This window comes from Mesoplodon densirostris, chromosome 3, assembly GCF_025265405.1.
Source record: "Mesoplodon densirostris isolate mMesDen1 chromosome 3, mMesDen1 primary haplotype, whole genome shotgun sequence".
NCBI lineage: Eukaryota > Metazoa > Chordata > Mammalia > Artiodactyla > Ziphiidae > Mesoplodon > Mesoplodon densirostris.
The window spans coordinates 177,298,991-177,421,072 of record NC_082663.1 but is presented as its reverse complement, the minus strand read 5'-3'; the positions used below and the strand labels follow the sequence as shown (position 1 = coordinate 177,421,072).

At 40.3% G+C, this 122,082-nt stretch overlaps 1 protein-coding gene and 1 pseudogene across 1 annotated transcript; both read left to right on the top strand.

The window, feature by feature from the left end:
• Nucleotides 1–20,517: 20,517 nt before the first annotated feature.
• On the top strand, nucleotides 20,518–121,799 carry RNF130 (ring finger protein 130). The gene is made up of 9 exons (XM_060095056.1): nucleotides 20,518–21,205; nucleotides 50,577–50,771; nucleotides 69,510–69,760; nucleotides 99,874–99,945; nucleotides 101,793–101,875; nucleotides 109,140–109,236; nucleotides 110,988–111,192; nucleotides 114,440–114,533; nucleotides 121,612–121,799. Exons 1-9 carry the CDS (start codon nucleotides 20,752–20,754, stop codon nucleotides 121,625–121,627), a joined length of 1,467 nt encoding a protein of 488 aa, XP_059951039.1. The 5' UTR covers nucleotides 20,518–20,751; the 3' UTR covers nucleotides 121,628–121,799.
• Nucleotides 93,938–94,588, top strand: LOC132485873 (rab-like protein 2A; annotated as a pseudogene).
• Nucleotides 121,800–122,082: the final 283 nt, after the last annotated feature.

Genomic DNA, 122,082 nt, shown 5'->3' with positions numbered 1-122,082 from the left:
TAAAAATATTTATTTATTTACTTGGTTGCACCAGGGCATAGTTGCGGCCCGTGGGCTCCTTAGTTGCGGCAGGCAGGCTCCTCAGGTGCGGCTGAAGGGCTCCTTAGATGCAGCTCGCTGGCTCCTTAGTTGTGGTACGTAGGCTCCTTAGTTGTGGCATGTGAACTCTTAGTTGCAGCGTGCATGTGAGATCTAGTTGCCTGACCAGGGATTGAACCCAGGCCCCCCGCATTGGGAGCATGGAGTCTTATCTACTGCACCACTATGGAAGTCCCTAAATGGATATTTTTTAATGCAATGATAGCTCCAAAGGAGAAGTGGGTTTTAAATGTTAGTAAGTATCGACCAATTACTTTCCAAAAAGGTTGTGTCAATACCCAGTCCTTTCAGTCATGAGGGAAAGAAACGGTCAAAGAGAGCCCTGCTAAAGCCACTGTCATCCCAGGACACCCAGGACACCCCAGGAAGGGCATGAGAGTGCCCTTCTGTGATGCTGTGGCCAACACCAGGGGCTTTTACTCTCTAATTTTTGCCAAGTCTCCAATAAAATTTTATTTAAAAAAACAAAAACAGGGCTTCCCTGGCGGCGCAGTGGTTGAGAGTCCGCCTGCCAATGCAGGGGACACGGGTTCGTGCCCCAGTCCGGGAAGATCAAACATGCTGTGGAGCAGCTGGGCCCGTGAGCCATGGCCGCTGAGCCTGCGCGTCCGGAGCCTGTGCTCCGCAATGGGAGAGGTCACAGCAGTGAGAGGCCCGCGTACCGCAAAAAAAAAGAAAAAGAAAAAAAAGAAAGAAACAGGTGGCCAGTATATAGACAATAGTTTCCTGATTTAAATTTTTTTACTACTGCATTAAAATATTTATCTTGTTTACTGAGGTTTTTGGCTCCCCTTTGGTTAAATTCTGCACCTGGGTTGCAGCCCTGTTAAGCTGTCTGCTTGGAGTCTCACAAAGACCAAAGCTGGAGCCAGTGCTGCATGGGCTACCAGGGAGGCGCCCTTCTTCTGGCACCCCCAACCCCGCTCAGGCATGCATCTGTAGAGCAGGCAGTCCCAGCCAACCTGTCCCCAAAGCCATGCTGGGCCTCCTGCACCTTCAATGCCAGGTATCAGATGCCTAATTGCACGGTAAAATTCCTCTGTCAACCTCCCCGCATCAGTTGCTCACAGATCTCTGTCCATTTCTTCTTCACAATGCCCTGGGATCTATTCCCTCCTCTCCATCAAGCAGTCCTCCCTGGGGACTGGCCTCAGTCCCTCTCACCTTGGGTTCTGAAGGGCGTCAGGGGAGCCGTGGCTTCACAGCTTGAGAGCTTGCCCTAAATTCAAAGTTGACTGTATACCCCCTGCTCACAGACAATCCTTTCCTTCAACCAGACATGAGCTTCCTGAGAGCCTGCTGTGTGCGTTGGAGATGGAGCACCCATGGTACTCACACCCTGAGGGGACTAAGGCAAAGGAGGCACCTTCCTACATGCAAAATGTAAAATAGTGCCCCAAAATTCAACTATCAAGATTAATAATATTTTAATGCAATATTTTAAAAAATCAAAACTAAGGCAAAAAATCCATGGTGAACAAAAGATCAACATTTTAAATAGAGACAGGATTTGATTTTCCCTTTTGCCTCAGGCTCCAGCACTTTGACGGATCCTATCTTTGATTTTTAAAAATATTGCATAAAAATAGTATTTATGCTGATGACTGAGTTTTGGGGCATGCTTCTTATATTTTGTACCTGAGATAAGTGCTTCTTCACTCACTGTACCCTAACCCTGGCCCTGGTAGATACAGTCAATAAATAGTAAGCCCAGTAATAATTTCAGAAAGTGATAAGAGCTCTAAGTGATAAGAACTCTAAAGTGATAAGAACTTTCATTTTCAAGAGAGATGAAAATAGACATTCACACAAGAACATGTACGTGAAGGTTCATAGCAGCATTATTCATAACAGCCAAAGAGTGAAAACAACTCAAATGTTCATCAGCTGATGAATGGATGAACAAAATGTGGTCAGTTTATGCAGTGGAATATTATTCAGCCATAAAAAAGATTAAGGTATTGATATATGCGACAACATGGGTGAACCTTGAAAATAATGTCCTAAGTGAAGAAAGTCAAACAGGAAAGGCCACAGATTGTATGATTCCATTTATGTGAAATGCCCAAAATAGGCAAATCCATAGAGAAAGTAGATTAGTGGTTGCAGGGTTGGGGGAGGGGGATGAGAAGAGAATGCTAATGAGCATGGGGTTTCCTTTTGGAGTAATGGGTGTTATGGAACTGCAATTGGACAGTGATGGCAGTTGCACAATCCTGTGAATATACTCAAAAGCACTGACCGTATACTTTTAAATGGTGAGTTCTATGTTACATGAAATTTTATATTATGTTAATTATTTCTCAAGTTAAAGAAAAATTAAATAAAGCAGGATGACAAATAAAGACTGAGAGGTAGGGTATTAGGGAGTCAGGGAAGTCCTCTCTGAGGTGAGGACACTTAATGGGACCTGGCTAACAAGAAGGAGCCAACTGTGTGTTGAAGAGGAAGAAGTTTCCCGACAAAGGCACCAGCCCACGCCAAGGCCCTGAGGTGGAAACAACTTGTAGTGTGGTCCTTCATTCATTCGTTCCACAAGTAGTTATTCAGCACCCACTGTGTGTTACGCACTGCTCTCTGAGGATACAGCTGGGAACAAAACATCCTATAATGTGATGTCAGAATGTGAAAGCAGCTGTGGACTAGGAGGAAAAATTGTTTGGAAGGGAGAGAGTTTGGGGTGGGAAAGACTACATTATATAGGGCGATCAGAGGAAGTCTTACTGAGAAAGTGACACTTGAGCAAAGGGGCAAGCGCAATGGTGGAGAATGACAGCAGAGAGGTGGAGGCATCCAGGGCCTGAGGCCATGAGATGGCCAAGGACTGGACTATGAATGTATGGGGAGCCGCTGGAGGGTGTGAGAAGACAAGTGGCAAGGCTGGACTCGTTTTCAAAACTCAAGCTTGCTCTGCCTGCCTTAGATTCTATGCTCCCACTGCCCACATCAGCAAAGCTACATAGCAAACTTTATTTAGCAGGTGGGATTGTTTTTTAAAGGAACTCATATGTCACATAAGTCCAAAATATGACGCTGACTGGAGCTAAACAGCTCTGGATGTCTGGATTCCTCAGGGCTCCATGATGAACTTTAGCCAGGGTTCTCAAATCCAGAAGTTTTAAAGCCCAGAGATAAACCCACGCACATATGATCACCTTATCTTTGATAAAGGAGGCAGGAATGTACAGTGGAGAAAGGATAACCTCTTCAATAAGTGGTACTGAGAAAACAGGACAGGTACATGTAAAAGTATGAGATTAGATCACTCTCTAACACCATACACAAAAATAAGCTCAAAATGGATTAAAGACCTAAATGTAAGGCCAGAAACTATCAAACTCTTAGAGGAAAACATAGGCAGAACACTCTAGGACATAAATCACAGCAAGATCCTTTTAGACCCACCTCCTAGAGAAATGGAAATAAAAACAAAAATAAACAAATGGGACCTAATGAAACTTCAAAGCTTTTTCACAGCAAAGGAAACCATAAACAAGACCAAAAGACAACCCTCAGAATGGGAGAAAATATTTGCAAATGAAGCAACTGACAATGGATTAATCTCCAAAATTTATAAGCAGCTCATGCAGCTCAATAACAAAAAAACAAACAACCCAATCCAAAAATGGGCAGAAGACCTAAATAGACATTTCTCCAAAGAAGACATACAGATTGCCAACAAACACATGAAAGAATGCTCAACATCATTAATCATTAGAGAAATGCAAGTCAAAACTACAATGAAATATCATCTCACACCGGTCAGAATGGACATCACCAAAAAAATCTAGAAACAATAAATGCTGGAGAGGGTGTGGAGAAAAGCATACACTCTCGCACTGCTGGTGGGAATGCAAATTGATACAACCACTATGGAGAGCAGTATGGAGGTTCCTTAAAAAACTACAAATAGAACTACCATATGACCCAGCAATTCCACTACTGGGCATATACCCTGAGAAAACCATAATTCAAAAAGAGTCATGTACCAAAATGTTCATTGCAGCTCTATTTACAATAGCCAGGAGATGGAAGCAACCTAAGTGTCCATCATCCGATGAATGGATAAAGAAAATGTGGCACATATATACAATGGAATATTACTCAGCCATAAAAAGAAACGAAATTGAGTTATTTGTAGTGAGGTGGATGGACGTAGAGTCTGTCATACAGAGTGAAGTAAGTCAGAAAGAGAAAGACAAATACCGTATGCTAACACATATATATGGATTCTAAGAAAAAAAAATGCCATGAAGAACCTAGGGGTAAGACAGGAATAAAGACACAGACTTACTAGAGAATGGACTTGAGGATATGGGGAAGGGGAAGGGTGAGCTGTGACAAAGTGAGAGAGTGGCATGGACATATATACACTACCAAACGTAAAATAGACAGCTAGTGGGAAGCAGCCGCATAGCACAGGGAGATCAGCTCGGTGCTTTGTGACCACCTAGAGGGGTGGGATAGGGAGGGTGGGAGGGAGGGAGACACAAGAGGGAAGAGATATGGGAACATATGTATATGTATAACTGATTCACTTTGTTATAAAACAGAAACTAACACACCATTGTAAAGCAATTATACTCCAATAAAGATGTTAAAAAAAACTGCCTAAAAAAATTACAGAACAGAATGTATAGTATATATATTTAATATTTTATATATTTAATGGGTAAATATATTCATTTTACCCATGTTGAGAGATGGGATAAGATATACAGGCATTTATTTGTATTTGCATAAAGAAATATGAAAAATGGAAGTTTACACAGAAACCAATAAAAGTGCTTATCTGTTTGGTGGGTAGGATTGCTTGATCTCTGAAACATTTGACTATATCCCAGTGATAGTATCCCATGTGAATGTATTACGCGTGAATATATCCCACATGAATGTCCCATTCTGATAGTCATTAGTGCTGTTCACTGATCCTTCTGGTTTTCCTCCTCCTAGACCCATGATCAGACTGCACTTCTGCATCCCCTGGACGTTAGATGCAGTCATATGACTTGCTTTAGTCAATGAAATGTGTGCAGAAGTGACATGTGCTATGCACTTCCTCTCACTCCAGAGATGAGTAGTGTCCAAGCAGTGAGGTCTCTGCCAGCCAGGGTCCTTGAGTAAGAAGTCCATGCAGTGAAGCTGCCAACAACTCGGGATGAACATGGAGCCCAAACAAGGTTGGAAAGTCAATGGAACTTTGGCATTGTTTGTTACCACAGAACAACCTAGCCCATCCTGACTGACACACTTACCTGTTCAAGAATAAAATAAAATTAGAATTAAAAATAAAAACACATTTATCAGTCTGAATCCAGTCAGGAGAGAGAAGTCACTGAGTAATTTGAACAGAAAAATTTATACAACAAATTATTAACCACAAGAGGGGGTTGGAATAACAAGGGGTTGGTTGGTAAGAAGTAAAGAGAACTATAAAGAATAAGAGAGCATTATAAAGAAGAACTTCATGCTAAAAATAAAAATGACAACGTGATAAATGTGGCAGTTTCCTGAAAAATAGAAAATTTTAAAACTGACAAGAAATTGAAAACTCTGAATAGGCCTGTAATCTTAAAGTAGTCAAGCAGCTCTGCATTCTGTTTTATTAAGGCAAAGGGCCTTTATTTCCTCACAGGCTACATCTGTCAGGACTCTTTTGGTGGTGAATAATAGGGATCCAACACAAACTGCTCCCAGCAAAATTCCAGAGTTCTTGGCTCAGGAAACTTGAAAGTCCAGCTCAGCTATGCCTTGAGGCCCACCTGCACCTGCGATACTATCAAAAACATGTTCTTTCCTCTTGTACCGGTTCCCCTCTTGGGAAGACCCTCCCCAGGTGGGTAGGCAGCACAACCCCTCTCCCAACTGTAGCTGACAGCTGACCCTCCATGAGTTTGGCAACCCTCCTCCCCATAAATTCCAGCAAGGATCTTGGAACACCACCCCCTTGCAGACCAGCCAGAAGCACATGCCCACACTGGGCTCTTTGCTGGCCTGTCAGCAGGTCTGCATCGTGACTTTCAGGCCCCTGGGACTTCTGCCCTCATGGGCCCCTTCCTCCATAAAACATATTTTATAATCTATTTCACAATTGCATTAGTATGAAGATGAATATAATCTTAGACCTCTAAAAGATCATGTTTTTTCTTCTGATTTTAAGAGAAATTAAAACACTGCTGTGAGCCCCTGGAAGTATTGTGGGCCCCAGACACTGTGCCTTCTGTGCCTAAAATACAAATCAACCTTGCTTGGGGGTGACTTTCTTGGCCAAGCTGGGACAACCAGCTCCTCTTGAACCTACGGAGGTGGGGCTCACCCAGAAGCACGTGAGCCGAGAGCGGAGTGAGGGTTCCAGAAAGAAAACTCGAGGGTCTTTCATCAAAGAAGGTAGTTATGTAAAGAGGTTCCATGCAGGCAAATCACAGATGATCCCAGGTCAGGCACAGCTGAGGAGTTTGCACCTCCTCTCAGATCCTCACTTCCTGTGCCAGATTTGAATCTGAGCTGGGGTGGGTGTGAGGGAAATGGGAATAGGCAGTGAAGGTATGGAGAAAAAGGTATATTGAGCTCTGACCTTGAGGGGTTCACAGGAAGGACCTGTTTTCCTGGAGATCGATCTGTTTGAGAGCTGTATGGCTGTTAGCCTAAGTGATGCCATCTTGGGCCCTTACAGTTCCTCCTGTCCTTTCTGTGACCCTACCCAGGACTGTACTGTAAAGTAAGTCACCTCTTTGTCATCAAGGGCTTTTTAGTTAATAGATATTGCTTAATAATCATTGGGACCAGGTGGCCTCTATGTCCCCAAACAACAATGAAAAGCTTCACTGACATATTCCCAGTGCCCATGAGACTAGTTACCCATTCACACATTTTGACTTAGGAATGTATGTCCTATTTCCAAGCACCTTGTGCCAGTGGCCCCTTGGTGGTGTGGCATGCAGCTATAAATACTTCCGGATCGCTGTCCCTCAATCCCACCCTGTGAGTAAGTTACCCTATAATAAAGTGCCCCATGGATTATATGGAGCTACCTGCCTTGTTTTTTGGTCTCCAGATGCCTTCTCAGTTCAGTGGGCACTTTCCATTCCTTCCATCCTCCAACAAGAATAAAATCCAACATCCTGCTAGAAATGCTGGCTGGTCAACAGCCCTGGGGCTGAATTCATTCATTTGTTCTTCAGTCAACTTTCACTGAGTGTTGAAACCGCTGGTCTAAATGGAAAGCACAAATAGGGCCTGCAGGGCACACAGCAATGACATGGGTGGGGAAGGGGACACACCATATTTTAGTGTGTTTAGTGTTTCCTTGAACTTTTAATTAGCGGTCTTAACTATTGTCACCAGGCTGTACATAGATCCCCAGAACTTACTCGTCTTATAACTGGAAGTTTGTACCCTTTGACTAACATGTCCCCATTTACCCCACCCCCAACCCCCAGGCAACCACCAATCTACTCTCTGTTTCTATGAGTTCAGCTTTTTTAGATTCCATATATACAGGCAAACCTCGGAGACATTGCAGGTTCAGTTCTAGACCATCACAATAAGGCAAATATCACAATAAAGCAAGTTACACGCATTTTTTTGTTTCCCAGTGCATATAAAAGTTATGTTTACATTATACTGTAGTCTATTAAGTGTGAAATAGCATTATGTCTATAAAAACAACAATGTACATACCTTAATTTAAAATGCTTTATTGCTAAAAATGCTAACCATCATCTGAGCCTTCAGCAAGTCGTAGTAGCAACATCACAGATAACAAACATAATAATAATGAAAAAGTAAAATATTGCAAGAATTACCAAACGTGACACAGAGATGGCACTGATAGACTTGCCTGATGCTGGGTTGCCACAAACCTTTTTTTTTTTTTTTTTTTTTTTTTTTTTTGCGTTATGTGGGCCTCTCACTGTTGTGGCCTCTCCCGTTGCGGAGCACAGGCTCCGGATGCGCAGGCCCAGCGGCCATGGCTCACGGGCCCAGCCGCTCCGCGGCATATGGGATCCTCCCAGACCGGGGCACGAACCCGTATCCCCTGCATCGGCAGGCGGACTCTCAACCACTGCGCCACCAGGGAGGCCCCACAAACCTTTAATTTGTAAAAAATGCAGTATCCACAAAATACAATAAAGGGAAGCACAATAAAACAAGGTAAGCCTGTAAATGAGATCATATGATTTTCCCTTTTTGTCTGACATTTCGTTTAGCATAATGCCTTCAAGTCCATCCATGTTGTTGAAAAAGGCAAGATTTCCTTATTTTTATGGTTGAATAATATTCCATTTTTGCCCTTGAGTTGTATGAGTTCCTTATATATTTTGGATATTAACCTTTATCAGATATATGATTTGCCAATATTTTCCTCCATTCCGTAGGCTGTCTGTTCATTTGTTGATTGCTTCTTTTGCTGTGCAGAGCTTTATATTTTGATGTAGACCCACTTATTTGTGCTTTTGTTACTTGCATTTTCGGCATCATATCCAAAAAATTATTGCCAAGACCAATGTCAAGAAGGCATTTTCCCTATGTCTTCTTCTAGAAGTTTTACAGTTTCAGGTCTTATGTTTAGGTCTTGAATCCATTTTGAGTTAATTTTTGTGAGTGGTGTAGGACAGAGGTCCAATTTCATTCTTTTGCCTATGAATATCCAGTTTGCTCAACACCATTTATTGAAGAGACTATCCTTTCCCCATTGAATATTCTCCTGTGTCATATATTAATTGACCACATATGAGAGATTTTGTTTCTGGGTTCTCGATTCTGTTCCATTGGTCTATGTGTCTGTTTTTATGCGGGTATCATACTGCTTTGATTACTACAGTTTTGTAATATAGTTTGAAATCAAGAAATGTGATGCCTCCAGTTTTGCTCTTCTTTCTCAGGATGGCTTTGGCTATTCAACCTCTTTTGTGAATCCATACAAATTTAAAGATTGCTTTTACTTTTGCTGTGAAAAATACAGTTGGAATTTTGGTAGAGATTGCTTGAATCTATAGATGGCTTTGGGCAGTATGGACATTTTAACAATACAAGTTCTTCCAATGCATGAAGACAGCATTCAAGGTTTATTCTTATCTTTAGTTTTCATCAACTTGATTATAATGTGTTTTCCTTTGAGTGTGGTTTTCTCTGAGTTTAGCCTCGAGTTTGCTGAGCTTCTTGAATCTGGAAATGTTTGCCTTTCATCAAATTTGGGGATTTTTCAGCCATTATTTCTTCAATTTTTTTTCTGTTCTAATCACTTTCTCCTCTCTTTCTGAGACTCCAATAACACGAGTCATAAACCTTTTGATATTGTTCCATGATCTGTGAGCTCTTCATTTTTTTCACATTTTGTTTCTTTGTATTTTTCAAATTGGATAATTTCTAGTCTTCTACCATCAAGTTAACTATTTCCTCTGTCAGCTCCATTATGTTATATATCCCACCCAGGGAATTTTTAATTCAAATACGGGGGAGGGGGGTGTTCTTGTTCTAAAATTTCCGTTTGGCAGTTTCTATTTCTATGCTGAGAATATTTATCTTTCCTTTTTTTAAAGAGTGTTACTTTTACCTCCTGAAGCATAGTTATAATAGCTGCTTCAACATTTGGGTTATCTGGGGGTTGGCATCTATGTTGATTGTCTTTTCCCTTTAGAATTAGTCACATTTTCCTCATCATTGATACTTCAAGTAATTTTAGATTGTATCCTGGACATTTTGAATATCATGTTGTGAGGTTCTGGGTACTATTAAAATCCTCTGGAGAATGATTTTTTCGTTGTGGTGGTTTTAGCAATCAATTGGTCCTGGTTAGGTTCAGACTATAAGTTCTGTCTTATCTTCTGTGGGTAGTAGATCCAATGTCACCTTAGTTTTCAAAGGCTTTGTTTGGCAGGAATGTAAAGTGGTACAGCTACTCTGGAAAATATTTTGGCAGTTCCTTATAAACTAAACATGCACTTACCATATGACCCAGCAATTTCCCTCTTGGGCACTTATCTCAGAGAAATGAAAACTTATGTTCACACAAAACCTGTATACAAATGTTCATAGCGATAGTGGCTTTATTAATAATAGCCCCAAGCAGGAAACAATCCAAATGTCCTTCATCAGGTGAATGGTCAAATGAACTCTGGTACAACCATACAAAGGAATATTGCTCAACGATAAAAAGAAACAGACTATTGATACATACCACAACTTGGCTGGATCTCATAGGAATTACATTAGTGGAAAAAGCCAGTCTTAGAAGGTTACATACTGTATGATTTCATTTATATGACGTTCTCAAAATGACAAAACTACATAAATGGATACCAGGTTAGTGGTTGCCAGAGGACAGGGATGGGGGTGGGTACAATTATAAAGGGGCAACAGGAGGGGGTCTATTTGTGAGGATGGAGCAATGTTGTGTCTTGATTGTGGTGGTTACACAAATCCATACATGGGATAGAACTGCATAGAACTACACACACACACACACACACACACACACACACACAAGTGCATGTAAAAGCTGGTGAAATCTGAATAAGGTATCTAGTAAATAGTATTACACCAATGTCAACTTCCTGGTTTTGATATTACATGTGTAAGTTATATAAGATGTCTCCACTGGGGGAGGTGGGTGAAGGGTACAAAGGATTTTTAACCTCCTATGAATCTATAATTATTTCAAAATAAAATGCTTTTTAAAAGACTTTGCCACTTTGCTTTGGGTCTGCTCTGTGTAGGTTGGAGGTGAGCCTGGGATATATATCTGCTCATCCACAGAATTCGGGATCCCTCCTCCAGCTATCTTCTCTTTGGGAATTGCCCCACACTCTCTGGCTCATATGAGTTTCCTATTAGAACTTTAGGTATTCACACTGTTGGTACAGTATTGCAGGTTTGCAACTAAGGCTGTCCTCAGGGCAGGGACAGGGTAGAAAAAAGAAAGGAAAAATAAAATGAGCCCAAGGATTTTCCCACACATACTTCATCTTGCAGAGGCCCCTTTCCTAGTCCTCTGGATAGAGAGATGATTTCTCTGCACAGTTCTATACTGGGATGACCTCAATTCAAAACTGGGAGATGGGGGCTTTCCTGGTGGTGCAGTGGTTGGGAATCCACCTGCCAATGCAGGGGAGTACAGGTTCAAGCCCTGGTCCGGGAAGATCTCACATGCCACGGAGCAACTAAGCCCGTGCGCCACAACTACTGAGCCCGCGTGCTGCAACTACCGAAGCCCGTGCGCCTAGAGCCCGTGCTCTGCAATGAGAAGCCACCGCAATGAGAAGCCCGTGCACTCCAACGAAGAGTAGCCCCAACTCACCACAACTAGAGAAAGCCTTTGCGCAGCAGCAAAGACCCAACACAGCCAAAAATAAATAAATAAAATAAATAAATTTATTTAAAAAAAACTGGGAGATGACAGAAGAAAAGAATCTGGGAATCTTGTGTCCATTATGGGTTATTCTTCAAGTTTTGGCTCTTCTCTCCAATCTTCCTGTCATTGCTAACATGTTTACTTGTTTACTTTGTCCAGAGTTTTTAGTTGTAATCAATGAGATAGATAGAATTTAGTGGTCTTCATCTTGGCTAGCATCAGAACCCTTAAATGTAATGTTTAATCTTTCCAGTTACCATGTGAGATCATATTAACTCTCTTACTTTAAAGATAAATAACTTGAGGTTTAATGAGGTATAGTCTCCTGCCTAAACCCATATAGCCAATGCTAAGGTGAAAATATATATACAATTAAAATTAGCTCATGAAACAGGCTGTTGAGTGGAGTCAGAAAGCAGGAGGGGGCAAAAAAGAAACACTCTGTTAGAACAGAGTGGTGGGGAGATCAATGGTGAAAAGGGACAGGAAGAGGAGAGAGTAGGGAAGGCGAGGAGGTCTCTTCCTGAGGGGTCAGGGCTGTATCAGGCAACAGCTGCTCTGCATTGAGGGTACTTACCCAGAACTCACCCCCTTTACACGCACCTCCGTGGATTTCTTGTGAGCAAACAGGCCAGTCTAAGAAATGATGTAATCCTATTCCCTTTTCCAGTCAGGGCCCAGGCTTAACCCAATCAGGCTCGGCATTTCTTTGTTGACCACATTTGTCCAGGGGCACCTGGGCAGGTCACCACAACTGGCTGAAGATGAGGTTTTTATTCTACAGATGAGAGAAGGCTTTCTCTCTTCCCACCCAACAGGAGCAAGGAAATATGTTGTTCTACTTACTGCTGGCATCCATCTGCAGCTGTGAGAAAAGACAGGCTTGGACAAAGCCCATGCAAGATAGCCTGTCTGGGACCTCCTTTTCCACTAGATTTCCTTCTCAAGTGAGTCAATTTAGGTCAGTGTTTCTGTTACTTGCAGCCTGAAATGTCCAAATGGAGCCCTCCTAGCCTGAGCCCCTCTTAGACGTGTTCCAGGAGCCACCTGACCCCAAGTTGGTGCTGGAGAACCTTCTGACTCTGAGCCCAGGACAAGAGCAAGCCTGCCTCTGGTCACAGGTTGGGACTCCAAGTGCATCTGTTATTGTCCCTACCTAGACCTATGTCCCATATGCTTGTGAGTGCATCCTTGGGAAACCACTGTGTTATTTTTTTTCCACACCAATAACCAATTCCTCAACTCTCCAGACTCCAGCCAATTCTGACAACAACTGGGTGTCCTATAATCTAATTCAATTCTGACACTAACTACTTGGAGTTAACATCAGACTCCACAGGTTAAGGGCTCAGTCCCACAAGACTGTCCCCACTTCAGATGCCAGTTGCAAGTGTCAGATCCCCAGGTAATCCTCCCTTCTGTCCAGCTCCCCAGGTGTTCCCCACCCCCCCCACACACATGTTCCATATTTGATAGAATGACTCATAGGATTCAGTAAAATACTAATTATTACCAGTTCATTATAAAGGATACAACTCATGGGCTTCCCTGGTGGCACAGTGGTTAAGAGTCCACCTGCCAATGCAGGGGACACGGGTTGGAGCCCTGGTCCGGGAAGATCCCACATGCTGCAGAGCAACTAAGCCCGTGCGCCACAACTACTGAGCCTGCGCTCTAGAGCCCGCGAGCCATAACTACTGAGCCCACTTGCTACAACTACTGAACCCCATGCACCTAGAGCCCATGCTCCGCCACAAGAGAAACCACCACAGTGAGAAGCCCGCACACTGCACACCACACCAAAGAGTAGCCCCCACTCACCACAACTAGAGAAAGCCCGCGTGCAGCAACGAAGACCCAATGCAGCCAAAATTTAAAAAATAAAATAAATAAATGAAAGGATACAACTCAGGAACAGCCAAATGGAAGAAATGGGAACAAGATATGGGGAAGGAGGGTGTGTGGAGTTTCCATGCCCTCTCTGGGCATGCCACCCTTCCAGCACCTCAATGTGTTCACCAACCTGAGCACTCTCCAAACTCTGTTGTTCAGTAGTTTTATGGAGCTTCTAATACATAGGTATGATTGATGAAATGGCTGGCCACTGGTGATTAACTCAGTCTCCTCACTGGAGATTGGGGGGTGGGGCTAAGTGTTCCAACCCTCTAATCATGCCTTGGTCTTTCTGGTAAGGAGCCCCTATGCCTGAAGCTATCTAGGGGCTTCCAGCCACCTCATCTCCTTAGCATACAGAAGACACTCTATCACTCTGTAGATGCCATGGTTTGGGGGGCTGCATGACAGGAACCAGGGACAAATATCAAATACTTATTTTTTACTGTACCACAGGCTCCATTCTCAGTCCATGGGGTTGTGTTGAAGGGACTCCAGGTCTGCCTCCAGGAGTGCCCATGTGGTAAGGTTTGGCCAGTCAGAGCATTTATCCACTTGGTCACAACGGCTGTCTCAGTGGTGAACTCATGAAATAAGACAAACCAATGAGACTCAGAATATAGAATGGAAAATCCATTGAGAAAGAAAGGAATTTTCTGTCCTGCTATGCCCTTCTGGGATTCTGAAAGAACAGAATGTTCCCCCTGGACCTGCTGGAGGTCATCTTGTACCCATATGGGGAGAGCCCACCTGAGAATGAATGAAGGCAACCACAAAGAGAGCAAGGCTGAGAGTGGGTCAGAGGAAGCCCAGCTCTGATGATGTCATTTGACCTCTTAGATTCACTTGTGCCTGAACTTAGACCAGCCCAGACTTCTCCTAAGTGACCAAATAAAATTTCCTCTATAATGAGCTGGGTTTCTGGTATCTGCAACTAAAATGGCCCCAGTTAGTACATACCACCCCATGCCTACAGGGCCACCAGGCTGTTGTGGGGTCTGCCCCAACTTCCCTCTTCACTCATACCCCCAAATCCTCACTCCTTCTTCATTCTTAGAGTTGGGTCCCCTCAGTCAGGAGGCCTAATTTAAGAGTCTTCTAAAATGAGCGGGACAGGCAAGATTTGTCTTCAGGATGTCAAGACATCCAGAGGCCAGGCATAGCTTTTCCGTGCTCCCACTTTCTCTATATAAGTGAGAGCTGCTTTCAGATACAAATAATGGGAAATCTTCCACACAGTGGTTTTAAAAAGAAGCACAAAAGAATACAGAAGGACCCAGGCTCCTTCACCCTCCCTTCTCCACCACCCTTAGTGTGTGGTTTCCATCCTCATGATTCCATGTGGGCAGGAGAAAGGGTAAGACGTAGCAGCAGCAGACCTTCCTTCCCAAGACGTTAGCCAGAAATGCATCTTGGTTGGAATGTGCCCTGAGGGAGGGGATCTTTACTCGCTTATGTATTCCAAGTACTTAGAACTGCTGCTCAGTCAAAATGAGCTTAATGAAGGAGTGAATAGATGAATGGATGGATGGATGCCCATACAGGAAAACTGAGTTTTTACCTCCGATAGCCTCTACAGTGGAGTCAGGCAAGAGAGGAGGGGTTGGAGTGACCACTGAGTGATACCTCACAGAACCTGCCACCCATTCCCCAAGTTGGCATGCGGTCTCCTAGCTCTCCCCACGGCCCTTCATCCTCCACAGGTAGGATCTCTTTTCATACATCTGAGCAGGTCTGGATACCCCCACCCCAAACTTTCTTAGGAGATTCTCACCCACCAGGGGGCATATGCTTCACTGGGAGATGTGTTCTCCACCTTTTGGTAACGTCTCCTAGGGCAAAAATGATTGGCAGGAAGGAGGTCCAACTGTGACTGCAGCCTGGGTAACAAGCTGCTCCCCCCTGCCTTCAGTAACAACATTAAAACCAACCCGGCACAATTTTTGAGTAAGGACTTACAGGAATATTGCCTGCATTCATACCCAATATGTTGCAATAATGTGAGATTTATCTTCAGCGAAGATGCACGCAGTCAATAGACCAAATTTATGTCTATTTTTGCTCCAAGGGCTGGGGATAGAATCATTCAATGTATGGAGAGTATTAGGCCTGTGAAGGAGAATTTGACTGAGGGTCACTGGGAGCCACCACCCACCCCCCAATTCTGCCAGCCCAACACTGCACAATCTCCCTATTCTTGGCTCCACAATCCCACTACTTCTAATAGGTTCTAATAGGTTCTTCAGTGGTCTCTTGATGGGTCATCAGAGATAGCATTTTTATAATTGCAAAAGGAACACAACATTTTGAAAATAGAAAAAAAAATGTAAAGTAAAAACAATTACCTTCTTGGCCTTATTCACACATGTGGACTTATTTTACAGAGTGACAACCAGAGATTTATTTTGTATTCTGTGTCTATGCTCAACAGTACATCATAAGCATTCTTCACATTGTTACAACTTGTTCAATATATTAATAGCTGCATAATCATCCTCAAATTTGTTGTACCATAATTTGCTTAACAAATAAATGAGCTTATTTCCAACGTTTTGCCCATATAGCTAATGCTGCAATAAACATCTTTGTGCACATAGTTTTATTTTTCTTGTGTTGCACGTTGTTTTAAAAGCAGCATGAAGCCTGGTGTCAGCTCTGGACTGGCAGTTTGCTTTGCATTAATCCACCTGAATCCCCAGGTCAGAGAAAAGCTGCTGGGACTCTAATATTAGTCTTGGAGCTGATCACAAATAAATGGAAGCAGCACGGCCTCCCAGCTGGATGACAGGTCTGAAGAGGAAGATTCGAAACGCCACTTCTACTTCTGGAAGAAACCAGCGGCACTCACCTGGCAGGAAGTAGGATCAAGCAGCCTGTGTGGTTTTCCTGCAGCAGACAGAGCTGCCCTTGTCTCCTGTGTCACTGGGCTATGTCAGCTCTGGGGGCTATTTCTCCTCCACTGATGTTCCCTTGGCAGGCTGACAGTCAAGGTGCCCTGAGTTACTAGGATCAAGGTGTAGGCACCTGACTCAAACTAGACCAGTCAGATGCTTTCTTCCTGAAGGGATGCAACGCTGACTTAGCCCAACAGCTGTGCCCTGATGAAGCCACCCCTCTGCCCCCACTGCTCAGACTCCCAGAGTCGGCTGGGTGTTGTCCTTTCTGAGACTGGTCCTGTTGCCTTGCCTTCACCAGACAGCTTTCCGAAAGAGTCTCTTTCTGCACACATCTCTCCAGCCTGTGAACAGAGGGCCCTTCCAGATACAGCCAGGCCCCCTGGCAAGGGGCCCTAGGGATCCCAGGGACCACCACCCCAGGTCAGCCTGAGGACCAGCAGTCAGACATGAGGGCTGGTCTGCCCAGGCTAGCTCAGCCCAGCTGGCGTCTCCTCTCTCAGTCATTCGTCACTCTGACCAAATAAATCTTGACAAAGTACGATTCCTGCTTCAATCCTGCTAAAAGGTTCCCACCCCAGCAGCCTGTGCCCACTCAGCATCAGCCCCAGGCCCCACCCAAATTCCTGGAGGAGCCTCTGGCTTCCTGGCCTGGGCCAAGTACCAGGAAATCCAGGCATCTTCTGAATCCTGAGCCTGGCACCAACCTGCAGGAGTGAAATGAGTGAGGGTCCTAGAGCTGGCCAGGACTGGTCTCCACCCCCGGGACACCACCTCATTAGCTGGGACAAGTTCACTGGGCAAAAATCTCACTTCTCTGAGCTTCAGTCTCCTCATCTGCAGAATGGGCATACAATCCCTATGTTTGAGAGTCCTCAGGAGAATTAAATTCTGGACTCAGGACCTTTACAGGTTCCAGATCTGAGCCGTTTTGTCTCTCATCACTCCTCTGTCTACAGGGATTTTCATAGCATCACCCGATCTGACGCCAGGTCCACTCTCATGGAGGTGGTCTATGAGGCCTGGGCTCAGAGGACCGCCAGTGTGGCAGGTCCTCACTCCCCACGTCCCGCCATTACTTCCCTGACGCCACCCCACCAGGAAAGGGAGGGAAGGCTGCCACTTCCTTCGTCTAGTGGCCCTTTTGGAGGTGAGAAGACCCTGGGTCACTTCCATTTTTTGAGGTTCTTGGTATATTAAAAATGAGGAAAGTTACAGTAACTGTGGTATAACTTAAGTGTCCACACAAAAAAGTATGAAACAATAGTATTCATATTATTGACAAGACAATGGCAGAAAATGCAGTATATTTTCTGGTGAATTCTAAGTAGTATATCTGGGGTAGGACACAAGCTCAAATTTGCAGGACGGCCATCTACTTCTTATGATCTGCTGGAGCTGGGCCTGTGACCTCAAAGTCTGAATTTCTAGAAAAAGACATAACCAAACCCAATGCAGAAACTTCATTTGATCCCATTCAAAGAAAACATGGGGGCGAGGGGGGATTTTTAGACGTTTAGGAACCTTTGAATAGGGTAAGATATGGATTATTTTACAGCATTACTATTCATTGTTTTGGTCATGGTAATATAGAAGAACAGTCCAAAGGGTCATAAAATTGTTCAGGAAAACAATTTTAAAATAAAAGCGATAGGTAAAGCAACCAAATGTTAACACTGGTTGAACCCAAGTGATGAGGTACAGGGCTTCACTGTGCCATCCTCCAACTTTTTCTTATACTTGAAGTTTTTAGTTAGGAAAGATTAAGAGTTTTGGATTACCAGTACAAATGTATTTTACATTTTTCTAAATAAAATGCTGTTACCTTGTGCCCCTGCTTGCAGTGGGGCTCCCGGTGCCTGAGTGTACAGGACACTGACCAGCCTGAGGGTCTATCCGTTCGGGACGGTCTGTTCTGGGTAACGGCTGTGGGAGGGCAGCACTCCAGTCCTCACCCAGGCAGCCACTCAAACCCTTCACAAGTCCCTGTGCCTCCAGTAGCAAGTCAGAGGGAAATGGGGTGACTGCAGCAGCTATAGCTTCCAGGCACCCGTCATCTGATTTGTGTCTCTCAGGACTATAGAGGGAGAGGTCATTAGTATCACTTCACAGAGGGAAACTGACCTCAGAGGGAACATGAGCTTGCAGAGGTCACACAGTTGACATGTAGCCAAGCAGGGATTTGAACCAGTGGCATTCTGGTAAACCACTCACAATGGTCGAAAGGTTGAAGCAATCCAAGTGTCCATTGACAGACTGATAAACAAAGTATGGTATATACATACAATGGAATATTATTCATCCTTAAAAAGGAAAGATTCAGACACATGCTACAACATGACTGAGCCTGAAGGACATTACGCTAAGTGAAATAAGCTAGTGCCAGAAGGATAAATACTGTATGATTCCACTTATACGAGTGGAATAGTGAAACTGGTAGAAACAGGAAATAGAATGGTGGTCCCAGGGGCTGGGGGGAGGGAAAAGTTATTGTTTAATGGGTACAGAGTTATCAGTTTTACAAGATGAGAAGAGACTGGAGGTGGATGGTGATGACAGTTGCATAATAATGTCAGTGTATTTGATATCACTGAACTGTGCACTTAAAATGGTTATGATGATAAATTTTATGTTAGGTATATTTTACCACAATTTTTTTAAAAGGCAGCTTTGTATCACTACTTATAAATGAAAAATCTCTTGCCCTAATGGAAAGGTCTCCATAAAATTAAAGACAATTACACTCCAAATGCAGGTTGTTGTTAACATTGCTCTAGATGCTGGTGCCTGCTGAAGCTGTGCACGAAGACCTCATCCCACTTTGTCTGAAGGGGGATCGTGTTCAAAGCACTTTAGATCCAACTTTCTCCTTGACAAATTCAGAAGGGCCAAAAGAGAGCTTGAAAGGGACCTGCTTTCTCCCCAGCTGACTTAACAGGGTGGCGTCTGTGGGTCTCTATAATTGTTTCTCACGCCAGGGGGCAAGAGCACCCCACACTTTGAAAGACCCTTGTAAGGACAAGGTAGTAGGGGGCATGAGCTTTTAAAGCAGGGGCAGGCCACAGCATATTAAGTAATAGGAGCGGAATAAGAAGACCCCTACCACAAAGAGCCCTACCATGTAGGCCCGAAGAGGCACAGGGCTGTTTGGAAAGGGAATGCCTAGGTCTCAGGTGCCGGAGCAGAGGTACCTTGGTTCCGAGGACTCCTTGCCCTCTGAGAGGGGTCCAGCTGTGACAGGGCCAGAGCAGAGCGCTCTTTCAGTACAGGGCCTAGGATGGTGGCCTGGTTACTTCCTGTATGCAAGTAAATAAAACGCAGTCTCAGGACAGGACATGGACTAGACAAACAAAGGTAGTAGGGATGGCAGGGAAGGAACTGGAGGGAGAACTTGTTAAGAATGTCAAGAAGAAGGCACCAGTGGACATCTGATGTGTTGGCCTGCACTACATCCATACCCTTTCCCTGGAAAGTGCGCCTCGGCGTTCCTTTGGGATGTTGCCTCTCTCTGGGATTCTCAGTACAGTTGGTTGAGCAAGGATGACTTCCACCCCCTTTCCACTACAGGAGGCAGGAGATCCAGGCCTGGCCAGTCAGAAGATGCCATCCTTACTCCCCGCTTCGTGGCAATGATGAGTATGCTGCCCAATATCATATAAGCTCCTGAATTCAGCTACACCCAAATCTAGACTCACCCTTCCCTTTCATTTATGCTTTAGAAGGGTGCACAGCTTAACTGACACGGTGTGTGTGTGTGTGTGTGTCTGTATAGGGTAGTGTGTGTGCTGGGGGGTCCCGGGTGGGGGTAAAGTCTCACCACAGTGTCCACCTTGTCCAAGGGCCTCTGGAGGTTTCATCTAGTCTGTAGAGGTCCTTCCTAATAACTCAGATGTCCTTAAAGATCCGGGCCTAGTGAGCCCCTGTACTCTTATTTGCACAGAAGCATCCTCCCTCCCGTGATGCCAATTATATGACTTGGAGTTGACCAGCTGAAATGTGAAATCCCATAGACATTTAATCTTTAAATTAATTTTAAAGTTTTAGCTCTTTTTCTATTGTAACCTCATCTCAAACTCTTCCAGAGGCCCTTGGAAAGCCCCCAGGCTCCAGATCATAGGCGCATGACGCCTGACGTATAAACACGGCCGGGGACGGGTTAAGAAAGTGCGGGGGCCTCCTCGGGCCCTCGTGCGGGCGGGCGGGAGCGAACAGGGCCTCGCACGCATGCGCATGGAGGCGGGGCTGAGCCCCAAGCCTGCGCCGTGCCACCCGGCTGACAGGGGGCGGGGCGGTGGCGAGCGCGCGCCTGAGGCAGCAGCTCGGCGACCGGGACTTTGTGCTCCAGGGACCCTTCTTCGGGCGCATCTCGCATACCTGTCGTGTCCTTGCGAGGCGCCCCCACTCGGCGGGACCGGCCCCGGGGAATGGAGAGGGCCCGCCCCCACGGCCCTGGAGGGACCCGGAGGAGACGACCGCGCGCGGTCTGACCCGTCGTCCTCGCCGAAGGGGCCCATGGGCGCGTCCCCGCGGGCGGGCCGCGGACGTGAGGGCGGCGAGCAGCAGGGCCGCGGCACCGAGGAGGGCCGTGCTCGTGCCCGGCCCTGCACCGGCCGCGCGCGTGCGCTCCCACAGCCGCGCTGGCCGCGCCCGCACCGCCTCTCGGCGCCGGCCCGGGAGCCCGGTCCGAGAGCAGCGGCAGCGGCGGCGGCCGGAGGGACGATGAGCGGTGCGGCGCGGGCGGGCCCGGCCCGGCTCGCCGCGCTCGCGCTGCTGACCTGCAGCCTGTGGCCGGCGCGGGCAGACAACGCGAGCCAGGAGTACTACACGGCGCTCATCAACGTGACGGTGCAGGAGCCCGGCCGCGGCGCCCCGCTCACATTCCGCATCGATCGCGGGCGCTACGGGCTCGACTCGCCCAAGGCCGAGGTCCGCGGTCAGGTGCTGGCGCCGCTCCCCATCCACGGAGGTGAGTGCCTGGCAGCGGAGAGAGAAGCCGTGGCGAGGCGGCGGGCGATGGTCCCCGGTCCCTGGCCACGCGGGAGCCGCAGCCTGGGCGCGGGGGCGGCGGGCGCGGCGCCCCCACCCCGGCCCGGATTGTCGCGCAGCTCGGCGGGCGGCCCCAGGGTCGAGGTTCCCGTCGTGTGCACCCCCGCCTGCCCACTGCTGGGATGAGGCTTCAGACGCGTTATTGGGTTCTTCTTTTGAGAAAGAACGTTCCTTTTGGTTTAGTTAGCTTGTTTACAGGAAGGCATTGAACTGCGAGTTTGCAGGGACAGCTCAGACAAAGGAGGTGGTGGAAGAGCGCAAAACTAGTTCATGATGGATGAGGTCTTAACCTGTATTTCGGAATCCGCAGGTTCGTTTCCGAAATCACAGACTTAGCGCTGCATTGAATCTCGAAGGATGAGGCCCTTTTCTAATGTAGAAGCGTGCCGTTTTTCTTAAGTGGCAAGTGAGAGGAGGGTGGAGGAGAAAAATGGGCATCTTCCCTGTTGCTTTTGACTGTTATTCTGCCCCACCAGTTTTACTGTAATTTGACGCCTGAAAATCACACGTTATGAAGAATCCAATACCAACTGGAACCTGTAGCCAAGTCTTCAGGTCACGGGAGTCTACCAAACGGGAAATGGATAAAATTTTCGAGAGTTGTCTCTGAAGCGTTTGGCTTAACCTTACGTCTTCCTATTATCATAGGCTCTGTTTAATTATTTGGTATAAAGCATATATTTGTATAAATTTCTGGTCATGTTTTAAAGGAAACTTTTCCCACACGGTGGAGTATGATTTTGTTTTTTGGCCCACAGCAAACTTTTTGGAAAAATGCCTACTATTCTTCTCAACCCCCACCCACTCTCACCCTGAGAATGCTGAGAGGGGACTTTTTTTTTAAGCTGCTGTTCATGTTAAGATGACCTAAACTAGGCAACCTAAATAAGGTAATGGTGTTTGTTTTTATACTCTAAAATATTAAAACATCATGCACCTTCTGAGATCTGTATTTGAATGCTAACGTGCTAAACTGTTTTCTTCTTTGAGGCAATCTAGCTGAGGAAGAAGAATCAGGTAAGGCTTTGACTGTAGCCTGTCCCCAGTTTACACCTGCCTTTTAAAAGTTCATTTTTACACGAGTAATCAAGTGTTAGGGTACACTTCTCATCTCCACTTTGTTAAAAAAGGCAGTTAGGGTCCCACCTTGCCCACAGAAACAACTTTGGCCTTTGGTTCATTCAGTAAATATTTGCTTGCTTGTTCTGTGCCAGTCACTGTGGTTGGGACATATAATGTTGCCAAACTATGGCACTGACAATGGTAGTCTATTTTCTGGTGCTGAGATCTGTGAGGGTCACGTGGAAGGAGAGGAAGAGGAAGAGAGAGAGGCAAACTGTTCTAGAGCAAGAGCTGGCCCTGTGCAGTATTTTGAAATCTGTGGTTTGCTTTGGGGCTTGATTCCCCCAGGCACCCCAAATCCATGATCCTCACTTTAGATACTTACCTCATAAGTGATCCATGTTCTGGAACTACTTGTTGCTTGCCTGTCACTCCAAACAAAAGCTCCATCTTTAAGAAAACTTGTTTTAGGTGTTTGGATAGAAAGGTATTGGGCACTGATGTGTGGGTAAAGGTTAGTCCTATTCCCCTGTCAACGAGGAGGTAGCATGAAAGGATTAAAGGTTCTGAGTCGTGCTGTACATAAACTGTGACACTGGGAAGGTACTTTGTGACTCCAAGAAAGTAATTCGGCCTTTTAGCCTCAGATTCATCTGCAAAGTGGAATGGTGAAATATTTACACCATAAGGTTATTGAGAAGTTTAAATGATTCCTGCATTCTTACAAGAGGAGATTTGTTAACCTAAATGAATCTCTAAATTGGTGGAGTTTAAACACGGCATCAATGTGCATACATTGGAGCAGTGTGTGGAAACTGAGTCTGCAGTCAGTTCCCCTGAGTGTCTGTCTTCTCTTCCTGTCCTCTGTTCTCTAGAGGCTCAATTTGTATCTGCACAGCATGAGATTGCTCCATGTTTGCTCATGGTGTTGGTGGGATCCTGCAGGTTTGGGTCTGGCTTTGTACTAAGGAGTCTGCACACATAGGTTCTTTCAATCCAGCAAATACTAATTGAAAACCTACTGGTACCAGCCACCATCCAAGGCACTGGGGCAGAGGGAGGGGCCACAGCAGTGAACAAAACAAATCTCTCTCCTCTTCCTGAATCTCACAGTCTAGTGGCGGTTTTTATGTCAGTTTACCTGTAAATTGTTTCTAGATGGATTAACATGAAATCTAAGACATTTTTGTGCTTTTGCAGCAGGAATTTAGGAATGTATTTTATTTTTGTTTTTTTTTTTTGTTTCTTGGTTTTTTTGGCTGCACCATGTGCTTGCAGGATCTTTAGTTCCCCGACCAGGGATTGAACCCCTGCCCCCCACAGTGGAAATGCAGAGTCCCCACCACTGGACTGCCAGGGAAGTCCCAGGAATGTATTTTAAAAACAAGAATGGTGGTAGAAATCTGTTTAAACTTTTCCTGTTTAAGAAAATGGCTTATGTCAATTATACCTCAAATAAAAGAAGAAAGAAAATGGTTTAAAAGTTGTGTGATATTTGGGTATTTCACATTATGATATTCTTGATTTAGTGAGTCTCAAATTTTTGTATTTTTAGAAAAAATTATACATTCCTTCTGACTCTTAAGCTCTTATAATTTGATTCTTAACATGTTTATTGAAGATTTACTGTGTGTTGACACTGAACAAAGTGATGTTCAAATTACAAAAAACAGTTATCAGACAGAATTCCTGGCAAAAAAAACAGGTGTGGTCAATAGATGGGAAATTAATGAAAATTCATTTTGAGGACAAATATTTGGTAGAAATGAACATAAAGACAAAATAACTTTACAGTTTTCCTGGAGCTTAACATGATGACTCATTTTAAATCTATGACTTGGTTTGTGAAAGTAAAAACCTTTCTTGTTATTTTGCATTGTTTCTATTGATTAGGCATGTATGAATTACTGAGCAAGATTTATTTGTCTTATATCTTTAAAGGGCAAATTGGCTATTTTTTCCTTAGATGCTTTAGTATTTTAAAAGTACATTTTGGAAACTGTTTAAACTTTATAAAATATTTCATAAACAAGTGTTGTACTTTGAAAATACATTCTTTATCATTAAATAGATGTAAATGGAGATTCATTTGTTTGGTGATAACAAATTTCATATTTTAACTGATAAAGAACTCATTTTTAGAAATGGACTTTTGAAAGAACACCTTATATTTATGTACAGATCGTGGTTGTTCATGGTTGCTTTCTTACTACTTACTCAAAGGGTGAGCTTAGATCTATAAACAAATGTAAACTAGCCAGCATTTACTGTTCCGTGGACACTGTAAATGTGCTTTATGTGTATGCACACTAACTTTTTGTTTGACGCTAGCATGGGGGTTGGGAGAGGAGAAGGCCCTGTTGTTGATGATGTCATTTTGTATGCAGATGTGCTGGTGGGAAGAATTTGGTAATGGCCACTTAGCCTAGAAATTTTCAGGATTGGATGTTACAGCCTTGGAGAACAATTTTACCAAATTAATAAACTTTTTTTGGCCATCTTGCTGACTGTAGGGATACAATAACATTTTTTTTTAAAATCTTAGATTCTTATGTTTTATGTGATTCTATTGGATGAATCCATTAAGCCTGAACTTGGTTTTTAAAATTCTGAGAGTAAAGGCGATTGATGTGGAAACAAGATCTTGGATGAAGAGGGCCATGTGATGTTCAATTTCATAATGGCAAAGACAGGGGCTACTGGATATAGTTAGAGATTTCAAAATATTCAGAGAAAAAGTAAGTGTGATCCTAGAAGCAGAGATCTTGAAAGGAAAGAGAATTCAGGAGCTGGAGGCTCTAAAAACCAAATTTTGATATAAATTAGATGACCAAGCAATATATGATAAATTATATTTGTGTTGAATTTTAATAATTTAGAATTTAACAATTTAGAAAATGTTTTTACATACTGTATTTTTCCTTTGCTTTTGGATGATTCATTAGCATTTAAATATTTGAATATATATATTTAAACATTTGACCTCCCCACCAAATATCCATCCTGCTGCCATCCCATTTCTCTGTTTCTCTTTATGGCAAAGTGTTGTCTATACTTGTTGCCTTCAATTTTTCTTCCTGTTATTCTTCACATTGTGAAGTTCTTTGATTGTTGTGTCAGTGATTTTGATAAAGACATGATATATTTAACTGAAATATTGGACTAGAGTATCCTTAGGATCTCAGTATATGGAATGGTGAGCTGAAACTAAGAAAAAAGTTAATAGGAATGAATATGTATTCTTGATTTGGGTAAAAAAAGTTAGCTCCAGGGAAGGGAGTTGAGGGGAGATAAGGCTTAGAGCAGCATGTCACAGGACAAAGCCTGTGAGTGCTCACTGACGAGTTCATTCTAATCTTGCATGCATTTGAGCATCTGGATCCTGGGTCGCACTGGTCGCACTTCGTTATAGGCCAAGCACACCTTTAGTTCATGTTCAATTCTGACTATGAGTTTTAAGAGATGAACAAACTACAGAGCATTGTTTTGAATATTACAAAAGGGAAATCCTTCATTTGAAGGAACGTTCGATTAGATGGCTTCCAAGATTCCCTCCATCTTGAACAAAGTGTGACTGTAAAGTAATAAGACAAATCTTGTTAAACAAACCTGCCGGAATAAACCCATTAAGGATACTATTTTTTTTCACACCAGTCACATGGGTGTGTATGTGTGGATATATATACATACATACTGTGCAACAATGAAAACAGATTTAAACATTTAGAATTTGTTTTGTGAGATTATCTTTTTGATTGAACAATTTGAAAAATACATGCAATATACCAAATCTTTGTCTTTTCTGGATAGATTTTAATTTTGACAATTGAAAATTATTTTTGATGCAGTTTTTTTAATGTGCTTGTGAACTCTTTCTTTAGATAATTCTCAAAGAAGTCTGGTAGTGCTTTGGACCATGTCCACGTCACTGGGATGCATGAATAGTCCTCACAGCTGGTTCTTTTAAGTATAGCAACCTTGACTTACAAAATGAAATTAAGTTGTCAGGATCATCAACATTTGTTTGTTTTATCATCTTAGAGTATTTTACGCACTAGGCATTCATTTTTTTCCGTAAATCATAGTAAGTGTAGATTTCTTTACTGTTGGAAGCAATTTTGAGTGAAATAAAGGGAACCCTTCAAATGTCAAATGAAGTAAATTAAAAAGTCCTTGATAAGCACCTACTCTGTGCTTCTGTTATACACGTTCTGTGGTGTGTGCAAAACACATAGTATGTAATTCTGCCTGAGAGCACTTGGTTTTCTTGTTGAGATCAGTCTTGCCTGGATGGCACAAACAGGACATGCCATTGTAGAAGGTGGTGCAAGCTGTCTGCAAACTCCAGCCAGGGGGCCAGCCACCTGTTATTGTAAACAGAGCTCATTGGAATACAGCCACGCCCATTCACTCACATGTCTGTGGTTACTTTCAAGGTACACCGGCAGAGTTGAGCAGTTATTACAGGAACCTGTATGGCTTCCAAGCCTAAACTACTTATTCTCTGGCCCTTTAAGAAAATTTTTGACAACCCACAATCCCTGTTCTAAAGGTTCATTTATACCTTAGTTTTTCCCATTAAAACTATGTTATGGATTTATGGGTGAGAATTTGATTCCTCAGTTGTCCCAAACTGTGAGCTCTTGGAAATTAGGAACAGTGTCTTCTTTGTCTTCTTTGTTTCAGCCAAACACCTAGGACTGTGCCTGGCACTAGCAAGCCACTGTAATATGTGATTGCATTTAATCCTGTGGTGCTTGGTCTGGTAGTGAAACTGATAGCAGGCATTGCTGGAAGCTGTATGGTGGGATGTGGTGGGGTGTTGAGGGACAGAATATACTGTAGGGTCTCTGTTATTATGCTAGATCGTAAATGGTACAAAGACCAGAGAAATGAAAAATTATTTGGACTTGTAGTCTAGAGAAGTTTCATTGAAAATGTGGAACTTGAAGTCAAACTTGATTAGTTCTGCTTCCAGCCATAATGGAGTAACAGACACCAGGTTTATCTTGCCACCTCAAGTGACTGGAAAACCTGACAAAGTTGTGAAACAGCAGTTTTAGAAATAGGTCAAAAAACAGCACAAGACAGTGATCCCTGAGAGAAAGGAAATAAACAACAGAGCTCTGTGACTGCCTCAGTTGACCTCCTGGGGAGTTTCCAAGCTGCAGCACAGGGAGGGGGGACCCAGAAAGAATCTGGTGGTCTCCCCGATTTGATGAGACAGTTCAGAGCTCAGGGAGGCAAAGGCAGCTTGAATGTGTGAGGAGGTCAAGTATAGGAGAGGAGGGAGCTACACAGAGAGCAAGCTCTAAAAAGCCATAAGGGGTCCCCTCAAGCCTTTGGTTGAGTACTGATCTGCACGTTTTATGGAGAACTGTTAGGAACTCAGCAGGTGGAAGAATTGTTGGAGTTCGCACAAGGCTGGGAATAGTTCATATTCTCACTAATCAGAGTAGAAAGACCTGATGCACAAGGCATGGAGTGAGGCCAAGTTAGCCCCGGAGAAAAGCCTGTTCTGGACCCACCTACCAAAGCTTAGAAGCAAACCTTAAAAGGATCAGATTTATTCAAAGTAACTAATCCTGAACAAACCCCAATAATATTTAAAGGAATACAGTAAAATCCAGCTCCCCAAAACATGAAATCCAAGACTAGCATCCAATCAAAAATTAGCAGACAAGCTAAGAAATAGAAAAACATGACCCATACCAGACAGGAAACAGGCAGTAGAAACAGTCCCAGAAATGGGCAAATGATGGAATTGCAGATAAGGATGTTAAAACAGCTATTACAAATATATTCGGTTTGTTCAGGGAGGTAAAAGAAAACTTGAACATAATAAGGAGAGAAATGGATCTAAAAAAGACCCACATCAAACTTCTAGCAGTAAACTCAAACCTGAAAAAGTATCGGATTTATATTGACAGAGGAAAGAGTATACTGAGAGGATGGTATTTCCTGCTTTGGTGTTCTTTCTTTATCCCAGGCAGTGATATAGTTAATATATATTGGGTACCTATTGTGTACCAAGAATGGTGCCAAATACTGTACATGGATTATCATTTAATCCTTGTAACAGCTCTCGGTGGTACTATATCCTCATTCTGTGGGTGGGAATTTAAGGGACTCCAGTCTCACACTTAGTGGTTTTTTTTTTCTTTATAGCACTTAACATGGTTGGAAACTATATATCTATCTTGTTTGTTTCTGAAGGCAGAGATCCGGTCTCAGTGTCCACTTTTGCATACTCAGTGCTTAGTGTTGAGCCTGGAACATAGGAGGGTGGCACTGGTAATTAGTGTTGGATGAATTAAAGCGAGTGAGGTAATCTACCAGCTGAATCCTGTGGTGATTCAGTATAGTTTGGACTTGATGTAGGTCTGTCTGACTGCAGAGCTTATACTTTAACCACATCTTGTATTGCTTCCCAAGTGGGTTTAGTAAATTATGATATATCTATTTAGTGGAATATTACACAGCCATTAAAGGGGATCATTGTGAAAGCTGGCTATATCCTACAAAAGTAAATACATAGTGATTGAACTTTGACTGTGTTAAATATGCTTACAGTGGACAGGGACTCAAAGTAATATGCAAAAATAAAAATGGTTGTGTTATGTTGATTGGATTGTGGGTGATATTTCTCATTTTCTTTTCTCTCATTTTTTTGAAATTATTTTTAATATAAAACCTTCTCCATAGGGGGAAAGTCATACTCTCTAAAGTGAACAAGTAAGTGTCTAAGGTTGGTATTTTTTTAAAATTTATTCCCTAGCTTCAAGAAGAATTGAATGAATTCCAAGCAGTGGTTAGAATGAGTAGAAAACTGGAAGATACTAGAAATAACTGAAGAGGGCATGTTTTTCACCAATAAGAAAAGAGGAACTCTCATGTTTTTCACCAATAAGAAAAGAGGAACTCTAAGACCAAGTCTTCTTGTCTTAACAGGAATCAAGCTAAAATGTATCATCGTTTTGAGCAGTTAGTGAATCCTAGAAAGGGACAGGACTTGGCTTTTGTATAATATTTTTATCATGATGATATTAGTGCTTTTATTGGCTTTCACTGTTTAAGATCAATCTGTAGTTAAAGCATGAAGACTTAACTATGGGTAATCTCCACTTTTTGAAAGTTTGCTTTACACTTTGCTTTTACAAAAGACCTACATTAGTACCGTGTGTTGGGGGGGGGGGCGGGGGTAGGCGGGCCTCTCACTGTTGTGGCCTCTCCCATTACGGAGCGCAGGCTCAGCGGCCATGGCTCACGGTTCCAGCCACTCCGCGGCACATGGGATCTTCCCGGGCCGGGGCACAAACCCGTGTCCCCTGCATCGGCAGGCGGACCCTCAACCCTCCCTGCGCCACCAGGGAAGCCCTAGTACCTATTTTTGATTTCCTCTTCAGAAATCTGAAGAGGTTTTTCGCTTTTAATGGAAAAAAGGCAAGAAGCAAAAATAGCATTCAGCATTTGTTTTGTAGCGAGACGAGCCAGTGTAGAGGCAGCTGCACCCAGAGCAGTGAGAGCGGCCCCGCCAAGCTCCTGCCCTGGAACGACACTCAGCATCTTAACATTGAGCTGCTGTAGCTGTAAACCGTGTCTGTGAACATCTATGCTCTATCTTGATTTATTTTGTGGGTCCGTTAGCAAGATGTGTCCTGCGGTAATTGCTTCTTCTCTTTTTGCCGTTTTGGCTTACAAAAGGTTTCACAGGAAAGCTCGACTTTTGTGTAGCAGAGAAACCTGTATAATTGCAGACCAGAAAGGAAATGTTATCAACCTTAAGAGTATACAATTATAAATAGATGACAAAGCTGGAGAAATAGAAGAGAGAAAGGAGATATTAGGGACAGGTGAGGGCCAGTATCTTCATCGCATCTCACAGGTGAGGATTCAAGAGAGAGTCTGTAATTGCAGAAACTAGAAAGGTTTAACTGCAGTGGAAAATAATGAATTAATAAAATCAGAAGAGAGGGAAGATGGAGAAATGTTAAGTGAGCAAAATCCTAATTTGTGACATCGTAAATCCACAGACAGTGTCTAAAGTTGAAAAACCAGGAAATAATGGCTGTAAGCCTTTTTAGAACTAGTGGAAGGTGACCACCGGAAGAACTAAAAAAGAGCTAGTTAAAAGTGGTTGCCTCTGGCGACTGGGGGTGATGGGGTGAATGGGGCTGGTGCACTTTGCTGTATGCCATTGGGTGGATTTGTCTTTTTTTAATCCGTGTATACAGTATGATTCCCACTCTTTCCCCTGTGTGCACTGCAAATGAACTCTGCCCCCTATTTTTTTTTTCTTTGAAGAAGCTCCCTTTTTTCCCAACATCTGAGCTCTTCCCCATTCATCTTCTCCGTGCTTTCTGTCGCCCAAGCAGCTGAATGTTGCTGGAGAAAAATCTTAGAACCCAACTTACTGAGGTTTGAGATCATAAAACTTAAGCAAAAATAAATGGGCACTTAACAATATCCAGTAATCCAAAAATATTTTCTTGTAAAGAAATAAGAGCACTCTTTGTGACAACAATTTTTTCCTCTCTCCACACGCCTCCTGCGACAGCTTCCTGTATCTTTACTTTTAGCCTCGTCTTCTCCTCTGAGCTCTGGATTCATATATTCAGCTGCCTACTTGGTATCTTTAACTTAAATTTCTCAGACATCTCCAGATCGATAAGCTTCAAATGGAGCTTTTGATATATATCTATTGTTTGCCTTCCAGTCTGCTACCCCTGTTCCCCTGTCTTCTCCATCTCAGTAAATGACATCGCTGTCCACTCTTGTTATTTAAACACATTTCATCCTGGCTTCTTTTCCTCACATTCCACATCTGATCTGTCCTCCACAGTTTACCTTCAGGGTGTATCATATCTATCTGTTGCTTGCCATTTTCACTCCTGCCATCTTAGTACAGGCAGCTACCATCTCTTACCATTTTTTGGTCTTTCTGCTTTTTCTCTTCACTTCCATCAGTCTTTTCTCCCTGGTAGCCACAGTGATCTTGAAGCTTCACCCAGTCATGTCACTCCTTGCTTAAACTACCCTTCAGTGGCTTCTTATTGTCCTTAGAATGGAAATCTGAACTCCTTACTGTGGTATACAAGGCACTTGCTGCTTGGTCTGGCTCCAGCCTTTCCTTCCCTCAGGCCATTCATCTCACCCTTGCTCACCATGCTGAAGCTACCTGTATTCTGATATTCTTTCATTCCTAGGGCTTCTAAGTTTTCTTTACAATGTGTACCTTATTGCCGGCATCCCACTCACCTCTACCTCCTACTGTCCCACACAGTGTTTGCTGTATCAGTAGAGCTTTATGGTTCTTTGATACTGTATAATGGCCAGTTAAAAGGGCCATGGAGATGGAGACATGGGGAAGGAACTGTAGAATCTAAGAACTTAACAGTCATCAGTGATCATCAAGTCTAACCACCCATCTGAGGCCTCAGCATTACTATCCGATGGTTTTACAGCTCAAGCTTGAACAAATGAGTGACAGAAATCTACCACATTCATCTCTGGAAAACAGAATGTTAGAAAGTCTTTTTTTCATTTGAAGGGAAAAAAAGGCAGTTCAAAAATTTGTAGACAGTAGTTAATTTCCTTGTCTGACTCAAATCCTCTAACCCTTAGACTTCCTATTCCTATTTCTATTGACCATTCTTAAGAATATGGTATTATAAACCATAGAATGCAGTATTCCACTTAAAGGATGCAGTGAGTTGTATAGTGTCCTACAAAACTTCATGTCCACCTGGAACCTCAGAATGTGATCTTATTTGGAAATAGGATCTTTGCAGATGTAAGTAGTTAAGGATCAAGATAAGATCATAGTAGTTTAGGGTGGAGCCTAAATCCAGTGACTGGTATACTTATAAGGAGAAGAGAGGATACAGAGAGACAATGGGAAGATAGAGGTAGACAGAGATAAGAGTTAAGCTGCCATGACAGGGAGTGCCAAGGATTGCTGGCAACCACCAGAGGCTTAGGAGAGAGACACGGGACTATTTCTCCCTTGGAGCCTCCAGAAGGAGCCAGCCCTGCCAACACCTTCATTTCGACTTCTGGCCTGAAAAATTTATGTTGTTTTAAGCCACCAGGTTTGTAGTCATTTGTTATGGCGGCCCAAAGAGAAAAGCAAAATTGAACAGTATTGCAATTTGGTCTCACCAATGCAGAAAAGAGTAGAATGCTTTTTTTCCATCATTCTGAACACCTGCCTAGAGTTATATAGGTTCTTTTGGTAGCCCTAATCACTGACTCATACTGAGATTACTGCTGATTCTAGGTCTTTTTCATAGAGGCTGCCCCAAGCCAAGTGATTTTACCTTTACAGGGTTCAGCCTGTTCATTCAGCCTTGCAAGATACTTTTTGAATCCTGATTTTTCATCCAGTCTTTACTCTTTCTAGCAGCTTTGTGTCACCCGTGAAGGTGATGAGCATACTTCCTGTGTCTTCATGTAGGTCAGTGGTTCTTAACCTTCTGGGATTATGGATTCCTATTAAGACTTTAATGAAAGCTGTGAACCTTTCTGATGAAAAATACTTATTTGTGTATATATACACAGAGTTTTCAATAAAGTTTAAGAGGTTCAGATGCCTCTTGAGGCCTCAAGTGGTCCATGGACCCAAAGTTAAGAACCCTGCTCTAAGTTATTGATAAAAGTATCGAAGAGTGTGAATGAACAGACCCTTGTAGTGTGTTTCTAAAAACTTTCTAAGATGGTTGACATTATTCCATTAATCAGCACTTCTGGGGGAGTGGGGAGGGCATTTAACCATTTTCTAATTTACTTTATTGACTTTGCATTTAGTACATGTTTCTTTGTCTTATGACATCATTAAAAGACATAATCAAGTTCTTTGATGGAAAAAAAACAAATATATTGTATTTACTTTGTTTCTGATTTGCTAGGAAGGAGAAGAAGTGAGTTTTTTTTTTTTTTTTTTTTTTTTTAAGAAGTGAGTTTTTATGGCTTAACCATAGTATGTTATTTTCCTATTGCCACTGTAATCAATTACCTCAAACCAGGTGGCTTAAAAGAACACAAATTTATTATCCTACAGTTCTGGAAGTGAGAAGTCCTAAATGGGTTTCACTGGGCTAAAATCAAGGTGTTGGGCAAGACTGCATTCCTTCTGGATGGTCTGAAGGAGAACCCATTTCCTTGTTTTTTCCAGCTTCTAGAGACTGCCTGCATTCATTGGCTCGTGGCCCCTTCCTCTATCTTCAAAATCAGCAGTGAGGCATCTTCAGAGCTTTCTGTGACTCTGATCTCCTACCTCTCTTCCACACTTAAGACCCTGTGATTACATTGGGCCCACCCACATAGTCCAAGGTAATCTCTTTATTTTAAAGTCAACTGATTACCAACCTTAATTCCCTCTTGTCATGGTACCTAACATATTCACAGGTCCCAGGGATTAGGATGGAGACATTGGGAGGATTGGGAGGAGGGCAGTATTCTGTCTCCCACACATAGTGAACCTGTGCAAGCACCCCATGATTATAGCTTTCTCTTCTAAGTGTCTAGAATTATTCCTTGAATAATTATTTCTGAAATTTTGCTAATAGTACCCTAACTAGCCCATAATCTACACAGTCCATCTTTATCAGTTTATAAAGATAGGAGTGCTATTTACACAGGTTAGTTTTCTAATGTCTCTCTTCTGTGATTGCTCAAAGATCATTGTCAGTGATGCAGTTTCTCATTTGCATGTTGTCACCAGACTATAATTCATCTGGATCAGAAATCCTAAACTCATGTGGGACAGCACTTCAAATACTCATTCAGCAAATAATTATTAAACACGTGTACGGCAGGCAGGACAAGAAGTTCCTTCATGCTGTCTGGTGGCTGTCTAGTGGAAGAAGCAAGGTGAGTCAGCCCCTGTGTATTGTCTAGTGGTGAAAACAAACATTAAACAGATAATAACACAAGTAATAATTTAATAGTAATTCTTGGGGAAAGTATCAGGATGCTGAGAGAGCATAAATGAGAGAACTAACCCAGTCTAGGATGCTCAGGGCAGGCTTCTCTGAAGAAACGATGTTTAAGCTGAGGCTAAAGCAGGAGCAGATATTAAACTGAGAGGGGCACAGAACGGAAGACCATTTCAGGCCAGGAACATATATGAAGACCAAAAGGTACAAAGAAACCCTTGGTGTGCTTGAGGAACTGAAAGGAGTTAAGAGAGTAAGGGGGAGAGTGGTATACAGCAGAGGTGAAAAGGTGGGTCAGTACTTTCTAGGCTGTGTTAGGATTTTGGACTTTATCCCAGGAGGAGTAGAAAATTATTGAAGGGTTGGTTGGTTGGTTTGTTCGTTTAATTTTTAATTATGGTAAAATACATGTAACATGAAGTTTACCATCTTAACCATTTTAGGTGTACAGTTCAGTAGTGTTGACTAGATTCACATTGTTGTGGAACCAATCTCCAGAAGTCTTTTCATCTTGCAAAACTGAAACCCTATACCCATTAAACTATGCCTTTCCTTCTCCCCCCAGCCCCTGGCAGCCACCCTTCTACTTTCTGTCTCTATGAATTTGACTACTCTAGAAACCTCATATAAATGGAGTCATACAGTATTTGTCTGCTGCAACATACACAGAAAAATACACCATCATAAGTCCACAGCTTGATGAATTACTACAGTGACCACATTGACGTCACTCTGAACCTTGTCAAGAAATAGAGCATTATGAGCTCCACAGAGCTCCCTGGGAGTCCCCTTTCAATCACTACTTCTCCCTTGCTCCCTCCCCAAAAGTAAATACTGTCCTGACTTTGAACACTAGAGATTATGCCTGCTTTTTAACTTGTATACATAGAATCATGGTATGTATTCTTTTTCATCTTGTGATTAGTTTCTTTTGCTCACATCATACTGGTAAAATAAATTCATGTCATTGCATATAGTAATAGTTTTGTCAGTGATCCAGTGCATGAATATATCACATTTTACCTATTCTGCTGTTGAAGGACATGTGGGTTGCCTGTTTTTTGACTGTTACAAGTAATGCTGTCATAAACATTGTGTACATGTCTTTTGTTACATAAAATATATAAACATTTTATTGGAGGTATGCTTAGGGAGTGGAATTATTCTCTCCCTCTTAATTTTCTTTCAAGCCTGATATTTCCACAACAGTTCATCATCTTTCCTCCAAAAATCTGTTTCTTCTCCAGTGTTTGCTGTTTCAGTCAACACCACCTTCTACCCAGTGTGTTATGCCAGAATCTAGGACATCATCTTTAGACCCCCGACCCCCCGATATCTAATTAATTACCAAGTCCTGTTGATCCAAATTCCTGAATATCTCTAAAATGTATCCATTTCTCTCCACATCCACTGCAACCTTCTCTAATCTCTTACCTAGACTGTGGCCTCCTAACTGGCTTCCCTGTGTCTACTGGTGCCCTCTCTAACCCATTCCCTGTAGTACTGGGGCATAGACTTTTTTGGTTGTGCGTGTACTTTATCCCCAATATATGTATTATACTTACAAATGTTAAACTACACTATTGGTCTTCTTTGACATAGTACCTTAAGCCTAACACTTAGGTTAATAGCTAATAACAGCTGTAATAAGTGTATTTCTAATAGTCTTTCATGATCATTTCTAATTTGGGGGCTTTCTTTTACAAATCTGATTAGTTGGGTTTTTTAAAACCTTTTATGATAACTAAAAAGAGGTGGTACAGGAGTAGAAATGTCACCTCTGCCAATTTTTTTTTTTTTTTTTTTTTGCAGTACGCGGGCCTCTCACTGCTGTGGCCTCTCCTGTTGCGGAGCACAGGCTCTGGACGCGCAGGCTCAGCGGCCATGGCTCACGGGCCGAGCCGCTCCGCAGCATGTGGGATCCTCCAGAACTGGGGCACAAACCCATGTCCCCTGCATTGGCAGGTGGACTCTCAACCACTGCGCCACCAGGGAAGCCCCTGCCGATTTATTTTTGCTTTATTTTGTAGGGTTGTTTTTAAGGCATTGTCCATTTAATGAGGGACATTTAGTTAAAAGTAGATGGTATCATGTATAAATCCATGTAACTGAGTATATAGGCTATTTTGCAATAACCTGAAAAAACACGTGTGAGGGAGTCACTGACATCCACTTTACATTTGTGGGATCACTCTTCATTCAGGATACCTCAGATACCATATGAGATACACAACCATCTGACATGGACTGAGAAAGGCAGCCAGTGTTAATCCATAATTAAATGTCATTAAACCTTTGTTTCTCATTTATTATTACAGAGTGATTTTTTTTTAAGTTGAGTAAATTTAGAAAGGTCACTAGATACAAAATCAATACAAACACACACAGTCAATTCTACTTCTGTATGCCAGAACAAACAATTAGAAAATATATTTTTAATATCATTTAAAATGTCATTGGCCCTGAAAACTACAAAATACTGTCACAAGAAATTCCAGAAGACCTAAATAAATGTAAAGACATCCCATGTTCATGGATCTAAAGACTTAATACTGTTATAGTGACAGTACTCCCCCAAACTGACCTACAGATTCAATAACCCTAAGAAAATACCAGCTGGCTTTTTGCAGAAATTGGCCAGCAAAATGTATGTGGACGTAGAATTGTCAAAACAATCTTGCAAAAGAAAAACAAAATTAGAGGACTACATTTCCTGATTTCAAAACTTACAAGTCACTGTGGACTGGCATAGACATATAGATCAATGGCATAGAACTAAGAACCAGAAATAAACCCTTAATTTATGACCAATTGATTTTTGACAAAGGTGCCAACACAATTGAGTGAGGAAAAGAACAGTCTTTTCAACAGAGGGTGCTGGGACAACTGGATAGCCAAGAAGACTGAGAAAGAGAGGGAAGAGACCAAAGAAATATATATTGTCTCAAAAGTTAAGTGGTTTGCTACCTCTGACACTGCTGAGGAGGATGGCATGCTGAGGACTGGGAAGTATTCTTTGCATTTGGTGATGTAAAGCAAAGTGACTAGAAATTTGGAAGAAAGCAACTATAACATTTTTAAGTTTGCAAACACCAGGGCAAAGAAAGCTGGGTAATTATAAATTATTTTAATGGGATGAGAGATTACTTGAAGAAACCAGCATGAATGCACAAGCTATGAACAGCAGTTTTACTGAACTGGGAGACCTATCCTAAGAATATATTTGCTTTCTTATGAACTCAACCCATTTCCAGGGTGCTTTAGCCTTGCTCTGGTCGTCTTAGTTCTCAGGTTGTTCTCCTTTACAGGGAAACAGAAGCAAAAAAGTTTTTGAGAAATGTTTTCATCCATTGTTTTGTTGGCCCTGAGCAGTGGACCTATTACTTTCCTATTCTTCTTGCTCTGGAAAAATCTTAAATCTTTTGGGAAGGGATTGAGAGAAGCCCTTTGCTTGTTCCTGTCATTATTGGCAACTTTCAACTCTTTCTGGGCTTTTTAGTTTTGGGGAGAATTTTTTTAAGTCTGTATTGTCATCCTGCATTGGCCTTTACTTTGTACGAGTCTTCCTTAAAGTTGAGTTTATCTTGTGCATTCTTGCTGGTTTCTTCATTTTCTTTCTCATCAAGATGATTTGTAATTACCCAGCTTTTTTGCCCTGGGTTTTGCATACTGTAAAATGATAGGTTGCTTTCTTCCAAGTTACTAGTCACTTCACAATCTGGGTATATGTTATGTTCTGGGTAGCATTTTCCTCTGGTTATCCTAGCAATTATCCTTTGGGAGACGAAATGAACAGTAAAGCAGATCAGGAACTTGTTAGACATTCTGCTTTTAGCTAAATGAGATTTCTGCAGTTTTGTAGATGACTGGAACCCCTATCAGTACTCTATCTTGTCTGCCAGTTTTGTGATCTGTAAAGAACTTTTGTATTTACTCCATTTGGCCAGTTGATCTTGGTATATTGCCCCCGTCAAAGTCTCATTTCTATCTCTCAGACATGTTCTGAGTTCTTCTTTTCACTTAAATTTTCTTGAAGGATGTACATTGTCTTGATGTAAAATAACTGCTTTTCCTTTTTTCCTTCGAATAGTAGGTTCTTAGGTAAAGTATTCTTTTCTATTATTATCGGCCAATCTTGAGACCCGCTTCAACAAATCTCATTGGTTATTTTGTATATATAGGGTAAACTTTAAATATTTTTCTCATTACTTATATTTATTGGTTTATAGACATCTCAGATTATGAAAACTTTAAACTTCCTATTCTCATTTGTTTTCTTATGTGAATAGTCTCTCACCGTGTTTTTTTTTCTAATTGTCCTCCATAGGGACTGATTTCATGATTTTTTTTTTCATGTTCTCTTACCTCCTTCCTCAGCAGTTTCACTTAAAGTCCTTCAATCAGTGGTCAGTTAGCCTCTGGACAAATACTTCTCCTGTTAGTGTGAGTGACATTGTTCCTAGCCCATAATTTTTTTTTTTCATGAGAATGAGTCATCTCTTTTAACTAACATCATTAATTCAAGAGATAACAGCAATATCACACACGTAGCTAGCACCTGTGAAATGTAAGAAATAGTGTCAATAGAAATTTGCATGAAACAAGGACCCTTGTTTTTGTGTATGGTGTAAGATAGTGGTCCAGTTTCATTCTTTTGCATGTGGCTGTCCGGTTTTCCCATCACTGTTTATTGAAGAGACTGTCCTTTCCCTATTGCATGTTCTTGGCTCCTTTGTAGTAAATTAATTGACCATATATGTGTGGGTTTGTTTCTGGAAACTCTATTCTGTTCTATTGATTTATGTGTCTGTTTTTATGCCAGTATCATACTATTTTGATTACTGTAGTCCTGTAATATAGTTTGAAATCTGGAAGCATGATGCCTCTAGCTTTGTTCTTTCTCAAGATTGCTTTGGCTATTTGGGGTATTTTGTGCTTCCATACAAATTGTAGGATTGTTTATTCAGTTTCTGTGAAAAATGTCATTGGACTTTTTTTTTTTTTTTTTTTTTTTGCGGTATGCGGGCCTCTCACTGTTGTGGCCTCTCCCGTTGCGGAGCACAGGCCCCGGATGCGCAGGCCCAGCGGCCATGGCTCACGGGCCCAGCCGCTCCGCGGCACATGGGATCCTCCCAGACCGGGGCACGAACCCATATCCCCTGCATCGGCAGGCGGACTCTCAACCACTGCGCCACCAGGGAGGCCCTCATTGGACTTTTTATAGGGATTACACTGAATCTGTAGATTGCTTTGGGTAGAATGGACATTTTAACAGTATTAATTCTTCCAGTCTATGAGCACAGATTACTTTTCCATTTATTTGTGTCTTTTCCGGTTTCTTTTGTCAGTGTCTTATAGTTTTCATTGTACGGGTCTTTCACCTCCTTAGTTAAGTTTATTCCTAGGTATTTCATTCTTTTTAGATTTGATGTATTTATTTATTTATTTATTTATTTATTGGCTGCATTGGGTCTTCGTTGCTGCACGCGGGCTTTCTCTAGTTGCGGCGAGCAGGGGCTACTCTTCATTGCAGTGTGAGGGCTTCTCACTGCTGTGGCTTCTCTTGTTGCAGAGCACAGGCTCTAGGCGCACAGGCTTCAGTAGCTGTGGCATGCAGGCTTCACTAGTTGTGACTTGCGGGCTCTAGAGCACAGGCTCAGTAGTTGTGGTGCACGGGCTTAGTTGCTCCGCGACATGTGGGATCTTCCTGGATCAGGGCTCGAACCCATGTCCCCTGCATTGGCCGGTGGACTCAACCACTGCACCACCAGGGAAGACCCTATTTCATTCTTCTTGATGTGATTGTAAATGGGGTTGTTTTCTTAATTTATCTTTCTGATAGTCTGTTATGAGTATATAGAAACACAGATGATTTACATATATTGATCTTGTATCCTGCAACTTTATGGAATTTGTTTATTAGTTCTAACAGTTTTTTGGTGGAGTCTTTGGAGTTTTCTATATACAATATCATGTCATCTACAAATAGAGACAGTCTTACTTCTTCCTTTCAGATTTGGATGCCTTTTATTTCTTCTTCTTGTGTAATTGCACTGGCTAGGACTTCGAGTACTATGTTGCATAGAAGTGGCAAGAGTGGGTATCCTTGTCTTTTTCCTGATCTTAGAGGAAAAGTTTTTAGGTTTTCACTGTTGAGTATGATGTTAGCTGTGGGCTTATCATTATGTTGAGGTACATTCCCTCTCTACCCATTTTACTTTGTTGAGAGTTTTTATCATAAATTGATGCTGAATTTTATCATATGCTTTTTCTGCATCTATGGCGATGATCATATGATTTTTATCCTTCTTTTTGTTAATGTGGTGTATCACATTGATTTGTGAATGTTGAACCATCCTTGTGGTGGGAGGAATACATGATGGATAGGAGCCAGCAGGAAAGAGAGCCTCAAAAATAGTTGTATTCAGTGTTATGATGCTTTTGTGGAATGGGGAGTGATGTGGATAAAATAATTAGCACTTGTGTACGTGTACTATGATACCATGATTATACAAGGACCTAGCAGTGACTTTTAGTTATTTCGATTTATAGTATCTCTTATGCATGAAGTATTTGTTACATCAGTTGTAATAGAAATTATTTCTGAACATGCCTTTTCAAGTTAAGTGATTTGAGTTAGCCATCATTTAAAATTACTGTTAAGATGCTTTTTATTATGTCATGGAGAACATCCAACAGATATATATAAGTTCTAAGGATGTAAAAAATAATCAAAATCCATTTGAGATCTACAGTAACTAAGTATAGAAGAGAAATGATAATGGATAGCTATTGGCAATTAAACTTGCTGACGGTTCAGCTACGTATGACCCTTCTTGCAATGTTGATTGATATATCCAGCACTCTAGGTGTACAGAAGATATTTTATTGTTTCCTTTTCCTTTAAAATTCTATATGAAAAGGTAGTGAAAAGTTTGTTTCTTCAGAATATAACCGAAGAGGTTAAAATTGTGATTAATAGATCATATTTATTTTACTCCTTAAAAATATTAGATTCAAAAGTAAAAAGTAGGTAACATTTGAGAGCCTACGTAATTAAAATGTTTTGTTCAGCCTCTTCTCAACATAAGAAGCAGAAGACAATGGAATATTACCTTTAGTTTGCTAAGAGAACAATAACAATCTAGACTTTTTACCCTAATTTATCATTCAAGAATGAGGGAAAGTGAAAGAAGTTTTCAGATGTGTAAAGACAAGTTTACCCGAAAAAGCAAGTTTACCCTTAACAGATCTGCATTGAAATAACTTCTAAAAGATGTAGAATAAGTAAGAAGGAGGAAACACAGAAGGGAAAAGTGAGATGTGAGGAGTACTGTGATGGTTAATTTTATGTGTCACCTTCACGGGGCCACGGGGTTCCCAGGTATTTGGTCAAACATCATTCTGGGTGTTTCTGTGAGGGTATTTTTCGATGACATTAACACATAAATTGATAGATTGAATAAAGCAGATTAAAGCAGATTGCCCTCCCTGTTGTGGGTGGACCTCATCCAGTCACTTGAAGGCCTGGATGAAACAGAATGGCTGATTATCCGCCAAATAAGAGAGAATTCCTCTTGCCTGACTGCCTTCAAACTGGACATTGGCTTTTTCCTGCCTTTGGAGTTAAACTGAAACATCATCTCGCCGTGGGTCTCGTGCCTGCCAGCCTTCGGACTGGAACTCCACCATCAATTCTCCAGCTTGCTGACTTACCCTGCAGATCTTGAGACTTGTCAGCCTCTGTAATCACATGAGCCAGTTCCTTACAAAATAAATCTCTTTATACACACACAAATATCTTACTGGTCTGTTTCTCTGGAGAACCCTGACTAATGTAGGGACTGACAAGCATCTGTAGGTAAAGTTTAACAAACATTGACTGTATGAAACATTGAATATTAGGGAGGGGATAATTAAAGCAAGGTGGAACTGCGTAGTGGGCAATTAGACATATGATGAAAGGTGGTGGTTGGAGTCTCATTCTGAAGGCAGGGTTAATGGTCGTCTCCTCAGAGAACATTCACGTCCTAATCCTTGGAACCTGTGAATGTGGAAACGTTATTTGGAAAAAAGGTCTTTGCAGATGTAATTAAATTAAAGATCTTTAGATGAGATCATCGTTGATTGCCTAGGTGTGTCCTAAATCCAATGATGAGTGTCTTTATAAGAGACAGAAGTGAAGAGACAGACACAGAGGAGAAGGCCATGTGAAGAGAGGCAGAGGTTGGAGTGATGCAGCCACAAGCCAAGGTCACCTGGAGCTCCAGAAGCCGAAAGAGGCAAGCAAGGATTCTCCACTAGGACCTTCAGAGGGAAGATGGCCCTGCCAACAACCTTGATTTAAGACTTCTGGCCTTCAGAACTGTGAGAGAATAAGTTTCTGTTGTTTAAACCACCAAGTTTATAGTACTTTGTTATGGTAGCCCTTTTAAGAGCCTTGTGTTATTTAGGAAGAAGATAGAGACATTGATTAAATGTAAACTTTTTATCAGGTGTGCATGTTAATTTTTTAAGGGTAACTTCTAAAAAGTAGAACTTGAGTATGTAGATGGAAGAAAAGAGGGGAATAAAGAAAATTTTTCTTTCTTCATTCAGAAGTGGGGGGTGGGGGTAGTATAAAGAAGCTTAGGGATAAGAACAAAGTAAAGTAATAGAAACAGATACAAATATATCATATAACTTAAACAAACTAAACCTGGCAGTTGAGACTCCTTTTGCAGTCTAGTGAAAAAGAAAACTGTGGACTTCTTCTCAGGATAGTGATCAGTACAAAAGTAAATAGGATTAAAGGAAACGAAGTATACTGAAACACGGTATCAACGTATTTAAAATATTTGTGACATAGTAATAGATGCGATTCTTTATTAACATATTAAGTAACAAGCTCTTGGTGTGGGTTTAATAACTTTAATTACCAGTATTTTGAGAGAACAAAAATTAATGTAGTTGCTATTGGTTACAGTGTTACAGGTGAAGAAAATGCTAAATGTCAGTTAGCATTTAGTGAAAGTAAAGACGATTTCCCTGGCCTCCTGGATTCTACCCATGTATCCTTGTCAAGAACCCTTGCTTTAAATGTTAGTCTTCACGTGAAGCTCTCCGCTCCTGAAGAGCTGCCACTCCCTTCAGGGGAGGGAGGGAGGCCAAGACTCGGCATCACAGCTGCCTCCCTGTGTCGAAGGACTTTTCCAAGAAGCTTTCTTCTTATGATGTGACCTTTTCGGTGGGCTTGAGTTGCCAAGAATCCCGATGGATTAAGAGAGCCCCTCAGCAGGGATAAAGCCCCAGTCTTGACCTTTGCCACTTGACTCACATGAGAAGTGTGAGTGCTCCAAGTAACAAATTCCTGCTTAGATTGATGACAGATTAGGAGGACATTAATCCTGTGTCAGAACTGGAAACTCCAAGGTAGGGCAGCTTTCAGGATTCAAAGATTCAGCACTCAGCCGTGTTACCAAGGATCTTGTCCCTTTCAGTGTCCCTTTGTCATCATAGCTTTAACTTTATCCTAAGATTGTTCCCCTCTTTATCACAAAATGACTGCCAGCAACAACTGGAGTCACATGATTCCTATTCATATCCTGTGGAAAACAGAGAAAGAGCCCTCTCCTTCATATGTAATTGAACTTCTGTGTGCCTCATCTTAGATCGTCTGTCTACCTCCCTCTCCACTGAAGCTTGCTCTCAAGTAGGTGTCACTTAAAGCATATGACTGTGTAGAGGTGATGCCCAAATTAAATTAGCTTTCTGTTTCTGGTTTTGGTTTTGGGTGGGGTTTTTTGGCAACTGATAGAATCCATTTGAAACCTCAAGGTGATCCCATGGCCTTGCCTGGAAGTGGGGCAAAGCTTCCAGGAAACAAATAAATTAGAAAGTGACCGTCCATACACCTGCCTACAGGTGCTCTCCTATGCCTCCTTCTGTGTGAAGCAGTAAAGACATTCAAGAATGTCTGTTAGCTCATCAAAGGAAGACCATCTGTTCCCTGCGTTTAATTATCTGTATTCCTCTCCTGATTCTTAGCATTCTGATTTAGTTGTATATATTGGAAACTATGGATTTATAGAAGTAAAATTTGAAAAATAGTTTCTCAGAAAAGGGCTGATTGGCATGAAATGTTAGTAAGCATCCTTATTCCAGTAAAAAAAAGTCTGCCATCAACGTAGAGAGAATTCTAGCTCTGGAGAGTCTTAAACCTACGTCCAAGTGGTTTGAGTGCTCATGTGGAAGGAATGGAGTCAGTCAGGAAGATTAGGAAGGAGGGCTGTGAAGGAAGAGGAGGAAGAGGAAAGCCAGGAGGATGAGAGCCCTGAGAGCCAAGAGAGAAGAGTGCTCAGCTGGGACAGATGTTGCTGCGAGGTCAGTTTGGAAGAGGATTAGGCATGTCCTGGGATTTAGTGACACCGAGGTTATTGGTGCCTTTTAATCAGAGCACTTTTAGTGGAGGGAATCTTTTGAGATATCTTTCTTTCTTCTTCTCCTTTATTTTTAAGATGGAAGAGGCAAGCAGGTTTAAATGAGAGGAAAAAGAAAAAGAGGGAATGATCATTAATACAAGGTTCCTGAGAAATCAAGAAGGGCTAGGGTCCAGATCATTTTTGCAGGCCATTATGATAACAGATCCTAACAGAAAAAAAAATGTAACAGAAGTATGGGGTAGGGGGGATTTTAAAAAGTGTATACAAGGTTAAGAGAAAAATTGAAACTTACAAATAAGTTAACAGAAAGTTAAAACAAAAGGAAGAGTAAACATTTTCAACCAGAATAAACAACTGATAAAGATAAGTAATAAAAAGAAATAAGATGTTAGATTTAAGTGAAAGTGTAGAAATAGTAAGAAAGTAAATTTATCCATGGAAGTGTGAAGGGATGAAAGCTAGATACTTAAGTCCAGTAGCTGAATGTATAAAATTAAGAAAATTGGGTGAAAAACAAACTTGTGGTTACCAAAGGGGAAAGGGCGTGAGGGAGAAATTTGGGGTTAACAGATACACACTACTATATATAAAATAAACAACAGGGACCTACTGTATAGCACAGGGAACTATATTCAGTATCTTTTAATAACCTATAATGGAAAACAGTCTAAAAAAGGATATATATATGTATATATATACATATACACACATACATACATGTACACACACACACATATATAAAACTGAATCACTTTGCTGTACACCTGAAACTAGTACAATATTGTAAATCAATTATACTTCAATTTTAAAAAAAGTTGGGAACAAAAATAAAGACTTGTATTTTTTCCTTTGAATCATAAAGTTAAAATTTAACAAACGGAAAATAAAGATAAGGTAGAAGTAAGAAATCTAAAGATTAAAGTGAAATTAATGTGAAAACAGAAAAGCAAATAATCAGAGCGTACTGATAATGGAAACATCTAAATTTAGGGTAACTAGTTAGGCTCATTTTTATTTTTACTTCTTTTGTAGGAAACAACTGATAGAACATTACCCCTGTCAGAACATTACCACATGAAACAGAGAGGTCTTTGGCACAGCTTTTTCTTTATATCAGGTCTTGCTTAATCTCCCTCTGTCATTCTTCTCTTGCTCCTGTCATCAGGTAAGTTAAGCGTCTGCTGTATGCCAGAGATACTGGCGGAGATGCTAGATCTCATGCTTTAGGAGAGACTCAGAATAAACAGCCAGTTACTAATAAAGTGTGATAAGTGCTAAAATAAATGGAATCTCAGGGTACCATGGAAACATGAATAAAGCACCCAACTCAGCCTTAGGAGACCGGGAAGGCGTTCCAGAGAAGATATTTTAGCCCAATCCTGAGGCTTAGGAGGTGGTCAGCAAAGGAGTGGTGGGACTGGCATTTAAGGTGGAGGAAACAAGACACGCAGCCTCTGAGAGCAGCAGTCACATTGGGTTGGGGTACCTGTGCTGCGTGCCTAAGGAATCCAGCAGCCATGCATCAGTGCTCTAGCCCCACAAGGCTCTTGCAAGTTCTCAGGGCGCAGGAGGAAACATCACCCACACAACAATGTGGACATCACTACTTAGCAGATGGGGTGTTTCCATTTTTAAGAAATGGGGTGAAATTATTAAGTGAAATTAATCAAAGTGGAGAACTTCAGGCTGCTCTGGGGTAGGGAAGAGAGATTTTATTTATTTATTTACTTATCCACTCAGAGAGCCCTTTAAATATTCAGATATTTGATATCAGCCTTTCAATATATCATCGTATTTGATTTTCGCAAGAGTTTGAGAGAGGCTCTTAATCTTTGTTCTGTGTTCTTGTGCTAGTCACTTGTACACCCGCCTCCTTTCTGCTTGAGCAGTTTTCAAGTGTTTTAGCCTCCAACTTCCACTAAACCTTGAACCATTATGTTGTTCTTTTCCTTTCCTAAATTTCTAAGCACTCTCTGTGTTGGCACTTTAAACTACTTAGCTGATATTTAATTTCTGTGCCAGGCATACCTCTTCAATACATTTAGTGGTTCTTTAACATTTAAGACCAAGATGTTTTGTTCTATTGTATTTCTCTGTGGTATTTAGTACGTTGCTGAGCATTTAAGTTAATATTCGTTGAGGTGAGGATTCCATAATTGTTCCTGTCCAGAATTGTTTGGTTCTTGTCAAGGAATAAATAAAAGTCTCATTAACTATTTCTGGACTCAACAGGAAAAGCCATACAGAAAAAAACTGAAGTTTTTCAGTAATGTAAAATTTTTTTCCAGATTTACTGAGGTATAATTGACAAATAAAATTGTAAAATACTTTAATATTTTATATCACCTATAATTTCACATTTTCATTATGACTTTGTTTTTTTTGGGGGGGCCTCTCCCTGTTGTGGCCTCTCCCGTTGCGGAGCACAGGCTCCGGACGCGCAGGCTCAGCGGCCATGGCTCACGGGCCCAGCCGCTCTGCGCGCATGTGGGATCCTCCCAGACTGGGGCACGAACCCGTGTCCCCTGCATCGGCAGGCGGACTCTCAACCACTGCGCCACCAGGGAAGCCCTCATTATGACTTTTAATGAAAAAAAATAACTGGTTCATAGATCTTTTATGCCATACTACCATGTCTTTACTTAATAAATTGCTTCAAGTATAAACAACTGGTATTAAATTTTTCAGTAGTGCCAATTAATCACAATCAGTCATCAGTCCTCTTGGGACTTTGTTTTAGAGCTGTTGACATTATTTTCGTTGTTCAAGTTATTTTTTAATTACAGAAAAGAATAGATAGATAAAATAAACATACCATGGTACTAAGTGATTATGAAAACCCCTTATTTTCCTTTTCTGAATAACTACTTCCTTGAACAAGAATTGGAATTTCTTATTGCATATTATATTCTTACTGATATAAATGTTTTCAAAGACCTTTTGTGAATGATGATTTGGATAAATTTGGGGGAGCAGGAACATTCTTTTGCTCATACAGTCTGTTGTTGGCATTTGTTTTGATGATGCAGTTGTTCATAGAATCTGTTCTTAGTCGGTGGGCATTCCTTAAGAGAATTTTAAAGTTTTCCTTCAGTGTGTTTGATTTTGCTGTTGTTGCTCCCCTTGGTGTGTCTTTTCAGTCTTAGACATTGTGACAATTAGTGAACTGCTGTTCTTCTAAGTGGACAATGATACTGTCAGAGCATCAGGGAGAAAGAATGAAACGGAGTGGTAGCTATCAGGAGCAAGGGATATGGGGTGGAGGCGTGCTGCCAGGCTGTGGTAGCTATTAGGAGCAAAGGGTATGGAGTGGAGGTGTGCTGCCGGGCTGGGGTAGACTTCACACACATTTGTGTAGAACATCCCCATGGCACCAAGCTGGATCACTAGGACAAGATAGGATGGCACCCAGAAAACTAAGGGAAGGGAAGTTAATTTTTTCAGCACTCAAGGGTAGAAGAATTATTATAGACTTTTTCACATATGTAACTCTGGTAAGGTAAGAATTGTATTTCAATCTTTTTTTTTCTTTTAATTGGGGTATAATTGATTTACAGTGTTGTGTTAGTTTCAGGTGTACAGCATAGTGAATCTGTAATAGAAATACATGTATCCACTCTTTTTTAGATTCTTTTCCCATATAGGCCATTACAGAGTATTGAGTAGAGTTCCTTGTGCTGTACGGTAGGTCCTTATTAGTTATCTGTTTTATATACAGTAGTGTGTATGTGTCAGTCCCAAATTGGAAGATTGGGATTGACACATACAGTCTTTATAAATTAGTAGAAACAGAAGATCAGAAAATTGAACCTGTGACAGTGCTCGACTAATAAATTGTTGATCTAGAATTTGGACCCCAGGTCTGGCTGCTTCCATAACTGTGTTGTTTTCTCTTTACTACACTGTGAATGAGTAAGAAATCATAGGGAGGACGGGATAAGTCACAGAAAAAATAGTGAATGTTGCACAGAAGACAAGCATACAGATCTCTTCAGATATTCTTGAAAATTTTCCCAAGACAGTGAGGTTATCATAACACATTGGCTAAACGCTTATATTTTTAAACAGCATAATTATCTGTGAAACAGATATTACTGAAAGTAAACAGTCTGTTTCAGGATTTCAAAGTTTCATGATGCCTTGACTGTGTCTTTCAGTAGTTGACTACTAAAATCATGACATAAGCTTTTTTCTCTCTGTTTAATTTGACTGAGAAAGGACTAAAGTTTCAGAGTGCAGAAACTGTTTAAGGAAAAGGATGAGTCATAGTCGTCGACAATATCAATCATGGCGAATTGTGAAATCATTTATCTCCCACTTACTGTGTATTAGGAGACCTCTGGTAGCAAATATGCTCTCATTGCCATCCATCACCATGATAATAAGAGAATTTCTTTTGCTAAGCAGTGTGCTTCTGGGGTGTAGAAAGCAAACATTTCCCCACTGGTGTTGTCTTTTTATACACTTTATTATTGATTAATATTTATTTAATATTTTCATTATTTATTTGCTTCTAGTGTTACCCTTTTGCGCTGTGTTCCTCTGCCTCCCTCCCTCTCAGCCCTCGAAGTACTGGTGACCGGCTCCAGGAGGGCTTGGGCCCATTGTCCTCTGGCACTGCATACCTGCAGTCTTCAAAATAACATTTGTGGGCTTCCCTGGTGGCGCAGTGGTTGGGAGTCCGCCTGCCGATGCAGGGAATGCGGGTTCGTGCCCCGGTCCGGGAGGGTCCCGCGTGCCGCGGAGCGGCTGGGCCCGTGAGCCATGGCCACTGGGCTTGCGCGTCCGGAGCCTGTGCTCCGCAGCGGGAGAGGCCGCGGCGGTGAGAGGCCCGCGTACCGCAAATAAATAAATAAATAAATAAATAAATAAAATAACATTTGTGACTTCTTTCCTCCTTCTGAACTGCCCTTCCCTTTTCATTTTAACCTGTTATAAATGCGAGGATGAGGAGTGGAAAGAGCAACCGGGACAGCTTTTTAAGGTTTGCGAAGAGTGCCTGAGCGGTGATCACCATATTTGCAGAATCAGAAATTGATGAGCTTCAAGTACAAATTTAAATGTACTTGAAAAAACTGTCCCTCCAAGTCTAGGACAATGACCATGTAATTTATTGTCCCAAGGGATAGTTTTAGTGTCTTTAATATTATCTTGTTAGACAAGTGGATATAGTAAGTTAATATATGTATGCTAATGTGAAATTGTAGGGTAATATTTACCAGTAAATATAAATTAGAGGAATAACATCTTAATTCTAGTTTCATGTTACTTTAGCTAATTTAAACTTTCAAATACAGGCCTGAACTTTCCTAATTTCCTTTGACAGTTACTGAGAAATTTGTTCAAGCATGCTTGAATTTCAGCAAGACTGCTGGGTAACTGAACCAAAGATTAGTTTGGCTTCCTCATTTACCCCAAGCAAAATCAGTCTCCTTGTGGTGATGGTGGGAGATGGGGATCAAGAGATGAGTGCAGATCAATGGGCAGAAGTCAGGGTAGCTCAGTCACTTGGGTTTCTGGGGGGTTCCCTGTGTTTGCGTTTTTTCCCTCCTCTCTTCACCAGCCTACATTGGATATTATCAGTCTTTTATATTTTTGTCAATCTATAAACAGAATTTTTCACGGTTTTAATTTGCATTACAGGTAACATTTTAATGAAGCATCTCTCTCCCTGTGCAGATATAGATTCAGATTCATTGCATTGTCCTTTGTGGATGTATTTATAGCTCTGCTGGCAGTGAGCTGCTTAAAGTGCTTTAGAGCTGTATGGTACCCAGAGAATAGTTGAGCACTTTGATGAAGACTTGATTGATTTTATTTACTTGAGGAAAAAATTAATGTCTGTTTTCTTTTTCTTTTCTCATCTATTTAGTTGCTGATCATCTGGGCTGTGATCCTCAAACACGGTTCTTTGTCCCTCCTAACATCAAACAGTGGATTGCCTTGCTGCAGAGGGGAAATTGCACCTTTAAAGAGAAAATATCACGGGCTGCTTTCCACAATGCAGTTGCTGTAGTCATCTACAATAATAAATCCAAAGAGGAGCCAGTCACCATGACTCATCCAGGTAAACAAAAAAGGAAACTGTAGATTTTGTTTTTCTTCTGAGAAATGATTGCTTTATAGGTAGGAATTCTACCTCTTGCTCAGACCATATCATTTCCAACATAATTCAATGATTATATTTATTTTGGGTATTGCCATTTCTTTGTTGAGATGCATGTCTTTTTTTCCTTTAGTTGAACTTTTTTCTTTTTCTTAAATAATGACCATAAAAGCCTATAAAACTTGCACTTATTAAGTAACTGGATGTGACTGAATCCTTAGTCATTTTACATTATATTTGATAACTTTGAAAAATAATATATTAGATGTAGAATCATTCATCCAAGTTATGTCATGGATTCTTAAGGATTACCTGTTTGAGAAGGATACTTTTTATCTTATCAGGATAAATGTTGAAACTGACTTAGTAATTATTATAATTACAGTAGTAATATTTCTTCATTTCTTGTGGAGCATTTACGATATTTCTAATGTACCTGTTGTAATAACAATAGTTGCAATTTATTGAGCACTGCTGTATATATGGCAGGCAGTATATGGCTATAGTGGGTTTTGGGGTTTTAATAGAATTTATTTTTTAGAGCAATTTTATGTTCCCAGCAAAACCTGGGTTTTTTTCAGACTGGCTTTTTTCATTTAGTAATATGCATTTAGTTTCCTCCGTGTCTTTTCATGACTTAATAGCTCATTTCTTTTGAGTGCTGAATAATATTCCATTGTCTGGATGTACCACAGTTTATCAAGTCACCTACTGAAGGATATCTTGGTTGCTACCAGGTTTTGGCAATTATGAATAAAGCCACTATAAACATCTCTGTGCAGGTTTTTATGTGGTTATAAGTTTCCAGCTCCCCTGGATAAATACCAAGGAGCATGATTGCTGAGTTGTATGGTAAGAGGATGTTTAGTTTTGTAAGAAACAGTCAAACTGTCTTCCAGAGTGGCTGTACCATTTTGTATTCCCACCAGCAGTGAATGAGAGTTCCTGTTGCTCCACATCCTCACCAGCATTTAGTGTTATCAGTTTTTGTATCTTGGCCATTGTAATAGGTTGTTTTAATTTATGTTTCTCTGATGACATATGATGTAGAGGAGTCCCTTTTTTATATATTTTCGTAGCCAATCCTCACCATAACCATGTATGGTACAGGTACTCTCCCACTTACAGACCAGGAGACTGAAGCAGGCAAGGGCCAGCAGAAGAGAGGCTTAGACAAAGGTTTTCTGGTGTTCTTTTAGTTCACCAGTTCACTCTCTTAAAGTTGAAACCTAGATAAACTTTCATTCTGCATTCATAAAAATTTTAAAGATTAATGACTTATTTAAAGAATTAACTTTTTTGGGGGGGGGCTACGTTGGGTCTTCGTTGCTGCGTGTGGGCTTTCTCTAGTTGCAGCGAGCGGGGGCTACTCTTCATTGTGGTACTTCTCACTGTGGTGGCTTCTCTTGTAGTGGAGCACGGACTCTAGGCGCACGGGCTTCAGTAGCTGTGGTTCACAGGCTCTAGAGCACAGGCTCAGTTGTAGCACATGGGCTTAGTTGCTCCGCGGCATGTGGGTTCTTCCCGGGCCAGGGCTCAAACCCGTGTCCCCTGCAGGTGGATTCTTAACCACTATGCCACCCAGGAAGCCCAAGAATTAACATTTTAATCATGTAGTTAATATTCACATAATCGATTTTAGACAGTTATCTTGCAAAGATCTCACCCTAATTGAGGGTCATTGATACTTTTTTTTTTTTTTTTTTTTTTTTTTTGCGGTACGCGGGCCTCTCACTGCTGTGGCCTCTCCCGTTGCGGAGCACAGGCTCCGGACGCGCAGGCTCAGCGGCCATGGCTCACGGGCCCAGCCGCTCCGCGGCACGTGGGATCTTCCCGCACCGGGGCACGAACCCGTGTCCCCTGCATCGGCAGGCGGACTCTCAACCACTGCGCCACCAGGGAAGCCCCATTGATACTTTTGTGTGTATCTTGATAGGATAATGCAGACGGATTTAAATTTTATTGCTCTGACTTGTTTTCTTCCCTTCAAATTAAGCGTTTTAGAACTAAAAATTTTTTTGTAATTGCAAAAGTAACACATGCTCATTGTAGAAAAGCTGAAACTAAAGAAAAGTTATAAAGAATAAAATAGAAAGAACGTGTGATTTTCACTATCCAGAGATCACTTTTCATTTCTTCAGGGAAACCAAAAGGAAATTAAGGGTCAGTCTGATTTTGCAGGACATCGTGTGTGGGAAACATGAATTCAAGACTGGTTTTTCAAACTTTCAGTTACCAGGGGGTAAGGTGGGGGGATGAATTGGAAGACTGGGATTGACATATACACACTACTATATATAAAATAGATAACTAATAAGGACTTACTGTGTGGCACAGGGAACTCTACTTAATACTCTGTAATGGCCTATATGGGAAAATAATCTAAAAAAGAGTGGATATATGTATATGTATAACTGATTGACTTTGCTGTACACCTGAAACTAACACAACATTGTAAATCAACTATACTCCAATGAAAAATTTTTTTAAAAAAGACTGGTTTTTCTGATTAGGTCTCAGAGCAGGTAACAGTTCGCTCTCCTCAGCTGCCTTAGAGGTAAGAAAAACTATTTGAAATTTTGGACCTTACTGATTTCTTCTTACTGAAAACATGAAAAATGAATAGGGAGAAATTCAGCTGAGCAGAATGTATTTTTCTTTCTCTGTGATGTTATTTGACATACACAGAACCACAGAGAAGTAGCGAGAATGAGAGTCTTAAGTATGAGAAGATCTGGGGATTATTAGAGGGGGAATTGAATTTTTTGAATGATTTTTGTTTAAAAAAGGAGGAAATTCTCCATAAATTAACATGGATTTCCCATCTGTGTTCCTTGAAATGTTAGTGTATCCAGATATGTTCCATAGATGACCCATGGAGAAAAAAGGTAAATGATAAAATAAGTTTCGGAAAATGCTTGAAAAGTATTCCACTTTTATCCTAATAAACATAATGAGGTCTCTGAGAAGTTTTAAAGACTTGTTTTAATTGATTAACCTATGGTTTCCTAAATTTATTTGACCATGTAACTTTTATCACATTTTAGTATACAACAACACAAATAAGGAAATTTAAGGATAGAGTTTGAGGATATGTTCTTAGGAAATGGAACTTTTGTAAGGCAAATGGAATGTAAGAGCAATAGGAAATGGCTTTATGTTGTAATTAGATACACAGAAAATTAGAAAGAATAATGTGAGACAGTGACTTGATAACAATACTTTGGAGAGAAATTTAGCACCATCTGATACATTAAAGAACTCACACATTGTGATCCAGTAATTTCACACCTAGATACATGCTCTGGAATACTCTTCAAACCTTGATGTGCGTGTGGATCCCCTGGCAATTTTGTTAAAATGCAGATTCTGATTCAGTAGGTCTGGGGTATAGCCTGAGATACTGTATTTTTAATAAGTTTCCAGGTGAGGCTAATGCCACTGGCCCACAGATCTTGCTTTGAGAAATAGGTAAAGACAAGAAAACTAGGTTTTAGTCTCAGATTTTTCACTGACCTCCTCTGTGATGTAGGCCACGTTGCCTCCTGTGTGGGAAGACCTTTTTCATCTCTAAATCTATTTTTCTGGAAGGCCATGAATCCCTATTATGTGGGACGACAACATAGAAAATCTTTATGCTCTGAGAACCACTTGTTTTCCTGGCTCATTAATGTGTCACTGCTTCTCTCTCCCTCCATAGAGCCCCTTCTTTTCCTGTTTCTACATGAGGTTCAAGGACCCTTCCATCAGAGTCACTAGATTCCCCCAGTGACCTATAACTCCACATCTCGAGGGGTAGACCCAAAGATCCATGCTTTAGCCCTCCCTTGCTCTCATGTCAATTCTATCCACCCTTCATTTAAGAAAAGAAACCTTTGTGCTATGCATTGTGACATGAACTAATACGAAATGGTAAGAGTTGAAAAAAAGACCCCTGGTCACACCCTCAGTGAGTTTACTATCCAAGGCCCCTGCAGTCTTCACGGTGTCTTTTCGTACCTCTTGACAGTACTGTCCTTCTGCTTTTATGTTGTCATGATTTGCATACTAGACTGGCAGTAGAGAGAAGACTATGGGTTTCTTTAAGTTAAAGTTTGTGTCTTATCTTTCTATTCTCTGCAGTGGGCAGCAGAATACCTTGAACAAAATAAGTATGTGCTACATTGAAATGATTTCATGAAGACATTTAGCTTTGTTAAGGTTTCTTTCCATTTAAGGACATATTTTATAACTAATTTTTAAATTCCACATTGTTAAGTATAGGTATTTCGTTTCCTTGCCTTGTTAATGATGTTTCAGGAGCTTGTTCATGTTTGTTCTAATGAATGCCCTTCATCCGGTGACTGAAGGACATCTTTTCTGGCGCAGTGTCCATGACATCACTGACAGGAAAGACTGCTCAATTTGTGGTTTTATTTGTTACCTCTAGTTGGCAGAATAAGTTCTTTGTAGTGAACAGATACGTGGCAGTGTAAAGGGGGAAGTTATGGGCTCTTGGATAGTTTAAAATAATGCACATTACAATAATACACATTTGTCTGAAAGTTAAGGATTTATTTTCCTGGTTTTTAAAAATTGATATAGACTTTACTGTTTAACAGTCATAAATTGTGTCAGATCATTGTCAAATTGGAGATCTCTTTTATAGTTTTAGTTGTATGTCTGTAAGAATCTGTGGACATTTTTTTCATTGTTAATAGGAAGATGAGGTAATTTAGATAAACATGTAACCAAATAATTATGTTGCTTTTCTATCTTTATGTCAGTTAGCAGTATCAAATGCTGCATAGTGTTTCTTTGGCTGGTTGAATAGAATTAGTTAAATAGCTCTTCACCTTTTTCCCATCATAGTCTCTTTAAAAAAAAAAAGTATATAGCTCTATATTTATTATCTAGCAATGAATAGAAAAAAACATACTTTGTAAAATATAGAATAAATCACTTTGTGAATAGTAATAATTCACTTTATGAAAACAAATAAAGATAAATCACAAACATATTGCAAAATATCTTTAAATATCCATAATTTGGGGCCACTTAGTGTCAATCTGTTATTTTATTTAAAGCCCATCAAGAAAATGGGCTTTTAATAATATACATTATTAATATATAATAATTGTAATATCAATATAATAGTCATACTATTGTTTTAACTGTTTAAAGTTTTTAGGTTCTAATTGAATATGGATTTAATTACCTCAGAAAAGGTTGAGCTTGCATTTTAAATGTACTGCTATAGCAGGAAACAGTCTTAATTGTATCTTTTTGCCTGAGTTTGCATATATCTCTTCTGTATCTTCCATATGATCCATCTACTTTTTCAAAAATTCATAATTATCAAGAAAAATCTGACACTGAAACATATAAGCAGTAGCTTTTAAAAAATAACAGCTTTTTAAAAAAATGACTGTTGATGATTCTGTTTAAAAACTTTTCTTATAAGCTCTAAATTTGTCCTTTATTTCTCTGGAAGTGGAGAGCCTCTCCCTCTGCCAGATACTTAAGACAACTTATCTTCTAGCCTTCCTGTCTAACACGGACATTGAAGGCTCAGCATCCTGAGTAAATTGTTTGGACTCATTACTTGATTTGCCTTTTTAAATTTTATTTATTTATTTATTGGCTGAGTTTGGTCTTTGTTGCTGCGTGGGCTTTCTCTCCTTGCGGCGAGTGGGGGCTATTCTTCATTGTGGTGCACGGGCTTCTCATTGTGGTGGCTTCTCTTGTTGCGGAGCACGGGCTCTAGGCTTGCGAGCTTCAGTAGTGGCTCACGGGCTTAGTTGCTCCGCAGCATGTGGGATCTTCCTGGACCAGGGCTCGAACCTGTGGTCCCCTGCATTGGCAGACAGATTCTTAACCACTACGCCACCAGGGAAGCCCCTTGATTTGCCTTTTTATCTTGCCTGTGCTTATCCTTTCCTCTCCAGCAACAGAAGAGGAAGAAGCTAAAATAATGTAAAGGATCTGCATGGGGTTTAGATAAATGGCTTAGAAATCAGTTCCATAGGTTACAGGACAAAAGACATTTTTTACTTGGTAGCTAGCTGTTCATATGATGATGACCTGGATTTACATTTGCAAGCTCAGAATTAGTCCCATAGGCACAGCTGCTAAGGAAGATGATGCAGCCTGGCTGCATGTGTCAGAGGTCTGGTGAGGCTACTTACCCCTTAACTGATGCCTTACAGTGCTCCTCAATTCAGGTTTTTCAGGGGGTGGGATGTGAATCATATCGGGGCAGGATGATTCTTTGCTCTGCAGAACTGTCCTTTGTATTTACAGAATGTTTAGCCTCCCAGGCCCATTCCTACTAAATGCCAGAGGCACCCCTCCATGTTTGTAACAGTATAAAATTCCCCAGAGTTTCTAGAGAGTCTCTCCCTAGGAGGGCTTTTCTACCTACTGTCAAATTCTAAGTCTACAGAGCCTTTAGAGAAGGAATGAAAAGAGGGTAATGGGAACAGGAAAACTGATGAAGGGAAAAGTGATAGGCTTTTATATTTACTCACATATAAGCATTTCTGGTCTTTTTTTCTTTCTACAGTTACAAGTTCCATCTGGTGTCATTTCTCTTTCAATACAGATAATTTTTTTAAATCATTTCTCGAGTGCAGATCTGCTGTGATGAATTCTCTCATCATTCATTTACCTGAAAGTGTCTTTTTTTTGCCATCATTTTTCAAGGACATAGATACAGAATTCTGGGTTTCAGCACTTAAAAAGTGTTATTTGTTTTCTAGCCTCCTTTTTTTCTGATGAGTTGTTCCCTTTTATAGAATGACTCTTTTTAAAAATAAACCTTTTAGAATAGATTTACATTTACAGAAAAATTGCAAAGATAGTACAAATAATTCCCATAGACCATGCACCCAGTTTCTCTTATTATTAACATCTTACTTTAGTATGGGACATTTGTTATAATTAATGAACCAATATTGGTACATTATTATTAACTAAAGTCCATACTTTATTGAAATTTCTTTAGTTTTTATCTAATGTCCTTTTTTAGTTCCAGGATCCCATCCAGGATATCACATTACATTTGGTCATTATGTCTCCTTAGGCTCCTCTTGGTTATGACAGTTTTTTGAGGACTACTGTTCAGGTATTTTGTAGAATGTCCGTCAGTGGGATTTGTTTGTTTTTCTTATGATTAGACTGAGGATATGGGTTTGGGGAGGAAGACCACAGAGGTAAAGTGTCATTCTCATCATATCATATCATGTACTACCAATATGAGTGATCACTGTTGATGTTGACCTTGACCACCTGGCTGTTTGTCAGGCTTCTCCACTATAAACTTTCTCTTTTAGGACTTCTTTAGTGGTCCAGTGGTTAAGAATCCGCCTTCCAGTGCAGGGGACGCGGATTCAATCCCTGGTCAGGAATCTAAGATCCCACATGCCGTGGGGCAACTAAGCCCACGCGCCGCAACTACTGAGCCCACACGCCACAACTAGAGAGCCTGTGTGCTGCAACTACAGAGCCCACGTGCTCTGGAGGCCGCATGCCACAACTAGAGAAAAGCCTGCGTGCCACAACGAAAAGATCCTGTGTGCCACAACTAAGACCTGATGCAGCCCAAAAGAAATTATAATAAAATAAATAAATAAAGTTTCTCTTTTCTCTCTTCCATGCAACACTCTTCAGGAGGTCATTGTGCACAGCCCACACTTAAGGAGTGGGGAGTTAGGCTTCCCCTCCTTAGGGTAAAGTATTACATATTTACTTGGAATTATTTCTTCTGGATGATTCATCTCTTCTCTATTTATAATTTATTCAGTCATTTATATGTATCAGTATGGACTCATGGATATTTATTTTATACTTTGTATTGTAATACAGGGTTACTTTGCTTATTTTTTTGCTCAAATTATTTTAGCTTTGGCCACTGAGAGTTCTTTCAGTTGACTCCTGTGTCCCTTGACATGTTGCCATTACCATGGGTGTTGGTTTTTTGTTTGTTTTGCTTTTTTGAGCACTTCCTTCTTTCCTGGTTCTGTAAGATGCTCCAGGATCATCTTGTATATATTTCCTGTCCCAGTCCTAGAATCAGCCATTTCTCCGAGGAACCCTAGTTTCCATTTATTGGAGAATGATATTAGAAACCAGGCTCTGGGTATTAGGTGTACTTGTTACTACTAAGGTTCTGTTGCTTCTGGGCCTTCCCAGTTGACAGAGCAAGGAAATATATGTGTGTATACTAATACCTGTATGTGCACATATCTATAAATATTTCTACATACAACCATTTGTATCTATATTAAGCTAAGAATAAGTTCATTCTTAGGTCTCCAACTCTAATCCATTACATTCTAATCCATTACATTACATACGTCATTCTAATTTTCTCTCTTTGCTTATCTGTAAACTCCCACTCCAAAAGCGAGAAACCTGGCTGACACCAACCACCATCCATTTTCTTAATTGTTCAGTTCACTGAGCTCTCAGACTTAGAAGTTCTTAAACATAAGTAACATATTGTAAGGCCTTTGGAGTGCTGGTGCTTGGTGTGAAAACTAATGTAAATTACTTTCTTATCTTCCCTGGCTGGAATGCCTAACTGTGTACTTAACTTTTCTTTCTCCACTCATTAAAAATTTTTTATCAAGAACTTGTACCTAATCAAACTTATAAGCTTTTACACAGCAAAGGAAACCATAAACAAAACGAAAAGACAACCTATAGACTGGGAGAAAATATTTGCAAGTGGTTCAACTGACAAGGGCTTAATTTCCAAAATATACGAACAGCTCATATAGCTCAATATCAAAAAACAAACAACCCAATCAAAAAATGGACAGAAGACCTAAAGAGACATTTCTCCAGAAAAGACATACAGATGGCCACTAGGCACATGAAAAGATGCTTATCATCACTAATTATTAGAGAAATGCAAATCAAAACAATGAGGTACCACTTCACACTGGTCAGATGGCCATCATTAAAAAGTTTACAAATAATAAATGCTGGAGAGGGTGTGGAGAAAAGGGAACCCTCTTACACTGTTGGTGGGAATGAAAATTGGTGCAGCCACTATGGAAAACAGTATGGTGGTTCCTCAAAAAACTAAAAATAGAGTTGCCATATGATCCAGCAACCCCACTCCTGAGCATATATAAAGACAAAACTATAATTCAAAAAGATACATGGACCCCTATGTTCATAGCAGCACTATTCACAATAGCCAAGACATGGAAACAACCTAAATTTCCATCAACAGATGAATGGATAAAGAAGATGTGGTATATATATACAATGTAATATTACTTGGCCATAAAAAAGAATGAAATAATGCCATTTGTAGCAACATTGATGGGTGTAGATATTAATATACTAAGGGTAGTAAGTCAGAAAGAGAAGGACAAATACCATATGATATCACTTATATGTGTAATCTAAAATATGTCACAAATGAACATATCTACGAAACAGAGACAGAGAACAGACTTGCGGTTGCCGGTGGGGAGGGGGTATGGAGGAGGGAAGGATTGGGAGTTTGGGATTAGTAGATGCAAACTATTACATATAGGATGGATAAACAACAAGGTCCTACTACTGTATAGCACAGGGAACTATATTCAGTATCCTGTGATAAACTGTAATGGAAAAGAATATGAAAAAGAATATGTGTACATATAGCTGAATCACTTTGCTATACAGCAGAAATTAACACAACATTTTAAATCAACTACATTTTTTTTTAAATTGAAAAAAAACTTGTAAGAAAACATAAATATAAGTATCTTAACTTGAAAATGACACAAAACTAGGTGGATCTTGGAACATATAACACCAAAAAGAAAGTATTCATTAGGTCAGCCTGCAAATGGGTTAAAAAAAAAGTTAGTAACAAGGTTTTGTGGAGACGTGGTTTAAGTAACAGTTCAAGTGGAGGACAGCTGGGAACCTTCAATCATGTAAGCTCAGCATATGCTAACACGTGCCATGGCTGCTAAAAAAATATATTGAAGGCTTGGCCTGTATCCCTGTGAACATAACATTCAGATGAAGGAAGACATTAGTCTCATACTGCTCTTGATATTGGAAGTATTCATTCTTTGTTGAAAGAATTGAAAAAGACATTGAAAAATGATGTCCAAAAAAAAAGAACAGGATGGAAGAAGTCTATAAACGTGTTTTACCAAACACAGTTTGGAATTTGAGCCAAAATGAATAATGATAGTATTTTAGACCATTAAGTAAAAAAAAAAAAAATAGTAAGTATGACTTAATACTGATCTAAAAAGTAAAATAAATTGAAAGTTTGATGAGGAATGGAATACTTACCTGGTCTCGAAATACCTCCCTAGAGAATATTTAATAATTACTAGGGGAAAAAGAGTAACTTCACAGTGGAAATGCCTGGAGGACATCTCTTTTACGAAATGATCAAAGTGAATGTCACCAGTAATGAGATATATCAAAACTGTGCCACCTGGGAGTATTCACTGAAAAGAGCACAGCATCACTTCTGTGATGTTACTGCCAGAGGTATATGACCTGAGTCTAGCCACAAGGAAACACCAGATAAATCCAGAATGAGGGACATTATACAAAATAACTGAGCTGTAGACTTCAAAAGTGTCAAGGTCGTGAACATCAAGCAAAGTCTTGAGAGACTATTTCAGACTGATGGAGACTAATGAGACATGACAGTTAAATGCAATGCATGGCTCTCATCTGGGCCGCTATAAAGGACATTATTGGGAAATTGAGTAAATTGAATGGACTCTTAGATTAGTAATGTATCAGTGTTAATTTCCTGATTTTGATGGTTGTACTCTGTTTATAAATGGTTTTTTGTTTGTAGAATACAGAGTAAATATTTGGGGGCCATGTGGCATCATGCCAGTAACTTACTGTTGAATGGTTGGGGGGAAAGGTTTTTATATGATATTTCTAACTTGTAAATGTTAGGTTCTTTAAAAAATCTTCTTTAAAGAAGAATAATTTGGGACTTTTTGAATGTGAATAATTACTATGGAGAAAAGACTGAGGTGGAGCCCCAGGGAAGATGTCTTTGACTATCAGAAGGACTGTTGTGTAGAAGAGGAATTTTCATTGATTCTAGAAGGTGTTTCTTATATTTGATGGCATCTTACAGTTTATTGGCAGGATACAGTGATGATGCACCTTACAGTTGATGGTATTTTACACCATCAGTAAGTGAAATGCAGTTTATTCAGTGGTGCTTCTCCAGAGAAGAGAACCAAGAGCCATGAATGGGCATTTAGGAATCAAGATTTTAGTTATAAAAAAGACCTTTAAAACTACCCATGGATAGAACCAGTTACCTAAAAGAGTCAGTAATTTATAGGGTGTTGCTGTATTATGTTGAAGATGACCCCTAAGAACTCTTCTAACTAAAAGATTTGATGACTCTCTTAGTGTCTGGTGATGTCTTCCTAATTACTTTCCTACCTTTCTGCCTCTCTACATGAAAGAAGAAAGTGGCTTTCTTTTCCATGCTGGTCCTTGCTCCTGCCATCTTTTCTTTTTTATGATGTAGAGATTACCTGATGAGTGCATATAGGCAGGAGATAGTATAAGAAAAGAAACTGAGGGCTTCCCTGGTGGCGCAGTGGTTGAGAGTCCTCCTGCCGATGCCAGGCACAGGGGTTCGTGCCCCGGTCTGGGAAGATCCCACATGCCGCGGAGCGGCTGGGCCGTGAGCCATGGCCCCTGAGCCTGCGCGTCCGGAGCCTGTGCTCTGCAACGGGAGAGGCCACAACAGTGAGAGGCCCGCGTACCACAAAAAAAAAAGAAAAAAAAGAAAAAAGAAACTGACATTTGAGTGCTGGACATTGAGCCTTTGCTCCACTTGTGTAAGGTTGAAGAACTTCCTACTCAAGGAATAAAAGAACAAGGATTCAGTAGACCCTTGTTCTTTTTGAGGACAAACTACAGTTGAGGATCATCAGGAATTACCAAGCAACTCAATCGCTCGGTGGCTCACACATGGAGCTCCTGTACGTCAGCCTCGGGGCAGGAGGTTTAGGTTCAAACTTCAGCACAATTTCAAGTTAGTCAGTGTTGTGAACCTTGTGGGCATCAGCTGTATACCCATGGTGCTGGCATTTTCTTGAATCAGTACAGCTGCTTTCAAACCACTGTACTTCCACAATGACAAAACTTCACCTTTCATTCTCTTGCTCCACACCCTGTGTCCCTCCTTTATCACAGTCATTCACTTCCCTGCCTGTCACTTCTCAGAGGCCTTGACTCCTGACTGACTTACCCACACATGGTCCTGCCATCATCCTGGCCAACTTCAGAATCCTTGTGGAGAGTGAACACCCAAACCTAAAATTCTTTCCTCAGATCCTGTGACCATTCCACCTCACCAGGAACCTAGGCCTCATTATCTCCTGGAATTTTTATATTCTGGAGTCTCAACTCCAGTGTCCTATTCTCCGACTATTGCTTCTTCTCTTTCTCTCCCTCTCCTGTCATTTGGGTTTGTTGAAGCTTCCTGTTCCTTGGGCTTGCTCTCTGTTTTCTCCCACTTATCCTCCTCCACACTTCACACTTGCATTCTACTTAGATCACGCAGTCACTTTGACAGCTTCATTTGGTTAAGTGTCTACCATCACATGACTGCCAGTTACCTTTAGGTCCATTTGCCTCCCAAAATGCCCTGAATGTCAAGGAGTTTGAATTTTATTTAGTTGATAGAAGGGACACATGAAAGTCTCTGAACAGAGACATGACAGATGTGTTTTAGAAAAGCCACTGACAAATCTCAGCGGGAGATCTATAATTGATATAACCTGTCATCCACATTGATCAGAATTACTGCTGTATTCATTTCATAAAAGAATGTAACATCTTTGTTTCTCCCTTGAATTCTTTAAGGGGTCAGTGAAGAGACAAGTAAATACTACGTTTGCAGAAGTGAAAGTATTGTAGATTAACATCTGCGAAGGACTTAAGTTAGTGGAAATGAGAGTTAAGAGAAGCCCTCAGATCATAAGTGAGCAGATTCATTGAAGCACAAGCACACAGGGCTCAGCCAGTCTGTGCAACGTGACTGGTAGGTTAGTACAGAAAATCCCTGACCTACCCTACCTGTTCCTTCAGCAGCAGCCATTCTAGACCTTTAAAGAAATTTTAGTCTCTTTCACTTACAATACATGGTGTTCTGCTTTACATATAAAGAGGTCATTGAATTCTATAGGAATAACTGATGCCACTATCAGAAGTTATAAAAGTATCATTGCAGACACTTAATGTGGGAATGCAGCATTCCCCTGAGCTATTTTTTATGGGAAATTTCCTAAAATTATTTAAGAGCTTTAAGATTCCTTAAAACATTGGCAGCTGATTTGAGCTTATTAACAAACAAGTTTATCTATTAAGGCATAAAACCTCTGCTAAATGGGATTTTGCAGGTAAGCTTATGGTACAAAAGTGAAAGAACTTATAGTAAAAGCGCTTTCTCCACTTGTGGCCTAGTGCCTCAAACAGTTCCTTTGCTCTTTTCCTGTATCTGCCTTTCTAGAGTTAAAGTATCAGCTGCCCGGCTGAATTGGGCTTGCCCTGAGAGTCATTCTCAGGAGCGGGGTGACAAAGACAGTTGAGGGGAGAGGGTGGTGATTTCTGATACTTCTCAACTGTGGGGACTCCCTGAGCTGAAGCTCAAATCCTCTTGGAAGCCAGGAGGATTGTGTTGGTCAGCAGATACCTGAGTGTTTCCCAAGATGGTGGGAGAAATTAGAGAGAATAGGAGTTCCAGAATGTTGCGGTGGGGGCTTTGTGGTTTCCTCCAAAGAATGCCTTCCTCTGCTTTCCATGAGTAACAATAATACAAGTAGAATAAGCTCAGTAAACTGTAGCATTTATTGAGCATCGGCCATGAAGCCTGCAGGTAATACCATTTTTTGAAAGAAGAAACTGAAGTTCAGAGAGGTTAAGTATCATGCTGGAATTTGAACTTAGACATTCGGACTTCAGAGCCCAAAGGAGGTTAATTCTGAGGTTCATTTTTTGGCCCCTGAAAATTGATTTTGTAGTCAGGATTGTAGCAGCATTACCATATTTTTCCACTTGCCCCTTTTTCCCATTGAAAAATAGAAGTGCTGGGTGTTGCGGGGAGGGGGACTCTTTTTTACAGAAAAAAAATGCCAACCCAGAAGTTCTGTTTATTTAGTAGGAAAAAAAGATAAGTAGAAAAATATTGAGTACAGAACCACTTTACAAAATGTAGAAGAAATCATAGTGTTAGAAAAATCACCATTTTGCAAACACTGTTGTAGTAACTGATTCAGGTGGGCATTAGTGGGTGCTCAGAGCATTGAATGAAAGATTATTAGCCAGGTTATAAAATTCGCCTTCATCAATAAAGGTAAAACCCGACATATGCTTCCTGATGTAGCATGCTGGAAGGATATAACGTCACCTGTGTAGCGTTCCTACCAAAAATGTTTACTTTGGAGATCTAATCATGAGGAAACAATCAGACAAATCCAGGTTGAGGGACATTTTTAAACCATATTGCCTGGACTCATCAAAAAAGTTAATGTCGTGAACGACCAAAAGGGACTGAGGAACCTGTTTTAGATCAGAAGAGACTAACAAGAAGAGACAACTAAGCACAGTACCCACAAGGCCTGATAAGGTACTGGGTACTCAACTAACCTAAACAGTTCTGAGAGTCATTATTAGAATCAGTCAGAAGTATTTTGAATGTGGACAGTATGTTGCAGAACAATGTCATATCAGAGTTCAGTTTCTTGAGTATGATAAATGAACTGTGTCCTTGTTCTTAGGAGATAATGCTGAAGTATTTAAGAAGGAAATGTAATGATGTTTGCAACTTATTCTCAATTGGTTCAGCAAAAATAAATACACACAGAAAAGGTGAAGTGTTACCAGCTGACAGATCTAAATAAAAAGTGCATGAGTGTTCATATAGTATTGAAACTATACTGTAGGCTTGAAAATTCTCAAAATAAAAGAAGAATTGAATTGTTTATTAAAGTAGCCATACTCAAGCAGAGGAAACAGATTCACATTAAAGAATAACAATGGAGAAAGTTTTCAATAAAATAGGTGAAATCAGGTATCACAACTAGGTTTTTACTTAATCGGCATCTCTGGCAAATTAATCCTGGCTGCTGGGCATGTTGAAATGCATGGGATTCCGAGGCCATATTCATGATTTATTAGCATTGTTTGCCAAGGGTTTCAGATGAGAGAGTGGTGATGAATGTTCCAAATATTTGTCATCTTTTCTTGAATGTTCACATCGTTACAGTCTAACTAGTTCTTAACTCTTTATCAGTCACTACTTGATCTAACCCTAATTTTATCCTGAGCTTACATATTCTCTGGCATTAATGTCTTCCCCCCACCCCACCCCACCCCAGAAGCTGGGCCAAGGCTTCACAGTCTTTAAAAGTGAAGTGTCTGAGGCAATCCTTAAATTAAGTTGTTTGAGCCCAGATCACCTTTTATGGGTGGGGAATGAGAAAGTCTGTGAACCTCTCCTGAAATTTGAAGGGGGTGTCCTACCATCAGATTCTCTAAGGGATTTACGACCTAAAATGGTTGAGACTAATGCCTTTGCTGGTATTCTGATGATCTGCTGTAATTATTTTTCACTTTGTTTGGCCAGCAGTGTTTTAGTCTCCTTTCCTGTCACTCTTCCCAGTCTCCTCCATTGTAGTAGCATCATGAGACTACCTGTGTTTGGCTCCTCTCTCTAGTCCCTTTAAAATTGTCCTTTGCCCTTTGAGAGCAGATGCAGTTTTCATGTAATCAAGAGCAGGTGTAAAGGAAAAAGCACTCCTGTGTGTCTCTCTTACTACTCACACAGAAAACTTCACTTCCGACACTTCTGGTCACCAAATGTTTGTGGGGTTTTCCCCATACCAAACAATTTTCAGCAACACTAGCTGGGTGTCCTGTAATTCAATTTGATTCTGACACTATCTGCCTGGGATTATCATCAGATCCCACAAGTTAAGGGCTCAGTCCCACAAGACATCGCACCCCCCACACCACTGTTTCAGAAGCCAGTTGCAAGTCCCACGTTGTCACCAGTACTTCTGACCCACCAGCTGTAAGTTGAGGTTCCCAGAACCCCCTCCTCCGGTCCAAAAATTTGTTAGAATGGCTCACAGAACTCAGGGGAAAACTTACATTTACTGATTCATTATAAAGGATATAATAAAGAGTACAAGTGAAAGCGTACATACATAGGGCAAGGTGTGTGAGAAGGGGCTCTCTGGCATGCCATCCTCTCATCACCTCCATGTGTTCACCAACGTGGACGACCTCCATACTTTGGCATTTTTATGCAGGCTTCACGTCTCTAGTCCCTCTCCCTCCCCAGAGGATTGGGAGTTGGGGCCGAAAGGTCCAAGCTTCTCATCATGGCTTGGTCTCTCTGGTGACCTGCCCCCATCCTGCAGCTATCCAGGAGCCCGCCAAGATTCACCCCATTGGAACAAAAGACACTCCCACCACCCAGGGAATTCCAAGGGTTTTAGGAGCTCTGTGTCAGGAACCAAGGTCAGAGACCTGACATTAGAACAAAAGGTGCTCCTAGTGCTGTCACTTAGGAAGTTGCAAGGGTTTTAGGAGCTTTGTCCCAGGAACCAGGGACAGAGACCAATATGTATCTTTTCTACTATTTCACAGCAGATAATTTTCCACTCTCTTTGCAAAGTGAACATTAAGGAGCCTTGATGATAGGATATGCTCAATAAATACTGTTGAAGGGATGGTTGAAATAATTAAATGCTTCTCCCAAACAGCTTTCCAATTAAAATTAGGTGGTGCTCATTTAGTGTTGTTTGAATGAATGACATTCCATGGATTGGTTCCCTTGGCTACCTGTGCAGCTTTCCCGGCTCCTTTTCCAGCTTGAGTCTTCAAGAGGGAGCCTCAGAACTGATTTCTAAAACCATTTGTACCTGGTGTGATTATAAAGCAATGAGACTGATTGTCGTCTGTTGTTTGTGGGATCCGTCTCAGTTACTTTATAGCCATACCTGGTATCTTATACTGCAGATCATGGCCTGTTGAACAACATTTTAAAAGCACTTAAGGTTTCTAAATGGAAATTTTAAATGGTTTAGCATCGTTTTATGATTTTTTTCTGACTTACTGATCAGAACTCTTACTTCAGAAAGATAATTAGAGTTAAGTTTGTTGCTTGCTTTAATTTTGCAGTTTTCTTTCTGTTTTTGGATTTTTAATCAGTATTCTGATAAACTGCTGATAAATTCTGATGAAATGACTGGCACAATTTTGAATAAGGTTATACAAAGGTGTATGTTCCATTGGGTTAAGCTTCTCATAAAACTTTTTATTATTTCTTTTCAGTTGTATATGGTCTTTTGGCTGCACATTGTACAAGGATAGTCCTTTTAGTTAAATATGATGAATGAAACATATAAACTAAATATTTAGTAGTAGTAGTCATTGAAGCCTTCGAAAGGGCAAATTTGAGGGGTTTTTATTTTGTTTTGGTGGTTTACATTTATATGCACAAACTTTATTCAAATTTAAGTAAGTGGTTATAATTTTCTCTTTCCCAAAATAAAATGTCTGTTCTTCTCCCTTTGACCCCCACAGTCTCGGGGCTCTTTGAAGAAGGCCTATTGTAAAAGTTGCATGTTGCCACAGGCAGCTTCACCTTATGAAAGGATGACCACTGACAGCTGGATTGGTGGTAGAAAGGCTTCTCTTTTTGCTTAAAAGAAAGTGGGAAATTATTCCCTTTCTGGAGAAGGAAAGGGATAGAAATTTCATGCTGTGCATAGGAGAGAGAGTCACTTGCCTTTCCTGTATTACTGCTTATGTAATTGAAAGAACTGGACGACTAGGAGAGCAACTTACAAACATCCTTATGAGTAACTTAGTGGCTGTAGCGGAACCTCTGGACAGCTGTTAGAAGCTGCAAGTATTTTGATGCCAGACTAGTCCAGACTTTTGAAGTTTGGACATTTCTCAGGAAGGGTTTGATTTCCACAGGATTTCTGGGGTAAATGAAAAAGGAACCTTCCTCCAGTCCGACCTACACATAGAATCAAAGTTAGTTTCAACTGTTATTGATTGAAGATACCACCATTTGGCATTTTGCTGTTGGAACTCTATTATCAGATTTGTGTCCTAAGCCAGTGAAATTATAAAACTGTATATCCTGTACTTCTGCTTCTTTCTATTCCTTGTGCTAGTTCTACACACAGTAGGTGCTCCATAAACATTTGTAAGAAAGATTAATGTAAAAAGTACCAATTTTTGTACTATGTTTTTCACCTTTTTATAATGAGTTGGGACTCTCAAAAGAACATTTTAAAGATGGAAAAGGTTTTACAGTGAAAACCTGCCATGATTTTATCACATTTCTATTGGTGTATAATACAATGCTGTGTACCATCTTTTGTTACATTTGGCTGATTTAATAATCTCTTTTAAATATAGTTGTCAGATAAATTAATATGGTTCTTAACACTGCAATCGTGTTTATGCTTCAAGTGCGTTTAAGTCTTAAGTAGTACACAACAAGTTTGTGGTCCCACTTGGTGCCAGCATACCCAACTGCAACTTCATTTCATTTGAAAAGTTGAATCTGCAAACCCTTGCCATTAGCAAAAATTACAGTAGTTTTGCTAAGTAGCATTTTTATATATTTGATCTATAAATTTTAAATGTCACTTGAGTATATATATTTATTTTACATTACAGGCACTGGAGATATTATTGCTGTCATGATTACAGAACTGAGGGGTAAGGATATTTTGAGTTACCTGGAGAAAAACATCTCTGTACAAATGACAATAGCAGTTGGAACTCGAATGCCGCCAAAGAACTTCAGCCGTGGCTCTCTAGTCTTCGTGTCAATATCCTTTATTGTTTTGATGATTATTTCTTCAGCATGGCTTATATTCTACTTCATTCAGAAGATCAGGTACACAAATGCCCGGGACAGGAACCAGGTGAGCTATCAGTACTCTATATTGCTTGATGCTTACTGGCCATCATTCATAGACATCTGTTATAATCATACATAATACAAATATCTTTTCATTAAAAAAAGTGGTAACCCTCAGTCATTTTAATATGTCAAAAACGTATCTACACAAGTATTTTAAGGATATTTGAAATACCTAAATGGAGAAATTATTAAATTTACAGTGATCACGTGGAATATTTCAGGTAAATGGTTAGCTTAATATCATAGTGTGATCTAGCTAATTCTGGTAATTTGAAGAAATATACAAAGTTGCATTTTTAAGCTGGTAACATTTGTTGTCAGTGGCAGGGGAGTTGGAAGGGTGGGGGAGGGAGACTTTTCACTATATATATTTTTGTTCCATGTGAAATTTTTTTCCCATGTGAATTTTGAACTATGTATTATCTATTCAGAAAAAATAAATTAAAAATAAATTATCTGTCCTATTTAAGCTTAGCCATGGGGCAGTGATGAGGTGGGGAAGGACCAATAGAAGAGATATATCTAGATAGTCATCCTAGAAATTCCATTGACCAGTGCAGTGGATTTCAGATGAATGAATAAAGACACAGAAAAGACAATATACTGCCCTGTAGTAAAGGGCTTGCAGATGGTTTTCTGTGAGTTTATTACTTAGTTTGTTTGATGTGCTATATATAGAATATCTACCCTGGAGCCAGGTTTGAGGTATTAGGTCCCATTACCAGTCCTATGCTTTTCTAGGACACTAAGAAGTAAATTGCTTGGAGAGTGGTCTCAAGACAATTTTTATACAACACCATCCTCTCCTCAGAGTACATCTAAGTCCCCGTGGGGGGGTGTGAAATTTTCATCCTTCCTCATTCTAGTGAAAAGAGCACAGACTTGGGTGTGGAGTTCAAATCCTGACCTTACCACCAGTTTGCCCTTGTCCCTCTTGCACAGTTTTTTTAGCTTCTCAACTTGTTTCTGCATCTGAAAATAAGTATAAAATATTTGAAAACTCTAATTTATTGAACATTTGTGTGCCAGGCTCTGTGCATCATCCTGTACATCTTTAAAATTTTTTTTTTTTTTTTTTTTTTTTTTGCGGTACGCGGGCCTCTCACCGTTGTGGCCTCTCCCGCTGCGGAGCACAGGCTCCGGACGCTCAGGCTCAGCGGCCATGGCTGACGGGCCCAGACGCTCCACGGCATGTGGGATCCTCCCAGACCGGGGCACGAACCCCTGTCCCCTGCATCGGCAGGCGGACTCCCAACCACTGCGCCACCAGGGAAGCCCTTTAAAATTTTTATCATGATAATTTTTATTATTTATAATTTCAGACTTACGGAAAGTTACAAGAGTAATATAAAGTATTTCCTTGCCCAAATTCTCCAACTGTTAACATTTTACCATATTTCCTTTTTAACCATTTGAGAGTAAGTTTGAGATAAGATGCCCCTTTACCCTTAAATACTTCGCTGTGTACTTTCTAAAAGCAAGAACATTCTCTTATATAACCACAGTGTATGATTATCAAAATAATGAAATTAACATTAATATCATTATCTGATCTATAGACCTTTTCTAAGTTTTGTGAAATTATCTTAATAATGTCCTTTATAGCAAAGAAACCCTGGATTGATCCAATCAAATTGTATGTTGTGTTCAGTTGTCAACGTCTCTTTTAATCTGTTTCATGACATTGACATTATTGAAGAGTACAGGCCAGTTGTTTTGGATTTGAGCTTGTCTGATGTCTGATGTTCCTTCATGATTAGATCCAGGTTATATGCATTTTTGTCAGGAATACCAGTCCTTTACATTTGTTAGTTTTTTATTTTGAGATAGGTGTAATTTCACATACGTTTGTGAGAAATAATACAGAGAGATCCCAAATACCCTTCACCCATTTTCTCCCAGCGGTAAAATCTTGCATAACTATAGTATATATCACAACCAGGATGTCAACATTGATGCAATCCACTGATCTTATTCAGCTTTCTCCAGTTAAACTTGTGCTGGTGTGTGTATAATTCTGTGCAGTTTCAGGTGACCACCTCCACAGTCAAGATACAGATCCATTATCACAAGGATCCCTTGTGCAAATTCTTTTATAGCCACAGCCACCTCTCTCCTACACCCCTGCCTAACCCCTGACTACACTAGTCTGTTACCCACTTTGTAGTTTTATCACTTCAAGAATGCTATATGGGGCCTCCCTGGTGGCGCAGTGGTTAAGAGTCCGCCTGCCGATGCAGGGGATACGGGTTCGTGCCCCGGTCTGGGAGGATCCCATATGCCGCGGAGTGGCTGGGCCCGTGAGCCATGGCCGCTGGGCCTGCGCATCCGGAGCCTGTGCTCCACAACGGGAGAGGCCACAACAGTGAGAGGCCCGCATACCACAAAAAGAAAAAAAAAAAAAAAAAAAGAATGCTATATGAATGGAATCACGTAATATTTAACTTCTAGAGTTTGGATTTCTTCATCTAACGTAATTCCCTTGAGATCCTTCCAAATTGTTACATGTCAATAGTTCATTCCTTTTTATTGCTGAGTAGTATTCTACGGCTTGGATGTACTATAACTTGGTTAACGAAGTTGTTTCCAGTTTTGACTATTATAAATAAAGTGACTATGAACATTCATGTACAGGTTTTTGTGTGAACATGAGTTTTCATTTCCTTGGCATAAATGTTCAAGAGTGCAATTTTTGAGTTATTATGATAAGCACATATTTAATTTTGTAAGAAACTGCCATACTCTTTTCCCAAGCAGCTGTACTATTTTAAATTCCCAGTAGAAATGTATCCCTGATACAGTTCCTCTGCATCCTTGACAGCATTTGGTGTTGTCACTATTTTGCATTTTAGTGATTCTGATAGGTGTATAGTAATATCTCTTTTGTGATTTTAATTTGCATTTCTCCAATGACTACTGATGTTGAACATCTTTCATGTGCTAAATGCCACCTGTATAGCCTCTTCAGTGAAATGTTTATTCGTGTCTTTTACCCATTTTCTACTGGGTTGTTTGTTTTTTACTGTTGAGTTTTGAGAGTTCTTCATACATTCTAAATACAAGTCTTGTCAGAACTGTGGTTTGCGAATATTTTCTCCCAGTTTCTCCCAGAATCTTTTGAAGAGCAAAATATTTAATTTCGATGAAGCTTAATTTATCAGTTTTTCCTTTTATAAATTGTGCTTTTGCTGGCAAGTCTAAAAACTCTTTGACTACCCCTAGATACCAAAGATTTTCTAATTTTTTTCAAAAAGTTTTACATTTAAGTCCATGATCCATTTTGAATTAATTTTTGTGTAAAGTGTGAGGTTTAGGTTCAGGTTCCTTTTTTTGCTTATGTCTGTCCAGTATTGCATCTTTGTCAAAACCACAAAGCTTGATTCCTTGCCCAATCTTTTCCGCCTTCTTTCCAATTCTTGTTTCCCAGCAACAAGTCACCTCTTTCAACTCTTTTATCTGTTCCTTCTGTTATTAACTTCATATAACTAAGTAGCATGCTATACTCCTTTTTTAAATAAATTAAAGGTGTTTTTTAAGTATATTGTCATCATGAAAGAGTGAAAGTAAAATGATCAAGAGTAGCTCTAAAAGGGTGTTCTTGACAAGAAAACCCTAAAATATTGGTTTGAATGTAGCGCATCTCAAGGACTTTTGAAAAAAGCAAATGGTTTGTCCCAGGAGCCTGCTCTTTGACGGTACTGCTTTAATTAGCACCCACCATGGGGCCTGTGTGTGATGAAGGACTCAACATAGTCACCATCTGGCGCAGGCCACAAACGGGAACTGGTTTTGCGGCTGACTGCGCGCAGACTTCCTAAGCATTCTTCTCTCCAGACGCTGCTGTAGCAGAGTGGTATTCTGACCTTTGTTCCTCCTTCCGTTTTTCCTAAGGTTGAGAAGCACTTGATGAAATTTTTATGTGGCTTAAAAAGCTTAGCTTATTAAAGTTTAATACGAAGATGGCAGCAGCTCAACTGGTTGAAACCTTTGGCTATTTTAAAAGAGAAACCAGAACTATTAGTGGAGAAAAATAAGTGAGTTTAAGGAGAGACTCATTTTCTCCCACAAACTGTCATCGTGAAGCAGTTCTTTCTACAGAATATGCTACCAAAGAGAACCATGTGTTGTGAATAACTTTCTAAGCACAGTGTAATGTACACAATTGACACCATTTTACATTGGAAATAAGAATCTAATGCTTTGGCTTTTTAGTGTATGCCAGGTGTCTATGGTTGCTCTTCTTGAAAACTTGTTAGAATATATCTGAATACAAATAGGTCAGATGATGGCTGATGGTAAACTTAAATGTCACCTTCTAATAAGACAGTGATAGTTATTCTACACAAGAGGATAGATGTTTGGTGTGTTTTATTGAAAGGGTACTTAAGGTTTTTCTGAGAAATGTAAACTTGTTCACAATTACATAGTTAATATTGTACCCTTAATTTCAAAGTGGTCAAGTTTGACAAACTAGAACAATAAAACTTTTATTTTACTGTTGAGGAATAAGACAGGTATTAAAAATTCCATAACCTAGGACTACTGAGTTTAGAAGGTCTTCTTACGAAAATCCCCTGTGAAAATGCATATGGTTTTAAGGTATTTAAAACTCGTTATAGCTTCTTGCCAAAATGTGTATGCAGTATTCTTAGACTTTATACATATCTCAAGGTTACTGAAATGAAATACGCTTTTGCTGCCCATTTTTATCTCGGAAGATAGCTAACTGAAGAATACACTTGCACGTGCGAGTATGGAAGAACACTGAATGTTCTTCAGAGGAAGGCTAGTACTTTGCATATATAATCTTCAAAAATGGTGGGTTCAAAAGTCTTTTCCTTCCAGATTGGAAGGGGAGAAGTTATTGTGCATACTGTCAAGGTTTTTCCCCTAAGAAAAGATTATGTAGTCAAAAAGGGACAGATTTCTTCATAGTTGGATGGTAGACTGAATTTTATTATGTTTTTTAGGGATTGACAATTCCAGAAGAACTAGAAAAGGAAACTAGATCTTTGAACTGAGAATGTATTATTTTACCACTTTTTAAGTATATTGCAAGTGTTCTATCTTCTTTTTCATGTCTTGCTATTATGATCAATTTACATAAATAAATACCACTTTCTATATTCAGAGACTATATGCCTTCTAAACATTATATCAAAGCTTAAGACTTTGTTTTTCTAGCACAAAATATTTTCTTGAGGGCTTCCCTGGTGGCGCAGTGGTTGGGAGTCCGCCTGCCGATGCAGGGGACATGGGTTCGTGCCCTGGTCTGGGAGGATCCCACGTGCCGCGGAGCGGCTGGGCCCGTGGGCCATAGCCGCTGGGCCTGTGCGTCCGGAGCCTGTGCTCCGCGGCGGGAGAGGCCACAACAGTGAGAGGCCCGCGTACCACAAAAAAAAAAAAAAAAAAAAAAAAATTTGTTTTCTTGAGATCAGAGTGTTTCTAAGATATTCAGTTCTACATCCTTGGGGTTTAGCACAGGGCCTGGCATGTCACAGTATCTCAGTAAATGCTTAAATGAATTAAAGAATGAGATTACATTCTATTGGGAAGGCAGACAGGTGTAATCAAAATACCGTGTAGTATAAGAGTTATTCTTTTGGGGGCTTCCCTGGTGGCGCAGTGGTTGGGAGTCCGCCTGCCAATGCAGGGGACACGGGTTTGTGCCTCAGTCCAGGAAGATCCCACATGCCGCGGAGCGGCTGGGCCCATGAGCCATGGCCGCTGGGCCTGCGCGTCCGGAGCCTGTGCTCCACAACGGGAGAGGCCACAACAGTGAGAGGCTTGCGTACCGCAAAAAAAAAAAAAAAAAAAAAAAGAGTTATTCTTTTGGAGCAGAGTGATATTACTAGAGTATTATCCAGAGGAGGTAGTGACATTTGAGCTGAATTTTAAAGGATGAATAAGACTTCGTCAGACAGGAACTGGGTGGAAATTCAGGCAAAGGGATCATTTTCCATAGAGCTGTGGGGAGATAAAAGGAGAGACAGAAGAGTTGAATGGCGTCAGAAATAGTAGGGAGGAGACCTGAGACTGAACTGATACTGGATGAGCATATTGACACTAGAAGATGAAGGGCTTGACTCTCATGCTGAAAAATTTAGACTTTACTCTCTAAGCAGTAAGGAGTCATCAAAGGTTTTTTAGCAGTGGAGTGATAGATTTTTTTCTATTAGGAGAGGCTTGGGGGAAAGAGTTCTTAAAGAGGAAAATATTGAAGAGCAAAGGAAAATAATATTAATAAAGCAAGGGTATGTAGAGAGCTGGGGGAGGGATAGGGGCACAGACAAATGGTTACCTTGGAAAACTGTTGGGGATACTTTTCAGGCAAAAGAGAAAAAGGTAGTAGTGATGAGAGTGAATGAAAGAAGGTGCTGACTACAAGACAGTTATTTCAGTCAGGGAAAAATTATATTTACAGCACCTGAATTTCACCTGTGTCTAAAAGAAGAAAGCCCTATTATCTGCTGATATAGACCTAATTCTGTATCTATGGGAGAGTTCTGATGACTGAACAGAAACCGGAGATGAGTCTCATTAAAGTGACCTGCCATCAATATATTGTGAACCATCTGGCTTTGAACAGATCATTCCTGTTAAATTAAGCAGTATGAGTTGTTTTAAATTGTTTTCTACCGATTTAAAACTTTTGGATACTCTGCATCCAAATATAGAATAGTGTTCACATTGGTATTCTTGATGTCTTTAACCAAGTGAAATAAATTAATCTAGCCCTTGATGATCAATATCCCTTCATATTTTATAATATGGGAAGTCTTTTAGGCATTTATAATGGAAAAAGAACTGGACTAGAAAGTCAGGAGACCAAAGTTTCTGGTCCCAGCACTTTTACTAACTTTAGATAGATCACCTTAGTTCTCTCTGGATTTGGGTTTTCTCCTTTGTATAATAAAATGATGCATCCCTGTGGTTTTGTCCCATTCTGTAATGTTCTGTGTGTGGTGAGGTGGAAACTTGAGTAACTTTGTTAACTGAAGTCAGAAGTATGGAGAATATGAGTGGGGAGAGGGTTATGGGAAATGCTTTGGAAGCTAGGGTTGGTAGTTTATACTTAGTATAGTGAGTCTCAAATTTTAGTAGGCAAAAGAATCATGTGGGGGCACTTTTTCCCCCTCCTTCCCCTCCTCTTTTTCTTCTCCTCCTCCTCCTCCTCCTTTACTTTCAAAAACTGCAGATTCCCAAGACACCTCCCCCCTCCAGTCTTTTCAGGAAGTCTGGATAGGACATACTTACCAGCTCTCAATCTGAGCAAATTACTTAATCTCTCTGTGCCTTAATTTCCTCTTCTATAAAATGGGAATAATGTAATTCTTTCTCATAAAATGGTTGTGAAGGTGTCATGAGTCAGTACATGTGAAGGACTTACCACAGTACCTAGCACATGGTATGTACTGAATAAATCTTAGTTACTATAAATATCATCATTATTTCATATTATTATTAAGTACTTGGCATGGTAGTCAGGTGATGGTAAGGGATCTTAAAAAAAAATGATCTTCACAAAAGGAATTTTTGCTTCATCTTAGATATTTGAGAGTCAGCATGACGCAAATAGTATTAAAATCAAGAGGTGAGGGGAAAATGGCTTTTAGACAGATCCAAGTAAGAGAACAAAATCATAGCTGAGATATACCTGTCACAATGTGATGGGAAATGTTGAGGGAGGTATTTAAAACTCAAGGGATGGTCCAAAAGAAGGTAGTTAACACAGAAGCCAAGTTCCAAGAAAAATACTACAATGAAGATATTTAACATTATTATCAAACACAAGGAAAAGATGTTTTTTACTTTTGCTGCAGGACGTTTTGAAAGTTCAGAAGTGGAAGTGATGATATATCTAAATATTTATGGGAGATCTCTAATTAGGTGCCCTACATACATTCAGATCAACTTGCTGAAGCTGAACTCCTCCCATCAGTGCCTGCTCTCCTCTCTCTGCCAGTCTCTCATCTACCGTGATGCCTCTCCCACATAGCCAGTCACTAACTAGAAAGCTGGGATGGCCATTCTTGACTTCCCTCTCTTCTCATTCCCCCACATCAGTCAGTCATTAGGTTCTGTCAGTCGTACCTCCTAACTCTTTCTTACTTTGTCCTCTCCTCTTGTCCCACTACTACTTGCCTAATTCAAGCCCTACTTATCTCTCTGAAGTACTAGACTCTACCTGGTCTCTCTGTCTCCAGTCTTTTCTGTGTCACATACATTCTTCTCTGGAAGTCAGATCTGAATTCTCCAAAATTCATATCTCATCATGGAACTCTTTTGTTTAAAATTCTTCAGTACAATTCTGATCTGAGCAGGATGGAAGTAGTGGGTATTTTGTTTAATCTTCCCAAATCCCTTTAAAAAATACAAAGAACAACTAGGATAGCAAAAGGAAAAACCCACAGACAGCATCTTCAATGATGCCAAGGAGCAGCGTACCTCCAAGAACTTCTGGAAAAGGAGTGGTCACACCAGACAACTAGCAGCAGCAAGACCTGCACTGTAGCTCCAAGAAAAGGAGCCAAAAGAAGAAAAGGGTGGTCCTAAGAACCAGAAATCAGAAGGAAAGGGCTTCACTCAGAGGGGAAACCTCAGCAAATAAATCTGAGAACAACTGGTAAAATAGATATAGCACCACAGACTCTAAATTGTAAACAATTGAAAAAAAGACCTTGGAAACCCATTAAGGAACTTTAGGGAACACAGGGTGGTGGGGCAGCCTCAGCCCTTGAGGCAGTCAGTAACACACATGAGCATACACACTGAGCCTGGATGGATAGATGGATGGATGGATGGATCAATCTAGGTAAACACTTTAAAACTGTATAAAATCTATATGAGAAAAACTACAAAACACTCCTGAAAGACGTATATACTTAAATATATATACTGTATATATACAGTATATACTTAAATGGAAAAGACACCTTCTTCCTATTGAATATAATCATTCAATACAATGAATGTATCAGTTCTTCCTAAATTCATTCGTAAGTTTAACTTAAGCCCAATAAAATTATTTTCCGATATTTTTCTGGGGTTAGATAAGGTAATTATAAAATTTATTTAGAAGAATAAGTAATGAAGAAAAAAATCCTGAAAAAGAGGAGCAGTGAACAGGTGGCTAGCCACACCAAGTTTTATAATACCTAATAAAGCCTCTTATTAAAAAGACTGTTAAGAGTTAATCCATGAATAAACAGAGCAATAGAACAAAATGCAAAATCCAAAAAATAGACACAACTGAGTGTTGAAATTTAATACAAAGCATCATCTCAAATCAGTGGAGAAATATGAACTTTTTAATAAATGGTGTGGGACAATTGGAAAAAGACAAAATCAGATCCATTCCTCAGTTGTACACCAGGATAAATTTCAAATGAAGCAGAGATCTAATTATAAACAATAAAACTACACATATTAGGAGAAAATGAAGGCTAAATTTTCCTTTTTGATGGAGAATTTGGAACACTTTGAATTACGGCTCAAAATCCAGTAGAGTAATAAAGATGATTGATGAATTTGACTATTTTTTAAAGGAAAAATCCAAAAAATGAGTGACAAAAAAGATATTTGCAATTTACATTATAGACAAAGGGTTAATGACACTGATATATAAAGAAGACCTCCCCCCCCAAAAAAGACAGAAAACCTGATAGAAAAAAAATGGGCAAAAAAAATAAATAGTTCACCAGAAAGAAATGCAAATAGTTCTTAAAATGTTAAAAGATGTTCAGCCACATTCATAAGTTAAATATGACTTAAAACCAAAGTGAGATACACAGTCATAAGTTAAATATGACTTAAAACCAAACTAAGATTTCTTATTAATCAGTGCAGGGGAAAAAAATATTCTAAGGTTTGACAACATACTTTCTTGATGAGGTTATAGGGGAAACAAGCATACTCATACATTGATGATGAGAATGCAAAATGGTACAGTTCCTGTGGTGGGGAAGTGGGAATCTGTAATATCTTGCAAAATGCATGTGCACTTATCCTTTGTCTTAGTAACCTCACTAGTAGGAAATTAGCCTGATAATGAACTTGCAAAAGTAAAAAATGACATATTTGTTATACAGTTCACTCTGATATTATTTACAATAACAAAAGACTTGAAACATTCAAATGTCCATCAATAGGAGTTTGCTTGAATAAACTAGTACTCTACACATGAAATACTCTAAATGCAATGGAGTAGTGTATAGCTGTAAAAGAGAATGGTTTCTAAAGCTCTCTGGATGTTGCTATGGGGCGACCTCTTAGTGCAGAACAGTTTTAGCATACCAATTTATTGTAAGAAGGGGGGACCATGAAAACATTGGTATATAGATATATAGATATATAGATATACATATCACATATATACATATATTCACACGTACATAATGTGCGTTTATTTTCAAAAGGAAACAATGTAAGGATAAAGCAAAAATTAACATAAAGAGTTGTTATTTGGGGGGAAGGGAACAGGATGGAGGAGATAGAGATTGATGAGACTTCCCTGTACTGGTTTTATAGTTTTAACTTCAGAACCATCTAAATGTTTTAGATGTTATTTTTAAAAAACAAAAGAAATCATCAAAATTGAAAATAAATGGAACCTAAATATATTTCAAGATGATGATATAAGCACATAGAGAAAGGAATTGTTTTAGGGGACTTTTATTTGACAGTACATTTCTATTGGGATACATTCTAAGGATAAAAAAAGTCTAAGCTGGAGCTTTCAGCAGCAAGGAGGTACTTGAGAACAAGCTCTTGTAAATGTGAAACTCTGGGCCATTGATCGACAATGTTTTCAAACAATAATGAGGACAGGACTCATCAAGCATACCGAGTATATGGAATTTTTAAAAAGCAGCCCACAGGATAGAACCAAGATGGTGGAGTAGAAGGACATGCTCTCACTCCCTCTTGTGAGAACACCAGAATCACAACTAACTGCTGAACAGTCATCAACAGGAAGACACTGGAACTCACCAAAAAAGATAGCCCACATCCAAAGACAAAGGAGGAGCCACAATGAGACGGTAGGAGGGGTGCAATCACAATAAAATCAAATCCCATAACAGCTGGGTGGGTGACTCACAAACTGGAGAACCCTTATACGTTAGAAGTCCACCCACTGGAGTGAAGGTTCTGAGCCCCACATCAGGCTTCCTAACCTGGGGGTCCAGCAACAGGAGGAGGAATTCCTAGAGAATCAGACTTTGAAGACTAGTGGGATTTGACTGCAAGACTCTGACAGGACTGAGGGAAACAGAGACTCCACTCTTGGAGGGCACACACAAAGCAGTGTGCGCATGGGGACCCAGGGGAAGGAGCAGTGACCGCAGGGGAGACTGAACCGGACCTACCTGCTAGGGTTGGAGGGTCTCCTGCAGAGGCAGGGGGTGGCTGTGGCTCACTGTGAGGACAAGGACACTGGCAGCAGAAGTTCTGGGAAATACTCCTTGGCGTGAGCCCTCCTAGAGTCTGCCATTAGCCCCACCAAAGACGTGGGTAGGCTCCAGTGTTGGGTCGCCTCAGGCCAAACAACCAACAGGGAGGGAACCCAGCCCCACCCATCAGAAGACAAGCAGATTAAAGTTTTCCTGAGCTCTGCCCACCAGAGCAACACCCAGCTCTACCCACCACCAGTCCCTCCCATCAGGAAACTTGCTCAGGCCTCTAAGATAGCATCATCCACCAGAGGGCAGACAGCAGAAGCAAGAAGAACTACAGTCCTGCAGCCAGTGGAACAAAAACCACATTCACAGAAAGATAGACAAAATGAAAAGGCAGAGGGCTATGTACCAGATGAAGGAACAAGATAAAACCCCAGAAAAACAACTAAATGAAGTGGAAATAGGCAAACTTCCAGAGAAAGAATTCAGAATAATGAGAGTGAAGATGATCCAGGACCTCGGAAAAACAATGGAGGCAAAGATCAAGAAGATGCAAGAAATGTTTAACAAAAACCTAGAAGAATTAAAGAACAAACAAACAGAGATGAATAATACAATAACTGAAATGAAAACTACACTACAAGGAATCAATAGCAGAATAACTGAGGCAGAAGAACGGATAAGTGACCTGGAAGACAGAATGGTGGAATTCACTGCTGCAGAACAGAATAAAGAAAAAAAAAATGAAAAGAAATGAAGACAGCCTAAGAGACCTCTGGGACAACACTAAACGCAAAAACATTCGCATTATAGCTGTCTCAGAAGGAGAAGAGAGAGAGAAAGGACCCGAGAAAATATTTGAAGGGATTATAGTGGAAAACTTCCCTAACATGGGAAAGGAAATAGCCACCCAAGTCCAGGAAGCACAGAGAGTCCAATACAGGATAAACACAAGGAGAAACATGCTAAGACATATAGTAATCAAATGGGCAAAAATTAAAGACAAAGAAAAGTTATTAAAAGCAACAAGGAAAAAACAACAAATAACATACAAGGGAAAATTATTGAGAGCAGCAAGGGAAAAATGACAAATAACATAAAAGGGAACTCCCATAAGGTTAACAGCTGATTTCTCAGCAGAAACTCTACAAGCCAGAAGGGAGTGGCATGATATACTTAAACTGATGAAAGGGAAGAACCTACAGCCAAGATTACCCTACCCGGCAAGAATCTCATTCAGATTTGATGGAGAAATCAAAAGCTTTACAGACAAGCAAAAGCTAAGAGAATTCAGCAACACCAAACCAACTCTACAACAAATGCTAAAGGAACTTCTCTAAGTGGGAAACACAAGAGGAGAAAAGGACCTACAAAAACAAACCCAAAGCAATTAAGAAAATGGTCATAGGAACATACATACCGATAATTACCTTAAACGTAAATGGATTAAATGCTCCAACCAAAAGACACGGGCTTACTGAATGGATACAAAAACAAGACCCATATATATGCTGTCTACAAGAGATCCACTTCAGACCCAGGCACACATACAGACTGAAAGTGAGGGGATGGAAAAAGATATTCCATGCAAATGGAAATCAAAAGAAAATTGGAGTAGCAATACTCATATCAGATAAAATAGACTTTAAAGAATGTTACAAGAGACAAGGAAGGACACTATATAATATGATCAAGGGATCAATCCAAGAAGAAGATATAACAGTTATAAATATATATGCACCCAACATAGGAGCACCTCAGTGCATAAGGCAACTGCTAACAGCTATAGAAAAGGAAATCAACAGTAGCACAATAATAGTGGGGCACTTTAACACCTCACACCAATGGACAGATCATCCAAACAAAATAAATAAGGAAACACAAGCTTTAAATGACACAATAGACCAGATAGATTTAAGTGATATTTATAGGATATTCCATCCAAAAGCAGCAGATTACACTTTCTTCTCAAGTGTGCATGGAACATTCTCCAGGATAGATCACATCTTGGGTCACAAATCGAGCCTCAGTACAAGTTAAGAAAATTGAAATCATATCAAGCATCTTTTCTGGCCACAATGCTATGAGATTAGAAATGAATTACAGGGGGAAAAAACATAAAAAACACAATCACATGGAGGCTAAACAATACGTTACTAAATAACCGAGAGATCACTGAAGAAATCAAAGAGGAAGTCAAAAAATACCTAGAGGCAAATGACAATGAAAACACGACGATCCAAAACCTATGGGATGCAGCAAAAGCAGTTCTAAGAGGGAAGTTTACAGCTATAAAACCTACCTCAAGAAACAAGAAAAATCTCAAACAATCTAACGTTTCACCTGAAGGAACTAGAGAAAGAACAAACAAAACCCAAAGTTAGCAGAAGGAAAGAAATCATCAAGATCAGACCAGAAATAAATGAAATAGAAACAAAGAAAACAATAGCAAAGATCAATAAAACTAAAAGTTGGTTCCTTGAGAAGATAAAATTGATAAACCATTAGCCAGACTCATCAAGAAAGGTAGAGGACTTGAATCAATAAAATTAGAAATGAAAAAGGAGAAGTTACAACAGACACCGCAAAAATACAAAGCATTCTAAGAGACTACTACAAGCAACTCTATGCCAATAAAATGGACAACCTGGAAGAAATTCTTAGAATTTCTTCTAAATTCTTAGAAATTCTTAAATTTAAGAAATTCTCCTTAAATTCTTAGAAAGGTATAACCTTCCAAAACTGAACCAGGAAGAAGCAGAAAATATGAACAGACCAGTCACAAGTAATGAAATTGAAACTGATTTAAAATCTTCCAACAAACAAAAGTCCAGGACCAGATGGCTTCACAGGTGAATTCTATCAAACATTTAGAGAAGAGCTAACACTGAACTCTTCTCAAACTGTTGCAAAAATTTGCAGAGGAAGGAACACTCCCAAACTCATTCTGTGAGGCCACCATCACCCTGATAACCAAAACCAGACAAAGATACTACAAAAAAAGGAAATTACAGACCAATGTCACTTATGAATATAGATGCAAAAATCCTCAACAAAATACTAGCAAACAGAATCCAACAACACATTAAAAGGATCATACACCATGGTCAAGTGGGATTTATCCCAGGGATGCAAGGATTCTTCAATATGCACAAATCAATCAGTGTGATACACCATATTAACAAATTGAAGAGGAAAAACCATATGATCATCTCAGTAGATGCAGAAAAAGCTTTTGACAAAATTCAATACCCATTTATAATAACTCTCCAGAAGGTGGGCATAGAGGGAACCTGCCTCAACATAATAGAGGCCATATACAACAAACCCACAGCAAACATCATTCTCAATGGTGAAAAGCTGAAAGCATTTCCACTAAGATCAGGAACAAGACAAGGATGTCCACTCTCAGCACTATTAATCAACATAGTTTTGGAAGTCCTAGCCACAGCAATCAGAGAAGAAAAAGAAATAAAAGGAATCCAAACTGGAAAAGAAGAAGCAAAACTGTCACTGTTTGCAGATGACTTGACACTATACATAGAGAATCCTAAAGATGCCACTAGAAAACTACTGGAGCTAATCAATGCACTTGGTAAAGTAGCAGGATACAAAATTAATGCACAGAAATCCCTTGCAATCCTATACACTAATGATGAAAAGTCTCAAAGAGAAATTAAGGAAACACTCCCATTTACCACTGCAACAAAAAGAATAAAATACCTAGGGAGACAAAAGACCTGTATGCAGAAAACTATAAGACACTGATGAAAGAAATTAAAGATGATATCAGCAGATGGAGAGATATACCATGTTCTTGGATTGGAAGAATCAGTATTGTGAAAATGACTATACTACTCAAAGCAATCTACAGATTCAATGCAATCCCTATCAAATTACCAATGGCATTTTTTACTGAACTAGAACAAAAAATCTTAAAATTTGTTTGGAGACACAAAAGACCCCGAATAGCCAAAGCATTCTTGAGGGAAAAAAAAACTGAGCTGGAGGAATCAGACTCCCTGACTTCAGACTATACTACAAAGCTACAGTAATCAAGACAATATGGTACTGTCACAAAAACAGAAACATAGATCAATGGAACAAGATAGAAAGCCCAGAGATAAACCCACACACCTATGGTCAACTAATCTATGACAAAGGCAAGGATATACAATGGAGAAATAGACAGTCTCCTCAATAAGTGGTGCTGGGAAAACTGGACAGCTACATGTAAAAGAATGAAATTAGAACATTCCCTAACACCATACACAAAAATAAACCCAAAATGGATTCGAGACCTAAATGTAAGACCGGACACTATAAAACTCTTAGAGGAAAACATAGGAAGAACACTCTTTGACATAAATCACAGCAAGATCTTTTTTGATCCACCTCCTAGAGTAATGGAAATAAAAACAAAAATAAATGGGACCTAATGAAACTTCAAAGCTTTTGCACAACAAAGGAAACCATAAACAAGACAAAAAGACAACCCTCAGAATGGGAGAAAATGTTTGCAAATGAATCAACAGACAAAGGATTAATCTCCAAAATATATAAACAGCTCATGCAGCTCAATATTAAAAAGCAAACAACCCAATCCAAAAATGGGCACAAGACCTAAATAGACATTTCTCCAAAGAAGACATACAGATGGCCAAGAAGCACATGAAAAGCTGCTCAACATCACTAATTATTAGAGAAATGCAAATCAAAACTACAATGAGGTATCACCTCACACCAGTTAGAATGGCATCAACAGAAAACCTACAAACAACAAATGCTGGAGAGGGTGTGGAGAAAAGGGCACCCTCTTGCACTGTTGGTGGGAATGTAAATTGATACAGCCACTATGGAGAACAGTATGGCGGTTCCTTAAAAAACAAAATAGAATTACCATCTGATCCAGCAATCCCACTCCTGGGCATTTACCCAGAGAAAACCATAATTCAAAAAGACACATGCACCCCAGTGTTCATTGCAGCACTATTTACAATAGCCAGGTCATGGAAGCAACCTAAATGCCCATTGACAAATGAATGGATAAAGATGTGGTACATATATACAATGGAATATTAGCCATAAAAAGGAACAAAATTGCGTCATTTGTTGAGACGTGGATGGATCTAGAGACTGTCATACAGAGTCAGAAAGGGAAAAATATTGTAAGTCAGAAAGAGAAAAATATTGTATATTAACACATATGTGGAACCTAGAAAAATGGTACAGATGAACTGCTTTGCAGGGCAGAAATTGAGACACAGATGTAGAGAACAAACGTATGGACAGCAAGGGGAAAAGCGACGGGGGTGGGGGTGGAGGTTTGATGAATTGGGCGATTGGGATTGACTTGTGTACACTGATGTGTATAAAATTGATGACTAATAAGAACCTGCTGTATAAAAAAATTTTTTAAAGAATTAAGAGATAAAAAAGAAAAAGAAGAATACAAATAAGCTTTAGGAAAAGGTTTACCAGTTTGGTTGGTCCACATTTTCCTTTTTATGTTTGCAAAAGACTGATGCATGATAAAAATATATGATCAATTAAGTCTAAATTTCTTTCTCTGTGTGTAAAATAGAAATTATAAAGAATAAGAAAGTATATAATCAAATATTAATTAGCAGTGTCTTTATCTTTCTAAAATATATAAAAATAATAATATGTTTTAAAATAATGATACGTTTCCTTGGATTAAAAAAAGTTTGGTATTTTGGCCAAAAAAATAAATAAATAAAGCAACCCACAGTGTAAGACCGAATCATCTCTTGTGTGAGGATCTGTATTAAAGATCAGATGACTAAGATGAAAAGTTCCAAGAAGAAGCTTATTATCCTTTAATCCTGAATTTAACTTCCCAAATTAAATTCATTTTATGTTGCAGTTCTGAGGTATCAAAAGCTTTTCTTTTCTTGATATTATATATTATCATAATAACTCAGTATACCATAGGAATTGGAATAAAACGCCAGCTTTCGTTTCTTAGGAATATACTGATAGTCACTGAAATTCATTTCTTTGTCTCTAAGCTTATTTTATTTTAAAGAGTATATATTTTATCATTAAAAAGAAAATTGACAACTGACCTCTTTTGAAAGATAGTTATTTTGTCTAATTTTTCTTTTGAAAACAGAAACATCACTAAACAGTGATGTACAGAGTATGTGAGCTAAATGGGAGTGCAACACCAATTAAGATTTGTTTTTTGAGAGCTAGAAGGTTAAACTGGCCTTTTTATTTTATATTTTTATTTTTGGTGAAGAAATGGTTTAAATGGTGTTAAAAAATCAAATTCATATTTTGTGTCAGTGATAGAAAAATCTTAATGGATATCTATTGAATTTTCTTAGATGCAGTTTTACTGTTCCTTACTTGGGTATTTCTTTTGGTTAACTTATTGTTTCTGATTACATTTTTTACTTCCACATATTTTTTTCTTTATATTCCTGGTAAAACAGCAATAAAATTCAAATATGATGTCAGCTGAGACTATATTAAAAAAATTACTGTATTGGCAAAAAAAAGTCTAAGCTGTATTTAATAGTCTTATTGTTAGTAGTATTGATTGTTATTTTGAACTATTATATGTAGATTGTAGAATAAAGCAAATAAGTAATTATGTTGATGATATTAGAAGCCAAGAATCAGAGTAAGAGAATAAATATTTAAAATACAGAAATTATATAATAATCCTTTAATCTTATTATTGAATTGAAAATGTCAGTATGGACTCCTGGTTTATTTTCCTTTTACTAAAAAATACAGAGCTCCTCTGTCCATGGCAATGACAACCCAGTAACAATGAGTACGTCTCTTTATAGAAGAATTCCAACTAATAAATGCAGTAGGGGACTTCCCTGGTGGCACAGTGATTAAGGATCCACCTGCCAGTGCAGGGGACACATATTCTATCCCTGGTCTGGGAAGATCCCACATGCCGCAGAGCAGCTAAGCCTGTGCACCACAACTACTGAGCCTGTGCTCTAGAGCCCGCGAGCCACAACTACTGAGCCCACGTATCACAACTACCAAAGCCTGCATGCCCTAGAACCCGCAAGCCACAACTACTGAGCCCGCATGCTTCAATTACTGAAGCCCGCATGCCTAGAGCCCGTGCTCTGCCACAAGAGAAGCCACTGCAATGAGAAGCCCATGCACTGCAACAAAGAGTAGCGCCCACTCGCCACAACTAGAGAAAGCCTGTGTGCAGCAATGAAGACCCAGTGCAGCCAAATAAATGCAGAAGGAATGACAGAATTAGAAAATTATTTTATATTCTTAATAAAATAATGAATCTCCACTCCCACCCCATTCCACCCTCAGACTGCTCTAGGATTATTTTCAAATACTATTTCCCACTCAAAAAAAAAAAAAAAACCCAGACATCTTTGGAGAAAAGGCTTTTTTTAGGTTTAGGGAAGCAAATTTATAAGATGAGTATTGTACCAGTTAGCAAGGAAGCTATTGAAGACTACTATGGTGGTATCAAAAAGACCTAGGTGCCATCTTAAAGGAGCTCCCTATATCAGTCAAAGATGAGACTGAGCATTCAGGGAATAAATATTGCAGTTGATTGAAATTGCAGGTTGTTAGAGAACAAATTTGTTATTCTGAAAATCAGTTTTTAAAAACTGAGTCATCTATTTTTTCTGTACAAATTGTATTGCATAGTAACCAGCTAGTTGATGAGGGAAACTTCTTTATAGAAGAATTCCAACTAACAAATGAATTATAGAATTAGAAAATCACCATTTCATTACCCTCAATGAAATGATGGATTTATAGTGCTCATCTGTGGATGCTAAAATCAGATGAAAGACTGATGGGAGCTTCATAATGGATGGATCAAGCACTTAGGACTGTCAGAACCCTTTTTCTCTTCCCTCCACTACTTCAGCACAGCTGCTGATTGTGTTTCTGTAGAATAATGCTGTAGTTGGTGGTTTGACCCCACCTACTTGTAGTCTGGGGTTTGCGAGATACCCTTTCACCTGGTTTTGTTGAAGATGTTTGTGGGCTTTTACTTTTACTCTCAAAGTTTCTCTGTGCATTTTTATGAGGAAATTTGGTAAGACTTGAAAAGGTACACTGACACCACCACCTTGTCCCAGTTGAAGGCCATTCCATCAGGCTTTGCTTCCTGTCCTTCCACTGAATGATTATTGTCGAGGCCACCATGACCTCTACTTGCCATCTCCAGCAGTCACTTCTTAGTTCTCGGGATACTTCCTCAAACTTCATACACCCAAAACTGAACTTGTGATTTCTCCTTCCAAATCTGCTCTTCCTGAATCTTCCTTATGTCATTCAATTGTGTATGTATTCTCTAAGCTGCTCAGCATCATCTTTGACCCCTTTCTTTCTCCCATATTCCACACTTAATCTATCAGTTCTCTCAGATCTACCTTCAAAATATATCCTGTATACTAACACTGAACAAAAAGGAAATTAGGAAACAATTGTATTTACAATAGCATCGAAAAGAGTAAAATATTTAAGAATAAACTTAACCAAGGAGGTAAAAGACTTACACACTGAAAACTACAAAATGTTGCTGAAAGAAATTAAAGATGCAAATAAATGGAAAGTCATACTATGTTCGTGGATTAGAAGAATTAATATTGTTAAGATGACAATAGTACCCAGATTCAGTGCAATCCCTATCAAAATCCCAATTACTTTTTTGCAAAGATAGAAAATTCTATCCTAAAATTCATATGGAATTTCAGGGGGTCCAAATAGTCAAAACAACCTTGAAAAAGAAGAACAAAGTTGGAGGTCTCAAACTTCTGGATTTAAAAACTTAGTACAAAGCTACAGTAATCAAAACAGTGTGGTGCTGGCATACAGACAGACCAATGGAATAGAACTGAGAGCCCAGAAATAAACCCTCACATATATGTTCAAATGATTTTTGATAAGGTGCCAGGACCATTCAGTGAGGAACAGACAGTCTTTTCAACAAATGATGCTGGGAAAACTGGATATCCACATGCAAAAAAATGAAGTTGGACCATTACCTTACACTATGTACAAAAATTAACTTGAAATGGGTCAGAGACCTTAGCATGAGAGCTAAAACTATAAAACAGTATAAGGGAAATGCTTCATAACATTGGATTTAGCAGTGACTTCTTAGATATGACACTAAACGTACAAGTAATAAAAATTATAGATAAACTGGACTATCAAAATTTTAAATGTCTGTGCATCAAAGGACACAGTAAATTAGAATGAAGAGGCAACCCACAGAATAGGAGAAAATATTGGCAAATTGTGTATCTGGCAAGGGTTAATATCCAGAATATATAAAGAACTCCCACAATTCAACAAAACAAGCAAACCTGGTTTTTTAAATATGCAAAGGACTTAAAAAGACATTTCTCAAAAAGAGATATACAGGGACTTCCCTGGTGGTCCAGTGGTTAAGAATCGCCTTCCAATGCAGGGGATGTGCGTTCAATCCCTGGTTGGGGAACTAAGATCTCACATGCCGCGGGGCACCTAAGCCCATGTGCCACAACTAGAGAAGTCCGTGTGCCTCAACAAAAGATCCCACATGCCGCATCGAGGATCCCACGTGCCACAACTAAGACCCAAAGCAACCAAAAAAAAGAGAGATATACAAATGGCCAATAACACATGAAAAGATGTTCAACATGCTAATCATTAGGGAAATGCAAATCAAAACCACAATGAAATATCACTTCACAATCATTAGAGCTAATATCTTAAAAAAAACAAAATAAATATTTCTTGGATGAGGAGAAATTAGAACCCTTAGGCATTGCAAAACGGTGAGGCCACTGTGGAAGACAGTATAGCAATTCCTCAAAATATTAAACATAGAAATACCATATGACCTGGCAATATCACTTCTGGGTATATACCAAAAGAATTGAAAGCAGGATCTCAATGAGATTATTTTATACCCATGTTCAATAGCAGCATTATTCACAATAGCCAAAAGTGGAAGCAACTTGGGTGTACATCAATAGATGAATGTATAAAGGAAATGTAGTGTATACATACAATATCACTCAGCCTTAAATATTATTAAGCCTTATTATTATTCAGCCTTAAAAAGGAAGAAAATTCTGACACATGCTACATTGTGGAGGAACCTTGAGGACACTATGGCAAGTGAAACAAACCAGTCATAAAAAGACAAATACTGTGTGATTCCTCTTACATGAGGTACCTAGAGTAATCAAATTCAAAGACAGAAAGTAACATGGTGGTTGCCAGAGACTCAGGGGGTGGGGGTGGAAGGAGGGAATGTTTAATGGATATAGAGTTTCAGTTTTGCAAGACGAAAGTTTGGGAGATTTGATGCCTAAAAATGTGAATGTACGTAACACTACTGAAGTGTACACTTAGAGATGGGTAAGAGAGTAAATTTTATGTTACATGTTTTTACCACAATTTAAAAAATTTTTAATTTGTAAGATATTTGTCTGTATAAAGAAATAAGATAATATATCGTGGAGTTATATAAGTAAAATGGGTGGCAACACAAAAGCTGAGGGATGAAATGAAAGAATACTGTCGTAAAGCTCTTACACTCTATGTAAAGTAGTATAATCACCTGAAATTAGACTGTGATCACTTAAAGATGCGTACTTAAACCCTAAAGTAACCACTAAAGTAACACTACAGAGAGTTATAGCTAACTCCAACGAAGGAGACAAATGAAATTGTAAAGAGACAAAACAAAACAAAAAACTCAATCCTAAACAAAACAGAAAAAAGCAGGAAAAGGGAGTGAAGAACAGATGGGACAAATAGGTAACAAATTCCAAAATGATATACATAAACATAATCGTATTATAGCCAGATTAAAGTATACCTTCTAAACACCCAGTTAAAAGCAGAGGTTAACAGATTGGATTAAAAAAGGAAGACCCAACCATATGCTGCTTGTAAGAAACCTATTTTAAATATAAAAATACAAATAGGTTAAAAGGGTGAAAAAGGCTACACAAAACCAACACAAATCAAAATAAAGTTGAAGAGGCTAATTAATATCAGGAGATTTCAGAGCAGACCTATTGCCAGGGATACACTTAAACATGTATGCATGTAATAACAAGCTAAAAAAAAACATGAAGTGAAAACTGATAGACCTGCAGTGAGAAATAGACAAACCTGCAATTATAGTCAGAGATTTCATTACCCCTCTCTCAATAATTGAAAGAATAAGGAGACAGAAAATCGTTGAGTATGTAAAAGACTTGAACAGCATAATCAACTAACTTTACCTGATTGATGTTTACAGGACATTCCCTCTAACAAAAGCAGAACATACATTCTTTGGAAATGCTCTCTGGGCCAAAAAACAGGTCTCAAAATTTTAAGAGGATTCGAGTCACACAAAATATGTTCTCTGACCTCCTGGAGTTAAGTTAGAAATCAGTAACAGAAAAATCTCTGGAAACCCCCCAGATATGTGGAAACTAACTTCTAAATAACCCATGAGATAAAGAAGAAATCAAAAGGGAAATTAGAAGATCATTTGAACTGAATGAAAATGAAAACACAATATATCAAAATTTTGAATGTGCCCCTAAAGCAATTTCTATATTAGAGAAGAATGTCTGGAATTAATACTCTCAGCTTACACCTTAAAAAATTGGAGAAACAAGAGCAAATTAAACCAAAAGTAGACAGAAGAAAGGTAATAAGAAAGATCAGAGCAGCAGTTGGTGAACTAGAAAACAGAAAAACAGTAGAGAAAATTACTCAAAGAATTAGTTCCTTGAGAAAATCAATAAAATTGATAAGCCTCTGGCCAAACTGATCAGGAGAAAAAGAGAAGGCACAAATTAGCGATATCAAAAATGAGATGACATCACTACAGATTATAGAGATATTAAGGAAATCTTGTGAACAAGTTTATGCCAATAAACTTGACAGCTTCTATGAAATGGATGGATTCCATTGATGTGGTCATTCCATACTAATGACCAAAGCTCATTCAAGGTGAATACATAAATTAAATAGCCCTATATCTATTAAGGAAATTGCATTTAAAACTATCTGAAAAAAGAAAACTCCAGGTACAGATGATTTCTGGTGAGTTCTACAAAAACTTAAGGAAGAAATAATAACAATTCTATGCCAACTCCAGAAAACTGAAAAGATAGGAATACTTCCCTTTTCATTCTATGAAGCCAGCATCATCCTGATACCAAAACCAGACAAAAACATTACAAAACAGAAAACTACAGACCAGAATCCCTCTTGAACATAGATTTTAAAATTCTAAAGAAATTTTACCAAATCATATCTAACAATATATAAAAAAGATAATTTATCATGACCAGGTGGCATTTATCCCAAGAATGCAGGTTGATTTAACATTCAAAAAATTAATCAATAAATTTTCTATATTAACAGACCAAAAAAAGGAAAACCATATGATCTCAATAGATGCAGAAAAAAAACATTTACCAAAATCCAGCATACATTCCTGATTAAAAACTTTTAGCAGGGTGTCTGGGATGATGTCAGGTCCAGGGACAGCAGTGTACAGGGTCTGGGGGTCAGCTGGCCAAGGGTTGGCCAACCTGCAGTATCCCTGGTCTCTCCAGCCCTCACCCAAGACTATCCAAGAGGACAAAGCCTCCCCAATGGCAGGCTCAGCATGGGGGAACCACCTCTCTGAGGCCTTCCTTGGGCCCTGAGCCAGACGGAGGGCCTGGTTCCTGGAATGACAGGCTGACAGTGACAAGAGTCCCTTCCCCTGGGCTGGGCCCCTCTGTAGCCAGGAGCCAATGGCCCAGGACAGAGCCAAACCCTGTGAGCTGAACCAAGAGAAATACGATGCTGATGACAACATGAAGATCATCTGCCAATGGGACAGCACCATGGGCAAGTCCAAATTTATGGAGAGATTTCTCATAGATGGATTTCAGCCACAGCAGCTGTTCACATACACCCTGACCCCGTATAAGCACATGGCCATGGTGGGCAGTATCTTACTGGTCTCATCTTTGTGGACTTTTTGGACACAGCAAGCCAGGAGCAGTTCCAGAGCACACATGCCTCCTACAGCAAGGCCCATGCCTACATCGTGCTGTTTGATGTCAGAGGAAAGTCACCTACAAGAACCTGAGCACCTTGGGAAATGGGGCTTTGGGGGTTCAGGCCAGAGATCCTGTGCACCTGGTGGCCAAAAAAATTGATGCAGACATAAAGGTGACCCCCAAAATCTTCAGTTTTGCCCAGAAGTTCTCCCTGCTCCCGTACTTTGTCTCAACTGCTGATGGTACCAACGGTGAAAAGCTTTCCAACGATGCAGTTCAGTTGGCTGTGTCTTAGAACACCCTGTACACTTCATGGATGAGGTTTTGCAGGAGCTTGAGGACTTTGACTTGGATAGAAGGAGCAGGAGGAGGAGGATATGCCCAACTAAGAAGCGATGAGGCAGCATTGTGAGCCCATCTCAAAACTGAGAAGCTCTCCCAAGCCATCTCCCACGAACCTCCGGAAAACACGCCAATCCCATTTGCCTCCCCTACTTCATGGCCCATGATACCTGACCCTCTCACAGTTATCCCCTCCCCTGTACTCAGGGACAGGGATGGGGATAGCACCAGCAAGTGCCCTCAACAGATGTAAGAAGTCCACATTAGACCATAAAGCAGAATTAGAGATCAGTATTATAGCCTTCCCTCCATGGCCAGACAGTAAAGAGAATCAGGGAACATGCTTTGTGTGTCTCTTAGAAATTTAGGTGAGTTTTTTTTTTCTCCCAGAACTGACCTCAGGGTCCATTCATTGCATCTCCACCAAGGGAATGATTTCTAATCCTTGACTACCCCCATTTCCATCCCCGTGGAATTTGGGAAGCCTCCATCCTTTTTACACATGACCTACCATCCTTCTTCCTCTTTAGTCTCCCAACAAACTTTTTTAAAAATGGTTTTGAGCAGACAGCTGTTCACTCCACAGATTTTTGAGCACCTATGGTATTTCACGAGCTCTTGTAGGTACAGCCAGTACCTTGGTGAACAGTGAGGCCAAGACCACAGGCACAGATTTGCCATTAAAATCAAGTGAAAGAAGGTGTCAGATCTGGCCGTACACAAACTTCATTGGTAAATGTCAAAGGTCAATAGGCCATTGGGTCCAAACCCATTTGGATTACAAGAACTTGACTTCTTAGAGAGGTACCTTTAAAACCCCTCTTTCATCATATGAGGCTTTCCCTCATTTTTTGAAGACTAGTATGAACATTGTGTGACTCTGTCCTTGGGTGACAGAGGCTGCAAAAGAACCATCCTGCTGCCTTTTCTGCTTCTTTCTAGTACTTGTGGTTCACTAATGTGTTTTTATGATCATCTTGTGCATTATTTCCATTGTTTTTATTTTTTTCTGTTTTTTTTTTTTTACAGTAAGGGTTGAATTACATTTTAGAAATCTCTTAGCAAAGTAGCATAAAATGTAACTTCTTTAAACTGAAGAGGGGCATCTATGAAAAACTGACAGCTACCATCATACTTAAAGGGGAAAGACTAAATGGTTTTTCCTAAGATTAGGAACAAGAGACTGATGTGTGCTCTTATGACTTTTGTTTCCACATTATACTGGAGGTTCTAGCCAGCACGATAAGGAAAAAGAAAAATAAAAGGTACCTATATTAGAAATGAAGAAGTAGAACTGTCATTTGCAGATGACATTATTGTCTATGAAGAAAATTTGACGGCATTTATAAAAAAAAGCTACTAGAAGTAACAAATGGGTTTAACAAGGTTGCAAGATATAAGATCATTATACATTTTTATAACTATTTTTAAATATTTTATTTATTTATTTATTTATTTGGTTGCACCAGGTCTTAGTTGCGGCCGGTGGGCTCCTTAGCTGTCACTCACAGGTTCCTTAGTTGCAGCTTGCTGGCTCCTTAGTTGTGGCACGTGGGCTCCTTAGTTGTGGCATGTGAACTCTTAGTTGCAGCGTGCATGTGGGATCTAGTTCCCTGACCAGGGATCAAACCCGGGCCCCCTGCATTGGGAGCTCAGAGTGTTAACCACTGTGCCACCAGGGAAGTCCCAAGATCATTATACATTAATAAATTTTATTTCTATACAAGCAATGAATGGGAATTGAATTTTTTAAATACCATTTTCATTAGCATCAAACAGGAAATTCTTAGAGATCTCACAAAAGATGTATAAGATCTATACAGTGAAATCTATAAAATATTGTTGAGAAAAATAAATAAAAACTAAATAAATGGAGAGATATACAGTGTTTGGGGGACCACTCAGTATTGTTAAGATGTCATTTCTCTCCCAATTGTTCTATATATTCAGTGCAATCCCAGTGTAGATCCCAGAAGGCTTTTGTTTTTAAGAGAAATTGACACAATGAACCTAAAATTAATATGGGAATACAGAGGATCAAGAACAACCAAAAAGACATTGGAAAAGGAGAAAAAAATTGGAGTTGATTTCAGATTTGTTACAAAGCTACAGAAATCATGACAGTGTGGTATTTGCTTAATGATAGACAAATAGATACGTGGTGCAAAATAGTGTTCAGCCATAGACCAACACGCATATGGGCAACAGATTTTTGCCAAACTTACAAAGGCAATTCAGTGGAGGAAGGGCAGCCTTTTCAACAAATGGTGCTGGGACAATTATGTGTCATATGAAAAAAAGAGCTTTGATCCATACCTTGAACCATATGCAAAAGTAACTCAAATGGATCAGAGGCCTACATATAAACTTCTAGAAAAGAAAATAGGGAGAACTCCTGTAACCTTGAGATAAGGCAAAGATTACTTAGATACAATACCAGAGCACAATCAACAAATGAAACATTGATAAACTGACTTCATTAAAATTAAAAACTTCTGCCAGAGTGAGAGAAAATATATGCAAAATGAATTATATCTTGAGCATGTAAAACACTCTCTAGGTGGCTCTGTAGCACAATGGATAGGACACTGGACTTCTAGAATATGTAAAATACTCTCAAGTCAATAATAACAACTCTAGAAAAATGGGCCAAAGATTCTAGCAGACACTTCCCCAGAGAAGATACGCAGATGGCAAATGAGTACATGAAAAGATGCTCAACATCATTAGTCATTATAGAAATACAAATTAAAACCCCAGTGAGATACCGCTGCACACCTATTAGAATGGTTACAATCAAATGAAAAAGACTGGGCATACCAAGTGTTGGTGAGGATGTGGAGGAACTGGGCTTTTCATACACTGCGGGGGGAAATGTAAAATGGTACACTCACTTTAGCAAACACGTTGGCAGTCTCTTAAAAAGTCACACACGCCTACCATATTAGCCAATCTTCCCTACTTCATAGCTATTTACCCCAGCACAAGGAAAGTATAAGTCCTTACAAAGACGTGTACACTGTTTGAAAAGTAAAGAATGTTGTTTTTAGCTTTATTCATTGCAGCCAAAACTGGAAAACAATACAAATGTCCCATCAACAGGGAAAAGGATAAATAAGTTGTGTTATGTCTATACAGTGGGATACAACATAGCCTAAGAAATGAACTATTGATGCATGCAACAACATGGATTAATCTCAAGATAATTATGCTGAGTGAAAGAAAGCATGCACAAAATAGAACATACTGTCATTCCATTTATATAAGCCTCAAAAATACAAACTATAATAGCAGAAGGTAGTTCATGGGGCATGAAGTGAAAAGGTGGCAGGAAGAAGGGATTAAGAAGAGGCACAAGGAAATTTGGGGAGGATGATAGACTGTGTTGATTGTTGTGATGATTTCATAGTCAAGTTAAAACATCAGATTGTACACTTTATGCAGTTTAAGTCAGTTATATCTCCATAAGGCTATTTTTAAAATATTTATGTATGTATGCATGTATATGTATATATGCATGTATGTGGTAGAGGGGACTCAGATGAAAAGAGACTTGAGACACATAGCAACCAAATGCAATGTTTGTACTCTGTATCCTGATTCAAGCGTTCTGGAGGCAACTGGGGAAATAGTCCGAGTGTTAGATTATGTTGATTAATTATTGTTAGTTTTGTTAGATAAGACAGTGGCACCAAACAAAAGCCTGTATCTGTTAGACATAGTTCACTTGGGGTGACTTTATGGGTGAAGGCATACAGTGCTTGTGATGTGCTTTGAAATCCCCTAGCATAATAAAGAGGGGGGAATAGATGAAGAATGTAGGTAAATACTGATCATTGAAAGTCAATGATAAGTACATTAAAGGTTCATTAAATTCCGGTTTTCTTGTGTACTTTAAAATTCCTCCTAAAATTTTATGTTGTTTTTGTCTTATCCTCAGGGTAGAATCCAAGGTCTCCTTTGTTTTAGCCCCTACCATACCCCTTCAGCTTCATCACCTGCCTCCCACCACAGTTTAGGATCTGGTTATATGCAGGGTGACTGTCTGTCCCAGTGTGCCTGGAACAGTCTTGGTTTGCACCTGTTGTCCCGGTGTAATTATTAACAGGGCCCTCTGACTCTCAAAATATTCTAGTTTGAGTAATATATGCTTACCCTAGTTACAGTTAGATCGAACTGTAATTTCCTTCACATACCTGTTTGTCTTTACTAGACTACACCTTTGTCCATAATCCCCCTTCCTATCCCAATGCTTTCCTTATCTAACTCCTTCCTACTCACTTTTCCAAGTCTTAGCTCAGGCATCATTTTCTCAAGGCCTTCCCTGGCAGTCCTCTGCTGCCCTATCCCACCCCACCTGCATTATTTTGCCTTCTTTGTGCTGCCACACCACCTGGGCATGCTCCATCGTACAACACTTGACGAAAATGTGTTTACTGGTCTGCTTTCCAATTCCGTTAGCTTTTCAAGGTTAAGGGTACATTGTCTTTTCCTCTTTGGGTCCTTGGTGTCTAACAGTGTTGGCAATGTCTGCAAAATGCTGGATAAATTCAGCCTTAGAGATCTTCTGACCTAACCTTCTTAGATAAATGAGAAAAACTCAAGCTTGGAAAGGTAAATGCACCTTCCTAAGATCACGGAGCATAGCAGTGGCAGAGTCAGAAGTAGAGCTCATGATTGCATCCCTTCTCCCACACAGTGATATGATAAGCAATTTTAAGGAGCTTTAGAGGTGTCCTTTCACAAAGATAGAGCTTATGTATCTAATAAGGGTCATCCTTGGAGCAGAATAGGAAAGCTGTTAGAACAGTGGTAGTAGCTCTGACATGTACAAGAACTAGATGTTGATAATGCTGTAATATTTCACATGTTTGTTAGATACAAAATGCAGTGGTGATTATGACACCTGGCTTCTTTACTATATACACTTATTTACCAGAATGCTAAATCTGTGGGAAGACTGCCAGTTTTGCTCTTTTTTTAATTACTTTTTTAGAATCCTCTCATATGATATGACATGGAAAGTAATGTAGGATAATAGGGACTTTATACATTTAATTATTTTAAAATAAAGAACATCATCTAGAGTGCATCTTAAAAGTTCTCATCACAAGAAGAAAAACATTCTGTATGGTGATAGATGTTAACTAGACTTATTGTGATCATTTCAAAACACAACTATCAAATCATTATGTTGCACACCTGAAACTAATATAATGTGTATCTCAATTATACCTCAATTAAAAATTTTAATAAAATAAAGTTAGCTGAAATATCAGGAAAAAAGAAGAACATCCAGAGATCTTCCACTTAATGTCTGTTTTTCTTTGCAATTTTCATAGCGTCGTCTTGGAGATGCAGCCAAGAAAGCCATCAGCAAATTAACAACCAGAACAGTGAAAAAGGGTGATAAGGTACAGTAATGAAATCACGTTAACACTATAAAAACAGTAAAGTATTTTGCTTTTGATTTGGTGGGCAGGAGTATACCCTAACCATTTGTGTCTCCTATGTTAGATTATTCTTTTTCTCTCCAAGCATACTATCTAAACTAGCTTCTCTTTGAAATCTTACTCTTAGTATGCCTGTCATTCAGATACCCTCCATACAGTTCTCTAATTTTCCCGGAGTTTAAATGCTCCTGTCATCATTAGCATCACCAGACTACTTACGGTTTCCCTAGCTGTGGTGTTCAACGGTTTTCTTCTGCTAAAACCTAGCATACTTTGGGGAAGAACTCTAAGTAGCCAGGAATGTGCATTCTCTTCCTGTGCTTCATGCGACTTTGCCTCTCTCTTCTGTGTTTTAGTTCTTCACCAGTTAGCTGGAGAACTAGAGACCCACATTCAAGGGAGTGTTGGTTAACAAGGCGCTTTCTGTACAGTGGGCTAAGCAGTTTGAAAGAAGGGCACAGTTTGTTAGGGTTGGGTCTAGTGGCTTAGGGGGAATGAATCAGACAGGCAGTGATAGAGGCCATCTATGGCTGAGATTCCTGAGCCTAATTCTCCAGTCAGATCTCAAAATTAGGTAGAGCCCTGCTTCTGCTCTCTGTGGACAAAACAGCAACTTAATGTGAGACCCTGTGTTCAATATATTCAAGGTTATCTAGAATGAAGAAATTGCATCTCTGAAGTTATAAATCCAAACCTGTCTTCTGCCCCAAAACCAACTCTAATTTTTTAGCAGAGAGCTCTGGAAGGATAATTACAGGCGATTCTCCATCCTCTTAAGTTTTAACACTTTTTTCTTGACTTTACTCATTTTTATTCCCACTGCCTTGATACCCCACATCCTTGACACAGCTGCAGAAGATAGAAACATTTTAAGTGAACTTCATGGTATACTAAAGAAAGAAAAAAGTAAAAACACTTGCAGAAAATATAAGCAGCATCACAGCAGCTGTACTTTAACCCCAGAGGAGTGGTCACCGATATAAATGCTTTTTTGACCTGGTAGCCTTCAGCTGCCACATTAATTTGAACTTCCCTGGAGCTCATCCAACCTACCCATCCTACTTTGTCCCCCCATGCTAATACAAAACCATCTTTCCTTATTAAAACCAACACTTTTTAGTTTGTACCTCCTAGACCTGTCAAGAGTTACCCTACTGAGATTCAGTCGAAGGGGCAGTGACGCAGCAAATAGTGTTGCCTTTCGTGGTAGCGCTCTGTTTAATGACAAGGCAGGGGAACCCTTCCCCAATCCAGAGGAGGAAGGAGATCAATTACCCTGGGTGACCAAACACCTGGCTGACTCTTCCTGACCCTTGATAAAGACCTAGTATAGAGTTGAGTCCATGACTGTTCTCTAGCCCAAATCTATGACCAGCTCCTATCCTGGGGGTGAGTCTTTTGGGGGCTCAGCCATCTTTTCTGCCTGTACTTAACTGTGTGGTCAGATGAGCGTCCTGATGAGGAAAACCTACTCAGACCAGAATAGTGATGCAGCGCTAGATGGTCCAAGGTGATAGCTGATTTGAATCTTGAAAAAAAGTAGTATTCTGATTTCTAAGACGTTTCACAAACAGAATTAGTATTAATTGTTACACCATAGTTTAAAAACAAAACAGACTGGCTTAGTTACAATTTGGGTCAATACAGTTAAGCAAATGGAAACGTTACATTTTTTTTATAACCTTTCACTTTATAATCACCTGTTTACCACAGTTGCCCCAGGAAAAATCTTAGCTGGATCGTATCTCCTCCATTTAGGTACTTATAGCTTTAGCGTATAACTTTTGTTGCTGTGCTTTTCATTTCAGGAAACAGACCCAGACTTTGATCATTGTGCAGTCTGCATAGAAAGCTATAAACAGAATGATGTTGTCCGGATTCTCCCCTGCAAGTATGTCAAATTTCTTCGTTTAAAATAGAATGATACTAATGTGATTTGTACATCTCCCTTTCAGAGTGGGTATCCACTTGCTTTTGAGAGCCACCTTACCCACGGCTTTTCTGGTAGGCAGAAGCCCAGCTGCACACTGCACATAGTGGTGAGCCGTGTGCCTCAGCAAGAACTGATTGCAAAGCCTTTTCTAGTTATGAGAAACACAGGGGCACAACCTCCAGGCACATCAGTAGGCTAAAAACATTAAGGTCAAGAATTTTTATTTCTGTGGGTTTCAGAACTAGCCACTGTTCCTCTCCTTCTTAAATCAGAGTACATCACTAGGCTCTCCGATAAAGCCTCAGCAGTGTTCACTTGGTGCTGGGTACCAGAACTCTAGGACTTGGATTAAATCTTTTTTTGAGCCTTGGCTGTGTAAAGTGGGGAGGACTGGTATGTGCTGTGTGCCTGCCCCACATCAGGTACTCTACTCTGTGCAGTTCACACCTGCTGTCTCCCCATTGTCGAGTAAAGGATGGCGAAGTCAATGGTAGAGCTGCCAGGGTCACACAAGTCAGAAATGGCAGAGCCAATATAAAGGTGTGCTTCTGTATTATTTCTGCTCTTTATGTAGGGCCACACGCCTCCCTCCAAAAGGAGGATGTTCGCCTGTACTCTGGTGCCCTAAAAAGAGCGTGTGGATTTCTACCATGGTGTTATGCCAAGCTAGGGAGTATGAGACACTAAGATACACAATTCTGAGCGCAGACTGGAAAAATATGAGGTCACCTACTGAGGAGCCTAAAATCAAAAGACTTTTCCTTCTCCCTTCTCTTTTAAAAGACATCCACATAACTCCTACCTTCTAATAACACAGAACATGTGAATGAATAGAATAATTAGTAGTAGTTGTCTCCATGAGGCTACTGGTGTTAGTTTACTTATTCACAAAGTTATATATTTTGAGCCTAGAAAGATCTGGTTTTTTTAAATCAAAAGTTAAGAATAATTCCATATACTGAAACAGAAAACGAAGATTTGGGAAGCCAAATCATTTAGTTTACATATAAAGGGAAATCTGTAAAACTAAATGTAAGCTGTGCTATAGAAAATTAAACTATGTAATTACAGTTTTTCTAGTATAAAAACATGAGGCTAAAGGAAATACACATACAACTGTACAACTCGGGTTTGAACTGCACCGGTCCACTTATTTCAATAGTAAATACTGCAGCACTGCATGATCAGCAATTGGTTGAATGTGCAGAACTGCGGATACGGAGGGCTGACTGTAAAGTTATATGTGGATTATCAGCTGCATGGGGCATCAGCACCCCTAACCCCACCCCACCCCTAGGTTGTTCGAAGGTCAACTATGCAGATCAGGGGAAAGATTAGTAGGATACATTATAAAGCATAATCAGCTCTTACTTGCTTTTAAAAATTGTTTTTACTTGCGCAGATTTCTTTTGACACTGGAATAGCCAGGAAGAAGCCGAGTCTTTCAAAATTCTCTGTCTTCTTATCTCAGTCCAGGGGCCCTTGGGACCATCTGAGACCTAAGAACGAAGGCTTCCAAAACCACTAATGGTTATTAATAAGGTGACACTGTTTTCCTCAGGGGAGCCTCAGCTGAAAATAGATTATGCTGGGAAGTTTGCTCCATATTCTCTCTGTCCCTCAAGCACTGACTTTTCAAGAGTTTCATTCTTAGTTCTCTTTTTTTCTCCCCCAAATCAGAATCAGTGGGGAGCTTTCAGAAACAAATCCTCAGGGGAACCCCAGGCATGTTTGTTTTTATTAAGTACCTGGGTGACTCTGATGCTGCAAGGCCATACCATCTATTGAAGTCTAGAGCTTTGCTTGATCTCAGCCATTTCTATGGCTGCACCTTCCACCAGAGGAGGGGTCTCAACCTTTGTGTCTGTGGTCTGCTTTCCAGTGTTAGAATTTGGCAAACTTAACAGCATTTCTATGCACCTGTAATTAGGGCACTGCTCACTTGGTTGTCTTTTATTCCTAGATCCTTGTCTAGACTACACATGCCCACTGCCCTGACTTCCCCTTTTGCTTTGAAGCAGGTTGTAGCTTTCTCTGTGTTGCACAGCCTGCTCAGCAGGACATGTCACCTAACGGAAATGGTGACAACAGCATGATCCTCAGGTGTAGTAAAGACTAACTTTGCACATCAAGCAACACTTTGTGTGACCCAAGTTGACAACTTTTGACCAAGAGCAGGGTCTCTCCACCTGGGCACTGTGGACATTTGGGACCAGATAATTCTTTGTTGGGCAGGTTGGGGTGCTGCCTGTGCATTGTGGGTTATTTAGCAGTATCTTTGGCTCCACTCACTAGGCGCCAGTAGCACCCCCCACACACAGTTGTGACAACCACAGATGTCTCCGGTTGAGAACCACTGACCTAGAGGATGGCTCCACACAAATACTCATCTTTACTCCATATCTTCTCCAAGCCTCTGTTTTCCAGTGGATTCCTCTCAAGTACCTTTTTTTTGTTTGTTTTTGCGGTACGCGGGCCCCTCACTGTTGTGGCCTCTCCCGCTGCGGAGCACAGGCTCCGGACGCGCAGGCTCAGCGGCCATGGCTTACGGGCCCAGCTGCTCCGTGGCATGTGGGATCCTTCCGGACCGGGGCACGAACCCGTGTCCCCTGCATCAGCAGGCGGACTCTCAACCACTGCGCCACCAGGGAAGCCCTGTCCTTCCTTTTAACAAGCCTATCCTGCGACTGAACTAAGACTTTCTGTAGATAGCAAACCTCTCATGGATTGCTGGCTTTTTGTTGCATGACCTTTACTTTTTCCTTCTGTCATGTTAATTTACTGTGGACAGATGGCAGTTGGCATTGCTTTGGGCGCTTGTACTTGTGGCAGTTGATTACAGTTGATCATCCTTTGGATGTTAGCCAACACATCTTAGAAACTGGAAAACTGGCACTTTATTTAGGCCTCTTTTATTTAAAGGTCAGCCACAAAATTTTTAGTGGTTAAAAATACTTTTCAGGGGCTTCCCTGGTGGCGCAGTGGTTGAGAGTCCACCTGCCGATGCAGGGGACGCGGGTTCGTGCTCCAGTCCGGGAGGATCCTACGTGCCGCATGGAGCGGCTGGGCCCGTGAGCCATGGCCACTGAGCCTGTGCGTCCAGAGCCTGTGCTCCGCAACGGGAGAGGCCACAGCAGTAAGAGGCCCGCGTACTGAAAAATACTTTTCAGAAGTAGAGTTCTGCAGCTTAGATAACCGTATGTCTAAGATGCCACTTCGAGAGCTAAGATGGGTCAGTCATCTGGCTCCTGGCAGATGCCCCCTCCTCAGAGGGAGGGCCTGTTTCAACAGTGTCTGCTGCCAGTCCCAGTTCAGGGAAAAGAGTTCTTTCCTCTGACCTTTAATAATCCTGGATCCTTTTATATTTGCCAGGTTCTTGCACGGCACCAAGAGGCTGCAGAACTGTGAAAACAACTCACCTTCAGTGTAGACTCCTCACCCCACCCCCAGCCGTTGTTCTGATCACTCTAGCTTATGGTGTACATGGGAAGTGGGAGAGTGGGAAAGCATCGTCTTTCAGTATTATTGGTTTGGTTCCTTTTATGTTCTCTACATTTCACATTCTGTATCCCAAAGTATTTCTAATAGGAATAAAGGACTTTGGTTGAAGCTCTGACACGCTTATCCTTTTCACGTTTCACTGTTCCTCAGCACATCACCTGCTTTCCATTCCTGTCCACCACTCAGCCCTAAATATGTTGGGCCCTTTTCTGCTTTTATGTGCATTTTTATTATTCGAGTCTTCTATAAAAGTGAGAAGGGGGCTTCTTTTCAAGGTCCAGCTGGCCCCAGCTGCCGCCCTCTGAGGTGTCTGTGCATGCTTGTGGTACGTCTGCAAGCTTGTAAGAGGTCACTCTGGTGCTGGGCATGCTGGGACCTGAGGCACACTCAAGTGTTCTGACCACGTATCAGGATATCGTGTGAAATGTTGATGTTACTTTGCCTGAATGTATGTTTAATGACACCTTTCCTCTGCATGTCCTTGGTGCCTTTTCTGAGTTTTTCACTTACTGCTCCAAACAGCTTCACCAGGTAGATGGCAGGAACCTTCCCCACTACGCCCCAAACCCGCAATGTTCAGATGAGACCGCTGGGAGTCAGAAAGGGCAGTTTGTCAAGGCTCCGAGTGTTGTAGGAGCAGAACTGTCCCTAGGAGGAAGGGAAGGCCATGTGGAGTTTAGTAAAGCAGTAGACCTGAGGAGAAAGAAGCAAGAGGTCACAAGAATGGGTGACAAAGGAAAGAAGCAGCGAGTGCAGGGCAGCTCTTCACCACAGTTCTGTCAGTGACCTGAAGCAGGGTGATAGGCTTGTGTCAGAAGGGCCGGTAGGTGAAGACAGACGTTGTCAGGTTTTGTTTTCAGAAGAGGGAGATGTGCTGTGGGGATCGGACTGATGGTCTCTGGGCCAGGTGCAGGGCCAGGTGCAGAGCTGGACTGTGGGGAACCTGGAAAGACAGCACAGATGGAGGAGGGAGTGTGGGAGGGAGGGAGGGACGGATCACTGGCTGGGGTGGGGACAGCGGGTAGGAAAGCCATGGGGTAAACAGGTAGTCAAAAGGAAAAGTTATTTTTTTATGAAAGAAAATATTTCTTGGTGATTTTGAGTTAGCTAAGGAGGGGAGGCTTTCTTTCTTGTCCCTAGAAAACCAGTTAGTCTTTGTTTTCCTTCATTACAGTGCCCCACAGCAGGGGGCCAGATACTTTCTTTTAGATCAGCAAACCTACAAGGAAACAAGAACCCCAACATAAGAGAAATCCACTTATAACTAAGGTGAAAAGAACAGATAAATAGAGAACACTCAACTTATGCAGCTTTAAAAATTAAATATAGGATTATACCATTTTGTTCCTTTCTGAATAACCAGTAATAGAAAAGACCAGACAATAAGAAAAGGGGAAAGCAAAAACGCTGGTGAGAGTGGGAAGGTGAAAGCCAGGCCACCGCTGCTGGCTTAAACCAAGGTCTCCACAAACAGCCGGCTCAGGTCAGCTGCCCCACACCAAAGCAGCTGCATCAGAGATCACAAAACCCCTATCTCTTCTGTCACCTGCCAGCTGGCCAAAGTCCATCGTCCACACTACATAGAACTGGCTTAGAGAACCTTCCCAGCCACCCAACACTGACCAAAAAACCCTCAGTGCTCCATAGGCCTTCCAAAAAGTACGCCAGATATTAGGCAGATGCACCCTTGCAAGGGGGAGGATCTGTCATTTATGTCAGACCTAAAGGGTATGTATCTTCAAAAAGGACTAGAAGTCTTGTTCTAGTCTTTGTTAGGCCACAGCCAGCACTGGCACAGTTCACAGCTGCTGGGGAGTAAACCCCAACTCTGAGAACACACCCTCGGTGGAGCCCTGTGGTCAGGAGCCTTCACCTCCCTTTTGGAGTACACTCATACTTGGATGCAAGGAACAGGAAGCAGACGTGACTGTGCATTGTGTATACTGAATGAAGTTAGGTCTTGCCTATGGTTTGATGACCTTCACCTCTTAAGTAAAAACCTTCAGGTTTAAATAAAAGCCTTCAAGGATGATGAGGTTCTGGTTCATTGCAATATCTGTAAGTTTCAGACTGGATTAATATATTTAGTTGTCAAGATTTTTATTCTTACCCCAAAGAAATGGGTACAAGCTACCAAGTGATGTTAGGTTGTTTGGGTTGAAGCTGTAAGCATGAATGTTTCTTCCAAATCCCAATTTAAAAAGTGAGTTTTCGGGCCTCCCTGGTGGCGCAGTGGTTGGGAGTCCGCCTGCCGATGCAGGGGACGCGGGTTCGTGCCCCGATCCCGGAGGATCCCACATGCCGCGGAGCGGCTGGGCCCGCGAGCCATGGCCGCGGGGCCTGTGTGTCCGGAGCCTGTGCTCCGCAACGGGAGAGGCCACAGCAGTGAGAGGCCCGCGTACAGCAAAAAAAAAAAAAAAAAAAAAAAAAAAAAAAAAAAAAAAAAAAAAAAAAAAAAGTGAGTTTTCTAGATCTCCTACTTTTTAAAGTCAAAACTGCATTTTAAAACAGGTGTATATAACTGCTTATAAGCTATATATAAATTACAAATTAACGAAGTTTAAAAGGCATACCATGGTTCAATTTGATATCTTTCTCAAAATTTATTCTATCTTATCCGAAGACTCTGATTATAGTGCTTCCAAAAGCGCCCGGAACATCTGTCCTGGCACCTGCCCCTGCCCCCTGCTTGGCCAGGACTCTGGGGCTTCCGTGTGGCCTCATTTCAGGTTCTCAGAGCTACCACGGAGAGGTACTTGAGCTTGAGAAATGATGTCAACAGCTCCCTCACAATCTTTTCTCCTTTCCAAAGGACACAGGCATCTTTTTCAAGACTGCAAAACCGCCCATGATTTATTTCCAGTCACAAGGATGTGACTTTCTACTCTCTGGAATAAGAGAGAAAATCACCCATCCTCTCTCTCCCGTCAACATTTCAGCTGGAAACTGCTACTAAATGTTATCTGATCCTTAAGCACAGAGCATCCCTAAAAATATTTCCAACCACCCAATGTTTGTAACTTTACAAACATTTAACCTGGGTTGCTTAGAAGTCTTTTTTTTTTTTTTTTTCGGTATGCGGGCCTCTCACTGTTGTGGCCTCTCCCGTTGCGGAGCACAGGCTCCGGACGCGCAGGCTCCGGACGCGCAGGCTCAGCGGCCATGGCTCACGGGCCCAGCCGCTCCGCGGCATATGGGATCCTCCCAGACCGGGGCACGAACCCGTATCCCCTGCATCGGCAGGCGGACTCTCAACCACTGCGCCACCAGGGAGGCCCAGAAGTCTTTTTAAATAATATTTTAAATGACATTTAAACAGAGGTCCATGAAACTAATTATATAGAGAACTCTTCATTTAACTTCTGGTTAATATTTTCTTGAAAGTCTATTTCTACTTTAGGTATTATTGAAAACAACTGATTTATAATGTATAATTCATTATCTTCATTGTTAATAAATTTCCTACTTTTCCTCAAATCTTTTTTGGAATTTGGTGGAGTGAAAACACCAAACAGCCAAATACTACGTATCAGTTCTCATTATACAGTGCTATCAACATACAAGATTGGATTCAGGAGATTTTCTGCCAGCTCAGTTTTAATACATCCCCAATATTTGTCTCTTGGTACCAAACAGACTAACTAAAAATTCCATTTCTTTACATTTTGGCCTAGGAGTTTTTTAGTATATAATTTGTGATATAATTCTCCATTTTTTATAGGCATGTTTTCCACAAATCCTGCGTGGATCCCTGGCTTAGTGAACATTGTACCTGTCCTATGTGCAAACTTAATATTTTGAAGGCCCTGGGAATTGTGGTATGTCTCCTATTTTATTAATACTTTTGTGTAGTGTTATCTCTAAGCATAACATAACGTAGCACAAGTGGATGGTTAAAAGTCTCACAAGAAAACACTGGCTTTCTCTGCCAGATAACCCTGTTAGTCCAACACTGCCTTTTTTCCCACATTACTTAAAGTCCAGCCCACCTCAGGGAACTTCTGGAAGAGCAGATAAAGAACTGTGCTAGTCCACTTTACAGCCTGCTTCTGTTGGGTGGTGGGTGTGTGATGAAGAACTGAGGTAGAGAGAAGGACGTGATTTTCCTCTATTCCAATTTTTTTTTTTAAGGAATAGAATGTAGACTTTTAACTCTGGTCCAGTAGTAATTTTTTCTGCATTCAGCATGATATAAAACTATGTCATCACTTATGTTCCTTCCTCTTGAATTTGGCTTTGCTCTCCTGGGCGTTGGTAATTGCAGTCAGTGAAGGTGGGCAGTGCCAGCCCTGGGCAGACCTTTGACAGCTGGGCAGGGGTTTTGGTTGGGTGCCAGCCACATAGGGCACTTCAGCCCTGGCCAGGAGAGTCAGCACTGACTAACTGAGGACCTTGGAGACTTCCTGCAGTTCCTTCCTTAAGAGAAGTGTATGTCCAGGATTATTGCTTTTTGGAGGAAAGTGAAATACTTTCTGGTCTCAAAAAAGAGTGAATGAATAATCTCCATATAGAGAAGAAAGTTTATTTTGACCCAACAGATGAATTCCTTGTTTTAGCTTTACAGATCTAAGTAGTCCTATTTGAAATATATTATCAGATGACAGTTTAGATGTAATCTAGTTAGGTAGTGATGCCCCATTTATCCTCCACCTCCAGAGATCACATCAGTGATGTTGTAGTTTCTTCACCTCTTCACCACTGACACTGGCCTAGGTAATTCCTTCTGGTGAGAGCCATCCTTGAGACTGTCTAGCAGCATCCCTGGCCTTTCATATCCACTTTTTAGTTGGTAGGCTTTGACCCCACAGCAGCTCTGTACCTCTTCTTCAGCATTAGATGCTTAGGGTTTTTTTGTTTTTATTTTTGTTTTTTGGTTGCACTGGGTCTTAATTGTGGCAGGCGGGCTCCTTAGTTGTGGCATGCGAACTCTTAGTTGCGACATGCATGTGGGATCTAGTTCCCTGACCAGGGATTGAACCCAGGCCCCCTGCATTGGGAGCACAGAGTCTTAACCACGGCACCCCCAGGGAAGTCCCAACGCTTAGGTTTTGAAACATAGTCTTCTTAGAGTTCAAAAGTTTTTCAACGTTGATCTGCTCTTGGTTGTATGCTTTACTTATGTTTAAAGATAGAAGATATTTAAAAACTGACTAGCAGATAGATGGGGGTATTACAGAGAAGTTAATAGGGTGGAAGGATATTTTATGTTACCTGTATTAACATACAAGCCAAAGTGATACACTACACTGTTTGTCAGCTTTATAATAATGAATCCCTCTGCCTGTGAGCCATGTCCACAAAAGGTTGTCACTTTATAAAGATGAAGTATTCAATTTTCTCAGTTGTGCAATGGATTTTGGCTTTCCTTAGTACCATTTTGGGGAAGAAATCATCTGTTTCTTTTGAATAAAAATTCTTGGATGAGAGTGGGAGGTGTAGATGGGGAGAGAAATGAGAGGAAATCACCTGGAAAAAACTTGGTAAAGTGCAACAGGATGTCAAACATTTAGAATTGTATAAAATGATTTGTTAATCTTACAAGTACTTTTAATCTGGAAATATTTTGCAGCCAAATTTGCCATGTACTGATAACGTAGCATTTGATATGGAAAGGCTCACCAGAACCCAAGCAGTTAACCGAAGATCAGCCCTAGGTGATCTCGCCAGTGACAACTCCCTTGGTCTCGAGCCACTTCGAACTTCGGGGATCTCACCTCTTCCTCAGGATGGGGATCTCACTCCTAGAACAGGAGAGATCAACATCGCAGTAACAAGTAAGTGGGCCCTGTGCCCAGGGCACAGGACAGATTTGCTGCTGGTATTTGATGTGTGGTGGAGAGTTGAGGCAGTCACCAGGGCCAGTGACTTAGTCTGTAACTGAGAAAGTAATGGTTAGTTTTGTTAAAACAGGTATTTGGAATAACGAAACTTCCTTTATAATAAGAAGCTTGTGTACTTGTGTGCAGTTAATAGGGATAGTTGCCATTTGATGAGTAGCTGATCAGAGGTCTGTCTTAATAGCTGTTTATCAGCCTGATTTGAAACGATTGCATTGCAGACAGGGATGTAAGGTAGGACGTCAGCAGCATCCCAGGTGTGTCGTGTAACTGTGAGCACCAGTGGTCTCTGGTACCTAGGCTGCAGGCTACCTAGTAAAAAACTAATCCAGAATTTGAACCTAAAAATTCACAACTTTAGGAACAGTTGAGATGGCCAGCTGCTGCTCACTTTATTTGACACTTTTATGAAATTTGGTGTCTTAGCACTTACCTCTTTGGTATAATTGTACAAGAAGTGTGAGAAGACCCAAAAGGTAATCTACTTTTAAAAAATGCTCTGGGCTAATTATGAACGTCATGATTGTTGAACTGTTGATGAGGAGGAAAAAAAATGCTGAGTGTTTTGATGGCCTTGCCAAAGTATGAGTGGGCTGGCAGGCGTGCGAGTGGGCCTCGTGGACATTCACCCCGTAACAAGCCGGCTGTTTTCAATCCATTCTTTATGTGTTACTTTCATCTAACAACCTTTCACCCCATCTTCCTCGTCACCACTCTGGTGCTGCCTTTTTCAGTATATACTGTTGCTTACCTATAGCTTCAAGCCCTAACCCTAATGGGACTCCTCTCAACTCTGGGAGTCAGTAAAATGGATAAAGCTGTTAGAAAGAGTTTTCCCTTAAACAGTAAGACTTGTGTGGTCTATTCAATTGAAGTATACATGATCTGAACTAACCAAAAATTGTTAGAAAATGATTTCCCAAGTTTTATTTTCTCATTTGCCTAAACTCAAGGAGACTTCATTCAGTTATAAAATAAGTAAAACTATTCTTTGATACAATTTGACTGATTTCTTACCATTTACCAATGGTTTGTTTTAACAGCATTTCATGTTGTCCTGCTTTGACATCTAGGTTTTATGGGCTAGATTTTTAAAAATTGGTCTAGTAATAATAAAGGAGACAAAGGTTGTCTGTTTACTAATGAGTTTTTGGTAGGTCCTTCATTGATCAACATTTATTGAGCACCTACTACTACATAAAGTACTGATCCCATTATATTTCATATAGAAATATCCTTTCAAAATCTTATGTTTTGATGATAAAAATATTACTTCATGTATCAAATTAATCACCTTTAGCAGAATTTGTACATGTTAATAAATGAAACTCATGTGGTTAAATTAGACCAAAGCTACCTCTACTTTAACATCAAAGCTCTGTAGTGCCATAGTAACTACAGTGCATTCAACCAGCATCCACTGTTTGCAAGGCACTGTGCTAACTACACACTGGGGAGAACAGAGGTGACCGAGACCCCAGCTGCAGTAGGTCGGTGCTAAAATACCTCTGGGCCCATTGGGTATTATTACGATAGTGTTTACTTCTTTTTGGTTACTGATTTTTATAACTGAAATGCCATGCATGTATGGATGCTATATTCAAAATTGGAAACATAGACATAATTGAAGTTCTAAAAGTTAGTCTGCTTATCATGTATAAAAGTCTAAGAAGAAAAAATAAAGAATGCTATGTTAAGCTTCTTGAAATTGATTATCAGCCATCTCTTAATTTTTTTTAAATGCCAGTATATATTTTTTCTAACTTAAAATATATGTGGGTAAAAATGGTGGATTTTGCATGGGTTCTTAAATGTTTATTTTGACTTAAATAAAAACCTTGTAAATTCACTCTATTGATGAGGAATTTGTATTCCAAGAAGCAGTGGCTGCACTGTTATCTAAAATGAAAGAGTTTGCTGTGCATTTTAATAATATAAACCAAGGTGGGCAGAGAAATGCTCATAGAACAACTCAGCATCCTGGAATCCTGAAGAACAGTTCTTCTTAACCTTTTGAAGATCACAACCTTTAAAATTCAGTGAAAGTGTAATAACCTTTTTCTAGAAAAATTCCTAGGCACACACAGTTTTGCATAGATGTAGGATTCGTGGAAACCAGATTAAGAAACGCCCATGTTATACACAGCTTTCGCATATAAACATTTGGCATTCCAAGTATAAATTTCTTCTCTGCATTATTGCAGATGTATAGGGAACTTTACTGTGTAGCACTTTGTTAAACCAGCCCTAGTTTGTGTATATTTTAGGAAATATAGTTAAGACTTTTTAGGAAGTCAGATTGGTTCTCAGGTTATTTTTGTGGTTCTCAGTAAGTACTGTTTTGGGAATGTTACCTTGATGGTACAGAGTTTGAAAACTTAAGGGAAAATATTGACCTATTTCCTGGATCTAGAGAGAAACTAGATAAAAACCTTTAGAGTTCTGTGTACCAGAGGTTTTCAACTCCTTGAAGAGCCAAGAGTTGAAATAACCTACCTTGTGAATAACCTACCCTTTCTACTTCTGTTTAATAAAGCCAGAACAGCCAGTGCCGCTTCCCAGCGGTGGGGTTGTGAAGGGTAGTTCTCTTCTTTGCAGGAGACACCAATAAGATGTCCTTTTAAGATAAAGACTATAAGTAAACCCACTCATAAGCAAAATGAATATAGATGTGAATGCCATGGAAGGCCAGCCTGCAGACTGCTTGGAGTACCCACGAGATCTTTGGGAACCACTGCTCCATATTTCTAAGCCTTCTTTAAGAATGAGGGACACAGCCATGCAGAAGTGACAAAATGAAGAAAGAAAGGTTATAAGTATGGCTAGTCCACTTTACTGTCATTTAAATTAACGATTTTTAAAACCTATGTCCATGTGCGATTTTATATACATCTTTTTACTACATACTTTTTGGTGGCCACACTTCTCACAAACCTCAGGACTTTAACTGGAAGAAATGTTTGGGCCATGCTTTCCTTTCTCCCTTGCAGCTTTCACCACTACTTCCACTAACCTTCTCCACTTAGTAGCTCTCTGGCAAACCTCCTCCTGCTTCACTTCCTTGGGCCAGTCTTGGCTTACACCTCCGTTGACGTCTGCTTCGTTGCATTTGAGGGAAATGTTGACATCGATTTGACATAAGCCTTCTCCCCAGAGTGATTTCCTCCCTTTCCTTTGTCAACAGAAGAATGGTTTATTATTGCCAGTTTTGGCCTCCTCAGTGCTCTCACACTCTGCTACATGATCATCAGAGCCACAGCTAGCTTGAATGCTAATGAGTAAGTAACCAATTGTTTCTTGGATTGCATGTGCCAGATGATCCCAAGAAAATATGTAATTTTCATAAAGATCATGAGAATTGCCTTCTACCGATTTCATACTGATCCTGATGGGATCATACCTAGCAAAATAGTTTATTTCATGAACAGTAACACTGACTGGGAGTTCACCTTGCTCAGCAACAACTACTCACTTTAGAAAAGATCTCAGGGCTTTCATTAGCCACAAGCTTAGAATAAATCAACGATGGAACAAATGCCAAGGGAACCAATACAGTCGTAGTATGTGGAGGATGCCCATGTCCTAATCATAGACAGGATTAGCCCCACTTTGCTGTGTGCTCATCAGACTTTACCTGGAGTCTTATCTACTTAGCTTTTGGTGGAGTACTGGCACCCTGGCCTATGGTCAAAGGAACATGGTTGTTTAACCTGTGAGAAAGAAGCAATCAGAAAGACCTGTGACTTCCAAATATTAGAAAGACTGTCAGGAGAAAAAGAAAATAAACATAAACTATATTTCCATAGGACAAAATGAGGACCAAAGGGTAGGTTACAGGAAGGCAAAATTTCACCTTGGTAAAAAGAAGAACATCTGTCAGCAAGGCTACTTACCAGTGAGATGGTTTGCCGTCGGGGTAGGGAGTGCTCAGGACTAAGAATGCAGGCGGAAGGAAGCTGGGTGTTACTTGTCAAGGCTGTTGTCGGTAAAAGGTTTTTCAGAGGATGGAAAATTGGGCTGGGTAACAGTTGAGGTCCATTTTGATCCAATGGTTTTCCAAGAGTAGCTTTCCATGGGGGTAAGATAAAGAAAAGGTTTTATTGGCTTTATTTGTTTTGCTTTAAATTTTTGGCATTTACTGTAAGATATTATTCAGTCCTTTCTTTTAAGGAGTATTCATGAAAACTAATTCAAGATGAAAGCATCCCTGGGACACTGCCCAAATTTGAACCTGAATTGGTAGAATTCCTGTGCTCCCTATATTCAGTTATGTCCTGGCATTTTAATTGATTGATAAAAACCAACCAAGCTCATTTAATTGATTTAACTAAATACTCAGTCCAACTGTAGAAACAATGGGCAAGTAACCTCCACTTCCAATGACATGATTTTATTATCTCTAACCTGATCTTTTGGCTAGATACTTGTAAGAAGTACCCTTTGGCATCCTTGACATATTATATATTGGGAGGATGTCATGTCAGTTGGCATTCTTCAACCTTCAGATAAGTAGTCTCGGCCTCATCCAGCAGGTCAACAGCTACCTGCTTCTGTTGGGCCCACCTGATGCAGTTTTACTTCAACATAGCACAATGTTAATTGCCCAGATTCTGGAGCCAGGCATACCTGGACTTGACTCCCTGCTCCTCCATATTTTTCTTGTGAGACCTAGGCAGTTATATTTATCTGAAGCTCATTTTAGTCATCCATAAAACAAGAAGTAGGAGTACATCATAGGGTTGTTGTGAGAATTAGCATATAAAGTGCTTAGCACAGTGCCTCGTACATAATAAGTGCTCAATAAATGTTAGCCAAAACAATTCCTCTGCAATTCTTTCAGAGTTCTATGAATAAGATGACCATCTGCCTTTATCCTTTGGCAAATGAATTTAATTTTCTTCCATGAAGTAGAATACCGAATCATAAGAGCTCATGAGTACCTGTGATTCAAACCTCAGTTTGGAGGGAAATATTTATTTCACCTGCAGTCACCTACCTCTTTTGCTTACTCCCATACCAACCCATCAAACTAGATGATAATGTAAGCCCACTTCTTTAAAATTTCACAAAACAGTGAAAACCAATCACAGCAAGTAGCTGCACACTGGGCACTTTTAGAGAATTATTAAGTAATTTAGTAGTCACCTTACTGCCACTCAGAATCAGCCAGGTGCTCAGTTCATGTATCAGATATTTTAGAGAATATGCTCAATAGACATGTTACCTGTTGAAGTTAGAGTTCCGCTCATAAATGCCTGCATGACTCAGAATCTAAGTCATAGATCTTAGATCCATGTCTTAGTCCATCCCTTCTCCCATTAGCCTTTGTAGAGGGTTGATACTGCAATTGTTCATTTGACTATTATTTCTGTGCCTTCAGTCAAAACCACTCTGAAGGACAATTTCCATGATTCCATTTAGAGAGAGAAATGAGAGAGAGAGAGAGAGAGAGTGTGTGTGTGTGTGTGTACACACACATATGGATGCATGAAAGGATGGTCACCAAAATATTAATGGTGATTATCTTAATTTAGTACAATTTTGGGTGATGTTTTGCTCTCCTGTTGTGCTTTTATGTGTTGATTTTTTTGTAACTGTAATTACTTAATTTTTTGAAAGACCCTTTTAATTGTAGGGGATTAAAAAAAGATAATAGCCGGGAATTCCCTGGTGGTCCAATGGTTAGCACTCTGCACTTCCACTGCCAGGGTCTTGGGTTCGATCCTTGGTCTGGGAACTAAGATCCCACAAGCCGTGCAGTGCAGCCAAAAAAAAAAAAAAAAGATAGCCACTCTTACTCAATGTCTGTTTCCCAAAAATGTTGATGAAAAATTCCTGTGTGATTTTAATTCCAGAGAAAAGTTTATTTCAGCAAATAAATTTATAATTATTCTTCATTAATGACATCTTTGAAATCTATCTTACCTTTTCACTTTTACCAAAAAATTACAATCAAAGTGAGATTGCCTTTTCAATTTAATTGCTGCATTTCAATTTTCTGGTTAACCTCGTCCATTTGTAAGATAGTCTTCTGTATAAGTAGATTCTATCTTTTCACATTTTAATGATTTGTCTGGAAATTAGTAGTAAATTCCACCTTATGCTTTCTACCTACTGTTATAGTTTACTTTTTACTTTAGTTACTTTAGTTTACTTTTCTGACAGTGTACTGATTGTATTGTGATGTCAATAAGACCTTGACCCAGTCTAGTCACTGGTGAAACCCTGTGGGCAAGATGAAGCAGTACTGGCCGTATATAAAGGCAGGGCTGCGGAACCCAGGCAGGTCCAGGCCTCCATGGGTTGCTGCTCCACTAGGGGTGAAAGCACTCCGCCTCCCTCACTACGCTCTGCGTGTTCACTCAGGGCCTAACTCAGAGATCCATGAAAAGTCCACGTATCTGGGGTCACCCCCTTCTATCGTGATGAAATACTATTTATGTAAGTACTCAACCATGACTACAAACAAATCTAGTGAATTTTGAGACTTTGCAAATTTAAACAGGATAGCAGTCAAAGAGGCAAATAAATGTAAGTTAAATATATTTGTACATATTAGCTTCCCTAACACTTGCTGTACCTAAGTAAGCAACGTTATTGAACTGCAGCTCCAAAGGAGGTTTTCTGCTCCACTTCATTATTCAGGTAAACCTTGTTAAATCCCAGCATTTACCAGCTTACGTTTCTATAAATCCATTTTTCCCTCAACATAAAAAAAGTAAATATTTATTTGAAAAATAATATTTGTTTTTATTTGAGGAACAAGTTATAAGATATGTGGATGATGTAGGAGAGATTTTGAGTCAAATGGGAGGTTCAGCTAGGTATTCTCTAGAGCCCTTTCTTAGTTCCTGGATTCTGATGCATAGACATCATGTTCTGAGACTTGCAGAGGATTGTAGCCTAGGCATTCAAGGTTCAGAACAGTCGCAGGAGGAGGAGATGAATCTAATGTGGTTAACTTGATGAAATAACTGGAACAGATATGAAATCCTGTAGCATAACTGAAGACCAGGAAGCCCTAGCTCTGCGGCAGGTCGTTGGGCCTCAGTTGTCCCCACCAGTGCTCCTCTTGAGCTGTCCTCCTCTGAGGTTAGTGGTAGAAATTTACAAGCCAGGTCAAAGGAACTGATGTTTCTATTTTACTCTCTAATCAATATTTCTGAATTGTTTTGCTCGGACTCTTTAAGAGGAACGTTGACATATTTCAGTATGAAAGAGTCTGAAAACTTAACATTTCTATCTTAGGGATGCTTACCTTAGAGGAGACCGGGGTGATGTAAGAGGTGTCCCCAGGTATTTGGAGGACTGCCAAAGATGAGAACAGCTACTGTTTATTGTGTGCCTACCGAGAACTTACTCTTGTTTGGGGCTCTGTTACTACCCACATTGCCCCATTTAATACTCATAATGGTCCTGTGGTGACTAACCAGTGCATACAGAGGGTGATACTTACTTTGTAGCTCTGGAGATATCTACAGGGAGGTAGATTTCCATTTCATGTAAGAAAGAACTTCCTGCCAGTCAGAATTGTCCATCCCTGACATGGGCTGTGTTGAAAGCTAATGAGCTTGCTGGGACCTGTGTATTCAGACAGAAGTGACAAGGCTGAAGCTGTTTGGAGGCAGATCCTGAGTCAGGTAGAAGTTCTAAGACTCCTTCTAGTTCTCAGAGTTCCTCTTGAATTGTCTGTCCTAAATGGTCCCTTCCTAGGAGAGATCAGAGCCCAAGGAGAGGGGTTGGGGTCTCTGCTGGCTGCCTCTTTTAGAACCTTCAGGGTCAAAAGCAATGTTTTGTTTGTTTGTTTGTTTTTAACTTATTTATTTATTTTTGGCTGAGTTGGGTCTTTGTTGCTGCGTGCCAGCTTTCTCTAGTTGTGGTGAGTGGGGGCTACTCTTCGTTGCGGTGTGTGGGCTTCTCACTGCCGTGGCTTCTCTTGTTGTGGAGCACGGGCTCTAGGTGCACGGGCTTCAGTATTTGTGGCTCGCAGGCTCTAGAGCGCATGCTCAGCAGTTGTAGCGCTCGGGCTTAGTTGCTCCGCTGCATGTGGGATCTTCCCAGACCAGGGCTTGAACCCATGTCCCCTCCTGCATTGGCAGGTGGATTCTTAACCACTGTGCCACCAGGGAAGCCCAAAGGCAATGTTTTTAAAACTATTTTTTTTACCATCTCCTACTGTAAGAAATACATTTTATATTTTGACCCAGTGCTCCCACATGTATAACTGAAACAGAAGTTCCACAGACATTTTCCTTACTACATCAGTATTCTCTGATCTATTCTTCTCTGTGCTTTTTTATTGTATTGTTGTTAATGTTAGTCATGAACTCCTGCATTGATTTTATGATCCATTAATAGGTTACAGCCTGCAGTTTGAGAAACACTGATCTAAAGAATTTTGAATTTTTAGTTTTCAACCTAAAAACTTTTGCTCACACTAGCACACATCTCTGATTGTTTATTTTCCTGAGACAGCCTTTTTTGTAGCAATACCAGCAAAGATTTGCCCCCAGTTTGATCATGAATACTCTTCTCTTAGTATTTAGTTCTTTTAGCCACTCTGAGCCTGAGATATATACACAGAGGAGTACCCTGAGGCCCAGAGGGGCTGAGTGACCCCCAAGAAATGCCATAGGAATAAGGGCATGGGATTCAAGCCCTGTATTTCTGGTTCCAGCTCTTTCCTTTACACTGCTTGTCTTTGACTACTCCGGTGAGCCATTTAAGGGCTCCAAATAATGCGGTTGAAAAAGATAAATTTGGTTTTCTAAAAACATGGTGACAAAAAGAAGATTACAGCAGCAGAAGCTTTGACTGGACTTCTGTCTTTGACAGCAGTCAATCTTGCATTTTTCAGAAGTGCCTTTAATGTTTGGCTGCATAGTTGTTTATAATTTCTTAGGCAGCAAAAAAGGTAAGCTTAAAAATCTTTATTTGCCCATTAAAAGTCCTATATGCAGTTTTTCAGAGGAAATGTTATAAAAACGATGTGTTATCTTAAATATGAACTACAATAAACAAGTGTAGAGCCCTGTTTGCAGTTTCTGTGAATGGCCTTCACACCCAGCCTTTCATTCATTGGGCAGCATCCCCCCAGTGTTTGAGGCACCAGGCCTTGCCCTGCAGGAGCCCTGGGGAAAGGGAAGGGGGCTGCACTGCTCAGTGCCCTGCACTGCGGTGCTGGTTGAAGTGACGGAAGAGCCAGGGAGTGCCTGCGGACCCAGCACAAGATGACTGGAGTATCACACAGACACAGGGGAACTGCTGCTTTTGCCCTGAGGGAGTTGAAAAAGGCTTCCTGGAGGGAGTGACTTAGAAACCAGGCCAGGCATAATTAAAGCACAAGGTGAGAAAAAGCAGAGCAGGTTCAGAGAGTTGTGTGGTTTGACGTGTCTGCTGTAGCTCGTGGCGACGGTAGGCAGACTACAGAATTTGGACTGGTTTTTTTGTAACCAGCAGGTGATATCTAAGGCTTTTCAGCAAAAAGAAAATTGCTGATGGCTGAGAAGTTGCTTTCATGGTAGAGACTGGAAGCAAGAAGGTAGGTTAGGTGAAAATACAGAGCTGAAGGAGAAAGTCAGGATGATAGGGAGGAGATAAAACAGGAGATGCTGGAGAGTTGTGTGTTGACCAAAGATTAAGAGGTTTGAAGTATGGATCTGGAATTCTGCCGGGAAAAAAGAGAGCAGAATTGAAGATATGATGTGGGAACCATAGAAATGAACCAGACTCTATAAGGGTTCAGGAACTAGGTCAGCATTAGCCTGAGGGTAATGCAGGAAACTTCCAAAGATGTCAGGTACCTTCAGGCACCTGATTTAGGGACACACACACACACACACACACACACACACGCACGCACGCACGTAAAATCTGGAGAATTCCTGTAAGAAAGCCTTACGTCTCTGGGAGTCTGTACTCCTCAAATATTACTTCAAAATAAGTAATGACATGTTTGTTTGAGGTACAAAGCAGGAGCATATTGTAAAGACAGCAGCTACAGATTTCAGGGCACTCAGCATTTAGAACATGTGTTCAAACCAGGAAAAGTTGTAAATTGTACGACAGTTGTCCCTGCATTTTTAAACAAAATGCTGTTAGCCTGTACTTTTCCCTGCCTTCCTTTTGGAAGTACTAACACACTTTTAAGTGACTGAGCCACTTGACCTCAGATCTACAGCTGCTGAGTTCAGGAAAATGCTGGTGACTTACTGGCTTTACCAAATTGGTCTGGGAAATACTTGGGGACAACCCCAGGCCACCATTCAGTTAGGCTTACTTTCTCTGTTATTTTAAAACATTGACAACTACCCGTTAACTAATTCTTGACCTCTCTTTTTTCCTTTTATTCCATAGGGTAGAATGGTTTTGAAGAAGGAAAAGAATGCTTTCTGACTGATTGCCTTGAAGGAAAAAAGAACCTATTTTTGTGCATCATTTACCAATCATGCCACACAAGCATTTATTTTTAGTACATTTTATTTTTTCATAAAATTGCTAATGCCAAAGCTTTGTATTAAAATAAATAAATAATAAAATTAAAAGACTGTGTTGTTGCGTGTTATTCACCCACTTGTGTTTGGAAGGCTGATTTGGAGGTCACATACCCAAAGTTCATTTGTGTGTGTTTCAGAGACAGAACGTGCTCATACTCCCCAGGGGAGGAACAGTGATGCTGTTTCTTTTGGTCTTTTCACGTTGGCTCCTGTTGTGCCCAGATAGGACCCAAGTGTGGGGACATCCTGTGTGGTAATGCTCCCTCGGGCGCTGAACTGAGTTGCTCCATTTTATTTACTTCAAGGTCGCCATTCACTCTCTGATAATTTC

Excerpts from the sequence above, each read along its gene's own strand:
- RNF130 (XM_060095056.1), top strand. The coding sequence starts at position 20,752 with ATGGGCGCGTCCCCGCGGGCGGGCCGCGGACGTGAGGGCGGCGAGCAG. Across the intron at positions 101,876-109,139 it reads GTCCGGATTCTCCCCTGCAA|GCATGTTTTCCACAAATCCT; the intron begins GTATGTCAAATT and ends CATTTTTTATAG. Across the intron at positions 111,193-114,439 it reads GATCAACATCGCAGTAACAA|AAGAATGGTTTATTATTGCC; the intron begins GTAAGTGGGCCC and ends CTTTGTCAACAG.